General features: G+C 39.7%; 1 protein-coding gene and 2 pseudogenes across 1 annotated transcript; 1 reads left to right on the top strand and 2 right to left on the bottom strand.

Moving 5' to 3' along the window:
* Window positions 1–636: 636 nt before the first annotated feature.
* On the bottom strand, window positions 637–39791 carry Vom2r46 (vomeronasal 2 receptor, 46). Its single transcript, NM_001099502.2, has 6 exons — window positions 39412–39791; window positions 33675–33966; window positions 31536–32405; window positions 27917–28147; window positions 3024–3147; window positions 637–1682 (listed from the first exon to the last, which is right to left on the bottom strand). The coding sequence occupies exons 1-6, from the start codon at window positions 39645–39647 to the stop codon at window positions 703–705; spliced, it is 2733 nt and encodes a 910-aa protein (NP_001092972.2). The 5' UTR covers window positions 39648–39791; the 3' UTR covers window positions 637–702.
* Window positions 39792–40612: 821 nt separating this feature from the next.
* LOC120101015 (vomeronasal type-2 receptor 1-like) lies at window positions 40613–106589 on the bottom strand (annotated as a pseudogene).
* On the top strand, window positions 96490–98769 carry Spin1-ps3 (spindlin 1, pseudogene 3; annotated as a pseudogene).
* Window positions 106590–114632: the final 8043 nt, after the last annotated feature.

Here is a 114632-nt window from a genome sequence, read left to right on the forward strand (position 1 = left end):
TCTATCTATCTACCATCTCTAAGCTACCTACATCTATATGTTATTTATCTAGAATAGGACATTGAAAACATTTTAAAACACTCTACAGTACAATTAAATTCTACTTTACTCTGCAAAATTTCATGCCAAATATCCCTGAACATTTCCCTCCAAACTAGCATCTTTCTTGTTCTGGGTAATGGTTAGGTTAATTTGAAATCAAGATCTTTTCTATTGAAGACACTTAACTGCTATGCTGTCGTCTTAATCTCCCTTGTTTTCCTTTCTTAGAAGAATGTTTTAAAACTGACATTTTCCTAGTTATAGAAAAAATGTGACACATAGGATTTCCTAGAAAATTCCAGGGCAGGCAGCTTTGAGAAGTTTTTCTTTTCCTTTAAAGAAGAAAATAAACTCTAAAAATATCTTCTTGAGCTTCTTCTTACTATTTTAGATAATTAATATCTGTTATAGCCTCTACTCTAAAATCACCATAAAATGTTCTAATGAAATAGTATCCAATTTCAATGATGTCATATTATAATCCTTGCCATATGGCATTTAATAGAATAAGATTTTACTTACTATGCTAAGATTATATTATAAATGACCAAATTCCCAAAATTATCCCTGAGCATCAATATCTGCTTTAAAAATCAACATTAAGAAGCAAATTGATCTAGGTCATTATCCACCTTTGCATGTCACTTGGAGCTCACAGTTCTACTCATCCAGAACAGTGGAGACTGTGGTGTTAAGCTCACTGCTCACAGAGGTTGAGGCCAGCTGGATGCTCCTGTCAACAGTGGGGACTCTTCCACCAACAGTTTCATCGGTATTCCTCTTTGGCCTTAGCAAGATAATGAAACACTTGGGAAGAAATATGCAGCCTAACAAGCCATAGCTGGATGCCAAAATGGCAAATATTTCCACAGCCACTTTGAATTTCCCTTTGGTGCTCAAGTAAGCAGGAACAAAAGAGATCCAGACAATGAAAAAGACCAGCATCCCAAAAGTGATACATTTCCCTTCATAATAGTTATCTGGCAGCTTGCGAGCCACAAAGGTTGTAAGGAAACACAGTAGAGCCAGAAGGACATCAAAGGCAAATATAGAGCAAAGAAACTCTATAGAACCTTCATTGCATTCAAAGATGATCTTTACATTCTGAGGTTCAATGTTCTTGACCATCCTTGGAGGCTTCAACATCAAGTAAGCTGTGCATACACCAATCTCCCCTACAACACAGATCAACACAATGAGTTTACGAAAAATAGGATGCATGGATATAAGCCGGGTTTTGGATTTTGAAATCCTGTAGGCAAAAAAGAGTGAAATAGTCTTTCCAAGAATGGAAGACAGACAAAGGCAAAATCCCAGTGCCAGAGTGACCTGGCGGGCCATGCAGGTCCAATTGTATGGTTTGCCTATGAACAGAATGGATGAGAGCACCGTGATAACCAGGGACATCTGAATGAGGAAGCTCAGCTCCTGGTCATTGGCTTTTGCCAATGGAGTATGCCTATGGATCACATACACAACAGTGACTGCCAAGGCCACAAGTGCTCCAAATATTGAAAGGATGACAAGTGCATAGCCCAGAGCCTCCTCATAAGCAAGGAATTCCACAAGTTTTGGCACACACTTGTTCTTCTGTGGATTGGACCAGTTATCTTCACCACATGGGTCACATAGTCTTTGGCCTATTGAGAAAAGAATAAGTAGATAATTGACAATTAATTTCAATAAATTTGTCATATTTAACAGTGAATAGTCTAGGGCAGTTAAAGACCTGAACAGTGTTTACTGGAAATCTACTATACAATTTATATAATATCTTAAAATTACAATCATAAAAGTGGCCTTGGTGCAGATGCTGTGATAGATTCTCAGTTGTTTTCAACATCAGGAAGTGATCACATCTCAACTTGATCTTTTGGGATTCTTTTTTTTTTTCTATTGATAAGTTCCTTTCTTTCTCCTAAGTATATTGAATAAGAATGTCTCTGTCTTTATCAACTCAAGAATAGCCAAGTAATGAGAAACACAGCTTCTGAGAGGAAACAATCAAAACAACTAGCACACAGCTGGTTAAAACCCTAGCATTTTCATTCTCTCATGTATTATCCCCTCATGGATGAGAATTATGTATTTGCCTACTCTAAATCACCCAACAGTTAATGCTTAGTCATTGAGTGATGAGGTTGATGATTTAAAGGAAAACAGAACCACCATTTCTGGTCCCTGAAATTAAAAAGCTAATTCAGAGCAAGCATTGGTTAACAAGGAAAAGCTAATCGTGTCCATATTATGGAAGATGATAGAATGAGTTGACTCAGTGTTAATTTAAAGATTTGGGCAAAACAAAATATTTGCTTTCAACACCTCTGGTCTGGACCACTCTGGATGGAATTCTTGGTGGAGTGTATGGGACATTTAGCAAGGGAGTTGTGCAAGGCTCAGAGTGCTTTCTTTTGTCACAGACCATTTTACTATTTTACATGATTACTCTTGTGGACCATGCGACAAAAGACAAGTGAATCTTAGTTTCTTCAACAAAAACATAAATAGAAATATAAATAAGTCTGCTTTAATATAGTTGTAGATGTCAAACCTGCCTATGTCACCTCTACTGAGAAGCAACTGAGCTGTATTTTATAGTAGTCCAAGCTGTAACCAATGTGCAATGCATGTGTCTTCAGGGCTTAGTACCTTAGGACAATTTGAAGACTTTTCTACAACTACTGTTAGTGTTCATTCTGGTTCAAATACAAATACTTAGAAGATTTTATGAATTTATTCATATTTCATATTTTATATTTTTTGGTGTTTCCTTATGTACATGCTTCTAGGTCTTTTACAACTGTAGTAGAGAAAGCAATATTATCCTTCATTCATACTGCACAGAATATTTAATAATTTAATAGATTTAAATTATTTTGCCATACATTGCTAATAACTTTTACAAAAATGACTTCAGGATTTCTGTGAGGAAATGTTTAATCTATTTTCATTATTATTCCTGAAAAAGTGACTATCTCTACCTGGTTTCTCTGACACATATCCATCCTCACATGGGATGCAATCAAAGCAGCATAGAGGTTGCCCTGGGCGATTTTTCCTCCTGGTCCCTGGAGAACACACTTTTGTGCAGACTGAATCTGGAAGCTAGAGGAAACACAGAAGGTGGACATAACAAGACCTTGAAACATATCCACTTTTGAAATGGAGAACGTCTTGATTTGCATATCCCTGTAGACATGTGTCCCATTTATAAAGAAGATGAACCCAGTATACTAAGCAAAGATAGCAGACAATGCATAATAATATGGAGAGCCTCATATGGAGAACTTCATCTAAAGGAGAGTCTTGTGATTGACTCTGGAAATGCCAAATAATCTCTAATGACAGATCTTCATCACCTTAGTGATAAATACCAAACTATTTTCACATATGTTCATTTAGATGTAACAGCTTTCTAAGAGTGTTTCTGGTTTGATGAGAGCTGTGATACCAATAACCATCTTTAGCTCCTGAAGGATATTTTCTTCAGTAATAGCACCCCAAAATATTTTTTATTGTACTTAGACACTCAGTGGTTGGCACAAAATGAAAAAGTGAATGATCTGTTCCATGTGAACTATTAATGTAGACAGTTAATGTAGAGAAAGCTTAGCTTGGCATGTTTTGTTGTACACGACATTTAGAGATTTCTGTCGCAATTACAGGTCTCTTTGTGTTTTTATATTCTACATAGATGTGCACCTGAAATTCATATTAACCTAAGCATTTACATATTAATCTCAGGAGATAAATATTTACAAACGATGAAATATCTTTTGTGACTAATGCTTAGTGACACCTTATACAAACTAGTAAGACCTCAGCTCAGAAAACAAAACCAAAACCAAACTGAAAACAAAACAAAATCCTAGAACAGTGAGGCCTACAGTGCCCTAAACTGTTTCATACATAATACGCATTTTTGTGCTCTTTATGAAATTTAAATTTGTGTGAAATACATATAAATCAGCCTCATTAAATGAAAATAATGTCAATATCGGCCTCTTCTGAATTCCATAGCCTGAAGACAATGGTAGAAAAAGACTTTCCCTCTTGCAAAGGCTATGCCAGCATTTGAAACCTTGGGACCATGAGGGACCTAGAATCCAATAAACCAAACCAGTATTCAAAACTCCTGAGACTATGCCTATTTCCAGAAGCCTAGAGCCAACAGGAACCCCAAATGCAAAACTCCAGAAGTTACACAGGTCCCTAAAACCCACTGGAGTGGTACTACTAGACTTAAGGACTCTCTGATAACTACAACCATAGGTTCTTCAAGGCAGAAGATTACAAAGGAAACAAAGCAAGGGAAAATCATCCTCTTAATAAGATAAAGTCAAAATTGGCCCCTAACCCTATGCAATCCCCAAACCCAGATTAGTATAGTCTGCTGTAAGAAACAAGCAAAAACACCCAAGGCAATATGGTACCAGTAGAGCCCATTTATCCTTCTCCAGCAAACCCTGGATATTAGTAACACAGCTCAAGCTCAAGGAAAAGACCTTATTGGATTTAAAATATTAAATCCAATCTTATGAAGATGATTCAAGGCCTTAAAGAGGAAATGAAGAAGTCCCTTAGGGAAACCCAGGAAAACAGAGAACATTTATGGGCTACAAGAAACTCAACCATTAGTTAAAAGCATATATAGACTATACCTAGGACCCCCTCATATACATGGGAGATATGAAGAATGTTCTTTTTGTGGGTTCCCCAAAAACTGGAGTGAGGACTTTCCCTGACTCTGTTGATTGCCTATGGATTCCATTCCCCTAACTGGGCTGCCTTATCTGGCTTCAGTGAGTGAGGGCGTGCATAATTCTGTAGTAACTTAATTTAGAAGTTGGTTTGTACCCAGTTACCTCTTTTCAAAAGAGAAAGGAACAGGGGATAATAGGAGTGTTTAAGTGAAGGGGTGAATAAGAGATGAGGACATGCTATGATTTGGATGTAAAGTGAATAAATGAATAAATGAATAAATAAATATGTACATAAATGAATACATATCAAAAGAAATCTAGAAAAACACAATTAAGTATGAGAAATGAATAAACATAGTCAAGACCTCAAAATAGAAATGTCTATGCCTCAAATGCAAGAGTACACATGTTTGTAAAGGAAAACAGTTTCTAAATTATTATTTAAGATTATTTATGAGCTCTCTGCTCCCAGACCCGGTGAGAGAGAGACCCAACCGCCTGGTCAGGTGGGCACTCCTGAGGCTGCAGAGCGGAAGAGACCACCAACACTGCTCACCCCTGCCCACATCCCTGGCCCAAGAGGAAACTGTATAAGGCCTCTGGGCTCCCGTGGGGGAGGGCCCAGGAGCGGCAGGACCCCTTCCGAAGACACCGCCGGACCCTGAAGGAAACAGACCGGATAAACAGTTCTCTGCACCCAAATCCCGTGGGAGGGAGAGCTAAACCTTCAGAGAGGCAGACAGGCCTGGGAAACCAGAAGTGACTGCTCCCTGCACACACATCTCGGACGCCAGAGGAAAAAGCCAAAGACCATCTGGAACCCTGGTGCACTGAAGCTCCCGGAAGGGGCGGCACAGGTCTTCCTGGTTGCTGCCGCTGCAGAGAGCCCCTGGACAGCACCCCACGAGCAAACCTGAGCCTCGGGACCACAGGTAAGATCAAATTTTCTGCTGCAAGAAAGCTGCCTGGTGAACTCAAGACACAGGCCCACAGGAACAGCTGAAGACCTGTAGAGAGGAAAAACTACACGCCCGAAAGCAGAACACTCTGTCCCCATAACTGACTGAAAGAGAGGAAAACAGGTCTACAGCACTCCTGACACACAGGCTTATAGGACAGTCTAGCCACTGTCAGAAATAGCAGAACAAAGTAACACTAGAGATAATCTGATGGCGAGAGGCAAGCGCAGGAACCCAAGCAACAGAAACCAAGACTACATGCCATCATCGGAGCCCAATTCTCCCACCAAAACAAACATGGAATATCCAAACACACAAGAAAAGCAAGATCTAATTTCAAAATCATATTTGATCATGATGCTGGAGGACTTCAGGAAAGACCTGAACACACTTAGGGAAGCACAGGAAAACATTAATAAACAAGTAAAAGCCTACAGAGAGGAATCGCAAAAATCCCTGAAAGAATTCCAGGAAAACACAATCAAACAGTTGAAGGAATTAAAAATGGAAATAGAAGCAATCAAGAAAGAACACATGGAAACAACCCTGGATATAGAAAACCAAAAGAAGAGACAAGGAGCTGTAGATACAAGCTTCACCAACAGAATACAAGAGATGGAAGAGAGAATCTCAGGAGCAGAAGATTCCATAGAAATCATTGACTCAACTGTCAAAGATAATGTAAAGCAGAAAAAGCTACTGGTCCAAAACATACAGGAAATCCAGGACTCAATGAGAAGATCAAACCTAAGGATAATAGGTATAGAAGAGAGTGAAGACTCCCAGCTCAAAGGACCAGTAAATATCTTCAACAAAATCATAGAAGAAAACTTCCCTAACCTAAAAAAAGAGATACCCATAGACATACAGGAAGCCTACAGAACTCCAAATAGATTGGACCAGAAAAGAAACACCTCCCGCCACATAATTGTCAAAACACCAAACGCACAAAATAAAGAAAGAATATTAAAAGCAGTAAGGGAAAAAGGTCAAGTAACATATAAAGGGAGACCTATCAGAATCACACCAGACTTCTCGCCAGAAACTATGAAGGCCAGAAGATCCTGGACTGATGTTATACAGACCCTAAGAGAACACAAATGCCAGCCCAGATTACTGTATCCAGCAAAACTCTCAATTAACATTGATGGAGAAACCAAGATATTCCATGACAAAACCAAATTTACACAATATCTTTCTACAAATCCAGCACTACAAAGGATAATAAATGGTAAAGCCCAACATAAGGAGGCAAGCTATACCCTAGAAGAAGCAAGAAACTAATCGTCTTGGCAACAAAACAAAGAGAATGAAAGCACACAAACATAACCTCACATCAAATATGAATATAACGGGAAGCAATAATCACTATTCCTTAATATCTCTCAATATCAATGGCCTCAACTCCCCAATAAAAAGACATAGATTAACAAACTGGATACGCAACGAGGACCCTGCATTCTGCTGCCTACAGGAAACACACCTCAGAGACAAAGACAGACACTACCTCAGAGTGAAAGGCTGGAAAACAACTTTCCAAGCAAATGGTCAGAAGAAGCAAGCTGGAGTATCCATTCTAATATCAAATAAAATCAATTTCCAACTAAAAGTCATCAAAAAAGATAAGGAAGGACACTTCATATTCATCAAAGGAAAAATCAACCAAGATGAACTCTCAATCCTAAATATCTATGCCCCAAATACAAGGGCACCTACATATGTAAAAGAAACCTTACTAAAGCTCAAAACACACATTGCACCTCACACAATAATAGTGGGAGATTTCAACACCCCACTCTCATCAATGGACAGATCATGGAAACAGAAATTAAACAGTGATGTAGACAGACTAAGAGAAGTCATGAGCCAAATGGACTTAACGGATATTTATAGAACATTCTATCCTAAAGCAAAAGGATATACCTTCTTCTCAGCTCCTCATGGTACTTTCTCCAAAATTGACCATATAATTGGTCAAAAAACGGGCCTCAACAGGTACAGAAAGATAGAAATAATCCCATGCGTGCTATCGGACCACCACGGCCTAAAACTGGTCTTCAATAACAATAAGGGAAGAATGCCCACATATACGTGGAAATTGAACAATGATCTACTCAATGATAACCTGGTCAAGGAAGAAATAAAGAAAGAAATTAAAAACTTTTTAGAATTTAATGAAAATGAAGATACAACATACTCAAACTTATGGGACACAATGAAAGCTGTGCTAAGAGGAAAACTCATAGCGCTGAGTGCCTGCAGAAAGAAACAGGAAAGAGCATATGTCAGCAGCTTGACAGCACACCTAAAAGCTCTAGAACAAAAAGAAGCAAATACACCCAGGAGGAGTAGAAGGCAGGAAATAATCAAACTCAGAGCTGAAATCAACCAAGTAGAAACAAAAAGGACCATAGAAAGAATCAACAGAACCAAAAGTTGGTTCTTTGAGAAAATCAACAAGATAGATAAACCCTTAGCCAGACTAATGAGAGGACACAGAGAGTGTGTCCAAATTAACAAAATCAGAAATGAAAAGGGAGACATAACTACAGATTCGGAGGAAATTCAAAAAATCATCAGATCTTACTATAAAAACCTATATTCAACAAAATTTGAAAATCTGCAGGAAATGGACAATTTCCTAGACAGATACCAGGTATCGAAGTTAAATCAGGAACAGATAAACCAGTTAAACAACCCCATAACTCCTAAGGAAATAGAAGCAGTCATTAAAGGTCTCCCAACCAAAAAGAGCCCAGGTCCAGATGGGTTTAGTGCAGAATTCTATCAAACCTTCATAGAAGACCTCATACCAATATTATCCAAACTATTCCACAAAATTGAAACAGATGGAGCCCTACCGAATTCCTTCTATGAAGCCACAATTACTCTTATACCTAAACCACACAAAGACACAACAAAGAAAGAGAACTTCAGACCAATTTCCCTTATGAATATCGACGCAAAAATACTCAATAAAATTCTGGCAAACCGAATTCAAGAGCACATCAAAACAATCATCCACCATGATCAAGTAGGCTTCATCCCAGGCATGCAGGGATGGTTTAATATACGGAAAACCATCAACGTGATCCATTATATAAACAAACTGAAAGAACAGAACCACATGATCATTTCATTAGATGCTGAGAAAGCATTTGACAAAATTCAACACCCCTTCATGATAAAAGTCCTGGAAAGAATAGGAATTCAAGGCCCATACCTAAACATAGTAAAAGCCATATACAGCAAACCAGTTGCTAACATTAAACTAAATGGAGAGAAACTTGAAGCAATCCCACTAAAATCAGGGACTAGACAAGGCTGCCCACTCTCTCCCTACTTATTCAATATAGTTCTTGAAGTTCTAGCCAGAGCAATCAGACAACAAAAGGAGATCAAAGGGATACAGATCGGAAAAGAAGAGGTCAAAATATCACTATTTGCAGATGACATGATAGTATATTTAAGTGATCCCAAAAGTTCCACCAGAGAACTACTAAAGCTGATAAACAACTTCAGCAAAGTGGCTGGGTATAAAATTAACTCAAATAAATCAGTTGCCTTCCTCTATACAAAAGAGAAACAAGCCGAGAAAGAAATTAGGGAAACGACACCCTTCATAATAGACCCAAATAATATAAAGTACCTCGGTGTGACTTTAACCAAGCAAGTAAAAGATCTGTACAATAAGAACTTCAAGACACTGAGGAAAGAAATTGAAGAAGACCTCAGAAGATGGAAAGATCTCCCATGCTCATGGATTGGCAGGATTAATATGGTAAAAATGGCCATCTTACCAAAAGCAATCTACAGATTCAATGCAATCCCCATCAAAATACCAATCCAATTCTTCAAAGAGTTAGACAGAACAATTTGCAAATTCATCTGGAATAACAAAAAACCCAGGATAGCTAAAGCTATCCTCAACAATAAAAGGACTTCAGGGGGAATCACTATCCCTGAACTCAAGCAGTATTACAGAGCAATAGTGATAAAAACTGCATGGTATTGGTACAGAGACAGACAGATAGACCAATGGAATAGAATTGAAGACCCAGAAATGAACCCACACACCTATGGTCACTTGATTTTTGACAAAGGAGCCAAAACCATCCAATGGAAAAAAGATAGTATTTTCAGCAAATGGTGCTGGTTCAACTGGAGGGCAACATGTAGAAGAATGCAGATCGATCCATCCTTATCACCCTGTACAAAGCTTAAGTCCAAGTGGATCAAGGACCTCCACATCAAACCAGACACACTCAAACTAATAGAAGAAAAACTAGGGAAGCATCTGGAACACATGGGCACTGGAAAAAATTTCCTGAACAAAACACCAATGGCTTATGCTCTAAGATCAAGAATCGACAAATGGGATCTCATAAAACTGCAAAGCTTTTGTAAGGCAAAGGACCATGTGGTTAGGACAAATCGGCAACCAACAGATTGGGAAAAGATCTTTACCAATCCTACAACAGATAGAGGCCTTATATCAAAAATATACAAAGAACTCAAGAAGTTAGACCGCAGGGAGACAAATAACCCTATTAAAAATGGGGTTCAGAGCTAAACAAAGAATTCACAGCTGAGGAATGCCGAATGGCTGAGAAACACCTAAAGAAATGTTCAACATCTTTAGTCATAAGGGAAATGCAAATCAAAACAACCCTGAGATTTCACCTCACACCAGTGCGATTGGCTAAGATCAAAAACTCAGGTGACAGCAGATGCTGGCGAGGATGTGGAGAAAGAGGAACACTCCTCCATTGTTGGTGGGATTGCAGACTGGTAAAACCATTCTGGAAATCAGTCTGGAGGTTCCTCAGAAAATTGGACATTGAACTGCCTGAGGATCCAGCTATACCTCTCTTGGGCATATACCCAAAAGATGCCTCAACATATAAAAGAGACACGTGCTCCACTATGTTCATCGCAGCCTTATTTATAATAGCCAGAAGCTGGAAAGAACCCAGATGCCCTTCAACAGAGGAATGGATACAGAAAATGTGGTACATCTACACAATGGAATATTACTCAGCTATCAAAAACAACGAGTTTATGAAATTCGTAGGCAAATGGTTGGAACTGGAAAATATCATCCTGAGTGAGCTAACCCAATCACAGAAAGACATACATGGTATGCACTCATTGATAAGTGGCTATTAGCCCAAATGCTTGAATTACCCTAGATCCCTAGAACAAACGAAACTCAAGACGGATGATCAAAATGTGAATGCTTCACTCCTTCTTTAAATGAGGAAAAAGAATACCCTTGGCAGGGAAGGGAGAGGCAAAGATTAAAACAGAGACTGAAGGAACACCCATTCAGAGCCTGCCCCACAGGTGGCCCATACATATACAGCCACCCAATTAGACAAGATGGATGAAGCAAAGAAGTGCAGACCGACAGGAGCCGGATGTAGATCGCTCCTGAGAGACACAGCCAGAATACAGCAAATATAGAGGCGAATGCCAGCAGCAAACCACTGAACTGAGAATAGGTCCCCTATTGAAGGAATCAGAGAAAGAACTGGAAGAGCTTGAAGGGGCTCGAGACCCCAAAAGTACAACAATGCCAAGCAACCAGAGCTTCCAGGGACTAAGCCACTACCTAAAGACTATACATGGACTGACCCTGGACTCTGACCCCATAGGTAGCAATGAATATCCTAGTAAGAGCACCAGTGGAAGGGGAAGCCCTGGGTCCTGCTAAGACTGAACCCACAGTGAACTAGTCTATGGGGGGAGGGCGGCAATGGGGGGAGGGTTGGGAGGGGAACACCCATAAGGAAGGGGAGGGGGGAGGGGGATGTTTGCCCGGAAACCGGGAAGGGGAATAACACTCGAAATGTATATAAGAAATACTCAAGTTAATAAAAAAAAAAAAAGAAAAAAAAAGATTATTTATACACTGAACCCCATACATTAACTGAGGGAGTTGTCAATACCACACTCTCACCAATGGATAAAGCATCTGGAGGGAAACTAAATACAGAAACAATGGAAGTAACATATGTTTGGACACAAAAAGCCCTAACAGGTATCTGCAGAACATTTCATGCAAACACAAAGGATATATCTTCTTCTCAGCAAACCATAGAGCATTCTTCAAATTGAATACATCCTTGTTCACAAAGCAAATCTCAAATATGAGAATATTGAAATCATCTCATGTGTCTTATCAGACCACAATGAATTGATGCAGGATTTTAATAAAAATACAAACAATAGAAAGTTTACAACCTCAAGGAAACTGAACAACTCTCTAATGAATGACCACAGGATCAAGTAAGAAATAAAGAAATTAAAGACTTGCTAGAACTCAATGAAAAAGAATTTGCAACATACCCAAAACGTATAGAACACAATGAAAGCAGTTATAAGAGGAAGTCATAGGATTAACTGCCTTCATAAAGTAATCAGAAAGATGCCATGCTAGTAAATTAACAGCATACAGGAATACTCCTACACAACAAGAAGCAAATACACCCACGAGGATTTGAAGGCGATGAAATAAAGAGTTAGTTCTTTGAGAAAAATATACAAGACAGACAGACCATTATCCAAACTAGTTATTTGGCAGAGAGATAATATCCAAATAAACAAAATCAGAAATGAAAATTAAACTATAATACCAGACACTGAGAAAATTCACTGATCATTATGTCATATTATGAAATTCAATTCCATAGAACTGGAATATGTAAGAGAAATGCACAAATTTCTTGAAAAATACCACTTACCAAAGTTAAATCAAGAGTAAATAAACATTTTAAATAGATACACAGATCGAGTCATTAATGTTTTCCATCAAAAAAAAGAAAGAAAGAAACAGTGAAAGAAAGAAAAAAAGAAAGAAAGAAAGAAAGACCTCAGGGTCAAAGATTTTTGTACAAAATTCTACATGAGTTTCAAAGAAGAGCTAATGTTTATTTCTGAAATTATTCCACAAAACAAAAACTGGAAACCACAATCACCCTGATACTGAAAACAAAGAAAGCCTCAAAAATGAAATATACACCAATATTCCTCATGTACACATGCAAAAATATGTACTAAATGTTTGCAAACCAAATTCAAGAGTATGTCAAATATATCCTTCAACATGATCAAATAGGCTTCATCCCAGGGACAAAGGTATGTTTTAGTATGTGAAAATCTGTCCATGTTAACTACCATGTAAATAAACTGAAAGAAAAACAACATGATCATTTCACTAGATGCTGAAAAATGCCTTTTGAAAGAACCCAACACGAGGCACTTCTGGTTGTTGCACTCACAGAGAGCTGAAACCTAGCTCTGAGGAGCGTCTTCAGGCCCGAGGCCAGAAGTAAGACCAACTTTTCTGCTCCAAGTGACCTGCCTGGTGGACTCAGGACACACAAGGCCAAAATTCCTCTGGGACTGGACACTTCTGGTTTCTAGCTGGCACCAGAACCTCGCTGATCCAGGCCCACAGCTACCTGCTTCAAAAACCCCTCGGGAGATAGAGCTCATCGCCCAGATGTGTGGGCATTCCTGAGACTGCTTACCTTTGCCCACATTCCTGGCCCAAGAGGAAACTGTAGAGGGCCACTGGGAACAGGAAGATAGGGGCACTCAAGTTGCAGGAGCCCTGCAGTCTAGACTATGCCCGGATATGAAGGGACCTGGTCAAACAGCTACCTGCACCCAAATCCAGGGAGAGGAAGAGCAGGACCTTCATAGGGGAAGACACACCTGGGAAGTCAGAGGTTCTCTCTGCCCACATTTCTGACTGTAGAGGAAAACACCTAGTGCCATGTGGGGCCCCCATGCACAGGGAGACAGGAGAAGGCAGGGCAGGCCCTTCTGGTTGTGGCCTCACAGAGCTAAAACCCAAACACGAGGAGTGACTTCAGGCCTGAGACCAGAGGTAAGACCAACTTTTCTGCTCCAAGTGAACTGCCTGGTGGACTCAGGACACACGTCCATGGGAACAGCTGAAAACCAGTAGAGAGGAATGACTACACACCTGAATCTAGAACACTTCGTTCCCATAACAGGCTGAGAGAAAACAGGAAAACAGGTCTACAGCACTACTGACACACAGAAATATAGGATGGTCAAGCCACTGTCAGAAATAGCAAAACAAGGTAACACCAGAGACAACTTGATGGCAAGAGGCAAGCACAGGAACCCAAGCAACAGAAACAAAGACTGCATGGCATCATCAGAGCCCAATTCTCCCATCAAAGCAAACACTGAATATCCAAACACACCAGAAAAGCAAGATCTAGATTTAAAATCATATTTGATCATGATGCTGGAGGACTTCAAGAAAGACATGAAGAACTCCCTTAGAGAAACGGAGGAAAACATAAATAAGCAAGTAGAAGCCTCTAGAGAGGAATCACAAAAATCCCTAAAAGAATTCCAGGAAAACACAATCAAGCAGGTGAAGGAATTAAAAATGGAAATAGAAGCAATAAAGAAAGGACACAGGGAAACAACCCTGGATATAGAAAACCAAAGGAAGAGACAAGGAACCGTAGATTCAAGCATCACCAACAGAATACAAGACATAGAAGAGAGAATTTTAGGAGCAGAAGATTCCATAGAAATAATCGACACAATGGTAAAAAAATAATGTAAAACAGAAAAAGCTACTGGTACAAAACATACAGGAAATCCAGGACTCAATGAGAAGATCAAACCTAAGGATAATAGGTATAGAAGAGAGTGAAGACTCCCAGCTCAAAGGACCAGTAAATATCTTCAACAAAATCATAGAAGAAAACTTCCCTAACCTAAAGAAAGAGGTGCCCATAAACATACAAGGAGCCTACAGAACTCCAAATAGATTGGACCAGAAAAGAAAATCCTCCCATCACATAATAGTCAAAACACCAAATGCACAAAATAAAGAAAGAATATTAAAAGCAGTAAGGGAAAAAGGTCAAGTAACATATAAAGGCAGACCTATCAGAAATACATGAGCCTTCTCACCAGAGACTATGAAAGCCAGAAGGTCCTGGACAGATGTCATACAGACCCTAAGAACACACAAATGCCAGGCCAGGTTACTATATCCAGCAAAATTCTCAATTAATATAGATGGAGAAATCAATATATTCCATGACAAAACCAAATTTACACAATATTTTACCACAAATCCAGCCCTGAAAAGCCTAATAAATTAATAAATTGTAAAGCCTACAGGAAACACACCTCAGAGACAAAAAACAAACCCTACCTCAGAGTGAAAGGCAAGAAAACAACTTTCCAAGCCAATGGTCTGAAGAAGCAAGCTAGAGCAGGCAGTCTAATATGGAATAAAATCGATTTTCGACCAAAAATCATCAAAAAAGGTAAGAAGGACACTTCATATTCACTAAGGGAAAAATCCACCTAGACAAACTCTCAATCTTAAATATCTATGCTCCAAATACAAAGGCACCTACATACATAAAAGAAACCTTACTAAAGTTCAAAGCACACATTGCACCTCACACAATAAGGAGATTTTAGCTCCCACTCTCATCAATAGACAGATCATGCAAACAGAAATTAAACAGAGACATAGACAGACTAAGAGAAGTCATGAACCAAATGGATTTAACAGATATTTTAAAACATTCTATCCTAAAACAAAAGGATATACTTTCTTCTCAGCACCTCATGGTACTTTCTCCAAAAGTGACCAGATAATTGGTCATAAAATAGGCCTCAACAGGTACAAAAATAAAGCAATAATCCCATGTGTCCTATCATACCTTCAAGAGCTAAACCTGGTCTTCAATAACAATAAGGAAAGAATGCCCACATATACATAGAAGTTGAACAATGCTCTACTCAATGATAACCTGGTCAAGGAAGAAATAAGGAAAGAAATTAATTACTTCTTAGAATTTAATGAAAATAAAGGTACAACATACCCAAACTTATGGAACACAATGAAAGCTGAGCTAAGAGGAAAACCCATAGTTCTGAGTGCCTACAGAAAGAAACAGGAGAGAGCATATATCAGCAGCTTGACAGCACACCTAAAAGCTCTAGAACAAAAAGAAGCAAATACACCCAGGAGGAGTAGAAGGCAAGAAATAATCAAACTAAGAGCTGAAATCAACCAAGTAGAAACAAAAAGGACTATACAAAGAATCAACAGAACCTTCTTCTCGGCTCCTCATGGTACTTTCTCCAAAATTGACCATACAATTGGTCAAAAAATGGGCCTCAACAGGTACAGAAAGATAGAAATAATCCCATGCGTGCTATCAGACCACCACGGCTTAAAACTGGTCTTCAATAACAACAAGGGAAGAATGCCCACATATACGTGGAAATTGAACAATGCTCTACTCAACGATAACCTGGTCAAGGAAGAAATAAAGAAAGAAATTAAAGACTTCTTAGAATTTAATGAAAATGAGGTTGCAACATACCCAAACTTATGGGGCACAATGAAAGCTGTGCTGAAGAAATCTCATAGCTCGCAGTGTCTGCAGAAAGAAACAGGAGAGAGCATATATCAGCAGCTTGACAGCACACCTAAAAGCTCTAGGAAAAAAAGAAGTAAATACACCCAGGAGGAGTAGAAGGCAGGAAATAATCAAACTAAGAGCTGAAATCAAACAAATAGACCCAAAAAGGACTACAAAAAATCAACAGAAACAAAGCTGGTTCTTTGAGAAAATCAACAAGATAGATAAATCCTTAGCCAGACTAACTAGAGGACACAGAGAGTGTGTCCAAATAAACAAAATCAGAAATGAAAAGGGAGACATAACAACAGAATCAGAGGAAATTCAAAAAATCATCAAATCGTCCTACAAAAGCTTATATTCAGCAAAACTTGTAAATCTGGAGGAAATGGACAATTTCCTAGACAGATACCAGGTACCATACTTAAATCAGGAACCAATCTAAACAACTCCATAATTCCAAAAGAAATAGAAGCAGTCATTAAAAGTCTTCCAATCAAAAAGTTCCTAGGTCCAGATGGGTTCAGTGCAGAATTCTTTCAGACCTTCATAGAAGACCTTATAGCAATGCTATCCAAACCATTCCACAAAATGAAACAGATGGCGCGCTACTGAATTCTTTCTATGAAGCCACAATTACTCTTATACCTAAACCACACAAAGACCCAACAAAGAAAGAGAACTTCAGACCAATTTCCCTTCTGAATATCAATGCAAAGATACTCAATAAAATTCTTGCAAACTGAATCCAAGAACACATCAAAACAATCATCCGTCATGATCAAGTAGTCTTCATCCCAGGTATGAGGGGATGTTTTAATATACAGAAAACCATCAATGTAGTCCTCTATATAAACAAATTGAATGATAAAAACCACATGATCATTTCATTAGATCCTGAGAAAGCATTTGACAAAATTCAGCACCCCTTCATTATAAAAGTCCTGGAAAGACAGGAATTCAAGGCCTATAACTAAACATAGTAAAAGCCATATACAGCAAACCAGTAGTTAATTTAAACTAAATGAAGAGAAACTTGAAGCAATCCCACTAAAATCAGGGACTAGACAAGGCTCCCCACTCTCTCCCTACTTATTCAATATAGTTCTCGAAGTTCTAAGCAGAGCAATCAGACAACAAAAGGAGAACAAAGGGATACAGATTGGAAAATAAAAAGTCAAAATATCACTATTTGCAGATGATATGATAGTATATTTAAGTGATCCCAAAAGTTCCACTAGAGAACTACTAAACCCGATAAACATCTTCAACAATGTGGCTGTGTATAAAATTAACTCAAATAAATCCTTTGCCTTCCTGTACACAAAAGAGACAAAAGCCTAGAAAGAGATTAGGGAAATGACACCCTTCCTAATAGTCCCCAATAATATAAACTACCTCGGTATGACTTTAACCAAGCAAGTGAAAGATCTGTATGACAAGAACTTCCAGCCTATGAAGAAAGAAATTGAAGATCTCAGAAGATGGAAAATCTCCCATGCTCATGGATTGGCAGGATTAATATATTAAAAATGGCCATTTTACCAAAAGCGATCTACAGATTCAATGAAATCCCCATCAAAATTCCAATCCAATTCTTCTTAGAATTAGACAGAACAATTTGTAAATTCTTCTCAAATAATAAAAAACCCAGGATAGCTAAAAGTATCCTCATCAATTAAAGGACTTCCGGGGGAATCACTATCCATGAACTCAAGCAATATTACAGAGCAATAGTGATAAAAACTGTATGGTATTGGTACAGAGACAGACAGATAGACCAATGGAACAGAATTGAAGAAACAGAAACACACACCTATGGTTACTTGATTTTTGACAAAGGAGCCAAAACCATCCAATGGAAAAAAGATAGCATTTTCAGCAAATGGTGCTGGTTCAACTGGAGGTCAACATGTAGAAGAATGCAGATCGATCCATGCTTATCACCCTGTACAAAGCTAAAGTCCCAGTAGATCAAGGACCTTCACATCAAACCAGATACACTGAAACTAATAGAAGAAAAAGTGGTGAAGCATATAGATGGCTTATATTCTAAGATCAAGAATCAACAAATGGAATATCATAAAACTACAAAGCTTCTGTATGGCACAGGACACTGTTGTTAGGAGAAATGGCAACCAACAGATTGGGAAAAGATCTTTTCCAATCCTACAACAGATAGAGGGCTTATGTCCAAATATACAAAGAACTCACGAAGTTAGACTTCAGGGAGACAAAACAAAAAAAAAAAACAACTAAAAAAACAAACAAACAAAAAAAACCTAGTAAAAATGGGGTTCAAAGCTAAACAAAGAATTCACAGCTGAGTTTTCATGAACTCTAAGTAAGCAAGGGAAAGACATATATGACAAGAATTTGAAGTGTGTGTAAAAAGCAATACAAGAAGGTATCAGAAGATGGAATGTTAGGCCATATTCATTGATCAGTAGGATGAATATGGTAAAAAATGCTGTCATTCTCTCTAACCCTAGGACATTGCTTAAATATGTTTATAGTAGCTCTATTCAAAATAACCAGAAACAGCAAACAACATACATGTTCCTCAGCCAAAGAATGTATTAGGAAAATGGGGTAATTCTACTCAATGTGAGTATTGATCAACTATGGCACATTTGTAGCTGAAGACTGCCTAGTCTGGCCTGAATGAGGGAGCATACACTTAATCCTGTAGAAACTTGATGTCCCAGGAAAGGAGGTTCCTTGCAGGTATGAAATAGGGGTTGCTGCATGGGTGAGGCAAACTCTTTCAGAAGCAAAATGGATGGGAGATTGGGTGAAGAACTCAGGGAGAGCAGACCACAAAAGGGGGCAAAATTTGGAATGTAAATATACAAAACAATTTAATAAAAAATACAATGACATTAAAATTGGCCAATGGGTAGAGCTCAAAATAATCATCCTGAGTGTGATAAACCAAGCCAAAAAGACACTGATCGTATGTACTCACTTATTAGTGAATGTTAGTTTAAAGTAAATGATAACCACGCTTCAATCCAAAAACACAGGGCTACATAAGGATAGTTCAAAGGGGTCTCTATGAATCTCCTTGGGAAGAAAAAATAGAAAAGACCCCTGATGTGTGGTGGAGAGCGGGGAATTGGAACAGGATGGTTTAGGTTGGGTGAGGATGGAGGGAAAGGGTACAGCAACAAACAAGTTAAATTGTGTGCTATTTTGGGAAAAAAGCTAGACACCCAGTGCAATGGAAACCTCTTGAAATCTAACAGGGTGACCATAATCAAAACTTCTAGACATTGGGATTGTGAAGCCTTAACTGGCAACCTCCTTTAATCAAGAGAGGCTATTAATGAAGTTATTTGGACACCAATCTAGATACATAATCTTCAACCTACAATTTGTCCTACCGATAAGATGTTCTGTATTAAAGGCTGCCCAGAAATAGTGAGAGTGGCCACCAAATGCTGGTGCCGACTGAGAGACATACCCCAATGGAATCCCACACATGATACTGCCTGAAATGCCAGGACCTAGAGGGTGGATATCCCAGAGAATAGAATAGAACCTACAGTAGAACCAAAAAGACTGCCATCTGACCACCCAAATGTCTTGATTTCTTCCTTTCTCATTTATATGTCTTTGACATCCTTTTGTTGTCTAAGTGCTCTGAGTAGAACTTCAAGTAGTATATTGAATAGGAAGGGAAAGAGTGGGCAGCCTTGTCTAGTCCTTGATTTCAGAAGGATTGCTTCAATTTTCTCTCCATTTTGTTAAATGCTGGCTTTTGGTTTGCTGTTTATTGCTTTTATAATGTTTAGGAATGGGCCTTGAGTTTCTGACTTTTCAAGAAGTTTAACATGTTTTGTCAAATGCTTATACTACTCCAAAGTTCTAGCCAGGGCAATTAGACAATGAAAGGAGGTGAAAGGGATACAATTGGTATGGAAAGAGTCAAGATATGACTATTTACAGATGAAATGATAATGTACTTATATGATTCCCAAATTCCATCAATGAACTCCTACAGCTGATAACCAACTTCAGCAAAGTGGCTGGATGAACTTCACACAAAGAAATCATCAGCCTTCCAATACTCAAAGGATAAACGGGCTGAAAGAAATTAGAGGAAAGACACCCTTCACACTAGTCCCAAATAATATAAAATGTCTTGGTGTGACTCTAACCAAGGAAGTGAAAGACCTATACAACAAGAACTTCATGTCTCTGAAGAATGAAATCAAAGAAAACCTCTGAAAATGGAAAGATTTCCCATGATCATGGATTGGCAGGATTAACATAGTAAAAATGGTCATTTTACCAAGGGCAATCTACTGATTCAATGCAATCCCCATCAAAATACCAACTCATTTATACAGAGAGACTGAAAGAAGACTTCTCAAATTCATCTGCAGCAAGAAAAAAACCTAGATTAGTGAAAACTATTCTCAACAATATGAGGACTTCTGGGAGTAACACTATCCCTGACATCAAGCTGTACTACAGAAGAGTATTGATAAAAACCACATGGTATTGGTATAAGATACTCAGGTAGATCCATGGAATAGATCTGAAGACCCAGAATTAACTCACACACCTAAGGACACATGACCTTTGACAAATAAGCCAAAACCATCTAGTGGAAAAAATGTAGAAGAATGGAAATTTGTCTATTCTTATTTCATTATACAAAGCTCAAATCTAAGTGGATCAAGGATCTCCACATAAAACCAGATACTCTGAAATTAATTGAAGAGAAAGCTGGAAAGGTCCTCAAACACATTGGCCCAGGGGAAAATTTCTGAACAGAACACTAATTGCTCAGGCTCTAAGATAAACTATAGACAAATGGGATTGCCTAAAACTGCAAAGCTTCTGTAAGGCAAAGGACACTGTCAATAGAACAAACTTCAGCCTACAGATTGGGAAAAGATCTTTAGCAACAATATGTCTGATAAAGGGCTAAATATATAATATATCCAAAAAAATAAAGAATCTAGTCTCTGGAAAACCAAACAGCCATATTAAGAATGGAGTACAGAGCTAAACAAAATATTCTCACCTGAGTAATCTCAAGTGACTGAGAAGCACCTAAAGAAATGTTCAACATTCTTAGTCATCAGGGAAGGGCAATTCAAAATGACCATGAAAGTGTATCTCACATGGCTTAGATAAAAACCTCAGGTTAGAGAAGATGCTGGCAAGGATCACTCCTCGACTGCTGGTGGGATTGAAACATGGTTCGATGATTCTGGAAACCAGTCTGGCAGTTCCTCAGAAAATCGGATAGTACTATCCGAGGATGCAGCTATACTACTCCTGGGCATATACCCAAAAGACACTCCAACACATAACAAGGGCACCTACTCCACTATGTTCATAGCAGCCTTATTTTTTTTTTCGGAGCTGGGAACCGAACCCAGGGCCTTGTGCTTGCTAGGCAAGTGCTCTACCACTGAGCTAAATTCCCAACCCCAGCAGCCTTATTTTTAATAGCCAGAAGCTGGAAAGCACCCAGGTGTTCCTCAACAAAAGAATGGATACAGAAAATGTGGTACATTTATACAATGTAGTGCTACTCAGCTGTTAAAAACAATGAATTTATGATATTTGCAGGCAAATGGATGCAACGAGAAGCATTCTGAATTAGGTAACCTAGTCATAAAAGAACACACATTGTATGTATTCACTGATAATTAGATATTAGATAAAATGCTCTGAACAACTATGATACAAATCATAGACCATATGAAGCTGAAGAAAAAGGAAGACCAAAGTGTAGATGCTTCAGTCATACTTAGAAGGGGGAACAAAGTAATCACAGGAGGTAGAGTAAGAGAGGGATCTGGGATGGAGAGTTGAGGGAGAGGGAAAAAGAGGCAGGTTCAGGTGTGGGAGGAGAGGATGGAGGAAGAAAGATAGAGGGTCAGGAAACTGAATTGAGGTATGTAGTAGTGAGGGATGGGACGTTGGGGGTAGCAACTAAAAAGTCCCAGATCCCAGGAAAGTAAGAGGCTCCCAGGACCCAACAGGGATGACATTAGCTGAAATACCCAACAAAGGGTCGAAGGAACCTGCAGAGACCATATCCAATGGTTAGGAATGGCCCCAGTTTGAAGGATAGGGCCACCACCCATCTCAAAAATATTAGCCTGGAACTGCTCCTGTCTTAGGGAAATGCAGGGCAAAGAGTAGAGTAGAGTCTGAAGGGAAGGCCATTCAGAGACTCCCTCTCCTAGGGATTTATTCCACCTGCATTCACCAAACCTGGGCACTATTGCTGGTGCCAACAGGTGCATTCTGATAGGAGCCTGGTATGGCTGTTTACTGAGAGGCACTGCTAGATCTTGACCAATACAGATGTGAATGTTTACAGCCAACCAGCAGACTGAGCAGGGGCATGCCACAGGATGAGTTAGGGGAAGTGTTGAAGGAGGTGAAGAACATAGGAAGAAAAAAAATATCATGGGCTGGAGAGATGGCTCAGCGGTTAAGAGCACCCGACTGCTCTTCCAGAGGTCATGAGTTCAATTCCCAGCAACCACATGGTGGCTCACAACCATCTGTAATGAGATATGATGCCCTCTTCTGGTGTATCTGAAGACAGCTACAGTGTACTTATATATAATAAATGAATAAATCTTTAAAAAAAATATCAAGCAGCCATACACCCTAGAGCTTCCAGGGACTAAGACACAAATCAAAGAATACACATGGAGGGACTCATGGCTCCAGCTGCATATGTAGCAGAGGATGGCCTTATCTGGCATCAATGGGAGGTGAGGTACTTGGTTCTGTGGATGCTAAATGCCCCAAGGTGAGGGTATTCTAGAGTTGTGAGGCAGGAGTGGGTGGGTGTGTGGGTAGGTGAGCAACGTCAGAGAAACAGGATGTGGGGCTATGGGATAGGGGGTTTATTGTGGGTAAACAGGAAAAGAGGATAACCTTTGAAATGCAAACAAATAAAATAAACAATAAAAAAGTTCAATGAAATGATGTATAAGCGTATTCTGTTATACTCTGATTGGTGCCTAGTTCAATTTTAATTAGAGTGGTTTCATCCAGCAACTGATGGCAATCAGTGCAGAGACTCAAATCCAAACCCAAACATTAGTTAGAGTTCAGGGAATCCTGCAGAAGAGGGAAAAAGATAAAGCTTCTAGGAGCCAGAGGGGTCAAGAACAACACATAAAACTCACTAAGTTGAGTAACCAGGGCTCTTAAGAACTCCAGCATTTGGTCTTCAATAGCAATAAGGGAAGAACGCCCACATATACGTGGAAATTGAACAATGCTCTACTCAACGATAACCTGGTCAAGGAAGAAATAAAGAAAGAAATTAAAGACTTTTTAGAATTTAATGAAAATGAAGGTACAACATACCCAAACTTATGGGTCACAATGAAAGCTGTGCTAAGAGGAAAACTCATAGCTCTGAGTGCCTGCAGAAAGAAACAGGAAAGAGCATATGTCACCAGCCTGACAGCACACGTAAAAGCTCTAGAACAAAAAGAAGCAAATACACCTAGGAGGAGTAGAAGGCAGGAAATAATCAAACTCAGAGCTGAAATCAACCAAGTAGAAACAAAAAGGACCATAGAAAGAATCAACAGAACCAAAAGTTGGTTCTTTGAGAAAATCGACAAGATAGATAAACCCTTAGCCAGACTAACCAGAGGACACAGAGAGTGTGTCCAAATAAACAAAATCAGAAATGAAAAGGGAGACATAACTACAGATTCAGAGGAAATTCAAAAAATCATCAGATCTTACTATAAAAGCCTATATTCAACAAAACTTGAAAATCTGCAGGAAATGGACAATTTCCTAGACAGATACCAGGTACCGAAGTTAAATCAGGAACAGATAAACCAGTTAAACAACCCCATAACTCCTAAGGAAATAGAAGCAGTCATTAAAGGTCTCCCAACCAAAAAGAGCCCAGGTCCAGACGGGTTTAGTGCAGAATTCTATCAGACCTTCATAGAAGACCTCATACCAATATTATCCAAACTATTCCACAAAATTGAAACAGATGGAGCACTACTGAATTCCTTCTATGAAGCCACAATTACTCTTATACCTAAACCACACAAAGACCCAACAAAGAAAGAGAACTTCAGGCCAATTTCCCTTATGAATATCGATGCAAAAATACTCAATAAAATTCTGGCAAACCGAATCCAAGAGCACATCAAAACAATCATCCACCATGATCAAGTAGGCTTCATCCCAGGCATGCAGGGATGGTTTAATATACGGAAAACCATCAACGTGATCCATTATATAAACAAACTGAAAGAACAAAACCACATGATCATTTCATTAGATGCTGAGAAAGCATTTGACAAAATTCAACACCCCTTCATGATCAAAGTCCTGGAAAGAATAGGAATTCAAGGCCCATACCTAAACATAGTAAAAGCTATATACAGCAAACCAGTTGCTAACATTAAACTAAATGGAGAGAAACTTGAAGCAATCCCACTAAAATCAGGGACTAGACAAGGCTGCCCACTCTCTCCCTACTTATTCAATATAGTTCTTGAAGTTCTAGCCAGAGCAATCAGACAACAAAAGGAGGTCAAGGGGATACAGATCGGAAAAGAAGAAGTCAAAATATCACTATTTGCAGATGATATGATAGTATATTTAAGCGATCCCAAAAGTTCCACCAGAGAACTACTAAAGCTGATAAACAACTTCAGCCAAGTGGCTGGGTATAAAATTAACTCAAATAAATCAGTAGCCTTCCTCTACACAAAAGAGAAACAAGCTGAGAAAGAAATTAGGGAAACGACACCCTTCTTAATAGACCCAAATAATATAAAGTACCTCGGTCTGACTTTAACCAAGCAAGCAAACGATCTGTATGATAAGAACTTCAAGACTCTGAAGAAAGAAATTGAAGAAGACCTCAAAAGATGGAAAGATCTCCCATGCTCATGGATTGGCAGGATTAATATAGTAAAAATGGCCATTTTACCAAAAGCGATCTACAGATTCAATGCAATCCCCATCAAAATACCAATCCATTTCTTCAAAAAGTTAGACAGAAGAATTTGCAATTTCATCTGGAATAACAAAAAACCTAGGATAGCTAAAACTATCCTCAACAATATAATGACTTTAGGGGGAATCACTATCCCTGGACTCAAGCAGTATTACAGAGCAATAGTGATAAAAACTGCATGTTATTTGTACAGAGACAGACAGATAGACCAATGGAACAGAATTGAAGACCCAGAAATGAACCCACACACCTATGGGCACTTGATTTTTGACAAAGGAGCCAAAACCATCCAATGGAAAAAAGATAGCATTTTCAGCAAATAGTGCTGGTTCAACTGGGGGTCAACATGTAGAAGAATGCAGATCGATCCATGCTTATCACCCTGTACAAAGCTTAAGTCCAAGTGGATCAAGGACCTCCACATCAAACCAGATACACCCAAACTAACAGAAGAAAAACTAGGGCAGCATCTGGAACACATGGGCACTGGAAAAAATTTCCTGAACAAAATACCAATGGCTTATGCTCTAAGATCAAGAATTGACAAATGGGATCTCATAAAACCGCAAAGCTTCTGTAAGGCAAAGGACATTGTGGTTAGGACAAAATGGCAACCAACAGATTTTGAAAAGATCTTTACCAATCCTGCAACAGATAGAGGCCTTATATCCAAAATATATAAAGAACTCAAGAAGTTAGACTGCAGGGAGACAAATAACCCTATTAAAAATGGGGTTCTGAGCTAAACAAAGAATTCACAGCTGAGGAACGCTGAATGGCTGAGACATACCTAAAGAAATGTTCAACATCTTTAGTCATAAGGGAAATCCAAATCAAAACAACCCTGAGATTTCACTGCACACCAGTGAGAATGGCTAAGATCAAAAACTCAGGGGACAGCCGATGCTGGCGAGGATGTGGAGAAAGAGGAACACTCCTCCATTGTTGGTGGGATTGCAGACTGGTACAATCATTCTGGAAATCAGTCTGGAGGTTCCTCAGAAAATTGGACATTGAACTACCTGAGGATCCAGCTATACCTCTCTTGGGCCTATACCCAAAAGATGCACCAACATATAAAAAAGACACATGCTCCACTATGTTCATAGCAGCCTTATATATAATAGCCAGAAGCTGGAAAGAACCCAGATGCCCTTCAACAGAGGAATGGATACAGAAAATGTGGTACATCTACACAATGGAATATTACTCAGCTATCAAAAACAATGACTTTATGAAATTCGTAGGCAAATGGTTGGAACTGGAAAATATCATCCTGAGTGAGGTAACCCAATCACAGAAAAACACACATGGTAAGCACTCATTGATAAGTGGCTATTAGCCCAAATGCTTGAATTACCCTAGATGCCTAGAACAAATGAAACTCCAGTCGGATGATCAAAATGTGAATGCTTCACTCCTTCTTTAAAAGGGGAACAAGAATACCCTTGGCAGGGAATAGAGAGGCAAAGATTAAAACAGACACAGAAGGAACACCCATTCAGAGCCTGCCCCACATGTGGCCCATACATATACAGCCATCCAATTAGACAAGATGGATGAAGCAAAGAAGTGCAGGCAGACAGGAGCCGGATGTAGATCACTCCAGAGAGACACAGCCAGAATAGAGCAAATACATAGGTGAATGCCAGCAGCAAACCACTGAACTGAGAATAGGACCCCCGTTGAAGGAATCAGAGAAAGAACTGGAAGAGCTCGAAGGGGCTCGAGATCCCATATGAACAACAATGCCAAGCAACCAGAGCTTCCAGGGAGTAAGCCACTACCTAAAGACTATACATGGACTGACCCTGGATTCTGACCTCATAGGAAGCAATGAATATCCTAGTAAGAGCACCAGTGGAAGGGGAAGCCCTGGGTCCTGCTAAGACTGAACCCCCAGTGAACTAGATTGTTGGGAGGAGGGTGGCAATGGGGGGGAGGATGGGGAGAGGAACAACCATAAAGAAGGGAAGGGGGAGGGATTAGGGGGATGTTTGCCCAGAAACCGGGAAAGGGAATAACACTCGAAATGTAAATAAGAAATACTCAAGTTAATTAAAAAAAAAAAAGTCCAGCATTCTGAACTAACAATCAGGGAGCCTGCCTGGGACTGCCCTAGGCCCTCTCCATATATGTTAGAGTTGTATAGCTTGCTCTTCTTGTGGGAGTCCTAACAGTGGGATCAGGGTCAGTCTAATTCTTTCGTTGTCTTTTGAGATTCTTTGTCTCATACTATCTTGTCTTTCCAGCCTTAATACAAATGGATGTGTCTAGATTGACTGTACTGTGATATGTCATGCTTAGTTGATATCCATGGGAGTCTTGACCTTTTCTGAAGAGAAAGAAAGGAGGAGTGGATGTGGGTGGGGTGGAAACAAGGTGGGGTTAGGGTAGGGGAAGGACGGAGGGACACTGCAGTTGGGATGTAAAAAAAATCACATAAAACGTAACGAATATGTTAAATAAATACATGTTAATATAGTAAAAGTACAAATTAGGAAGATATTCAAAAGATAATAAAATTACTATTTTCCTTTGAAACATTCTCAAAATATCAAAATACTACTAAATTATATTAAATTTTCTATGTATTTTAATTTAACATGGATTCTTCACATTTTAAATAGATAGAGAACAATACAGAAGACCTGTATGCTTCATTGAGTAAAATGATTTGGAATATGGTAAAAGTTTTACATGTTTTGAAGTTATTTAGTGCCTGAAAATTACACTTTTCTTTCTATATATAAACAAAAGCATGTCAGAACAACTAACCCTGTAAGATTCAGTCTTCCAAAATAGTGTTGAGTTCTTTGGAAGAACAAGTTCATATTTTGAAGTTGTAAATTTGTATTCTCCAACCTTGACAAAGGCGATATTTCCAGCATTATCCATGTGCCAATTGAGAATATCATAATATCCACGTACTATGTCTCCAAAGAAATCAGTCTCTATTTTCCTTCCATCATGGGTAGTAAATTTTATATTCCTAAAGTAATTCCATAGCTAATAATGAGGAATAAGAGAAGAGTTAAAAGTGTAAAAAAAGTAATTTGTAAGCATTTAAATACTTAGAAGAAAAAGATTTGTGAAGAAAGTAGATTGATTTCATATGTAATTCATCGTATTCTCTTTTTTCTAATGCTTTTTTTTTTTTACCAATTCTGATATTCGTTATCCACAGGTGATAATTAAAACAGAAATAATGGTTTGATAAATTGAGATATGCTGTGCATGTAACATGCATTCTGGGTTATAAAGTTTTAAAAAGGATGGAATCTATCTTGTAAATAATTTCACATTATTATTTTATTACCATGAAAACATTAAATTATTACAACACAATAAGTAGTATTTTAGACATATTAAGTTAAACAATATATGACACTTAATTTTAACTATATTTCCTTACTTTTGGTCTCTAGATAATTTTAATATGTCATTGATGTATACTACAATGGTATGTATTTGTAAAATAAGCATATACTATGGTTTTGCAGTATATATCTTTGTTTCAAGAGACAAGAGACATGACAATGAATAATTTCATTCCCCTTACTCCACTTTCCCTATGTATAATACAATGGTCCCCAATAAATTCCTTCTTTTGTAACTCTCAGTCTAATAGAGAGGCTGGGATATTAACTCTAAAAATTAAACTCAATAAGTTTATGTAGTTGTTGTATCACAGTTTCCTGCCAAATTTAAACATATCATCTTTTCAGGGAAGCTCTTTATGTAATAAGGCAAATAACTCAAAATAGCTTTAGGAAGGCCATGTAACTGAGCACATTCATTAGGTAGCTTCCTCACAGAGTAAGCAAGGAAAGCTGAAAGTCCTTCTCAGCCTTGTGGTCAGTCCATCTGCTGGGAGAAAAAGAAGCCAGCTGAGGTACCTGGAAGTTATTTAGCCCAACTAGGGAAGGACACACCATTGAGCTGCCTGAAAGCTATTCTAGAGGTTCAACAGTTGTTTTGTGAGCTGTCATTCATGCAGGGGTAGGTCTGGGTGTTGCACCTGTCTTAGAGTCATTTCTGTTCCTGTACCTAACTCTTCACCCATATTCCTTTAGGTTACCCCAATAAAATCCATTGGTTGAGTGATTTGGTCATTGGTGGTGTCTGATTATGGTGTGTTTAGGGCTCCCTATCTGGGTGAGTAGATGTGTGTGTTGCATCTCCACAGGAAAAGTTGTGTCACATCACAGTTGCTTTTGTAGAAAGAATGTTGAAAGGGACACCAAAGAGCTAAGAGCTGATTGATTTTGGAAATTGGAAATTCTTTATTTCTCAGAAAAGTTCCCCCTTAGGTGGGTTATAAAAGATTAGCAGGACATTTTTCTGAGAGTATGCTTCTGAATTGTTAGTTTCCATTATGTAGAAATGGCCTTGGTGAGTGGTACAATAGTTCGTAGGACTGACATTTAATCTATAGAATGAAAAACAGACTTTGGGACGAATTCTTTCTTTTCAATGAGAAAACAACCTCTTTCTAACTTGCTCTTCTCTTCATTAACATTAGGTAAGTGAGAGAATGCTTTCCCTAGCATGAACAAATTCATCACACAGGGCTTATCCTTGGTCTTCATCTGCCCTACCTGCTGCACTTGAATTTCTTAAAAAAAAAAGGACTTAGTGTGGTCAAAACCTCTCCATAGACCAGCAAGACTGGGATCTGGAGTCTTTTGGTTCTGTTAAATATTGTGACCACAGCAAGGCATACATTTATGGAACATTATTTGCCTTTGTTTTAAGAAAAGGATTATTATTTTTCCTGACCTTTTTAATAGGCATTAAGGCTGTATTAATTAAACCTGAAAAAGTTTACTAACTGGATATATTAAGGAAGTGTTTTAGTTACCATCTACTACTTTGTGTCACCTGGCCTTTTGTTTTCTTCTAACGGTTTTCCTGTCTCTTCTCAATGCCCATGAGATACATGTCAAAAATCATAAAAATTTAACACTTATGCTAAGTCCATGAAATATTTTCCCTACTCCTTATCAATAGTCAAGCAAATAAATGGTCAAAGACTTCCACAGTCTGACCCTTGCCGTGATCATCCTTTCTACAGTTTCATTGGCTTGATTTTTTTGTGTAGTTGGACATCTTTCTCTAACATCATAATAATTCTCAAGAATTTAGAAATGCCAGGTGGGTATTGGGCATTGCCCTAGTCCCACAGACTGATGCAAATACGCAGGATAAACTTGTCTCACTAGGAGAATGATGCGAAGGAACAGGAGAAGTAAAATAAGGAGGAGAGAAAAACACGGTGTAATTTAGAAATTTTCAAGTAAGTAACAGAATTTAAAAGATTTTTCTAGTCTTTTCTGTTGGTAGGATAATCTTGAAACATAAGTAAATACTGGGTACTGCTTTGGTTTCTTTTAAAAAATACTGTATATTGATACACTTACCAGCTTTTTAGATTCACAGAATGAAGAGTTACCTGGGTGACTAAGAACCTCCAGCACAGAATGCAGTGCTGACAAACCTGAAAATGAAAGTTAAATGGAAATGCAAGGGTCCCAGCCATTGTGGCCTCTATTAAGTTGACAGAGTTTTTATAAGAGTAAAAGGGTAATGATCAGGTGAATAAGAAGTAACACATTAGTGATGTTAAGTGGGCCTCTTGTGGGCTGACAAGAACAAAGCAGGGATGCTCAAGGTCCCTTTCTTTTGTAAATATGTGTGTGTGTGTGGGGGGGTGGACAAAAACATGCAGGAATAAAATGGATGAGACCAGTCTTGGCAAGATTGCTCATATTTACCAACATGAATTGTTTGACAGATGATGAAGGAAGGCAGAGTAGATGTGGATGTCTCGGTTACCAGATATAATTTTTATCCCCTGATATCCATCCTTTGTCTGGGTCTTGATATATTGTATTAAGACCTCATTCTATAATCTTTCCTTTAAGACTAATTTTTAAGACAAAATTCTGGAGTGTAAGGAAAATTGTGTAAAATATCTAGGAAGCATCCTAACCTAGAGGGACATAAAATTCTTTGCTTAATATGAATCTGATGTTTTGGAATCCAAGTAGTGATCTTAGATTACAAGATGCATGCTGGAAACAGAAAAGAGACCAAAGGAGGAAACCAGAGTCACTACCACATGCTTACTCTAGACAAATGTACATTTCATTTTTGTGAAGAACAACAGATTATTTTGTAAAATGCATTATTAATTTTTTGTGAGATGGGTTTGTTATCATTGAAAACAAACCTAGTAATTTGGTAAGAAATGTGGACTTGAAGAATCAAGTCATCCAGACAAGTCGTGATGGTATAAAATCATACAGAGGCAAGTCAGCAATTTCAATGGTATAAGCATGGGAGTAAAGTCTTGATTGTACATCATGCTACATCATAGGGTCAAATAACATACCTCCCCTGACTCAAAGTCAGGTATAATTGGACATACTACATTTTCCCTATATTCTTCTGTTATATCAGCTTTGCTTAAACGATCCATGGCATAAGCTATAAGATACACAGCTTGTTTCACATTGTTTGTAATTCTCAGCTGAGATGTGTCCAGATAGGTATTTTTCAGATCCTCCAGCTTCTCCTCTCCAGTGCAGAGCTGATCAGACATGGCATACAATCTGTCTTCTTTTCCAGTCATATTCACTCTGTGGTCCACATTGTAAGACACACTGCTGTTGGGCCAGGTACAGTTAAAAGCAGTTTGCCAGAATTCAATGGTCAGGAGATCATTTGGATCCTTGCTAGGGTGTATATCATAAAGAAATTCTTTTAATCCTGGTATAACACTTCTCGGGATTGCAAATCCAATGGTTCCACCAAAATAGGGAAAATACTCAGGCTTTGCAATGAGAGCTGAGGTAATCCAGGCTTCACTGGCTATCCATGTCTTGTCAGTTATGTTATGATGAACCACTTCCAGCACAAAGGGGCTGAGATGAATGTCAGTTGCATAAAGCACAATGACTTTGGCAGTGGATTTCTTTACTTCATTAACAGCTATTTGCATTTTCTCATTGGAGTAGACTTTTGGAATAGTTTCAGAGAAAGCAACACAGAGGTGGGACCTCTCCATTTTTTCCCTAAATAATTTTACTCCGTGTTTACCATAATCATCATCAGTTGCAATAGCACCTACCCAGACCCATCCAAAATGTATAATCAGATTCACAATTGCCTCAGACTGGTACTTATCACTGGGTATTGTGCGAAAAGTGTTTGGAAATTTAGAAATGTCACTGAGAATTGAGGAGGAAGAAGCATAGCCCACCTAAAATTGGAAATATTTACAGTTAGTGGGAAGCAGGAGCCAAAAATTAAATGAAAATGATACCTTCAGAATATTTGAGAGGGGGCTGAACATCCTTGTGTAGACAATGACTTTCTACTCAATCTTCTACTTATTGGATGGGGATGGGGACAATTCTGACAACACTTTGGTTGCCCTTCAACAAAAAGATTTCAGGACTGCCAATTGTTAAGATAATGATCCCTAGTATCACTAGTGTTCATGGGTGGGACCCCAGTAGTTTCAGGAAGGTCTCTCCCAGTTTCCTTCATCGTGCTGGACATTTTTCACTTCCCTGAGTCAAGATATCCAATCTCTTCTTCAGCTTTATCAGCTCACATGCAGAGATGATGGCCTAATTCCAAGTTTTAATCTGCACACTCATATGACTTTGTCTCTATGCGCTCTCCTTGTCTTGCTTCTGATTTCTTAACTGTGTTCTGTTTTTTTCATTTGTCTTTATTTTCCTGCTATCAGGACTCCTGTGCATGCAGGTCCTAACACTTGTTTTGAGCGACATGAAAGAATGGATACTCATTAGAGTTTAGGGCAGATAGAACTCAATAGCCGCTGCAATTTAGATGAACTACATGAAACTCAGCCTGAAGATATGTGCCAAGTTGCCCGCCTTTCTTTGTATTCTTTTTCACTGTACTTTGTTTCCTATTTTTCCCACTCACATTTCAAACTCTCTAAATCAAATACTTTATTTGATTTTTCCTTGTGGGAAATTAATTCAGCATTTGTCTAAAAGGAACTGGTCTTTGGGTTTTATCTGGAGGATAACAAAAGAAAAGGAAAGAAAGGAATGATGGGAGTTAGGAATGAAGGATTGGAAGGATGGAGAAAGTATGAAAGAGATAAAGAAAGAAAGAATAAGTAATTTCAAAGCATTAATTACTGGAAAAAATATCTAGAATAATTTCAAAGCCTGCGAAAGGAATGGATCAGGATGTGTCGATATGAATGGTGAGCAAGATTATTGGTGAACCAGAAGTAATGGCAGATTTTCACCCAACTTTCCTTCCTCTCTCCTATATTACCTCCTCTTTTCTCTCTCTTTTTTTTCTGATCTTTTTGAGACAGCATATTCTTGTTCACCATCCCTGACTGTCTTGGCACTCACTTTGTTAAACAGGTTGGCTTTAAATGTATAGAAGTTCAACTGCCTCTGCCTCCTAAGTTCTGGAATTAAAGGCATGGGCCACCCCTCCTGGCAAGTGTTTGCATTTCTTTTTAAGCACACTATACCTGAAGTACACTGTAACTTTGTAGAATTCTTGAAACTGCAACTGACATAGTTGATCCTCCTGCTCCAATAATTGCAACGAGGTATTTTCCAGTGCTGTTTTTATAGTTAGGCTTGTATTCTTCCTGTCCTGTTAGAAACACCAAGGCTGACTCCATTGCTTTGGTGGTGGAGAAACAGTTGTCAAATATCTGGTAGCCCAGAGTGTGTTCAGGCAAAATGTCCTTCCTCTCATTAATCTCCTTGATTGTGTGGATCATGGTTTTCATCCAGCGGAAACCCCGGAAATTAAACCTGGAAATGAAAAGCCTTGGTGAGTCAGTGACCACTAAGGGGGTTAGGAAAAGAGGAAGCAGGTCAGGGAAGAAGCTTCAGTTGAGTGAGTGATTACAGCATTTGCTGAAAGAACAACAGGTGTCTCAATTTTCTGTACATATCAAAGGGTTTAAGTCTTTATAAGTGACTCGTTTACATTTTCTAGGCCTATACATCTCTTTTATGCTACTACATTCAGAAATTCATTCTTCTTTTCAAAATTATTCTTCTACTGACAATTTTCATAACCAAACAAACCTAACAATCTCTCAGAACAGGCTTCCTCACTTCATTGAATGTCACTGGAAACAATGACTTTCACATTCTGGGCCCTTTTTCTTCTGAATATTAAGTATAATAATAAAATAATTTTAATACATTAAATACTTGTGGCATATGTTATTAAAGTCAGAATTTAAATTTCTGTATGCTGCTATGTTTCAATTATAAAATACAAGTTATTGTTGAGGTATGTTTAACTGAAGTTGTCTTCTTATTACTCACATGTACAAACGTAGATATCAGCCTCTCATTTTTTGTTTTGCATTTGTTACAAAGGGACATATTGTTCCTATGTTTCACCACCATATTGTTTCCAAGTCCTTCAACATGAAACAACACCAAAACCTTCTCTTCTCATCCTCTTTTTCACCTGTATTCTAACTATAATTTAGCAAAACACATAGCAATTATGTGAGTAACTGCTTTATTGCTATGTTCTGTAGCTAGCTGTACTATTTCATTTTATATCTTTAGTTTAAAATATCCAGTAACTTAAATACACAAAAGTAATTTAGATATTTACTGTTAGCTTGTATTTTTCTTCCTGTCTTTGTGAGTGCAAATTCTGTTATGTGCGGAGATGTCAATGACAAATGTCTTTCTCAGTCACTCTCCATCTTAATGTAAGAAACAGCGTTCCTCACTGATTCTCAATCTTGACATGGCTAGGCCCAGCTTTTAGGAAGCCCTATTAGTCTTCCTGTTTCTGCTTACTGAGCCTTTGGATAGCAGATTGCCACCACGCCAAGCTGTTTTTGGGTGGATCTAGGGCCTTTAGTCCAGGTCCTCTTCCTAGCAAGGTAAGATTTTATGAACTGAGGCATCTCCTCAGACCAGTCTATCTAATTTCTATTTCTGTTGGATTTTCTTTTCATTTAGTGTTCAGCTGTTGAGTTCTTGTGGTGTTGTATACTATAAATACAGTAACAAGAACCTATTTTCTGCTTCTTTTTCCAGAAAATGTTGATCTCTGTAAGGACGAAGAATCAAACAAAATTTATATATATGTACATGCATTTATCTCAAACAAAACTTGGATGATAATAAATGCATGAGCAAAGAAATTCAAAAGCCATGTATCCTAGACTATAACAGCTAAACATGTGTTTGAAGGATGATAGAGAGCTGGGGAGAGCACTGCAGACAGACAGGTGGTGAGGAGTTCCTACAAGTGGAGACAGACCCTTCAAGTAGAAAAACAGTCAAGCATAGAAATGGTCAGTAATTTTGAGACAGAGTCAGGGAGGTAACGCCATTAAGGAAAAGCATTAAGCAGAAGAGACTAGAACAGAACATTTTCTAGCATCTTGTTGCTTAATTTCCAAGTGCACACTGATGGCAATGTACATCTTCTAAGTAAGTACTCTTAAAAGCAATATAGAATGTCTACACTAGCTTGTTATTGTTTCTTGCAATACTTTTTCAGCATTTTACTCTGAGATAGTGTCTATCTTTTTTGTTGAGGTGTGTTTGTTCTGTACAGCAGAATGATTTTTCATGTTTATACGTCCACTTTGCTAGCCAGTGTTTTTTTTAAAAGGGTAATTGAGTTCATTGATGCTTAGAGATATTAATGAACAACAATGGGAAATTGCTGCTATTTTGATGTTGGTATTATCATAGTGTGTGTCTGTTTCTCTTCTTTTGGTTTTCCTTGTGTGAAATTACTTCTTGGGTGTAGTTAGACTCATTGGAGTGAAGTCTTATTTCTAGTGCTTACTAAGAGCTGAGTTTTGGGATATAAATTGTTTAAATTTGATTTTGTCTTGGAATATCTTGTTTTCTTTGTCTCTGATGATGGAAAAATATTGCTGGGCATAGTGGTCTTTGCTGGCATTTGTGATCTTTTGCAGTTTGCAAGACATGTGACCAAACCCTCCTCTCTGCTGGCTTCAGTGTGAGAGGATAGACATAGTTCTCCAGTGACTTGAGGTTCATGGATTCATTTAGAAGTTAAAACAATTCCAGATGTCTCTTAAATCCTTTCCAAACCAAAACAGATGTTGAGTCTCACAGCCAACATTAGTCTGGTTACTTGCAATCTTGTGGAAGAGGTGGGGGAAAGATTGATGAATGTGGAGAGCATATGGATTCTACAAAAAGACCAAAACAATAAACCAACCCTGACCCTTGTAAGGTCCTACAGACTGAACCAACCTACAAAGTGCATATGAGGTCTAGACCTGGGCTCCCTGCACAATGTAGCAGACATACAGTTTGGAATTCATGACAGTCTCCCAAGACCTGGACTAGGGGCTTTCCCTGACTCTCTTGACTGCTTGTGGATCCAGTTCCATTAAATGGTCTGTATTGTTTGACCTCAGGGAGAAAGAATGTTTCTAGTTCTGCAGTGAGTTGATGTTCCAGGGTGGGTTAATACCTGGGAGGCAGAGTGATATCCCTATTCTCTGAGAAAAAGATAAGTAGTGGGGGAGAAACTTTATGAGGGGAATTCTACGAGAAGAGGAGATGTGGTGGTCAGGCTGTAAAGTCGATAGATAAATGACAGATAGATAGATAGGTAGAGATGTAGATGATAGAAAGATAACAAATACACAAAATTAACTTTGATTTCATTTCAAGGTCTACAAAATATTCACCTGCCTTGAGCCTGTAATTGTATCTTTAAATTAACCAAGTTATTAATTATTTCTTTCCAAATGAAAAAACCTATCTGCCCCAAAGTGGGTTATTTACAAATTGGGAAAACAGGAATAATCTTCAACATCCAGATCTGGCTTCTGAACTGTATGGTAATATTTTCTACTTTAAAATAATCCTCCAATAGAGAGATGATGCAGTAGTGTGAACAGAACAGGCATTGAAATAGGAAGTAGCCATTCTACAATGATTAAAACTGCATAGAAGGGATGGGGCATCCTTAATGATTAACAAGGAAAACATCTCAAAGTAAATATGTGAGGTTTGGGGAAAAATTTCCTCATTCATTGGTTTCTGTTATGATTCCCACAGGACTATTACACACTGTGTATCAATTTTTTCTTCAAATATGTTATAAATTTAACTTGTGTGTGCTTTAACCAAAGCGAGATATAAGACACTCTCTTCTTAGTATCATTTCTTTGTAATATTTTCAGAACAATATAAATCTTCCCTTTTGTGTACAATTTAACATAAGGTGCCTGAATCGAGTATCTTGAAAAAGTTGTTGTTTTCCATATCAAACTTCTCCACACCCACTCTTGTATTCATGAAGCAGTCAGTTACTGTTAAATAAATGATGACACAATGAAATTAACACTAATTTAGCTTCTGAATTCTACATAAAGTGAGTCTTGTATAGGGGTTGTCACACTAGGAGAACTTGCGTTACACGAAGAAAGTGCAAAATACTTGGAGAACATTGGAAATGGTTGTGAATAGGGGAACTGTGGAATGTTAAAGTTTAAAATGAATTGTGTAGAACTAATTTTAAAGAAATATGTTAAAAATATAAAACTAAAAAGTATCAACTGAAATCATAATTTTCAATATTACACAGATCCTTAAAAAACCATAGTGATGAAATTAGTTTTTCCAGAGGATAATTTTACTTCTCACATCATTTCTCTCATAGGACAAAAAGAATTAATTCTTTTTTATAATTGATTTATTTTATTTGCATTGGTGTTTTGCCTTCCTCTATGTCTGTATAATGATGTTGCGGACAGTTGCGAGCTGCCATGTGGGTACTGGGAATAGAACTGATGTCTTCTTGCAGAGCAACCAGTCATCTTAACTACTGATCCATCATCTACCCAGATCCACCAAATTATTTGTAATAGACAAAGAATTAATATTGAAATACTTGAAAACCTAGAATATGATGTACATACTTCTAATCAAAGCATAAGGCAGAATGAGGAGGAATTTTATAATTTCTAGGTGAGCCTAGTCTACATTGTAATTTACTGGCACACTAGGGTTAATGGTAAGATCTATCTCTGCAAGCTAAATAGAAAAATAATATCAATAAAAAGGGATTATTGCATTTCACATGTGACCTTTTGATGAAAATAATCTTCCAAAGTTCTAATAAAAATTAGAGACTAAACCAAGTAATTCAAATCTTGGAAATTTAGTGTGGGGCATTATGGTAAAGAGGTGGCAGCTGTGATTAAGGGATGATCTGCTGCTGTGATATCAGAATCATCTCTCACTCCTTCTAGTTCCTTTCACTGTAAAATGGGAATCTTTTAGTGAGATGAGGAAAGTGTCAGCTAGGGACTCATCACAAATCTCACTTCTTTGGTTCTGAAAATTACTCCTTTTAATAATTACTTGGATTTGGAACATGTATGAAAGTAAAGGAGTTGTGATTGAAATAGATATAATGATGTAGGAAACTGCAATAGCTAAAATGACCACATAACATCATGGAAAGTTCTGCTATAAAATATACAATGTCCAATATAATTACTTACTCTAGTCCCCTCATACTATTAGCAATAATAACTTTATTCTTAAAAGATGCAAAAAAATGGATATACAAATAAAAATGCAGTTTTGTGATGGCCATGTTATTGGAGATTATTGTTTTCATTTTCTTTTAATTTCTGGCATTATTTATTATTATTTATGTCTAATTTGTATATGCTTGTATGTGTGTTAGATACATATAAAACAGACATATGGGCTGTCAATAATTGCTATATTTGAGTATTAGTAATTCCAGTTTTTTGATATGGTACAGCAGGAGACAGCAGTAGGGACAGATTTTCCTAAAGTCAGAATCCTATCATGAACCTTTCCTCAGACACAAGGCAGAGTTCCTGACTGCGCACTTGAACTTTATCTTGTAACAATGAACAGTGAAGCTGCAGCACCTCTGCTTCTCAGATCTCAGTGTTCACACACAACAGCAGAGGTCTGAATGTGTAAGTTTTCTTCTGCTAAGGAGGTATGCAATTCCTGGTTCTATGTGTCTAACAAGCTTTTAGATACTGCTGCTGCTGGTCCAAGAGAACCTCTGAGGAGTGAATTTCTGAGAACCTACCACAGCAAACCACTCTCCCTATAAACTGAGATAAAGGCAGATATTACCAAAGTGAGAACTTCAACTGAAATCTAGGTTTCAAGCAATCCATTCTTTTCTGCCCACACAAATTAATGTGAAAAAGGAAAGATTTAACAGTGACTTACCCCTCACACATGGGTGATTCTATTTCCTCATCAGAGTCACTTGTTGGCATGGTCCTATAGTGAACAGGAAATAGCCCTCCAATAACAACAGTATGGTTTTCAGCTTCTACGTATCCAGTCAAATTAAATTTGCGCAGCAACCTGCATGTCTCATTCTGGTTTACATTTTGAGCATACAATCCAAGCCACAAAAATACAGTTAATCCCAGAATCAAGCACTTCTTTCTGCTAGCCATCTTAATTTGGTGATCCTGAGGATAATGAAAGTGTTGAAGTGACACAGGTTTTAAGAAAGCACAGTAATGGAGTGTTGGAGTGTGCGTGTGCCTAACCTAGTGACCTGCTTGCTGCTCCTGAGGAAATCATTTCATGTTGTAGACACAGATGTCACAATCAGTTGCAATTTATGGATCTGGAATAGGAGCTGAGCAATCCTCTGAGAGGAGCTACCTGGTTATCCTGTATGCTTTGCAATGGTAGGGACAGACTCATGGGATTGAGTTTGAATGCTACTTTAAGTGGTAGAGACTGTTCCCACTTGTATGGTTTTGTCAGCCTCATCAAGTCTCACTGCAGCCAACTCCATGATCTTATGCTGGGCAGGCAATCCGGTGTGGAGCCACATCTCCAGCCATTTCTGCTCCCTTGCTTGCTATCCTCTCACTCAGAGGCAAATTTTTTGTTTCTAGGTCAATGTATCATGGTTCCAAGACTCCCAGTCTTCCTCTCTCCTCATTTTCAAACATTTCCCCTCTCCTTCTTAGAATAAAATTCATAGAATGTTATCAAAATGAAATTCAGTACAAGTTTTGGATCATGAAAAATGTGTGGAACATTTGATCACATGGTTTTTCTCCCAACAACATTTTAAAGAGCCAGTAGAAATCTAAGAAAAAAAAACCCTTGATGTATAAATTTTACATAGAATGTTGAATTTATGCACTGTACCATATGGAGCTCCGGGAGTCTTGTGGAATATTTGAGGGTTGTAGTGGAGGCTTACTGAGACTAAACCACCAACCAAAGTGAGAGTGTGGCCTGGACCTATGTTGCTTGCACACATGTAGAACCAGTGCAGTTTGGGCTTCATGTGAGTCAGTCGAAATCTGAATTGGAGTCTGACCTTGTATCTGTTACCAGCCTCTGCACCCTGTTTCCCTAACTGGACAACCTTGTCTGGCTTCTGTGGGAAAGGATATGCTTAATCCTGCAGTGACTTGATATGTGGCTGTGGGAATGGGGTGGGGTAAAAGGACTGAGAGGAACCTGATAAGAAGATGACCTGAGGGGCTCTTCCCCTTCTCTAAAAAGGGAGCAGGGAATGGGAAGATCAGTGTGAGGGGACACTGGGAGGAGAAGTAGGTGCTGATGTTAGGATGTAAGGTGAATGAATAAAAAAAATTTAAAAAATCCTTGTTGTGTAAGTTTTACTTATAATATTAATATTGATAATAAAATGAATGTACTACATAGAGAAGTTAGAATCAGGTATAATCTAGTTACACACTAGGCTATAAGGGTCTTGTATCATACTCCTGAGTTCATTCACTGACTAAAGCATAACCCAATACAGTAAAAATAGAAAGAAAAGATAACAAAAGAACACTTAAAATTAAACTCCCAATTTCTCAAATTTACCCACATTTTCTACTTCTTCGCCTCTCTAGTATCTTTTTTAAAAAACAGACTCATTTATTTTTATGTAAGTACACTATAGTTCTTTTCAGACAGAGCAGACAAGGGCATCTAATCCCATTACAGATGGTTCTGAGCTACCATGTGGTTGCTGAGAATTGAACTCAGGACCTTTGGAAGAGCAGTCAGAGTTCTTACCTGTTAAGCTATTTCTCCAGCCCTCTAGTATCTTTATTAGGGGAAAAAAGCAGTCACCATGAGTAAGATGTTAAAAGTTGTGCCTTTCCTCTTTCTTATAGTTTTACAGCCAGTTACCTTGTGTTTCCATACTCATTTTAGTTATAATCAATGCTTACACAACACAATAGAGCTCTATATGTTATGCAAATTTTAACTATCTCATATTTCTCTATATTATCTCAATGAATAAGAGAACATGGCCTCTATTTCTATAAGGAATAAAAATATACTAGTGAATAAAATCCCTTCTCATTTTAAAAACAATTCTTTCACAAGTACTTTTCTTACTGTAACCCAACATGCATTTGTTTTCCACATGATATCGTCAGAATCATCAGTCATCCTGGCTACACCACACTATGAAGTACATTTACTTCACTATCCTCTTTGAAAGGTTTATTAGGTGTTGGTTAAGCATAGTTCATGTCCCACTGACTCCAGAGTTTCCCAAAGAGGGGATCTTATTTCTAACTTACTGGTGAATAGGAGTCTGTGCTCATTTCCCTATAGCTGGCTCAATCCTCAAAATCACCCTGAAGTGACACTCTTGCATTGACCAAGTGCTATCGGTGTGCCATGTGTCTACAGAGACTTTATTTTTCAAAGTGTGTGGGCCTCACATAATCTACCTTATACTTTCAAAGTATTGCTGACCAGACATAGTGAATAGCCTGAACCCTACATGATATTCAGAGTTCGGTTTCATCTAATCAAATGTCTCACTGGTTAGGGACCATTCCTCAGTGCTAATAGCATGAGAATCTCTACTGAGGTTTTGGGATCAGTCCATAACCTAACCAGAATACCTCAGAAAGATGTCTCACTCAAGTTGGCCTCTCTCTCTTCACAGAGGGCAGCTGTGTTGAGACAATTATCATTTGGTTGCCAAGGATACCTCTTGGCAAATTATGTTTATCATCCACAGTGACTTGTCCTAATCCTCACAGGAAATGGTGTCCTAGAGACGATAATATTAAGACATGCTGTTTAAGTTATATTGTTATTTTAAAATGACTATTTTATACTTTAAATTGGTATCCTCATGACTTAGTCTTTCTTGCATTGAGAATTAGATTCAGGTTGAAGAGGCTTCTGATTTTTGTAGCAGCATTTAGTATCCAATTTGAAACCCTTCAGAATACTGGTTTATTTCTATCAGAGGAACAGTAATTTCATCCTAAAGTCATAGAAGTCAACAAAGGTCAACAAAAGGTGACAAATGCTACCTCTGTACTCTCACAGGGAGGAGTTTTGTGAAATGTCCACTTATTAGAGCTTAATGCCTCATTCCAAGTATGCCACCTCAGGTGACTGTTTCGGTTTTCTTTTCATAGATGAGAAGACATACGTTTCCAAGTCAAATGCAAGCTAGGATAGGGATACAAAAGCCCATGTCTTCTTTTAGTCCCCAAAAATAAAGGACATGAGTGAATTCCAAGTACTTAGAATGTAGCTCTAGTCTCTTCAGTATTTGTCTCTCTTTTCTCCTCAATATCCCAGCACTCCTTCATTTTTACTCTGAGTGGCATGCATTCTCTGTCTTTGGGTGCATATTTCCAAGAGTCAAACTCAATGCTATACTATTATAAATGCTGCAGAGTTAGCAGTAGGAAACTTGTTTTATTCCCTATCAAGATGACATTGTTTCTCTCAAAGCATTTTGAACTTAGGTTTAAGAATCCCTGAACTCAGGCAAATGATGCCATATGGATGTTGATATAGTAACCATCATGATTAATTGCATATAAACACTCATAGCCTCCTGGGTCTGAGATGTGACTATGTGCTCCTCCAATGTCCCTTGCTGGGTTTCATCCTTGCAGGTTTCTAAGAGCCTGGCAGTAATCAGTTTGTCCTCTAAAAATAGGGAGAGATTCTGTCCAGACTTGTCTTTGCCAGTAAGCACGGAGAACATCTGAGCCCACTATACTCTACTCAACATATACAAAGAGTATTTAAAGGTTGTATGAATTTAGTGAAAGCTCATGACCCATGTACACTGCTGAAGAATGGTGTCGGGTTTTCTGAGAAGACAGACCTTCATATCTACCGTAGTGAACTCATAGTGGACCATATCCCTTGTCCAGTCACAGCTCATCAGACATCGCCTGTTATATTTCCCAATATAATTTCTGCAGGTTTTTACCAGTTTAAATCCCAGTTATGTTTTGAATACCAGGAAATGCTTGTGCTATGACAGTATATGGATGGACACAATAAATATTACCTTGTTTCCTATGCAGAACTTTCTGAATTGGTAAGGAAGTCAACACTGAACTTAGTTTCATGTATCCTGGGTACTCTTATTATTTAGGAAGATGTTGAGATCAGGTTTTCTCCTGCTCTAAGTCACTCCATACTCTGTAAAAAGAATGTTCTTTCAGACTTTGCTGTGCACCATGGTACTTCTTAGAAGCAACTTTTCTTTTCTTTTCTTTTTTTTTTTTTGACAATGGAAAATGTTTGTGTGCCTTGTTTGATTTTGCTAGAAAAAAGAGGGTATACCATTGGCTTGTTTGTACATACATGTAACAGAAATTTACCCTTTAGAAATTCATTACTTTAGGAGAGAAGGTCTTTCATCCTTGGGAGCCAAATCAGGCCTTGAAGGGAAAGAACAGAACACAGGGAGAATGTCCTGGTTAAGACATCACAGTGTGGCTTTACAGATATAGAGAACAAGGGAGGAGCTTCATTACAAAAATATTTTATTTACAGTAAAAAAAAGTTTGTCACAATAGACAGGGTATAACCTGGTAAGTTTTGCTATCTTGACACAAACTATTCTCACCCCGGAAGAGGGAATTACAAGCATGGAATTGCCTTCTTAAGGTTGTTTTGTGGTCATATCTTGTTGGGTAATCGACATAGGAGAGAGTCCAGCACATCATGGAAAATACAATCCTTTTACAAGTGCATATGGGGTGATTAAGATAGGTAGCTGAGAAATTCAGGGAGAGCAAGCTGGTAGTGGGCATTCCCTGTGGTTTCTAATTTATTCTGTATCTTCATATTGCTACTTTGGCTTATCTCAATGACAACTTGTATCATGTAAGACAAATCAACCATTTTCTTTCATTTGTCCTTTTTCATAGTGTTTACTAGTAAAGAGGGAACCAAATTAGAACAGGACAACATGGTATGGTAGATGAATGAAGCCTTTCACTATTCTTGCAGTGGACCCAGCTTTCCTCCTTCCTGCAGATACCCTCAGCCTGCTCTCATATCCCATTTCAGTATCTTTTGTACAAATGTCAATATCTACATTACTCTTTTCCTGGAAATTCAGGAAAATCAGGGCTGGAAGTAAGAGAGTTCATACATATCACCTTGAGTACTATAAAGTCAAGCTTTTGCCAAACTGGACCATTTACCCCTACTGGTAATAGAACATACTCTTCATATTAATCAGAGGACATCCGGTTACAAACACTTCTATCTACAGTGGTGACCTGCCTGCACAATATTTTAGTTCAACATTGTCCCAACATTTTTGAAGAAATCAAGCACTCTCTGGTAGTATTTAGGGTCTATACCATGAGATGGAAGCAAGGCCTGACAATGCTTGTGTGGTCAAGAACATAAAAGCAGATAGGGGAAGGTCAACTGTTCTGCTAAAGGAATGTAGGTGTAAATGATTTCTAATGAGACTCTTCTATACCCATAGATCAATGTGTGACTCAGAGAAGCTTGCTCCTGAAAATACATGGGAAGTCATAAAGTGACCCACAAAGGAACAATGTGCAGAATGTAAGAGATTTTGTAGCCCTCAGTACTAAGTGGGACGTTTCCATGTAATCCCTCCCCTTAGGGATATGGGAAGTATATGGATATTGCAATACAGAAGTTGTAATAGCCAGTGGGGATGGAAGCCAACAGAGAAATAATGCCTTGATTATTTTTGAGGGTACAAAGATATCTTCACAGGTTTTTTTTTTTTTTGTAGAGAATTTTTTGTAGCAGGGAAGACTACTCCACAGGACATAACCTAAATGAGCAGAAATGGGTCATTGTTGGGATTCTAGTCACTAAGTGAAGCCGAAGAAGCAAATCCTCAGAGCTTCTTGGATACAGCTCAGCTAGCTCTTTGGCCTTAAGTCTATGGAGCTGAGTTACACTATGCTTTTCAAATACATAACAGAGGAAGTAGATAGAAAGTAAATAGGAAGGTTTTTATAGTGGCAACCAGTAAGGCAGTAATGAGTGACAAGCGACCTAAAATGTGCGTATAGTGATGAAATAACCTGGAAATCCTAAAGTAGTGGGTAATTAGAAATGTTTCAAGAAAACGATTGCATATCAAACTTTTCTTACTTTTGCTTTCCCTTTTTCTTTTTGGTTGTTTGTTTGATTCCATTTAGTTTTTCAGACAGAGTTTCTTTGTGTGGCCCTGGCTGTCCTGGAACTCACTCTGTTGCTCAGGCTGGCCCTGAGTTATGCCTCCCTCTCTCTTTCATTTAAAATCTGGGTCTCAGTGTATATCATGATATTGTGTTCCTCAGTTGATAAATCAAACTCAGAGATTCTCCCACTTCTGTCTTCTGAGTGCTAGAAAGAAAGGTGGCTGATCTTTTCCTTAAAAAAGTTTGTATGAAAGTGACGTGTAGGCTCTTGCCAAGTCAGAAAAGTACATAATGGAAATGAAATACTTTAAACCAATTTTTATTCAATTTTCATGATTTTAAGGATATATATTTTAGCGAAGTAAGTGAGAAATGGCATTGAAAAAATAAGTAATGAAATGTCATGACAGGGAAAGGCTTGGGCATTGTTAGAACTCAATAGGAGTGACTTCTTTCTAAATTCTTTGAACACAGAAAAGGGTGAACTGTTAATTCATCAGATTTTCAAGGACTTTCTTGTGTTTATACACGTCTGAATTTAAAAAATCTCTCTCTCTCTCTCCCTCTCTCCCTCCCTCCCTCCCCCTCTCTCTCCTCTCTCTCTCCCCTCTCTCCATATATATATACATATATATATACATATATATATACTTTATATACTTTATATATATACTTCTCTCTCCATATATATATGTATATATATATATATATATATATATATATATATACTTTATCCATGTAGAGTGAAATAACAGACTTCCTGCTTCTTCATACATGTCTCTTTTGTATCATGGTTCATTTTCTACTATATTTATTTAATCAAGAGAAATTTTGTGCTTCCTCCCTTTATTGAATATTAGTAACACAGTTGTACAGTTGCCTGGGGTGTGTCGTCTGTCATGACTTAAATCCTGGAACACTGGCTAGTATTGATGTTAGAAGGAAGAAAAGACAGACACATAGACACATGTGTATAAAGTGACACTGATATCATGTTGAGTTTTGCACCACTACCTCTGCACCTGGGCCATCCTTATGATTACTAGCTATAGCATGGGTGGGGGAATCCATTATAGTAAGATCTCTCTTTTAGTGAGCAGTCTCAGGCTATAAATATGCACAAAGTGGAAGCTTCAGGTGCTAGTCTCTGCACACACAGATCAACTGTCCACAAACACACATACACGGCCTCCTGAGAAATAGTTATAATTTCTTTTGATACTGTGTTATTAATATGGCTAGTAACAAATGACTGAAACAGTTTGGTTAGATCTTGTCAAAGTGTGACATACATCCTAAGCTGGACATTAAAAATATTATGAAGAGGTTGCCTCATTTCTTCATTAAGGTTATCTGCCAATCAGACACTGTTTTAGCACTCCTCACTTACTGGTGATGGAGCAATGGTCATGCCAAGGCATCTGCAAGTAGACAGAATTTGCTTGATGTAGTTTGAGCAATCAGATTCTGTGATTTTTGACCAAATGCAGAATCACCTAGGAATGCATTTCTCACAATATATATGTCATCAGGTGGTAATTTCAAATGATGGCTTTAACTTCAAATGATGACCTGTGATTGGAGGCAGGTAGAAGCTACAGAGAAAGATGACATGATTATACATTAGAAATCTCCATGGTGCTTCCTGGTTGCTGCCGCCGCAGAGAGCCCTTGGGCAGCACCCCGCGAGCAAACTTGAGCCTGGGGACCACAGGTAAGACCAACTTGTCTGCTGCAAGAAAGCTGCCTGGTGAGAAAAAAAAAAAGAAATCTACATGGTAACTATGTTAGCTTTTTTTTTTTATAATTGAGGACTTTTTTATTGGTAGCAATGTATAGGAGGTAATTCTTAAATTCAATTCCTTTACACACACAAAAATTATTCTTGAACAGTTCAAGTAAGGTCAGTGCTAGACTAAACATCTATCAGATACTCATAAGAGAATATGAAAGAAAGTCAAACTTCAAAAGGGAAAAATTGTGTTATTACAAATAACTCCTGGTTGTGATAAGATGGTTGAAATACATAGCCTGATATATGTGAGGAACTTTAAAGTGATTACTCATGTCTAACAGAAAACTGTGCATACCCATAAACACACAAGCCTACCAGCCCAATGATGTATAAAATGTCAACAACTCCATCATTTGTGTTTTATTTCGTTTATCTGTATTCCTCATGTTAGCATCTTGAATGAGGAAAGATGATTCATCCTTTCAACCTCTATAAAATATGTACTTTATTTTCATACAGAATATACTATTGCTTAGTGGACAATAAATAGGTGTTTCAACCAAGACAGAATATTCTGTAACATCAGACTTCCCCCATTAGATAAGGTATTTGTAAAAACCCAACATTGATTTACATGTTAACTATGTTAGCTTTAAAGAGAACACCCGATACATGTGTCATAGTTCAAACCCTTTCTCACCTAAAGAGTCTGAACTAATAAAATGTAGGATCAATATAAAAAATTTAGTTCAGGACTATAGAGATGGATCAGTGGTTAATGGATATACTGCTCTTATAGAGAACCCGACTTTGATTCTCAGCACACATTTGTGCAGCTCATAAGCATCTGTAGGTCCACTTTATGTGAACTCAGTGGGTCTAGTGTCCTGGAAAACCTGCAATCATGTTTATATACACCTTACATAAACATATATTAAAGTATTTTATTAGTAACATGTCAATCTGTAAGAATCTTAGCATATTGACTTAAAAGTTAATTTCTTTAATTCTTTCTAATTCATTACTAAATGCATAAACTGCTAGAATCTTGCTTTGCATACCTCCATTGACATTGTAGTATGTTGTTTTATCTATTCTTAGGCACCTGGAAATTTCACTAACTATATAGGTCTCAGACATGAACTGACCAGGGAAATCCTGCCTCTATGCCCAAAACCACACTTCTGATCTCAGTTTGGGTTGTTTTTACATGCTTGGGGCACTAAATTCTTGTGTGCTTATGTCTGTCAGGAAAAGATGATTCCAAAGATGCCTTCATTTATATATAAAGAAATAGGCAATTATTTCCCCAATTACATAATTTATTATAATTATAATTTGTCCCTAAACTCCATTTGTAAGAATTCACATATTTTTTCCCAATTAGATTGTATTTAAAGGGTGCAGAGGACAGTGATCAATAGTCTTGTTTGATGTATACTTTCAGCTTTCTAACACATGTGGTCTGTGTTGAATCTCTGATGCCACCAAGTGGCAAGAAACTGCCATAGATGTGTAAATTATTAGGTATGGCCATATTCCAATGAGAATTCTTTGAAGGAAAAGACAGTGACTATTTTGGATCTGAACCTGCAGCTTTCTTTCATTAGAGAACCTATAAGGAAGGCAAAGGTCCTGGCCCAAATGTAGACATTGATTCTGATATACTAGGGCTGGAGTCCTGTATTCTATTTAAAGATATATCCTGGTGATTCTGGTATTCCAGTACAAATATTTGGATAGGCATTCCACACACATTTGGCCTGATGTCCACATGCACAGACTATGTTAAGGACCATTAATGAATAACTATTTTTCTGTACATGGGATGTGAGGATGGGTCTTGTGGTCCTAAGAACACAAAGCAGGTTTTGGGCAGGAAGTCCTGCGTTTTTCTCTAATTGAATCCTTTCTGGGGTCAGGAGTCCATAGAGAGAAATGAAAACTAGGTTATCATATGACTTTGGGGACTGTGGAGTCCAAATTGAATCACAATGGATTGTGTACAGATGATGATTTTATTTTGATTTTTGTGGGGAGTTTGTCTACTCACCCATTGCAGGTGTTCAAAAGAATGAAAGGTATTTGAGTCCCTTGCATGGAAGTAGGTGAGTGAACTGTATTATCTATTCTTTTTCTGGTATATTCCATTTTTCTGCTTGTCTTTTTGTGAGTGACTGGAATAAAGGGGTGTTTAACCAATGTCCAACAAATTTCTTTTTTTTTCTGTTAATGTAAATTATTGTATCACCACATTTTATTTTATGTCATTTAAATTAAACTATTATGTACATATAATATGTTTCATTTTGATGTTTTCATGCCTGTCCAGTCATAGTTACCTGTTCATTTTCTCTTGTTTGTCTTTTCTATTTTCTACTTTGATATCTTTTCTGTCTCTCTCTGTCTTTCTTTCTGTTTAAGAGAAGAGAGAGAGAGAGAGAGAGAGAGAGAGAGAGAGAGAGAGAGAGAATCACCATTAGGGCTGTTTATAGGATACGTGGGGGTGAGAGTTTGTTTACAGAAGCATGGACACCTTACCACTGATTCATTACTGAAGAGTAAGCCTCTTTTCCTAGCAACCAGCAACTACATAAATATCCTTGGGAGAGATTAGGAGTGCATGGTCTTCTCTCCCTTTTATGAGGTAGGGAATTGTATAGCTTTGTACAAATAATATGTGAGTTCAAGTGTAATTAGCTATTTTTATATTGTGTTTCAAATGTGTCTTCTGATTTCAAAATTCTTTCATTGACAGGGCTACTGATGAAGGCTTTGTTCCCAGTACTGCTCAGTAAGGAGAATTTACACTGTTGAAACAGAAATAAAATAAACCCAGGACAGGTCTAGGAATAAAGCATGACATTGATGGCAGCCCAGTGATCCATTATCATAGTCATTAAACTAAAAACAGAAAAGCTACTAAGAAGTATGTTATAAATTAATAGTAATATTTAGGGCAGGTATGAAAATTGTAAATGGCTAGGTTATATAAAACAGGTTAGGGCCTGGAGAGATAGCTCATAGTTTAAGAATAGTTCCTGCTCTCCCAAATTTCCTGAGTTCAATTCCCAGCAACCACATCTTGGCTCACAACCATTTATGTGAGATTTTGTGCCCCTTTTGGTTGCTAGGCATCCGTGTAGGCAGAATACTGTATAAAAATGAAAAGAAAACAGCTGGGGCACGATCCTTGCTGATACTGGCCTACAGCTCCCTGCTCCCAAACCCCGTGGGAGAGAGAGCTCACTGCCCAGGCAGGTAGGCACTCCTGAGACTGCAGAGCGGGAGAGACCACCAGCAATACCCAACCCTGTCTACAAGCCTGGCCCAAGAGGAAACTATATAAGGCCTCTGGGAACAGTAATATATGGGCACTAAAACGCTGTGGTCCCGACACCACCCGGATCTGAAGGGACCCAATCAAACAGCTCCCTCACCCAAATCCCGTTGGAGGGAGAGCTACACCTTCAGAGGGGCAGACATGCCTGGGAAGTCAGAGGAGACTACTCTTTGCCCACATTTCTGACTCTACAGGAAAACGCCTAGTGCCATCTGGGCCCCCTGTGCACAGGGTCCCGAGTGATGGCAGGGCAGGCCCTTCTGGTTGCTGCCCTCATGGAGAGTTGAAACCCAGATCTGAGAAGTGACTCCAGGCTCTGGATGAGAGGGAAGACCAACTTTTCTGCTCCAAGTGACTTGCTTGGTGGACTTAGAACACACGCCCTGAAGACCAGGTGTAGACAGGAATGGCTACACGCCGGAAAGCAGAACACTCTGTTCCCATAACTGGCTGAAAGAGAACAGGAAATCAGGTCTACAACATTCCTGAAAAACAGGCCTACAGGACGTTCTAACCACTGTCAGAAAGAGCAGAACAAGGTAACACCAGAGACAACCTGAGGCAAGTGCAGGAACCCAAGCATGGCATCATCAGAGCCCAACTGTCCCACCAAAGCAAACACTGACTATCCAAATACACCAGAAAAGCAAGATCTAGATTTAAAATATCATTTGATCATGATGATGGAGGACTTCAAGAAAGACATAAAGAACTCCCTTAGAGAAATGCAGGAAAATGCAAATAAGCAGGCAGAAATGTATAGAGAGGAAATGCAAAAATACCTGAAAGAATTCGAGGAAAACATAATCAAACAGGTGAAGGAATTAAAAATGGAAACAGAAGCAACAAAGAAAGGACACAGGGAAACAACGCTGGATATAGAAAACCAAAGGAAGAGACAAGGAGCCGTAGATACAAGCATCACAAACAGAATACAAGAGATAGAAGAGAGAATCTCAGGAGCAGAAGATTCCATAGAAATCATCAACACAACCGTCAAAAATAATGTAAAACGGAAAAAGCTACTGATCCAAAACATACAGGAAATCCAGGATTCAATGAGAAGATCAAACCTAAGGATAATAGGTATAGAAGAGAATGAAGACTCCCAGCTCAAAGGACCAGTAAATATCTTCAACAAAATCATAGAAGAAAACTTCCCTAACCTAAAGAAAGAGATGCCCACAAACATACAAGAAGCCTACAGAACTCCAAATAGATTGGACCAGAAAAGAAACACCTCCCGTCACATAATAGTCAAAACACCAAATGCACAAAACAAAGAAAGAATATTAAAAGCAGTAAGGGAAAAAGGTCAAGTAACATATAATGGCAGAAGAATCAGAATTGCAACAGATTTCTCACCAGAGACTATGAAAGCCAGAAGATCAAGGACAGATGTTATACAGACCCCAAGAGAACACAAATGCCAGCCCAGGTTACTGTATTCTGCAAAACTCTCAATTAACATAGATGGAGAAACCAAGATATTCCATGACAAAACCAAATTTACACAATATCCTTCTACAAATCCAGCCCTACAAAGGATAATAAATGGTAAAGCCCAACACAAGGAGGCAATCTACACCCTGAAAAAGCAAGAAACTAATCATTTTGCAACAAAACAAAAAGAGAAGACAAGCAGACAAACATAATCTCACATCCAAATATAACAGGAAGCAACAATCACTATTCCTTAATATCTCTCAACATCAATGGACTCAATTCCCAAATAAAAAGAAACAGATTAACAAAATGGATATGGAATGAGGAACTAACATTTTGCTGCCTATAGGAAACACACGTCAGAGACAAAGAGAGACAGTACCTCAGAGTAAAAGGCTAGAAAAAAACTTTCCAAGCAATTGACCTGAAGAAGCAAGCTGGAATAGCCATTGTAATATCCAGTAAAATCGATTTTCAACCAAAAGTCAACAAAAAAGATAAAGAAGAATATTTCATATCATTCAAAGGAAAAAATCCACCAAGATGAACCTTCAATCCTAAATATCTATACTCCAAATACAAGGGCACATACATACATAAAAGAAACCTTACTAAAGCTCAAAGCACACATTGCACCTCACACAATAATAGTAGGAGATTTCAACACCCCACTCTCATCAAAGGACAGATCATGGAAACAGAAATTAAACAGAGACATAGTCAGACTAAGAGAAGTCATGAACCAAATGGTTTTAACAGATATTTATAGAACATTCTGTCCTAAAACAAAAGGAAATACCTTCTTTTCACCACCTCATGGTACTTTCTCCAAAATTGACCATATAATTGGTCATAAAACAGGCCTCAACAGATACAGAAAGGTAGAAATAATCCCATGGGCCTTATAAGACCACCATGGGCTAAAGTTGGTCTTCAACAACAATAAGGAGAGAATGCCCACATAGGGATGGAAGTTGAATAATGCTCCACTCAATGATAACCTGGTCAAAGAAGAAATAAAGAAAGAAATTAAAGACTTCTTAGAATTTAATGAAAATGAAGGTACAACATACCCAAACTTATGGGACACAATGAAAGCTGTGCTAAGAGGAAAACTCATAGCTCTGAGTGCCTGCAGAAAGAAACAGGAAAGAGCATATGTCAGCAGCTTGACAGAACACCTAAAATCTCTAGAAGAAAAAGAAACAAACACACCCAGGAGGAGTAGAAGGCACGAAATAATCAAACTCAGAGCCGAAATCAACCAAGTAGAAACAAAAAGGACTGTACAAAGGATCAATAAAACCAAAAGCTGGTTCTTTGAGAAAATCAACAAGATAGATAAACCTTTAGCCAGACTAATCAGAGGACAAAGAGAGTGTGTCGAAATTAACAAAATCAGAAATGAAAAGGGAGGCATAACAACAAAGCCAGAGGAAATTCAAAAACTCCTCAGATCCTACTACAAAAGCCTATATTCAACAAAACTTGAAAATCTGGAAGAAATGGACAATTTCCAAGACAGATACCAGGTACCGAAGTTAAATCAGGAACAGATAAACCAGTTGAACAACCCCATAACTCCTAAGGAAATAGAAGCAGTCATTAAAGTTCTCCCAACCAAAAAGAGCCCAGGCCCAGATGGGTTCAGGGCAGACTTCTATCAGACCTTCATAGAAGACCTCATACCAATACTATCCAAACTATTCCACAAGATTGAAACAGATGGATCACTACCGAATTCCTTCTATGAAGCCACAATTACTCTTATACCTAAACCACACAAAGACCCATCAAAGAAAGATGACTTCAGGCCAATTTCCCTTATGAATATCGTTGAAAAATACTCAATAAAATTCTTGCAAACAAAATCCAAGGGCACCTCAAAACAATTATCCATCATAAACAAGTAAGCTTAATTCCTTGGATGCAGGAATGGTTTTATATACGGAAAACCGTCAATGTAATCCACTCTATAAGCAAACTGAAAGATAAAAACCACATGATCATTTCATTAGATGCTGAGAAAGCATTTGACAAAATTCAATACCCCTTCATGATAAACGTTCTGGAAAGAACAGGATTTCAAGGCCCATACCTAAACATAGTAAAAGCCATATACAGCAAACCAGTAGCTAACATTAAACTAAGTGGAGAGAAACTTGAAGCAATCCCACTAAAATCAGGGACTAGACAAGGCTGTCCACTCTCTCCCTACTTATTCAATATAGTTCTTGAAGTTCTAGCCAGAGCAATCAGACAACAAAAGGAGATCAAAGGTATACAGATTTGAAAAGAAGAAGTCAAAGTATCACTATTTGCAGACGATATGAATGTATACTTAAGTGATCCCAAAAGTTCCACCAGAGAACTACTAAATCTGATAAACACCTTCTGCAAATTGGCGGGGTCTAAAATTAACTCAAATAAATCAGTAGACTTCCTCTACACAAAATGGCCATTTTTACTATGTTAATCCTGCCAATCCATGAGCATTGGAGATCTTTCCATCTTCTGAGGTCTTCTTCAATTTCTTTCTTCAGAGGCTTGAAGTTCTTATCATACAGATCTTTTACTTGCTTGGTTAAAGTCACACCGAGGTATTTTATATTATTTGGAACTATAATGAAGGGTGTCGTTTCCCTAATTACTTTCTTGGCTTGTTTTTCTTTTGTGTAAAGGAAACCTACTGATATATTTGAGTTTATTTTGTACCCAGCCAATTTGATGAAGCTGTTTATCAGGTTTACAAGTTCTCTGGTGGAACTTTTGGGATCACTTAAATATACTATCATATTGTCTGCAAATAGTGATATTTTGACTTCTTCCTTTCCAATATGTATCCCTTTTATCTCCTTTTGTTGTCTGATTGCTCTGGCTAGAACTTCAAGAACTATATTGAATAAGTAGGGAGAGAGTGGGCAGCCTTGTCTAGTCCCTGATTTTAGTAGGATTGCTTCTACTTCCTTTCCGGTTAGTTTAATATTAGCTACTGGTTTGCTGTATATGGCTTTTACTATGTTTAGGTATGGGCCTTGAATTCCTGTTCTTTCCAGGACTTTTATCATGAAGGGTTGTTGAATTTTTGCCAAATGCTTTCTCAGCATCTAATGAAACGATCATGTCGTTTTTATCTTTCAGTTTGTTTATATAAAGGATTACGTTGATGGTTTTCCATCTATTTAACCATCCCTGCATCCCTGGAATGAAGCCAACTTGATCATGGTGGATGATTGTTTTGATGGGCTCTTGCATTCGGTTTGCAAGAATTTTATTGAGTAACTTTGAATTGATATTCATAAGGGAAATTGGCCTGAAGTCATCTTTCTTTGATGGGTCTTTGTGTGGTTTAGGTATAAGAGTAATTGTGGCTTCATAGAAGGAATTCGGTAGTGCTCCATCTGTTTCAATTTTGTGGAATAGTTTGGATAGTATTGGTATGAGGTCTTCTATGAAGGTCTGATAGAAGTCTGCAGTAAACCCATCTGGGCCTGGGCTCTTTTTGGTTGGGAGAACTTTAATGACTGCTTCTATTTCCTTAGGAGTTATGGGGTTGTTCAACTGGTTTATCTGTTCCTGATTTAACTTCGATACCTGGTATCTGTCTAGGAAATTGTCCATTTCCTGCCGATTTTCAAGTTTTGTTGAATATAGGCTTTTATAGTAAGATCTGATGATTTTTTGAATTTCCTCTGAATCTGTAGTTATGTCTCCCTTTTCATTTCTGATTTTATTAATTTGGACACACTCTCTGTGTCCTCTCGTTAGTCTGGCTAAGGGTTTATCTATCTTTTTGATTTTCTCAAAGAACCAACTTTTGGTTCTGTTGATACTTTCTATGGTCCTTTTTGTTTCTACTTGATTGATTTCAGCTCTGAGTTTGATTATTTCCTGCCTTCTACTCCTCCTGGGTGTATTTGCTTCTTTTTGTTCTAGAGCTTTTAGGTGTGCTGTCAAGCTGCTGACACATGCTCTTTCCTGTTTCTTTCTGCAGGCACTCAGAGCTATGAATTTTCCTCTTAGCACAGCTCTCATTGTGTCCCATAAGTTTGGGTATGTTGTACCTTCATTTTCATTAAATTCTAAAAAGTTTTTAATTTCTTTCTTTATTTCTTCCTTGACCAGGTTATCATTGAGTAGAGCATTGTTCAATTTCCACGTATATGTGGGCATTCTTCCCTTATTGTTATTGAAGACCAGTTTTAGGCCGTGGTGGTCCGATAGCACGCATGGGATTATTTCTATCTTTCTGTACCTGTTGAGGCCCGTTTTTTGACCAATTATATGGTCTATTTTGGAGAAAGTACCATGAGGAGCTGAGAAGAAGGTATATCCTTTTGCTTTAGGATAGAATGTTCTATAAATATCCGTTAAGTCCATTTGGCTCATGACTTCTCTTAGTCTGTCGACATCTCTGTTTAATTTCTGTTTCCATGATCTGTCCATTGATGAGAGTGGGGTGTTGAAATCTCCCACTATTATTGTATGAGGTGCAATGTGTGTTTTGAGCTTTAGTAAGGTTTCTTTTATGTATGTATGTGCCCTTGTATTTGGGGCATAGATATTTAGGATTGAGAGTTCATCTTGGTGGATTTTTCCTTTGATGAATATGAAGTGTCCTTCCTTATCTTTTTTGATGACTTTTAGTTGAAAATTGATTTTATTTGATATTAGAATGGCAACTCCAGCTTGCTTCTTCCAACCATTTGCTTGGAAAGTTGTTTTCCAGCCTTTCACTCTGAGGTAGTGTCTGTCTTTGTCTCTGAGGTGTGTTTCCTGTAGGCCTCAGAATGCAGGGTCCTCGTTGCATATCCAGTTTGTTAATCTATGTCTCTTTATTGGGGAGTTGAGGCCATTGATGTTGAGAGATATTAAGGAATAGTGATTATTGCTTCCTGTCGTATTCATATTTTGATGTGAGGTTAAGTTTGTGTGCTTTTCTTCTCTTTGTTTTGTTGCCATGACGATTAGTTTCTTGCTTCTTCTAGGGTATAGCTTGCCTCCTTATGTTGGGCTTTACCATTTATTATCCTTTGTAGTGCTGGATTTGTAGAAAGATATTGTGTAAATTTGGTTTTGTCATGGAATATCTTGGTTTCTCCATCAATGTTAATTGAGAGTTTTGCAGGATACAGTAACCTGGGCTGACATTTGTGTTCTCTTAGGGTCTGTATGACATCTGTCCAGGATCTTCTGGCCTTCATAGTTTCTGGTGAAAAGTCTGGTGTGATTCTAATAGGTCTGCCTTTATATGTTACTTGACCTTTTTCCCTTACTGCTTTTAATATTCTTTCTTTATTTTGTACGTTTGGTGTTTTGACTATTATGTGACGGGAGGTGTTTCTTTTCTGGTCCAATCTATTTGGAGTTCTGTAGGCTTCTTGTATGCCTATGAGTATCTCTTTTTTTAGGTTAGGGAAGTTTTCTTCTATGATTTTGTTGAAGATATTTACTGGTCCTTTGAGCTGGGAGTCTTCACTCTCTTCTATACCTATTATCCTTAGGTTTGATCTTCTCATTGAGTCCTGGATTTCCTGTATGTTTTGGACCAGTAGCTTTTTCTGCTTTACATTATCTTTGACAGTTGAGTCAATGATTTGTATGGAATCTTCTGCTCCTGAGATTCTCTCTTCCATCTCTTGTATTCTGTTGGTGAAGCTTGTATCTACAGCTCCTTGTCTCTTCTTTTGGTTTTCTATATCCAGGGTTGTTTCCATGTGTTCTTTCTTGATTGCTTCTATTTCCATTTTTAATACCTTCAACTGTTTGATTGTGTTTTCCTGGAATTCTTTCAGGGATTTTTGTGACTCCTCTCTATGGGCTTCTATTTGTTTAATTATGTTTTCCTGGAATTCTTTCAGGCATTTTTGCGATTCCTCTCTGTAGGCTTCTACTTGTTCTCTAAGGGAGTTCTTCACGTCTTTCTTGAAGTCCTCCAGCATCATTATCAAATATAATTTTGAAACTAGATCTTGCTTTTCTGGTGTGTTTGGATATTCCATGTTTGTTTTGGTGGGAGAATTGGGCTCCGATGGTACCATGTAGTCTTGGTTTCTGTTGCTTGTGTTCCTGCGCTTGCCTCTCGCCATCAGATTATCTCTAGTGTTACTTTGTTCTGCTATTTCTGACAGTGGCTAGACTGTCCTATAAGCCTGTGTGTCAGGAGTGCTGTAGACCTGTTTTCCTGTTTTCTTTCAGCCTGTTATGGCAACAGAGTGTTCTGATTTCGGGCGTGTAGTTTTCCCTCTCTACAGGTCTTCAACTGTTCCTATGGGCCTGTGTCTTGAGTTCACCAGACAGGTCACTTGCAGCAGAAAAGTTGGTCTTACCTGTGGTCCCGAGGCTCAAGTTCGCTCGTGGGGTGCTGCCCACGGGCTCTCTGCAGCGGCAGCAACCAGGAAGATCAAATTGATCTATTCTTATCTCCTTGTACAAAAGTCAAATCTAAGTGGGTCAAGGACCTCCTATAAATCCAGATATTCAGAATTTAATTGAATTGAAATCTGGAAATGTCCTCAAACACATTTGCACAGGGGAAAATTTCTCAACAGAACACCAATTGCTGAGGTTCTAAGATAAACTATAGACAAATGGGATCTTCTAAAACTGCAAAGCTTCTATAAGGCAAAAGACACTGTCAATAGGACAAAGGGCAACCTACAGATTGGGGTAAGGTCTTTACCAACCCTACATCCGATAAATGGCTAAAAATATAATATATAAATAAAGAATTTATCCTCTGGGGAACCAAATAGCCACATTGAGAATGGAATATAGAGCTAAGCAAAATATTCTCATTTGAGCAATCTCGAATGACTGAGAAGCACCTAAAGAAATGTTCAACATTCTTAGTCATTAGGGAAAGGCAATTCAAAACAACCATGAAAATGCATCTCACACCAGTCACAATGGCTTAGATAAAAACCTCAGGTTAGAGAAGATGCTGGCAAGGATCACTCCCTCCAAAGTTGGTGGGATTGAAAACTGGTTTAATTATTCTGGAAATCAGTCTGGTGACTCCTCAGAAAATTAGTCATAGTACTACCTGAGGACCCAGCTATACCACTCCTGGGCATACACCCAAAAGATGCTCCAACACATAACAAGGACACATGTTCCACTATGTTCACATCAGCCTTACTTATAATAGCCAGAAGCTGGAAAGAACCCAGGTGTTCCTCAACAGAGGAATGGATAAAGAAAAATGTAGTACATTTATACAATGGAGTACCACTCAGCTGTTTTAAAACAATGACTTCATGAAACTTGCAGGCAAATGGATGGAAATAGAAAATATCATCCTGAATTAGGTAACCTAGTCACAAAAGCACACATATTATATGTACTCACTGATAATTAGATATTAGACAAAAAGCTCTGAATAAGTATGATACAACTCATAGACCATATGATGCTGAAGAAAATTAAGACCAAAGTGTAGATGCTTCAGTTATACTTAGAAGGGGGAACAAAGTAATCACAGGAGGTAGAGTAAGAGAGGGATCTGGGATGGAGAGATGAGGGAGAGGGAAAGGGGGCAGGTTCAGGTGTGGGAGGAGGAATGGGGGAAGAAGTACAGAGGATCAGGAAACTGAATTGAGGTATGTAGTAGTGGGGGATGGGACATTGGGGGTAGCAACCAAAAAGTCCCAGATCCCAGGAAAGTAAGAGGCTCCCAGGACCCAACAGGGATGACATTAGTTGAAATACCCAACAAAGGGGAGAGAGAACCTATAGAGACCATATCCAACAGTTAGCACGTCCTCTGTTTAAAGGATGGGCCCACCCACCCTTTTCTAAAATATTAATCTGGAATTGCTCCTCTCTTAAAGAAAGGCAGGGATTTTTAGTAGAGTGAATGAAAGGCCATCCAGAGATTAATCCTCTTAGGGATTTATTCCACCTGCAGACACCAAACTCTGAGGCTATTGCTGATGCCAACGAGTGCATGTTGACAGGAGTCTGATATAATTGTCCCCTGAGAAGCGCTGCCAGAGCCTGACCAGTAGAGATGTGGATGTTTACAGCTAACCATCAGATTGAGCAGGGGACCTCATAGGAGGAGTTAGGGGATGTACTGAAGGAGCTGAAGAACATAGGAAGGAGAAAAATATCAAGCATCCAGAACCTCCAGAGTCCCAGGGACTAAACCACAAATCAAAGAGTACACATGGAGGGACTCATGGCTCCAGACGCATATGTAGGAGAGGATTGCCTTATCTGGCATCAATGGGAGGTGAGTACTTGGTCCTGTGGATGCTCAATGCTCCAGTTTGGGGGTTTTATGGTAGTGAGGCAGGAGAGAGTGGGTGTGTGGATGGGTGAGCACCCTCAGAGACACTGGGCCTGGTAACTAACAGATCCCACAGCTCCATGCACACAAATCCCCTGGGGGAGAGAGCTGTACATGCAAAGTACTGACATTTCTGAGACTACAGGACAGATCACGACTTCTGCCCACCTCTGCCCACATCGCTGGCCTAAGAAAGACCTGCACAGTTCCTCCTGATTCAAGAATATAGGAGCAGACAGAGGCAGGAACCTGCTGGTTTGAGCCTGCACCAGGAACTGAACCGAACTGGTCACACAGCTCCCTGTACCCAAATCCAATGTGGGAGAGAGCTGGACACTCAGAAGTGCAGACACTCCTGAGAAATCAGAGGAGACTACTCTCTGCCCACATTCCTGGACAAAGAAGATATTGCTTAGTGCCATCTGTGTGCCCTGGGCACGGGGTCCTACGAGTAATCAAGGGCAGGACCCTGGGTTTCTGCCTGTGCAGAGAGCTGAGAGCCAGTTGCCAGGATGGAAACCGGTGCAGGCTCAAATCCAAAGCGAAACATTGGGATGGGGGTGGGGGGCTCAGGAAATCCTGCACAAGAGGATGAAAGTAGAGATTCTAGTAGTTAGAGGGGTCAAAAACAACACATGAAACTCACAGAAGCGAGTAACCTGGGCTCTTAGGAACTCCAGCAGTCTGAATCAACAACCAGGTGGCCTGCCTGGGCCTGACTTAAACCCTCTCCATATATGCTAGAGTTGTATAGCTTGCTCTTCTTGTGGGAGTTCTAACAGTGGTATCAACTTCAGTCTAATTCTTTTGTTGCCGTTTGAGATTCTTTGTCTCATACTGAGTTGCCTTTCCAGCAGTAATACAAGTGGAGGTGTCTAGATTGACTGTTCTTTGATATGTCATGTTTAGTTGATATCCATAGGAGGCTTGCCATTTTCTGAGGAGAAAGAAAGGAGGAGTGGATGTGGGTTGGGCTGAAACAAGGTGGTGTTAGGGTAGGGGAAGGATAGAAGAGCACTGCAGTTGGGATGTAAAAAAATCACACAAAAGGAAATGAATATGTTAAATAAATACATATTAATATAGTAAAAGTAAAAATTAGGGAATATATGAACCTTTTTTATTTCAGAAGATAATAAAATTACTATGTTCCATTGAAACATTCTCAAAATATCAAAATACTACTAAATCATATTAAAATCTTATGTGTTTTAATTTAACATGGAGTCTTTATATTCTATTTTTTTATTTTTTAAAATTATCTTTAATCTTTTTTTCTTTTTTCTTTTTTATTAACTTGAGTATTTCTTTTTTTTTTATTTTATTTTTTTTTATTAACTTGAGTATTTCTTATATACATTTCGAGTGTTATTCCCTTTCCCGGTTTCCGGGCAAACATCCCCCTCCCCCCTCCCCTTCCTTATGGGTGTTCCCCTCCCAACCCTCCCCCCATTGCCGCCCTCCCCCCATAGACTAGTTCACTGGGGGTTCAGTCTTAGCAGGACCCAGGGCTTCCCCTTCCACTGGTGCTCTTACTAGGATATTCATTGCTACCTATGGGGTCAGAGTCCAGGGTCAGTCCATGTATAGTCTTTAGGTAGTGGCTTAGTCCCTGGAAGCTCTGGTTGCTTGGCATTGTTGTACTTTTGGGGTCTCGAGCCCCTTCCAGCTCTTCCAGTTCTTTCTCTGATTCCTTCAATAGGGGACCTATTCTCAGTTCAGTGGTTTGCTGCTGGCATTCGCCTCTATATTTGCTGTATTCTGGCTGTGTCTCTCAGGAGCGATCTACATCCGGCTCCTGTCGGTCTGCACTTCTTTGCTTCATCCATCTTGTCTAATTGGGTGGCTGTATATGTATGGGCCACATGTGGGGCAGGCTCTGAATGGGTGTTCCTTCAGTCTCTGTTTTAATCTTTGCCTCTCCCTTCCCTGCCAGGGTATTCTTTTTCCTCATTTAAAGAAGGAGTGAAGCATTCACATTTTGATCATCCGTCTTGAGTTTCGTTTGTTCTAGGGATCTAGGGTAATTCAAGCATTTGGGCTAATAGCCACTTATCAATGAGTGCATACCATGTATGTCTTTCTGTGATTGGGTTAGCTCACTCAGGATGATATTTTCCAGTTCCAACCATTTGCCTACGAATTTCATAAACTCGTTGTTTTTGATAGCTGAGTAATATTCCATTGTGTAGATGTACCACATTTTCTGTATCCATTCCTCTGTTGAAGGGCATCTGGGTTCTTTCCATTTTCTGGCTATTATAAATAAGGCTGCGATGAACATAGTGGAGCACGTGTCTCTTTTATATGTTGAGGCATCTTTTGGGTATATGCCCAAGAGAGGTATAGCTGGATCCTCAGGCAGTTCAATGTCCAATTTTCTGAGGAACCTCCAGACTGATTTCCAGAATGGTTTTACCAGTCTGCAATCCCACCAACAATGGAGGAGTGTTCCTCTTTCTCCACATCCTCGCCAGCATCTGCTGTCACCTGAGTTTTTGATCTTAGCCAATCGCACTGGTGTGAGGTGAAATCTCAGGGTTGTTTTGATTTGCATTTCCCTTATGACTAAAGATGTTCAACATTTCTTTAGGTGTTTCTCAGCCATTCGGCATTCCTCAGCTGTGAATTCTTTGTTTAGCTCTGAACCCCATTTTTTAATAGGGTTATTTGTTTCCCTGCGGTCTAACTTCTTGAGTTCTTTGTATATTTTGGATATAAGGCCTCTATCTGTTGTAGGATTGGTAAAGATCTTTTCCCAATCTGTTGGTTGCCGTTTTGTCCTAACCACAGTGTCCTTTGCCTTACAGAAGCTTTGCAGTTTTATGAGATCCCATTTGTCGATTCTTGATCTTAGAGCATAAGCCATTGGTGTTTTGTTCAGGAAATTTTTTCCAGTGCCCATGTGTTCCAGATGCTTCCCTAGTTTTTCTTCTATTAGTTTGAGTGTGTCTGGTTTGATGTGGAGGTCCTTGATCCACTTGGACTTAAGCTTTGTACAGGGTGATAAGCATGGATCGATCTGCATTCTTCTACATGTTGCCCTCCAGTTGAACCAGCACCATTTGCTGAAAATGCTATCTTTTTTCCATTGGATGGTTTTGGCTCCTTTGTCAAAAATCAAGTGACCATAGGTGTGTGGGTTCATTTCTGGGTCTTCAATTCTATTCCATTGGTCTATCTGTCTGTCTCTGTACCAATACCATGCAGTTTTTATCACTATTGCTCTGTAATACTGCTTGAGTTCAGGGATAGTGATTCCCCCTGAAGTCCTTTTATTGTTGAGGATAGCTTTAGCTATCCTGGGTTTTTTGTTATTCCAGATGAATTTGCAAATTGTTCTGTCTAACTCTTTGAAGAATTGGATTGGTATTTTGATGGGGATTGCATTGAATCTGTAGATTGCTTTTGGTAAAATGGCCATTTTTACTATATTAATCCTGCCAATCCATGAGCATGGGAGATCTTTCCATCTTTTGAGGTCTTCTTCAATTTCTTTCCTCAGTGTCTTGAAGTTCTTATTGTACAGATCTTTTACTTGCTTGGTTAAAGTCACACCGAGGTACTTTATATTATTTGGGTCTATTATGAAGGGTGTCGTTTCCCTAATTTCTTTCTCGGCTTGTTTCTCTTTTGTATAGAGGAAGGCAACTGATTTATTTGAGTTAATTTTATACCCAGCCACTTTGCTGAAGTTGTTTATCAGCTTTAGTAGTTCTCTGGTGGAACTTTTGGGATCACTTAAATATACTATCATGTCATCTGCAAATAGTGATATTTTGACTTCTTCTTTTCCGATCTGTATCCCCTTGACCTCCTTTTGTTGTCTGATTGCTCTGGCTAGAACTTCAAGAACTATATTGAATAAGTAGGGAGAGAGTGGGCAGCCTTGTCTAGTCCCTGATTTTAGTGGGATTGCTTCAAGTTTCTCTCCATTTAGTTTAATGTTAGCAACTGGTTTGCTGTATATGGCTTTTACTATGTTTAGGTATGGGCCTTGAATTCCTATTCTTTCCAGGACTTTTATCATGAAGGGGTGTTGAATTTTGTCAAATGCTTTCTCAGCATCTAATGAAAGGATCATGTGGTTCAGTTTTTTCAGTTTGTTTATATAATGGATCACGTTGATGGTTTTCCGTATATTAAACCATCCCTGCATGCCTGGGATGAAGCCTACTTGATCATGGTGGATGATTGTTTTGATGTGCTCTTGAATTCGGTTTGCCAGAATTTTATTGAGTATTTTTGCGTCGATATTCATAAGGGAAATTGGTCTGAAGTTCTCTTTCTTTGTTGTGTCTTTGTGTGGTTTAGGTATAAGAGTAATTGTGGCTTCGTAGAAGGAATTCGGTAGGGCTCCATCTGTTTCAATTTTGTGGAATAGTTTGGATAATATTGGTATGAGGTCTTCTATGAAGGTTTGATAGAATTCTGCACTAAACCCGTCTGGACCTGGGCTCTTTTTGGTTGGGAGACCTTTAATGACTGCTTCTATTTCCTTAGGAGTTATGGGGTTGTTTAACTGGTTTATCTGTTCCTGATTTAACGTCGATACCTGGTATCTGTCTAGGAAATTGTCCATTTTCTGAAGATTTTCAAATTTTGTTGAATATAGGTTTTTATAGTAAGATCTGATGATTTTTTGAATTTCCTCCGAATCTGTAGTTATGTCTCCCTTTTCATTTCTGATTTTGTTAATTTGGACACACTCTCTGTGTCCTCTCGTTAGTCTGGCTAAGGGTTTATCTATCTTGTTGATTTTCTAAAGAACCAACTTTTGGTTCTCTTGATTCTTTCTATGGTCCTTTTTGTTTCTACTTGGTTGATTTCAGCTCTGAGTTTGATTATTTCCTGCCTTCTACTCCTCCTGGGTGTATTTGCTTCTTTTTGTTCTAGAGCTTTTAGGTGTGCTGTCAAGCTGCTGACATATGCTCTTTCCTGTTTCTTTCTGCAGGCACTCAGCGCTATGAGTTTTCCTCTTAGCAGAGCTTTCATTGTGTCCCATAAGTTTGAGTATGTTGTATCTTCATTTTCATTAAATTCTAAAAAGTTTTTAATTTCTTTCTTTATTTCTTCCTTGACCAGGTTATCATTGAGTAGAGCATTGTTCAATTTCCACGTATATGTGGGCATTCTTCCCTTATTGTTATTGAAGACCAGTTTTAGGCCGTGGTGGTCCGATAGCACGCATGGGATTATTTCTATCTTTCTGTACCTGTTGAGGCCCGTTTTTTGACCAATTATATGGTCAATTTTGGAGAAAGTACCATGAGGAGCTGAGAAGAAGGTATATCCTTTTGCTTTAGGATAGAATGTTCTATAAATATCCGTTAAGTCCATTTGGCTCATGACTTCTCTTAGTCTGTCGACATCACTGTTTAATTTCTGTTTCCATGATCTGTCCATTGATGAGAGTGGGGTGTTGAAATCTCCCACTATTATTGTGTGAGGTGCAATGTGTGTTTTGAGCTTTAGTAAGGTTTCTTTTACGTATGTATGTGCCCTTGTATTTGGGGCATAGATATTTAGGATTGAGAGTTCATCTTGGTTGATTTTTCCTTTGATGAATATGAAGTGTCCTTCCTTATCTTTTTTGATGAATTTTAGTTGGAAATTGATTTTATTTGATATTAGAATGGCTACTCCAGCTTGCTTCTTCTGACCATTTGCTTGGAAAGTTGTTTTCCAGCCTTTCACTCTGAGGTAGTGTCTGTCTTTGTCTCTGAGGTGTGTTTCCTGTAGGCAGCAGAATGCAGGGTCCTCGTTGCGTATCCAGTTTGTTAATCTATGTCTTTTTATTGGGGAGTTGAGGCCATTGATATTGAGAGATATTAAGGAATAGTGATTATTGCTTCCCGTTATATTCATATTTGGATGTGAGGTTATGTTTGTGTGCTTTCATTCTCTTTGTTTTTTTGCCAAGACGATTAGTTTCTTGCTTCTTCTAGGGTATAGCTTGCCTCCTTATGTTGGGCTTTACCATTTATTATCCTTTGTAGTGCTGGATTTGTAGAAAGATATTGTGTTAATTTGGTTTTGTCATGGAATATCTTGGTTTCTCCATCAATGTTAATTGAGAGTTTTGCTGGATACAGTAATCTGGGCTGGCATTTGTGTTCTCTTAGGGTCTGTATAACATCAGTCCAGGATCTTTTGGCCTTCATAGTTTCTGGCGAGAAGTCTGGTGTGATTCTGATAGGTCTCCCTTTATATGTTACTTGACCTTTTTCCCTTACTGCTTTTAATATTCTTTCTTTATTTTGTGCGTTTGGTGTTTTGACAATTATGTGACGGGAGGTGTTTCTTTTCTGGTCCAATCTATTTGGAGTTTTGTAGGCTTCTTGTAAGTCTATGGGTATCTCTTTTTTTAGGTTAGGGAAGTTTTCTTCTATGATTTTGTTGAAGATATTTACTGGTCCTTTGAGCTAGGAGTCTTCACTCTCTTCTATACCTATTATCCTTAGGTTTGATCTTCTCATTGAGTCCTGGATTTCCTGTATGTTTTGGACCAGTAGCTTTTTCTGCTTTACATTATCTTTGACAGTTGAGTCAATGATTTCTATGGAATCTTCTGCTCCTGAGATTCTCTCTTCCATCTCTTGTATTCTGTTGGTGAAGCTTGTATCTACAGCTCCTTGTCTCTTCTTTTGGTTTTCTATATCCAGGGTTGTTTCCATGTGTTCTTTCTTGATTGCTTCTATTTCCATTTTTAATTCCTTCAACTGTTTGATTGTGTTTTCCTGGAATTCTTTCAGGGATTTTTGCGATTCCTCTCTGTAGGCTTTTACTTGTTTATTAATGTTTTCCTGTGCTTCCCTAAGTGTGTTCATGTCTTTCTTGAAGTCCTCCAGCATCATGATCAAATATGATTTTGAAACTAGATCTTGCTTTTCTGGTGTGTTTGGATATTCCATGTTTGTTTTGGTGGGAGAATTGGGCTCCGATGATGGCATGTAATCTTGGTTTCTGTTGCTTGGGTTCCTGCGCTTGCCTCTCGCCATCAGATTATCTCTAGTGTTACTTTGTTCTGCTATTTCTGACAGTGGCTAGACTGTCCTATAAGCCTGTGTGTCAGGAGTGCTGTAGACCTGTTTTCCTCTCTTTCAGTCAGTTATGGGGACAGAGTGTTCTGCTTTCGGGCGTGTAGTTTTTCCTCTCTACAGGTCTTCAGCTGTTCCTGTGGGCCTGTGTCTTGAGTTCACCAGGCAGCTTTCTTGCAGCAGAAAATTTGGTCTTACCTGTGGTCCCGAGGCTCAGGTTCGCTCGTGGGGTGCTGCCCAGGGGCTCTCTGCAGCGGCAGCAACCAGGAAGACCTGTGCCGCCCCTTCCGGGAGCTTCAGTGCACCAGGGTTCCAGATGGTCTTTGGCTTTTTCCTCTGGCGTCCGAGATGTGTGTGCAGGGAGCAGTCTCTTCTGGTTTCCCAGGCTTGTCTGCCTCTCTGAAGGTTTAGCTCTCCCTCCCACGGGATTTGGGTGCAGAGAACTGTTTATCCGGTCTGTTTCCTTCAGGGTCCGGCGGTGTCTCTGGCAGCGGTCCTGCCGCTCCTGGGCCCTCCCCCTCGGGAGCACAGAGGCCTTATACAGTTTCCTCTTGGGCCAGGGATGTGGGCAGGGGTGAGCAGTGTTGGTGGTCTTTTCCGCTCTGCAGCCTCAGGAGTGCCCACCTGACCAGGCGGTTGGGTCTCTCTCTCACAGGGTCTGGGAGCAGAGAGCTGCTGAGGGCCGGGATCCACGGGTGTGGGACTTCCGGTAAACACAGAACGTGCCCGGTCCTAGAGAAATTCTGCTTCCGTGTGTCCCAAGCTCACCAGGCAGCTTTCTTGCAGCAGAAAAGTTGGTCTTACCTGTGGTCCCGAGGCTCAGGTTTGCCCGTGGGGTGCTGCCCACGGGCTCTCTGCAGCGGCAGCAACCAGGAAGACCTGTGCCGCCCCTTCCGGGAGCTTCAGTGCACCAGGGTTCCAGATGGTCTTTGGCTTTTTCCTCTGGCGTCTGAGATGTGTGTGCAGGGAGCAGTCTCTTCTGGTTTCCCAGGCTTGTCTACCTCTCTGAAGGTTTAGCTCTCCCTCCCTCGGGATTTGGGTGCAGAGAACTGTTTATCCGATCTGTTTCCCGAGTATTTCTTATATACATTTCAAGTGTTATTCCCTTTCCCGGTATCCGGGCATACATCCCCCTCCCCCCTCCCCTTCCTTATGGGTGTTCCCCTCCCAACCCTCCCCCCATTGCCGCCCTCCCCCCACCAGTCTAGTTCACTGGGGGTTCAGTCTTAGCAGGACCCAGGGCTTCCCCTTCCACTGGTGCTCTTACTAGGATATGCATTGCTACCTATGAGGTCAGAGTCCAGGGTCAGTCCATGTATAGTCTTTGGGTAGGGGCTTAGTCCCTGGAAGCTCTGGTTGCTTGGCATTGTTGTACATATGGAGTCTCGAGCCCCTTCAAGCTCTTCCAGTTCTTTCTCTGATTCCTTCAACGGGGGTCCTATTCTCAGTTCAGTGGTTTGCTGCTGGCATTCGCCTCTGTATTTGCTGTATTCTGGCTGTGTCTCTTAAGAGCGATCTACATCCGGCTCCTGTCGGTCTGCACTTCTTTGCTTCATCCATCTTGTCTAATTGGGTGGCTATATATGTATGGGCCACATGTGGGGCAGACTCTGAATGGGTGTTCCTTCAGTCTCTGTTTTAATCTTTGCCTCTCTCTTCCCTGCCAAGGGTATTCTTGTTCCCCTTTTAAAGAAGGAGTGAAGCATTCACATTTTGATCATCCGTCTTGAGTTTCATTTGCTCTAGGCATCTAGGGTAATTCAAGCATTTGGGCTAATAGCCACTTATCAATGAGTGCATACCATGTATGTATTTCTGTGATTGGGTTAGCTCAGTCAGGATGATGTTTTCCAGTTCCAACCATTTGCCTACGAATTTCATAAAGTCGTTGTTTTTGATAGCTGAGTAATATTCCATTGTGTAGATGTACCACATTTTCTGTATCCATTCCTCTGTTGAAGGGCATCTGGGTTCTTTCCAGCTTCTGGCTATTACAAATAAGGCTGCAATGAACATAGTGGAGCACGTGTCTTTTTTATATGTTGGGGCATCTTTTGGGTATATGCCCAAGAGAGGTATAGCTGGATCCTCAGGCAGTTCAATGTCCAATTTTCTGAGGATTCTCCAGACTGATTTCCAGAATGGTTGTACCAGTTTGCAATCCCACCAACAATGGCGGAGTGTTCCTCTTCTTCCACATCCTCGCCAGCATCTGTTGTCCCCTGAGTTTTTGATCTTAGCCATTCTCACTGGTGTGAGGTGAAATCTCAGGGTTGTTTTGATTTGCATTTCCCTTATGACTAAAGATGTTGACCATTTCTTTAGGTGTTTCTCAGCCATGCGGCATTCCTCAGCTGTGAATTCTTTGTTTAGCTCTGAACCCCATTTTTTAATAGGGTTATTTGTTTCCCTGCGGTCTAACTTCTTGAGTTCTTTGTATATTTTGGATATAAGGCCTCTATCTGTTGTAGGATTGGTAAAGATCTTTTCCCAATCTGTTGGTTGCCGTTTTGTCCTAACCACAGTGTCTTTTGCCTTACAGAAGCTTTGTAGTTTTATGAGATCCCTTTGTCGATTCTTGATCTTAGAGCGTAAGCCATTGGTGTTTTGTTTAGGAAATTTTTTCCAGTGCCCATGTGTTCCAGATGCTTCCCTAGTTTTTCTTCTATTAGTTTGAGTGTGTCTGGTTTGATGTGGAGGTCCTTGATCCACTTGGACTTAAGCTTTGTACAGGGTGATAAGGATGGATTGATCTGCATTCTTCTACATGTTGCCCTCCAGTTGAACCAGCACCATTTGCTGAAAATGCTATCTTTTTTCCATTTGATGGTTTTGGCTCCTTTTCAAAAATCAAGTGACCATAGGTGTGTGGGTTCATTTCTGGGTCTTCAATTCTATTCCTTGGTCTATCTGTCTGTCTCTGTACCAATACCATGCAGTTTTTATCACTATTGCTCTGTAATACTGCTTGAGTTCAGGGATAGTGATTCCCCCTGAAGTCCTTTTATTGTTGAGGATAGCTTTAGCTATCCTGGGTTTTTTGTTATTCCAGATGAATTTGCAAATTGTTCTGTCTAACTCTTTGAAGAATTGGATTGGTATTTTGATGGGGATTGCATTGAATCTGTAGATTGCTTTTGGTAAAATGGCCATTTTTACTAAATTAATCCTGCCAATCCATGAGCATCGGAGATCTTTCCATCTTCTGAGGTCTTCTTCAATTTCCTTCTTCAGCGTCTTGTAGTTCTTATTGTACAGATCTTTTACTTGCTTGGTTAAAGTCACACCTAGGTACTTTATATTATTTGGGTCTATTATGAAGGGTGTCGTTTCCCTAATTTCTTTCCCGGCTTGTTTCTCTTTTGTGTAGAGGAAGGCTACTGATTTATTTGATTTAATTTTATACCCAGCCACTTTGCTGAAGTTGTTTATCAGCTTTAGTAGTTCTCTGGTGGAACTTTTGGGATCACTTAGATACACTATCATATCATCTGCAAACAGTGATATTTTGACTTCTTTTTTTCCGATCTGTATCCCCTTGACCTCCTTTTGTTGTCTGATTGCTCTGGCTAGAACTTCAAGAACTATATTGAGAGCTAAACCTTCAGAGAGGCAGACAAGCCTGGGAAACCAGAAGAGACTGCTCCCTGCACACACATCTCGGACGCCAGAGGAAAAAGCCAAAGACCATCTGGAACCCTGGTGCACTGAAGCTCCCGGAAGGGGCGGCACAGGTCTCCCTGGTTGCTGCCGCTGCAGAGAGCCCCTGGGCAGCACCCCACGAGCGAACCTGAGCCTCAGGACCACAGGTAAGACCAAATTTTCTGCTGCAAGAAAGCTGCCTCGTGAGCTTGGGACACGGAAGCAGAATTTCTCTAGGAGGCACGGTCTGTGTTTACCGGAAGACCCACACCCGCGGATCCCGGCCCCCAGCAGCTCTCTGCTCCCAGACCCGGTGAGAGAGAGACCCAACCGCCTGGTCAGGTGGGCACTCCTGAGGCTGCAGAGCGGAAGAGACCACCAACACTGCTCAACACTGCCCACATCCCTGGCCCAAGAGGAAACTGTATAAGGCCTCTGGGCTCCCGTGGGGGAGGGCCCAGGAGCGGCAGGACTTCTGCGCCTGAGACACCGCCGGAAACTGAAAGAAACAGACCGGATAAACAGTTCTCTGCACCCAAATCCCGTGGGAGGGAGAGCTAAACCTTCAGAGAGGCAGACAAGCCTGGGAAACCAGAAGAGACTGCTCCCTGCACACACATCTCGGACGCCAGAGGAAAAGCCAAAGACCATCTGGAACCCTGGTGCACTGAAGCTCCCGGAAGGGGCGGCACAGGTCTTCCTGGTTGCTGCCGCTGCAGAGAGCCCCTGGGCAGCACCCCGCGAGCGAACCTGAGCCTCGGGACCACAGGTAAGACCAAATTTTCTGCTGCAAGAAAGCTGCCTGGTGAACTCAAGACACAGGCCCACAGGAACAGCTGAAGACCTGTAGAGAGGAAAAACTACACGCCGGAAAGCAGAACACACTGTCCCCATAACTGACTGAAAGAGAGGAAAACAGGTCTACAGCACTCCTGACACACAGGCTTATAGGTCAGTCTAGCCACTGTCAGAAATAGCAGAACAAAGTAACACTAGAGATAATCTGATGGCGAGAGGCAAGCGCAGGAACCCAAGCAACAGAAACCAAGACTGCATGCCATCATCGGAGCCCAATTCTCCCACCAAAACAAACATGGAATATCCAAACACACCAGAAAAGCAAGATCTAGTTTCAAAATCATATTTGATCATGATGCTGGAGGACTTCAAGAAAGACATGAACACACTTAGGGAAACACAGGAAATCATTAATAAACAAGTAGAGGCCTACAGAGAGGAATGGCAAAAATCCCTGAAAGAATTCCAGGAAAACACAATCAAACAGATGAAGGAATTAAAAATGGAAATAGAAGCAATCAAGAAAGAACACATGGAAACAACCCTGGATATAGAAAACCAAAAGAAGAGACAAGGAGCTGTAGATACAAGCTTCACCAACAGAATACAAGAGATGGAAGAGAGAATCTCAGGAGCAGAAGATTCCATAGAAATCATTGACTCAACTGTCAAAGATAATGTAAAGCGGAAAAAGCTACTGGTCCAAAACATACAGGAAATCCAGGACTCAATGAGAAGATCAAACCTAAGGATAATAGGTATAGAAGAGAGTGAAGACTCCCAGCTCAAAGGACCAGTAAATATCTTCAACAAAATCATAGAAGAAAACTTCCCTAACCTAAAAAAAGAGATACCCATAGGCATACAAGAAGCCTACAGAACTCCAAATAGATTGGACCAGAAAAGAAACACCTCCCGTCACATAATTGTCAAAACACCAAACGCACAAAATAAAGAAAGAATATTAAAAGCAGTAAGGGAAAAAGGTCAAGTGACATATAAAGGGAGACCTATCAGAATCACACCAGACTTCTCGCCAGAAACTATGAAGGCCAGAAGATCCTGGACTGATGTCATACAGACCCTAAGAGAACACAAATGCCAGCCCAGGTTACTGTATCCAGCAAAACTCTCAATTAACATTGATGGAGAAACCAAGATATTCCATGACAAAACCAAATTTACACAATATCTTTCTACAAATCCAGCACTACAAAGGATAATAAATGGTAAAGCCCAACATAAGGAGGCAAGCTATACCCTAGAAGAAGCAAGAAACTAATCGTCTTGGCAACAAAACAAAGAGAATGAAAGCACACAAACATAACCTCACATCCAAATATGAATATAAAGGGAAGCAATAATCACTATTCCTTAATATCTCTCAATATCAATGGCCTCAACTCCCCAATAAAAAGACATAGATTAACAAACTGGATACGCAACGAGGACCCTGCATTCTGCTGCCTACAGGAAACACACCTCAGAGACAAAGACAGACACTACCTCAGAGTGAAAGGCTGGAAAACAACTTTCCAAGCAAATGGTCAGAAGAAGCAAGCTGGAGTAGCCATTCTAATATCAAATAAAATCAATTTCCAACTAAAATTCATCAAAAAAGATAAGGAAGGACACTTCATATTCATCAAAGGAAAAATCAACCAAGATGAACTCTCAATCCTAAATATCTATGCCCCAAATACAAGGGCACCTACATACGTAAAAGAAACCTTACTAAAGCTCAAAACACACATTACACCTCACACAATAATAGTGGGAGATTTCAACACCCCACTCTCATCAATGGACAGATCATGGAAACAGAAATTAAACAGTGATGTCGACAGACTAAGAGAAGTCATGAGCCAAATGGACTTAACGGATATTTATAGAACATTCTATCCTAAAGCAAAAGGATATACCTTCTTCTCAGCTCCTCATGGTACGTTCTCCAAAATTGACCATATAATTGGTCAAAAAACGGGCCTCAACAGGTACAGAAAGATAGAAATAATCCCATGCGTGCTATCAGACCACCACGGCCTAAAACTGGTCTTCAATAACAATAAGGGAAGAATGCCCACATATACGTGGAAATTGAACAATGCTCTACTCAATGATAACCTGGTCAAGGAAGAAATAAAGAAAGAAATTAAAAACTTTTTAGAATTTAATGAAAATGAAGATACAACATACTCAAACTTATGGGACACAATGAAAGCTGTGCTAAGAGGAAAACTCATAGCGCTGAGTGCCTGCAGAAAGAAACAGGAAAGAGCATATGTCAGCAGCTTGACAGCACACCTAAAAGCTCTAGAACAAAAAGAAGCAAATACACCCAGGAGGAGTAGAAGGCAGGAAATAATCAAACTCAGAGCTGAAATCAACCAAGTAGAAACAAAAAGGACCATAGAAAGAATCAACAGGACCAAAAGTTGGTTCTTTGAGAAAATCAACAAGATAGATAAACCCTTATCCAGACTAACGAGAGGACACAGAGAGTGCGTCCAAATTAACAAAATCAGAAATGAAAAGGGAGACATAACTACAGATTCAGAGGAAATTCAAAAAATCATCAGATCTTACTATAAAAACCTATATTCAACAAATTTTGAAAATCTTCAGGAAATGGACAATTTCCTAGACAGATACCAGGTATCGAAGTTAAATCAGGAACAGATAAACCAGTTAAACAACCCCATAACTCCTAAGGAAATAGAAGCAGTCATTAAAGGTCTCCCAACCAAAAAGAGCCCAGGTCCAGATGGGTTTAGTGCAGAATTCTATCAAACCTTCATAGAAGACCTCATACCAATATTATCCAAACTATTCCACAAAATTGAAACAGATGGAGCCCTACCGAATTCCTTCTACGAATCTACAATTACTCTTATACCTAAACCACACAAAGACACAACAAAGAAAGAGAACTTCAGACCAATTTCCCTTATGAATATCGACGCAAAAATACTCAATAAAATTCTGGCAAACCGAATTCAAGAGCACATCAAAACAATCATCCACCATGATCAAGTAGGCTTCATCCCAGGCATGCAGGGATGGTTTAATATACGGAAAACCATCAACGTGATCCATCATATAAACAAACTGAAAGAACAGAACCACATGATCATTTCATTAGATGCTGAGAAAGCATTTGACAAAATTCAACACCCCTTCATGATAAAAGTCCTGGAAAGAATAGGAATTCAAGGCCCATACCTAAACATAGTAAAAGCCATATACAGCAAACCAGTTGCTAACATTAAACTAAATGGAGAGAAACTTGAAGCAATCCCACTAAAATCAGGGACTAGACAAGGCTGCCCACTCTCTCCCTACTTATTCAATATAGTTCTTGAAGTTCTAGCCAGAGCAATCAGACAACAAAAGGAGGTCAAGGGGATACAGATCGGAAAAGAAGAAGTCAAAATATCACTATTTGCAGATGACATGATAGTATATTTAAGTGATCCCAAAAGTTCCACCAGAGAACTACTAAAGCTGATAAACAACTTCAGCAAAGTGGCTGGGTATAAAATTAACTCAAATAAATCAGTTGCCTTCCTCTATACAAAAGAGAAACAAGCCGAGAAAGAAATTAGGGAAACGACACCCTTCATAATAGACCCAAATAATATAAAGTACCTCGGTGTGACTTTAACCAAGCAAGTAAAAGATCTGTACAATAAGAACTTCAAGACACTGAAGAAAGAAATTGAAGAAGACCTCAGAAGATGGAAAGATCTCCCATGCTCATGGATTGGCAGGATTAATATAGTAAAAATGGCCATTTTACCAAAAGCAATCTACAGATTCAATGCAATCCCCATCAAAATACCAATCCAATTCTTCAAAGAGTTAGACAGAACAATTTGCAAATTCATCTGGAATAACAAAAAACCCAGGATAGCTAAAGCTATCCTCAACAATAAAAGGACTTCAGGGGAATCACTATCCCTGAACTCAAGCAGTATTACAGAGCAATAGTGATAAAAACTGCATGGTATTGGTACAGAGACAGACAGATAGACCAATGGAATAGAATTGAAGACCCAGAAATGAACCCACACACCTATGGTCACTTGATTTTTGACAAAGGAGCCAAAACCATCCAATGGAAAAAAGATAGCATTTTCAGCAAATGGTGCTGGTTCAACTGGAGGGCAACATGTAGAAGAATGCAGATCGATCCATGCTTATCACCCTGTACAAAGCTTAAGTCCAAGTGGATCAAGGACCTCCACATCAAACCAGCCACACTCAAACTAATAGAAGAAAAACTAGGGAAGCATCTGGAACACATGGGCACTGGAAAAAATTTCCTGAACAAAACACCAATGGCTTATGCTCTAAGATCAAGAATTGACAAATGGGATCTCATAAAACTGCAAAGCTTCTGTAAGGCAAAGGACACTGTGGTTAGGACAAAACGGCAACCAACAGATTGGGAAAAGATCTTTACCAACCCTACAACAGATAGAGGCCTTATATCCAAAATATAGAAAGAACTCAAGAAGTTAGACCGCAGGGAAACAAATAACCCTATTAAAAAATGGGGTTCAGAGCTAAACAAAGAATTCACAGCTGAGGAATGCCGAATGGCTGAGAAACACCTAAAGAAATGTTCAACATCTTTAGTCATAAGGGAAATGCAAATCAAAACAACCCTGAGATTTCACCTCACACCAGTGCGATTGGCTAAGATCAAAAACTCAGGTGACAGCAGATGCTGGCGAGGTTGTGGAGAAAGAGGAACACTCCTCCATTGTTGGTGGGATTGCAGACTGGTAAAACCATTCTGGAAATCAGTCTGGAGGTTCCTCAGAAAATTGGACATTGAACTGCCTGAGGATCCAGCTATACCTCTCTTGGGCATATACCCAAAAGATGCCTCAACATATAAAAGAGACACGTGCTCCACTATGTTCATCGCAGCCTTATTTATAATAGCCAGAAAATGGAAAGAACCCAGATGCCCTTCAACAGAGGAATGGATACAGAAAATGTGGTACATCTACACAATGGAATACTACTCAGCTATCAAAAACAACGAGTTTATGAAATTCGTAGGCAAATGGTTGGAACTGGAAAATATCATCCTGAGTGAACTAACCCAATCACAGAAAGACATACATGGTATGCACTCATTGATAAGTGGCTATTAGCCCAAATGCTTGAATTACCCTAGATCCCTAGAACAAACGAAACTCAAGACGGATGATCAAAATGTGAATGCTTCACTCCTTCTTTAAATGAGGAAAAAGAATACCCTTGGCAGGGAAGGGAGAGGCAAAGATTAAAACAGAGACTGAAGGAACACCCATTCAGAGCCTGTCCCACATTTGGCCCATACATATACAGCCACCCAATTGGACTAGATGGATGAAGCAAAGAAGTGCAGACCGACAGGAGCCGGATGTAGATCGCTCCTGAGAGACACAGCCAGAATACAGCAAATACAGAGGCGAATGCCAGCAGCAAACCACTGAACTGAGAATAGGTCCCCTATTGAAGGAATCAGAGAAAGAACTGGAAGAGCTTGAAGGGGCTCGAGACCCCAAAAGTACAACAATGCCAAGCAACCAGAGCTTCCAGGGACTAAGCCACTACCTAAAGACTATACATGGACTGACCCTGGACTCTGACCCCATAGGCAGCAATGAATATCCTAGTAAGAGCACCAGTGGAAGGGGAAGCCCTGGGTCCTGCTAAGACTGAACCCCCAGTGAACTAGTCTATGGGGGGAGGGCGGCAATGGTGGGAGGGTTGGGAGGGGAACACCCATAAGGAAGGGGAGGGGGGAGGGGGATGTTTGCCCGGAAACCGGGAAAGGGAATAACACTCGAAATGTATATAAGAAATACTCAAGTTAATAAAAAAAAAAAAAAAGAAAACAAAAAAAAAATAAAAAAAAAAAGAACTATATTGAATAAGTAGGGAGAGAGTGGGCAGCCTTGTCTAGTCCCTGATTTTAGTGGGATTGCTTCGAGTTTCTCTCCATTTAGTTTAATGTTAGCAACTGGTTTGCTGTATATGGCTTTTACTATATTCTGGTATGGGCCTTGAATTCCTATTCTCTCCAGGACTTTTATCATGAAGGGGTGTTGAATTTTGTCAAATGCTTTCTCAGCGTCTAATGAAATGATCATGTGGTTTTGTTCTTTCAGTTTGTTTATATAATGGAACACGTTGATGGTTTTCCGTATATTAAACCATCCCTGCATGCCTGGGATGAAGCCTACTTGGCCATGGTGGATGATTGTTTTGATGTGCTCTTGGATTCGGTTTGCCAGAATTTTGTTGAGTATTTTTGCATCGATATTCATAAGGGAAATTGTTCTGAAGTTCTCTTTCTTTGTTGTGTCTTTGTGTGGTTTAGGTATAAGAGTAATTGTGGCTTCGTAGAAGGAATTCGGTAGGGCTCCATCTGTTTCAATTTTGTGGAATAGTTTGGATAATATTGGTATGAGGTCTTCTATGAAGGTTTGGTAGAATTCTGCACTAAACCCGTCTGGACCTGGGCTCTTTTTGGTTGGGAGACCTTTAATGACTGCTTCTATTTCCTTAGGAGTTATGGGGTTGTTTAGCTGGTTTATCTGTTCTTGATTTAACTTCGGTACCTGGTATCTGTCTAGGAAATTATCCATTTCCTGAAGATTTTCAAGTTTTGTTGAATATAGGTTTTTATAGTAAGATCTGATGATTTTTTGAATTTCCTCTGAATCTGTTGTTATGTCTCCCTTTTCATTTCTGATTTTGTTAATTTGGACGCACTCTCTGTGTCCTCTCGTTAGTCTGGCTAAGGGTTTATCTATCTTGTTGATTTTCTCAAAGAACCAACTTTTGGTTCTGTTGATTCTTTCTATGTTCCTTTTTGTTTCTACTTGGTTGATTTCAGCTCTGAGTTTGATTATTTCCTGCCTTCTACTCCTCCTGGGTGTATGTGCTTCTTTTTGTTCTAGAGCTTTTAGGTGTGCTGTCAGGCTGCTGACGTATGCTCTTTCCTGTTTCTTTCTGCAGGCACTCAGCGCTATGAGTTTTCCTCTTAGCACAGCTTTCATTGTGTCCCATAAGTTTGAGTATGTTGTATCTTCATTTTCATTAAATTCTAAAAAGTTTTTAATTTCTTTCTTTATTTCTTCCTTGACCAGGTTATCATTGAGTAGAGCATTGTTCAATTTCCACATATATGTGGGCATTCATTCTTGATTGTTATTGAAGAACAATTTTAGGCCGTGGTGGTCCGATAGCACACATGGTATTATTTCTATCTTTCTGTACCTGTTGAGGTCCGTTTTTTGACCAATTATATGGTCAATTTTGGAGAAAGTACCATGAGTAGCTGAGAAGAAGGTATATCCTTTTGCTTTAGGATAGAATGTTCTATAAATATCCGTTAAGTCCATTTGGCTCATGACTTCTCTTAGTCTGTCTACATCTCTGTTCAATTTCTGTTTCCATGATCTGTCCATTGATGAGAGTGGGGTGTTGAAATCTCCCACTATTATTGTGTGAGGTGCAATGTGTGTTTTGAGCTTTAGTAAGGTTTCTTTTATGTATGTAGGTGCCCTTGTATTTGTGGGCATAGATATTTAGGATTGAGAGTTCATCTTGGTGGATTTTTCCTTTGATGAATATGAAGTGTCCTTCCTTATCTTTTTTGATGACTTTTAGTTGGAAATTGATTTTATTTGATATTAGAATGGCTACTCCAGCTTGCTTCTTCTGACCATTTGCTTGGAAAATTGTTTTCCAGCCTTTCACTCTGAGGTAATGTCTGTCTTTGTCTCTGAGGTGTGTTTCCTGTAGGCAGCAGAATGCAGGGTCCTCGTTGCGTATCCAGTTTGTTAATCTATGTCTTTTTATTGGGGAGTTGAGGCCATTGATGTTGAGAGATATTAAGGAATAGTGATTATTGCTTCCCGTTATATTCATATTTGGATGTGAGGTTATGTTTGTGTGCTTTCATTCTCTTTGTTTTGTTGCTAAGACGATTAGTTTCTTGCTTCTTCTAGGTTATAGCTTGCCTCCTTATGTTGGGCTTTACCATTTATTATCCTTTGTAGTGCTGGATTTGTAGAAAGATATTGTGTAAATTTGGTTTTGTCATGGAATATCTTGGTTTCTCCATCTATGTTAATTGAGAGTTTTGCAGGATACAGTAACCTGGGCTGGCATTTGTGTTCTCTTAGGGTCTGTATGACATCAGTCCAGGATCTTCTGGCCTTCATAGTTTCTGGCGAGAAGTCTGGTGTGATTCTGATAGGTCTGCCTTTATATGTTACTTGACATTTTTCCCTTACTGCTTTTAATATTCTTTCTTTATTTTGTGCATTTGGTGTTTTGACTATTATGTGACGGGAGGTGTTTCTTTTCTGGTCCAATCTATTTGGAGTTCTGTAGGCTTCTTGTATGCCTATGGGTATCTCTTTTTTTAGATTAGGGAAGTTTTCTTCTATGATTTTGTTGAAGATATTTACTGGTCCTTTGAGCTGGGAGTCTTCACTCTCTTCTATACCTATTATCCTTAGGTTTGATCTTCTCATTGAGTCCTGGATTTCCTGTATGTTTTGGACCAGTAGCTTTTTCCGCTTTACATTATCTTTGACAGTTTAGTCAATGATTTCTATGGAATCTTCTGCTCCTGAGATTCTCTCTTCCATCTCTTGTATTCTGTTGGTGAAGCTTGTATCTACAGCTCCTTGTCTCTTCTTTTGGTTTTCTATATCCAGGGTTGTTTCCATGTGTTCTTTCTTGATTGCTTCTATTTCCATTTTTAATTCCTTCAACTGTTTGATTGTGTTTTCCTGGAATTCTTTCAGGGATTTTTGTGATTCCTCTCTGTAGGCTTCTACCTGTTTATTAATGTTTTCCTGTGTTTCCCTAAGGGAGTTCTTCACATCTTTCTTGAAGTCCTCCAGCATCATGATCAAATATGATTTTGAAACTAGATCTTGCTTTTCTGGTGTGTTTGGATATTCCATGTTTGTTTTGGTGGGAGAATTGGGCTCCGATGATGGCATGCAGTCTTGGTTTCTGTTGCTTGGGTTCCTGCGCTTGCCTCTCGCCATCAGATTATCTCTAGTGTTACTTTGTTCTGCTATTTCTGACAGTGGCTAGACTGTCCTATAAGCCTGTGTGTTTGGAGTGCAGTAGACCTGTTTTCCTGTTTTCTTTCAGCCAGTTATGGGAACAGAGTGTTCTGCTTTCAGGCGTGTAGTTTTTCCTCTCTACAGGTCTTCAGCTGTTCCTGTGGGCCTGTGTCTTGAGTTCACCAGGTAGCTTTCTTGCAGCAGAAAAGTTGGTCTTACCTGTGGTCCCGAGGCTCAGGTTCGCTCGTGGGGTGCTGCCCACGGGCTCTCTGCGGCTGCAGCAACCAGGAATACCTGTGCCGCCTCTTCCAGGAGCTTCAGTGCACCAGGGTTCCAGATGGCCTTTGGTGTTTTCCTCTGGCGTCCGAGATGTGTGTGCAGAGAGTAGTCTCTTCTGGTTTCCCAGGCTTGTCTGCCTCTCTGAAGGTTTAGCTCTCCCTCCCACGGGATTTGGGTGCAGAGAACTGTTTATCTGGTCTGTTTCCTTCAGGGTCTGGCGGTGTCTCTGGCAGGGGTCATGCCGCTCCTGGGCCCTCCCCCACGGGAGCCCAGAGGCCTTATACAGTTTCCTCTTGGGCCAGGGATGTGGGCAGGGGTGAGCAGTGTTGGTGGTCTCTTCTGCTCTGCAGCCTCAGGAGTGCCCACCTGACCAGGCGGTTGGGTCTCTCTCTCACAGGGTCTGGGAGCAGAGAGCTGCTGCGGGCCGGGATCCGAGGGTGTGGGACTTCTGGTAAACACAGAACGTGCCCGGTACTAGAGGAATTCTGCTTCCATGTGTCCCAAGCTCACCAGGCAGCTTTCTTGCAGCAGAAAAGTTGGTCTTACCTGTGGTCCCGAGGCTCAAGTTCGCTCGTGGGGTGCTGCCCACGGGCTCTCTGCAGCGGCAGCAACCAGGAAGACCTGTGCCGCCCCTTCCGGGAGCTTCAGTGCACCAGGGTTCCAGATGGTCTTTGGCTTTTTCCTCTGGCGTCCGAGATGTGTGTGCAGAGAGTAGTCTCTTCTGGTTTCCCAGGCTTGTCTGCCTCTCTGAATGTTTAGCTCTCCCTCCCACGGGATTTGGGTGCAGAGAACTGTTTATCAGGTCTGTTTCCTTCAGGGTCTGGCGGTGTCTCTTGCAGGGGTCCTGCCGCTCCTGGGCCCTCCCCCTCGGGAGCCCAGAGGCCTTATACAGTTTCCTCTTGGGCCAGGGATGTGGGCAGGGGTGAGCAGTGTTGGTGGTCTCTTCCACTCTGCACCCTCAGGAGTGCCCACCTGACCAGGTGGTTGGGTCTCCGAGTCTTTATATTCTAAATAGACAAAGAACAACACAAAAAACCCATATGCTACATTATGTAAAATGATTTGGAATATGGTAAAAACTTTAGTTGTTTTACCTTTATTTAGTGCCTGAAAAATATACTTTTCTCTCTATATATAAACAAAAATATGTCAGACCAACTAACCTTGTAAGATTCAGTCTTCCAAAATAGCGTTGAGTTCGTTGGCAGAATAAATTCATATTTTGAAGTTGTGAATTTATATTCTCCAACTTTGACAAAGGTGATTTCTCCAGCGTTATCCACGTGCCAATTGAGTATCTCATAATACCTACTTTCTATGTCTCCGTATAAATCAGTCTCTATTTTTCTTCCATCATGGGTAGTAAATTGTATATTCCTAATGTAATCCCTTATCTAATACTGAGGAATAAGAGAGGAGTTAAAAAGTAAAAAAAAAAAGTAATTTGTAATTATTTAAATAGTTAGAAAATAAAGATTTGTGAAGAAAGTAGACTGATTTCATATGTAAGCCATATATAATTCATAGTATTCTCTTTATTCTAATGCTGTTTTTGTTACCAACTCTTATATACTTTAGCCATAGGTGACAAAAAAGAAAGAATGATTTGATAAATTGAGATATGCTATGCATGTAACATGCATACTGGGTTCTAAAATTTTAAAGGATGAAATCTGTCTCATAAATAATTTCACATTATTATTTTATTACCATGACAACATATTAAATTATTACAACACATTAAATAGTATTTTAGATATACTAGGTTAAACAATATGTGACGTTTAATTTTACCTATATGTCCTTACTTTCTGGACAATTTTAATATGCCATTGATGTATACTACAATTGTATGTACTTGCTAGAGTAAAATAAGCATATACTACCATTTTCCACTATAATATCTCCATTTCAAGAGACAAGAGACAAGAGAATGTTTAGAATAATTTCATTCCCTTTACTCCAGTTTGCTTAAGTAAAGATACAAAGGTCCACAACTGATTCATTCTTTTGAAACTCTCAGTCTAGTAAAGAGACTGGGCAATTAGAATTTAAAGTTAAATACAAGAAGTTTATGTAGTTGTCGTATCACAATTTCCTCCCAAATTTAATCATATCATCACTTCAGGGAGGCTTTTTAAGTAATAAAGTAAATGTCTGAAAATAGCTTTAGGGAAGTCCATGTAACTGAGTACTTTCACTAGGTAGCTCCCTGACAGAGAAAGCAAGGAAAGCTGAAAGTCCTTCTCAGCCTCTGTTAAATTGCAAAGAAGAATCAGACAAGACAAGGTACAAAGAAGACTCTTGAGATCAGTCCATCTGCTGGGAGAAAAAGAAGCCAGCTGAGGTACCTGGAAGTTATTTAGACCAACTAGGGAAGGACACACCATTGAGCGGCCTGAAAGCTATTCTCAAGGTTCAAAGATTGATTTGTGAGCTGTCACCCATGCTAGGTAGGCCTAGGTGTTGCACCTGTCTTAGAGTCATTTCTGTTCCTGTACCTAACTCTTCACCCATATTCCTTTAGGTTACCCCAATAAAATCCATTGGTTGAGTGATTTGGTCATTGGTGGTGTCTGATTGTGGTGTGTTTAGGGATCCCTATGTGGGTGAGTAGATGTGTGTGTTACATCTCCATAGGAAAAGTTGTATCACATCACAGTTGCTTTTGTAGAAAAACTGTTGAAAGGGGCACGAAGAGGTGAGAGCTGGCTGACTTTGGAAACTGGAAATTCTTTATTTCTCAGAAAAATTCCACTTTAGCTGGGTTATAAAAGATTAGCAGGACATTTTTCTGAGAGTATGCTTCTGAATTGTTAGTTTCCATTATGCAGAAATGGCCTTGGTGAGTGGTACAATAGTTTGTAGGACTGACTTTTAATCTATAGGATCAAAGAGACTTTGAGAATTCTTTATTCTCAATGAGAAAACAACCTCTTTCTAACTTGCTCTTCTCTGCATTAACATTAGGTAAGTGAGAGCATGCTTTCCTTAGCATGAAAGAAATTCATCACACAGGGCATATCCTTGGTCTTCATCTGCCCTACCTGCTGTACTTGAATTTATTAAAAAAAAAGGCCTTAGTGTAGTCAAAACCTCTCCATAGACCAGCAAGACTGGAATCTGGAGTCTTTTGGTTCCATTAAATATTGTGATGACAAGGGAGGAATACATTTATCAAACATTATTTGCCTTTGTTGTAAAGAGATGATTATTATTCTTCCTAATTTTTATAATAGGGATTAAGGCTATATACCTGAAATATTTACTAACTGGATATATTAAAGTGTTTTAGTTACCATCTACTACTTTGTGTTACCTGGCCTCTTGTTTTCTTCTATCTTTTTTCTTGTCTTTCTCAATGCCCATGAAATAAATGACAAAAGTCATGAAAATTTAACACATATGCTAAATCCATGAAATGTTCTCCCTAGTCCTTATCAATAGTAAAGCACATAAATGGTCAAAGATTTCCACAGTCTGACCCTTTCCTTGATCAGCCTTCCTACAGTTTCATTAGTTTGAATTTTCTGGTTAGTAGGACATATTTCTCTAACTTCATATAATTCTCAAAAATTTAGAAATGACAGGTGGCTATTGGGCATAGCTCTAGTCCCACAGATGGATTCAGGGTACACAGTGCAAATTTGTCTCACAAAGAGAAAGATGAGAAGGAACAGGAGAAGTAAAATAAGAAGGAGACAAAAAACAGTGTAATTTAGAAATGTTCAAGTAAAGAACAGAACTTCAAATTGTTCCTAGTCTTGTCTATTGGTAGGATAGTCTTGAAATATAAGTAAATATTGGGTATAGCTTTTGTTTCTTTTTTAAAAAATGAAAACTCTATATTGAGACATTTACCAGCTTTTTAGATTCACAGAATGAAGAGTTACCTGGGTGACTAAGAACATTTAACACTGAATGCAGTGCGGGCCAACCTGGAAATGAAGGTTAAGTGGAAATGCAAGGGTCCCAGCCTCTGGCAAATTAACAGTGTTTTATATAAGTGTAAAGGGTAATGATCAGGTGAGTAAGAAGTAACACATTAGTGATGTTAAGTGGGCCTCTTGTGGGGCTGGCAAGAACAAAACAGGGATGCTCAAGTTTTATCTTTTGTAAATGGGGGAGGAGAGCGGGTAGACAAAAACAAGCAGGAATTAAATGGATGAGACCAGTTTGGCAAGATTGCTCATGTTTACCAACATGAATCTTTTGACAGGTGATGAAGGAAGGCAGAGTAGATGTGAGTCTCAGATACAGTTATAATCTTTATCCTCTGACATCTATCCTTTGTCTGTGTCTTGATATATTGTATAAAGACCTCATTCTCTAGTCTTTCCCTTGAATATATAAGACATGTTGTTAAGACAGAAGTTCTGAAGTGTAAGGAAAATTGTGTAAAATATCCAGGACTCATCCTAACCTGGAGGGATATAAAAGTCTTTGCATCACATGAAGCTGATGTTTTGGAATCCAAGTAGTGATCTTAGATTACAAGATGCATGCTGGAAACAGGAAAGAGACCAAAGGAAGAAACCAGAGTCACTACCACATGCTTTATTCCTAGACACATTTACATTTCATTTTTTTAAAGAATAACAGATTATTTTGTAAAATGCATTATTAATTTTTGTGAAACAGGTTTGTTATTGTTGAAAACAAACCTAGTAATTTGGTAAGAAATGTGGACTTAAAAGGAACAATCAAGTCATCCAGACAAGTTGTGATGGTATAAAATCATACAGAAGCAAGTCAGCAATTTCAGTGGTATGAACATGGGAGTAAAATCTTGATTTTACAACATGCTACATTATAAGATCAAATAACATACCTTCTTGGACTCAAAGTCAGGTACAACTGGACATGCTATAGTTTTCCTATGTTCTTCTGTTGTGTCAGCTCTGCTTAATTCATCAATGGCATAAGCTATAAGATACACAGCTTGTTTGACATTGTTTGTGATTCTTAGCTGAGATGTGTCCGGATAGGTATTTTTCAGATCCTCCAATTTCTCCTCTCCAGTGCAGAGCTGATCAGACATGGCATACAATCTGTCTTCTTTTCCAGTCATATTCATTCTGTGGTCCACATTGTAAGGCACAATGCTGTTGGGCCAGGTACAGTTAAAAGCAGTGTGCCAGAATTCAATGGTCAAGGCATCATTTGGATCCTTGCTAGGGTGTACATCATAAAAAAATTCTTTTAATCCTGGTATAACACTTCTCGGGATTGCAAATCCAATGGTTCCACCAAAATAGGGAAAATACTCAGGCTTTGCAATGAGAGCTGAGGTAATCCAGGCTTCACTGGCTATCCATGTCCTGTCAGTTATGTTATGATGAACCACTTCCAGCACAAAGGGGCTGAGATGAATGTCAGTTGCATAAAGCACAATGACTTTGGCAGTGGAACTCTTTACTGCATCAACAGCTATTTGCATTTTCTCATTGGAGCAGACTTTTGGAATGGTTTCAGTGAAAGCAACGCAGAGGTCGGACTTCTCCATTCTTTCCTTAAATAATTTTACTCCCTGTTTACCATAATCACCACCAGTTGCAATAGCACCTACCCAGACCATCCAAAATGTATAATCAGTTTCACGATTGCCTCATACTGGAACTTATCACTGGGTATTGTGCAAACAGTGTTGGCATAATTAACAATATTAGTGAGAATTGGGGAGGATGAAGCATAGCCCACCTAAAATTGGAAATGTTTATAGTTACTGGCAAGAAGGAGCCAAAAATTAAATGAAAATTATAGTCTCAGGATATTTGAGAAGGGGCTGAATAGTGATCCCTTTGCACTTCCTTCCTTCCATAGACAATGTCTTTCTATTTGTTGTTGTACTAACTGGGTAGGGATGGGGACAATTCTGACAACACTTTGGATGCCCTTCAACAAAAAGATTTCAGGACTGCCAATTGTTAAGATAAAGATCCCTAGTATCACAAGTGTTCAGGGGTAGGACCCCAGCAGTTTCAGGAAGGTCTCTCCCAGTTTCCTTCATCGTGCTGGACATTTTTCACTTCCCTGAGTCAGGATATCCAATCTCTTCTTCAGCTTTATCAGCTCACGTGCAGAGATGATGGCCTAATTCCAAGTTTTAATCTGCACACTCATACGACTTTGTCTCTATGCGCTCTCCTTGTCTTACTTCTGATTTCTTAACCGTGTTCTGTCTTTTTCATTTGTCTTTATTTTCCTGCTATCAAGACTCCTGTGCATGCAGGTTCTAAATCTTGAACAACATGAAAGAATGGATACTCAATAATAGAGTTTAGGGCAGATAGAACTCAATAGCCGCTGCAATTTAGATGAGCTACATGAAACTCAGCCTGAAGATATGTGCCAAGTTGCCCACCATTCCTTGTATTCTTTTTTTTTTTTGATCATATTTTTTTTTATTAACTTGAGTATTTCTTATATACATTTCGAGTGTTATTCCCTTTCCCGGTTTCCGGGCAAACATCCCCCTCCCCCCTCCCCTTCCTTATGGGTGTTCCCCTCCCAACCCTCCCCCCATTGCCGCCCTCCCCCCATAGACTAGTTCACTGGGGGTTCAGTCTTAGCAGGACCCAGGGCTTCCCCTTCCACTGGTGCTCTTACTAGGATATTCATTGCTACCTATGGGGTCAGAGTCCAGGGTCATTCCATGTATAGTCTTTAGGTAGTGGCTTAGTCCCTGGAAGCTCTGGTTGCTTGGCATTGTTGTACTTTTGGGGTCTCGAGCCCCTTCCAGCTCTTCCAGTTCTTTCTCTGATTCTTCAATAGGGGACCTATTCTCAGTTCAGTGGTTTGCTGCTGGCATTCGCCTCTATATTTGCTGTATTCTGGCTGTGTCTCTCAGGAGCGATCTACATCCGGCTCCTGTCGGTCTGCACTTCTTTGCTTCATCCATCTTGTCTAATTGGGTGGCTGTATATGTATGGGCCACATGTGGGGCAGGCTCTGAATGGGTGTTCCTTCAGTCTCTGTTTTAATCTTTGCCTCTCCCTTCCCTGCCAAGGGTATTCTTTTTCCTCATTTAAAGAAGGAGTGAAGCATTCACATTTTGATCATCCGTCTTGAGTTTCGTTTGTTCTAGGGATCTAGGGTAATTCAAGCATTTGGGCTAATAGCCACTTATCAATGAGTGCATACCATGTATGTCTTTCTGTGATTGGGTTAGCTCACTCAGGATGATATTTTCCAGTTCCAACCATTTGCCTACGAATTTCATAAACTCGTTGTTTTTGATAGCTGAGTAATATTCCATTGTGTAGATGTACCACATTTTCTGTATCCATTCCTCTGTTGAAGGGCATCTGGGTTCTTTCCAGTTTCTGGCTATTATACATAAGGCTGCGATGAACATAGTGGAGCACGTGTCTCTTTTATATGTTGAGGCATCTTTTGGGTATATGCCCAAGAGAGGTATAGCTGGATCCTCAGGCAGTTCAATGTCCAATTTTCTGAGGAACCTCCAGACTGATTTCCAGAATGGTTTTACCAGTCTGCAATCCCACCAACAATGGAGGAGTGTTCCTCTTTCTCCACATCCTCGCCAGCATCTGCTGTCACCTGAGTTTTTGATCTTAGCCAATCGCACTGGTGTGAGGTGAAATCTCAGGGTTGTTTTGATTTGCATTTCCCTTATGACTAAAGATGTTGAACATTTCTTTAGGTGTTTCTCAGCCATTCGGCATTCCTCAGCTGTGAATTCTTTGTTTAGCTCTGAACCCCATTTTTTAATAGGGTTATTTGTTTCCCTGCGGTCTAACTTCTTGAGTTCTTTCTATATTTTGGATATAAGGCCTCTATCTGTTGTAGGATTGGTAAAGATCTTTTCCCAATCTGTTGGTTGCCGTTTTGTCCTAACCACAGTGTCCTTTGCCTTACAGAAGCTTTGCAGTTTTATGAGATCCCATTTGTCGATTCTTGATCTTAGAGCATAAGCCATTGGTGTTTTGTTCAGGAAATTTTTTCCAGTGCCCATGTGTTCCAGATGCTTCCCTAGTTTTTCTTCTTTTAGTTTGAGTGTGTCTGGTTTGATGTGTAGGTCCTTGATCCACTTGGACTTAAGCTTTGTACAGGGTGATAAGCATGGATCGATCTGCATTCTTCTACATGTTGCCCTCCAGTTGAACCAGCACCATTTGCTGAAAATGCTATCTTTTTTCCATTGGATGGTTTTGGCTCCTTTGTCAAAAATCAAGTGACCATAGGTGTGTGGGTTCATTTCTGGGTCTTCAATTCTATTCCATTGGTCTATCTGTCTGTCTCTGTACCAATACCATGCAGTTTTTATCACTATTGCTCTGTAATACTGCTTGAGTTCAGGGATAGTGATTCCCCCTGAAGTCCTTTTATTGTTGAGGATAGCTTTAGCTATCCTGGGTTTTTTGTTATTCCAGATGAATTTGCAAATTGTTCTGTCTAACTCTTTGAAGAATTGGATTGGTATTTTGATGGGGATTGCATTGAATCTGTAGATCGCTTTTGGTAAAATGGCCATTTTTACTATATTAATCCTGCCAATCCATGAGCATGGGAGATCTTTCCATCTTCTGAGGTCTTCTTCAATTTCTCTCCTCAGTGTCTTGAAGTTCTTATTTTACAGATCTTTTACTTGCTTGGTTAAAGTCACACCGAGGTACTCCATATTATTGGGGTCTATTATGAAGGGTGTCGTTTCCCTAATTTCTTTCTCGGCTTGTTTCTCTTTTGTATAGAGGAAGGCAACTGATTTATTTGAGTTAATTTTATACCCAGACACTTTGCTGAAGTTGTTTATCAGCTTTAGTAGTTCTCTGGTGGAACTTTTGGGATCACTTAAATATACTATCATGTCATCTGCAAATAGTGATATTTTGACCTCTTCTTTTCCGATCTGTATCCCTTTGATCTCCTTTTGTTGTCTGATTGCTCTGGCTAGAACTTCAAGAATTATATTGAATAAGTAGGGAGAGAGTGGGCAGCCTTGTCTAGTGCCTGATTTTAGTGGGATTGCTTCAAGTTTCTCTCCATTTAGTTTAATGTTAGCAACTGGTTTGCTGTATATGGCTTTTACTATGTTTAGGTATGGGCCTTGAATTCCTATTCTTTCCAGGACTTTTATCATGAAGGGGTGTTGAATTTTGTCAAATGCTTTCTCAGCATCTAATGAAATGATCATGTGGTTCTGTTCTTTCAGTTTGTTTATATAATGGATCACGTTGATGGTTTTCCGTATATTAAACCATCCCTGCATGCCTGGGATGAAGCCTACTTGATCATGGTGGATGATTGTTTTGATGTGCTCTTGAATTCGGTTTGCCAGAATTTTATTGAGTATTTTTGCGTCGATATTCATAAGGGAAATTGGTCTGAAGTTCTCTTTCTTTGTTGTGTCTTTGTGTGGTTTAGGTATAAGAGTAATTGTGGCTTCGTAGAAGGAATTCGGTAGGGCTCCATCTGTTTCAATTTTGTGGAATAGTTTGGATAATATTGGTATGAGGTCTTCTATGAAGGTTTGATAGAATTCTGCACTAAACCCGTCTGGACCTGGGCTCTTTTTGGTTGGGAGACCTTTAATGACTGCTTCTATTTCCTTAGGAGTTATGGGGTTGTTTAGCTGGTTTATCTGTTCTTGATTTAACTTCGATACCTGGTATCTGTCTAGGAAATTGTCCATTTCCTGAAGATTTTCAAATTTTGTTGAATATAGGTTTTTATAGTAAGATCTGATGATTTTTTGAATTTCCTCCGAATCTGTAGTTATGTCTCCCTTTTCATTTCTGATTTTGTTAATTTGGACACACTCTCTGTGTCCTCTCGTTAGTCTGGCTAAGGGTTTATCTATCTTGTTGATTTTCTCAAAGAACCAACTTTTGGTTCTGTTGATTCTTTCTATGGTCCTTTTTGTTTCTACTTGGTTGATTTCAGCTCTGAGTTTGATTATTTCCTGCCTTCTACTCCTCCTGGGTGTATTTGCTTCTTTTTGTTCTAGAGCTTTTAGGTGTGCTGTCAAGCTGCTGACATATGCTCTTTCCTGTTTCTTTCTGCAGGCACTCAGCGCTATGAGTTTTCCTCTTAGCACAGCTTTCATTGTGTCTCATAAGTTTGAGTATGTTGTATCTTCATTTTCATTAAATTCTAAAAAGTTTTTAATTTCTTTCTTTATTTCTTCCTTGACCAGGTTATCATTGAGTAGAGCATTGTTCAATTTCCACGTATATGTGGGCATTCTTCCCTTATTGTTATTGAAGACCAGTTTTAGGCCGTGGTGGTCCGATAGCACGCATGGGATTATTTCTATCTTTCTGTACCTGTTGAGGCCCGTTTTTTGACCAATTATATGGTCAATTTTGGAGAAAGTACCATGAGGAGCTGAGAAGAAGGTATATCCTTTTGCTTTAGGATAGAATGTTCTATAAATATCCGTTAAGTCCATTTGGCTCATGACTTCTCTTAGTCTGTCGACATCACTGTTTAATTTCTGTTTCCATGATCTGTCCATTGATGAGAGTGGGGTGTTGAAATCTCCCACTATTATTGTGTGAGGTGCGATGTGTGTTTTGAGCTTTAGTAAGGTTTCTTTTACGTATGTAGGTGCCCTTGTATTTGGGGCATAGATATTTAGGATTGAGAGTTCATCTTGGTTGATTTTTCCTTTGATGAATATGAAGTGTCCTTCCTTATCTTTTTTGATGACTTTTAGTTGGAAATTGATTTTATTTGATATTAGAATGGCTACTCCAGCTTGCTTCTTCTGACCATTTGCTTGGAAAGTTGTTTTCCAGCCTTTCACTCTGAGGTAGTGTCTGTCTTTGTCTCTGAGGTGTGTTTCCTGTAGGCAGCAGAATGCAGGGTCCTCGTTGCGTATCCAGTTTGTTAATCTATGTCTTTTTATTGGGGAGTTGAGGCCATTGATATTGAGAGATATTAAGGAATAGTGATTATTGCTTCCCGTTATATTCATATTTGGATGTGAGGTTATGTTTGTGTGCTTTCATTCTCTTTGTTTTGTTGCTAAGACGATTAGTTTCTTGCTTCTTCTAGGGTATAGCTTGCCTCCTTATGTTGGGCTTTACCATTTATTATCCTTTGTAGTGCTGGATTTGTAGAAAGATATTGTGTAAATTTGGTTTTGTCATGGAATATCTTGGTTTCTCCATCAATGTTAATTGAGAGTTTTGCTGGATACAGTAACCTTGGCTGGCATTTGTGTTCTCTTAGGGTCTGTATGACATCAGTCCAGGATCTTCTGGCCTTCATAGTTTCTGGCGAGAAGTCTGGTGTGATTCTGATAGGTCTCCCTTTATATGTTACTTGACCTTTTTCCCTTACTGCTTTTAATATTCTTTCTTTATTTTGTGTGTTTGGTGTTTTGACAATTATGTGACGGGAGGTGTTTCTTTTCTGGTCCAATCTATTTGGAGTTCTGTAGGCTTCTTGTATGTCTATGGGTATCTTTTTTTTTAGGTTAGGGAAGTTTTCTTCTATGATTTTGTTGAAGATATTTACTGGTCCTTTGAGCTGGGAGTCTTCACTCTCTTCTATACCTATTATCCTTAGGTTTGATCTTCTCATTGAGTCCTGGATTTCCTGTATGTTTTGGACCAGTAGCTTTTTCTGCTTTACATTATCTTTGACAGTTGAGTCAATGATTTCTATGGAATCTTCTGCTCCTGAGATTCTCTCTTCCATCTCTTGTATTCTGTTGGTGAAGCTTGTATCTACAGCTCCTTGTCTCTTCTTTTGGTTTTCTATATCCAGGGTTGTTTCCATGTGTTCTTTCTTGATTGCTTCTATTTCCATTTTTAATTCCTTCAACTGTTTGATTGTGTTTTCCTGGAATTCTTTCAGGGATTTTTGCGATTCCTCTCTGTAGGCTTTTACTTGTTTATTAATGTTTTCCTGTGCTTCCCTAAGTGTGTTCATGTCTTTCTTGAAGTCCTCCAGCATCATGATCAAATATGATTTTGAAACTAGATCTTGCTTTTCTGGTGTGTTTGGATATTCCATGTTTGTTTTGGTGGGAGAATTGGGCTCCGATGATGGCATGTAGTCTTGGTTTCTGTTGCTTGGGTTCCTGTGCTTGCCTCTCGCCATCAGATTATCTCTAGTGTTACTTTGTTCTGCTATTTCTGACAGTGGCTAGACTGTCCTATAAGCCTGTGTGTCAGGAGTGCTGTAGACCTGTTTTCCTCTCTTTCAGTCAGTTATGGGGACAGAGTGTTCTGCTTTCGGGCGTGTAGTTTTTCCTCTCTACAGGTCTTCAGCTGTTCCTGTGGGCCTGTGTCTTGAGTTCACCAGGCAGCTTTCTTGCAGCAGAAAATTTGGTCTTACCTGTGGTCCTGAGGCTCAGGTTCGCTCGTGGGGTGCTGCCCAGGGGCTCTCTGCAGCGGCAGCAACCAGGAAGACCTGTGCCGCCCCTTCCGGGAGCTTCAGTGCACCAGGGTTCCAGATGGTCTTTGGCTTTTTCCTCTGGTGTCCGAGATGTGTGTGCAGGGAGCAGTCTCTTCTGGTTTCCCAGGCTTGTCTGCCTCTCTGAAGGTTTAGCTCTCCCTCCCACGGGATTTGGGTGCAGAGAACTGTTTATCCGGTCTGTTTCCTTCAGGGTCCGGCGGTGTCTCTGGCAGGGGTCTTGCCGCTCCTGGGCCCTCCCCCACGGGAGCCCAGAGGCCTTATACAGTTTCCTCTTGGGCCAGGGATGTGGGCAGGGGTGAGCAGTGTTGGTGGTCTCTTCCGCTCTGCAGCCTCAGGAGTGCCCACCTGACCAGGTGGTTGGGTCTCTCTCTCACCGGGTCTGGGAGCAGAGAGCTGCTGCAGGCCGGGATCCGCGGGTGTGGGACCCATTCCTTGTATTCTTTTCCACTGTACTTTGTTTTCTATTCTTCTCACTCACATTTCAAGCTCTCTAAATTAAATACTGTAGTTGATGGACATTATGGGTAATTAACTCAGCACTTGTCTACAAGGAACCAGTCCCTGGGTTTTATCTAGAGTATAACAAAGAAAAGGAAAGCAAGGAATGATGGAAGTTAGAAATGAAGGATTGGATGGGTAAAGAAAGAATAAAAGAGATAAAGGAAGACAGAAACAAAGAAGAAAGAAGGAAGAGAAAAGGAGGGAATATAGGATAGAGGAAGGAATGGTGAGTGATAATCTGCCATTATTTTGGGGTCACCAATAATCTTGCTCACCATTCATATCCACACATCCTGACCCATTCCTGCTGCAGGCTTTGAAATTATTCTAGATATTTTTTCTAATCAGTAATGCTTTGCACTTACTTATTCTTGTATTTACAGGCATCATTCTGTCTGGGTTTAAAATAACCTATTAAGTTAGCTAATGTCAAGTCCCAATCTCATTTTAGCATGTCAGTATGATGATTTTGCTTATGACTTTCAAGCATCAACAGAGACCAAAAGGAAAGCATGTTCTTTATTCCAGCCACCAACCAACTACCAACTATTTATGAATAACCTCTAACCTGCTCCACACAGTGCTCTGAGCCCAGTGAACATGTGAGTCAGTTCGAGCGTGATGCTCCAGCATTTTGAGCAATTTCAAGTTCCTTCTAAATAGGCAGGGATTCACATTGCAAGGGCTTGGCTGAAAAAAGTAATTTGGAGAACCTGGACTGATTCTGTCTTTTCTCTGCATCTTACTGCAGCATCTCAGGACCTCATAGAAAGTTGCAATAATTTCTATAGGCTCTTTGTATTTCTCTTTCTCTTTTTTTTCCTTCTGGTCTTTTTGAGACAGCATTTCCTTGTACAACGTCCCTGACTCTGTTGGCAGTCACTTTCTTAAACAGGCTGTCTATAAATGAATAGAGATTTACCTCCTTCTACATCCTAAGTTCTAAAGACATGTGTCACCCCTCCTGGCAAGTCTTTGTATTTATTTTTAAGCACACTATTTCAAGATACCTGAGGTACATTAAAATCATTTAGAATTCTTGAAACTGCAATTGACATAGTTGATCCTCCTGCTCCAATAACTCCAACGAGATATTTTCCAGTGCTGTTCCTAAGGTTAGGCTTGTATTCTTCCTGCCCTGTTAGAAACACCAAAGCTGACTCCATTGCTTTGGTGGTGGAGAAACAGTTGTCAAATATCTGGTAGCCCAGTGTGTGTTCAGGCAAAATGTCCTTTCTCTCATTAATCTCCTTGATGGTGTGGATCATGGTTTTCATTCAGCGGAAACCCCGGAAATTAAACCTGGAAAGGAAAAGACTTTATGAGCCTTTGACCACTAAGGGGGTTAGGAAAAGAGGAAGCAGGTCAGAGAAGAAGCTTCAGTTGAGTGAGTGATTACAGCATTTGCTGAAGGAACAACAGTTGCCTCAGTTTTCTGTACACATCAAAGTGTTAAGTCATTATAAGTGACTGGTTTACATTTTCTTGGCCTATATGTCTCTTTTATTCTACTACATTTGGAAATTCATTCTTATTTTGCCTACATCTTTATTAAATTGGGTAGTTCTTATTTACATTTTGATTGTTATTCCCCTTCTTGGTTTCCAGGCCAACATTCCTCTAACCCCTGCTCCTCCCATTCTATATGGGTGTTCCATCCCCATCCTCCCCCCACTGCCACCCTCCCCCTCCAACAATCATGTTCACTGGGGGTTCCGTCTTAGCAGGACCAAGGGCTTCCCATTCCACTGGTGCCCCTACTAGGCTATTCATTGCTACCTATGCAGTTGGAGCCCAGTTCATGTATAGTCTTTGGGTAGTGGCTTAGCCCCTGGAAGCTCTGGTTGGTTGGCATTGTTGTTCATATGGGGTCTCAAGCCTCTTCAAACTCTTTCAGTCCTTTCTTTGAATCCTTCAACAGGGGTCCCGTTCTCAGTTCAGTGGTTTGCTGCTGGCATTCGCCTATGTATTTGCCTTATTCTGGCTGTGTCTCTCAGGAGAGATCTACATCAGTTCCTGTCAGCCTGCACTTCATTGATTCATCCATCTTGTCTAGTTTGGTGGCTGTATGTGTTTGGGCCACAAGTGGGGCAGGCTCTGGATGGGTGTTCCTTCAGCCTCTGTTCTAAACTTTGCCTCCCTATTCCCTCCCAAGGGTATTCTTGTTCCCCTTTAAAAGAAGGAATGAAACATTCACATTTTGGTCATAATTGGTTATAAAACAGGCCTCAACAGATAGAGAAAGATAGAAATAATCCCATGTGTCCTATAAGACCACCACAGGCGAGGGGGCGGGCGGCGGCCGCGGCGAGGAGCGGGGGTGGGGAGGCGCCCTCTGGCTCGGGCTGGGCCGGCGGGGAGCACGAGCGAGCCACGGCGGCCCCGTTGGCAGCCTCGGTGGCCGACAGAGTGCTTGGGATTCCATGTGTGTTTGCTGAACTTGTAAAGGCGACACCTGGATGGTGGATTAACAAGAACACTGACCTGTGGGCAGCCTCAGCTGAGAACATTGGATTTTCACCCTAGTCCAGCAGCTCTGCTGCTCACATAGATGCAGATGAATGAAGACCCCATTCGGGAAGACACCTGGCCAGCGGTCCAGAGCTGATGCAGGCCATGCTGGAGTCTCTGCAAACATGATGAAGAAGAGGACATCTCACAAAAAACATCCGACCAGTGTGGGACCAAGCAAACCTGTGTCCCAGTCCCGGCGGAACATCGTAGGCTGCAGGATCCAGCATGGGTGGAGAGAGGGCAACGGCCCTGTCACCCAGTGGAAGGGGACTGTCCTGGACCAGGTGCCTGTGAACCCTTCCCTGTATCTCATAAAGTACGATGGATTTGACTGTGTCTATGGACTAGAGCTGAACAAGGATGACAGAGGGAGAGAGAAGTCCTCCCTGACAGAGTTGCAACATCTCGGATTAGCGATGCACACTTAGCGGACACAATGATTGGCAAAGCGGTGGAGCACATGTTTGAAACAGAGGATGGCTCTAAAGATGAGTGGAGGGGGATGGTCTTGGCACGGGCACCTGTCATGAACACATGGTTTTACATCACCTATGAGAAAGACCCTGTCTTGTACATGTACCAGCTCCTAGATGATTACAAAGAAGGCGACCTCCGCATTATGCCCGATTCCAATGATTCACCTCCAGCAGAAAGGGAGCCAGGAGAAGTTGTGGACAGCCTGGTAGGCAAGCAAGTGGAATATGCCAAAGAAGACGGCTCGAAAAGGACTGGCATGGTCATCCATCAAGTAGAGGCCAAGCCCTCTGTCTATTTCATCAAGTTTGATGACGACTTCCATATTTACGTCTACGATTTGGTGAAAACATCCTAGATGTCATCACAAACTCTGCCAAATTTGTGGAACTATTAAATGTATAATTTGTAGACATAAACACTCGATTGCTTTCCAGTTTAATGAAAGCTTAGATGTCCCTGCGAACCCACAATCTCCACCAGCAGAGCTGGTGTTGTTCTGAATAGTGCAGACTGATTCAAACACAAGGCATCTGTGAGGAGTCCTCCCTCTTCAGAGCGTCTGTGTGAGGGGTCCTCTCTCACAGGAAGGCTGTCTGTTGGGGGTTACAAGCAAGGTGGTAAAGTTAAGCTAGCATCATAGTCATTTAAACCTGGATAGGTTGTACCCATTTCCCCTTCACTCTGACACTGTCTTATTCTGCTGCCACAATGCAAGCATAGTTTGTTATTTTTGTTACTGCCTTTTTTGAGAGATTATGTATCTATATAGCTACCTGTCTAGATCTGCATCTGTGTGCCTATGTATATATTATACACACACAGAGGCACTCACCACTGACACGCCTTTCCTTGCGGATTGGGGTGGGGGTGAAAATGTTTTCTCCAGTTCAACAGGAGTGCTCGATCCAAGTCAGTCATATTTATAATATGCCTGCTCTTTGTTTGAAATTAAATTTGGGCACAGGAAGCACACAGAGACATTTAGGTTGTTTCAAAAGTCAATTTCTGAGTACCATTTCAATCCGGAGGCTTTTGGCTGAGTCCAGGTATAAATTAGCCATAAACAGTCAATGACCCACAGTAGAATTCTGGTAAACTGTTGAGAAATCTGGGTAAAAGGCTGCCTTCAATTCTAAGCTTTATTTTTTTTTTGTGGTTTTTGTTGTTATTGTTTGTTTCTGTTATCGTTGTTGTTTACTCTTTAATCATAACTACTTTGACAATAGAGCCCGGGTCCTTGGTTCACATGGAATAATATAGATGTGCTTCTAGACGGCGCATTAGTCCATTTGTTCACACCTGTCAGCGGGGTTTTACTACATGGACTTAAAAGGCAACAATAAATCCAGGGTTTGTATGTGCCGTAGATCCCCGCAAGAACAGTGCATTTGTATTAGAGATGTAAGTTTTAAGTATGGCATTGTTGCCTTCTCTCAAGTTCTCTGGGACTTTTTAATTTTTATTACTACTATTGTTGATATATGATTATGGTCAGAAGGCCTCTTCTCCCCTTCCTTACTCTCTCCCACTCTTCCTGGCTTTCCCCCACAGAGAATGCTAGACCAATATGGCTTTTTGCCTTGACCCTGTTGTGGCAGTGTCTGTTCTTGCTCCAAGTGTGTTATTCATGCAGGTTTATCCCCTCCGTGGCCTCCGGGCTCTGCATGTCTATGATGTGTCACTGGACGGTCATCCTTGCTGGTTATGGGTGGATCGCAGCTCTTCGCCATCAAGTGCATTCATGATTTGCTCCTGTGAGGTGGTTTGAAGCTGAAATAGAACTGACATGCAGTTGGTTGACTAGCCAAACCTCTGCTCGCTCTCACTTTGTCTTGTAGGAAGCCTGGTAGCTTGTCAGCTGGAGAAAGACGGTTTGTAGAATCAGTCTCGTGGTGGTTGGAAATCTATCTGTGGCTGCACAGTATTGATGCTGTCAAGCAAACAGCAGAGGCGTGGCCAAGTGTAGGCATGCTTAACTAGTTGGGGTTCTTCCTGATGACCAAGTGTAGGTATGCTTAACTAGTCGGGGTTCTTCTTGATGACCAAGTGTAGGTATGCTTAACTAGTTGGGGTTCTTCCTGATGCAAGAAGTCAGTCACGGTTCAAGGCGCATGGCTATTGGATATCCATTTAGTCTTCACAGAGGCTGACCGCCCTGTGCTGCAGGCAGGGTGGTCACAACTGCTCACCATGTGAACACAGTACCTCAGTTCCGTCCCTGGCTGCAGTCACCGTGTGCTCAGTGTTTTCTCCTAGGCACCAGGGACAAGCTTCTCAAAGCCGTGTGATCTACCCTAGTCTTGGGTGCCTCTAGTATACGTGACCAGGTGTTGTCCTGCATGTAAATCTCCGAGCAGAGCCTGTCTCTTCCAGCCCATACTGGTAATCTGTGGCACAAGTGGATGAGAGTGTCCTGCATGCACCAATGGTGCAGAACATGCACGGTGACTGGAAAGTCAAACTCCTTTTGAAATGTCCCGAGGACTGGATCAGTTCCAACATGTCTGCCATTATCTGATGCCTTGCATTGTGGTTTTCTGCAAGCAACCTAGGTTGGCTTTGGTTACCCGTGACCTCCCGGTCTGGGGTTGCAACAGAAGACGGGGATGACTTTGCTCACTATTCCAAATACTGCCTTTATGTAAGGCAGAGGGAAGGGGAAGGTTTTTATTTGTTTGTTTGTATTTTAATTGTTTCACCCCTCCTCCCACTCTTTTCTTTTGGTGGCTTCCACCACCCTGAATGGTGACGGACTCCTGAGCCTGCCGCCTTGGGCTCCCCTTAGGCTCACAGTTCAGATCTGCATGCCTTGCTTGCATTGTCCTGGTATCTGAATGTTGACTCCTCATTTAGGAGTTGAACATGAATTTCCAAAATTTTCATGGGGCTTGTGGCAACACAAGCAGTGAATCTGTGTATAAAATTTACTGGCCTTCCTCACTTACCTGCTCTAGTATCGTATCGTGTGTGTGACGTCAGGCTGCCACGTAAACTTCAGAGAAGAACCTTAAAGCAGACCATCCATTTTTGCATGCTCTCTTCTAAGTAGAATGTTCAATGTAACTAACTAAACCTGCATGTTAAAGAGACCTAGGTTCTTTCTTTCTTGCTTTCTTTCTTTCAATTTGCTTTTGGTTTCCTGTATATTTGCTTACTGTGCTGTTCTAGTGGTTGTAGGGTAAAGACACACTGGTGAAGCAGTCGTAGCGCTGACAGAAGGTGATTCCAGTTGTATATGTCACGCAGCATTCGAAGGGACTGTGCACGCTCTAAAAATCACAGTTGCTTCTAAGCCAGATTTCATTTCTATTCTTGTTTTATGTGCCAAACCCCAAAGTGCATTGGGCCTGAATCTCTGAACTCTGTAGACCCATTAGAAAGAAGACTGTTCTGAGCAACACAAACTGTAGTGCCTGAAAACACTTAACACTGATTGTCTGAGAGATGGAGGTCCTCCAAAGATGACACAGGGAAAATACTCAAAATAATCATGGCCGAAATGTCTGTGTTCCTTGGGAATGCTGCGCTCTCTGTATTCTCCACCATTGGTGCAGTTCGAACGAACGAACGAACGAACGAGTAGAGTTCAGAGGTCTTCGTGTTCACATTTAAAACTAGAAAAACGACCTCATTTTTTGAGCTTGAATTCATTTTTGATTTTAATTTTATTTTATACAACGTGTAGACAGTTCCCTGTTCTCTGCATTTAGAAGTATACACAGTACAACTGTTAATTCTGTAAGTAATTTTTATAATTATGATGTAACTCTATCCTTCCTTAAAACATTCAAAATAAACCCTTTATGTGCAAAAAAAAAAAAAGACCACCACAGGCTAAAGCTGGTCTTCAATAACAATACGGGCAGAACGCACATATACACATGGAAGTTGAACAATGCTCTACTCAATGATAACCTGGTCAAGGAAAAATAAAGAAAGAAATTAAAGACTTCTTAGAATTTAATGAAAATGAAGGTACAACATACCCAAATTTATGGGACACAATGAAAGCTGTGCTAAGAGGAAAACTCATAGCTCTGAGTGCCTGCAGAAAGAAACAGGGGAGAGCATATATCAGCAGCTTGATAGCATACCTTAGAGCTCTAGAACAAAAAGAAGGAAATACATCCAGGAGGAGTAGAAGGCAGGAAATAATCAAACTCAGAGCTGAAATCAACCAAGTAGAAACAAAAAGGACTATACAAAGAATCCACAGAACCAAATGTTGGTTCTTTGAGAAAATCAACAAAATAGATAATTCTTTAGCCAGGCTAACAAGAGAACACAGAGAGTGTGTCCAAATTAACAAAATCAGAAATGAAAAGGGAGACATAACTACAGAATCCGAGAAAATTAAAAAAAATCATCAGATCCTACTACAAAAGCCTATATTCAACAAAACTTGAAAATCTGGACAAAATGGACAATTTCCTGGACAAATACCAGGTACCAAAGTTAAATTAGAAACAGATAAACCATTTAAACAACCCCATAACTCCTAAAGAAATAGAAGCTGTCATTAAAAGTCTCCCAACCAAAAAGAGCCCAGGTCCAGATGGGTTTAATGCAGAATTCTATCAGACCTTTGTAGAAGACCTCATACCAATACTGTCAAAACTTTCCACAAAATCTAAACAGAGAGAGAACTACCAAATTTCTTCTATGCAGCCACAATTATGCTTATACATAAACTACACGAAGACCCAAGAATGAATTTCAGACCAATTTCCCTTATGAATATAGACTCAAAAATACTTAATAAACTCTCGCAAACCAAATCAAAAAACACATCAAAACGATCATCCATCATGATCATGTAGGCTTCATCCTAGGGATGCAGAAATGTTTCAGTATATTGAATCCATCAACATAATCCACTATATAGACAAACACAGCAAAAAATACAACATTATCATTTCATTAGATGCTGAGAAAGATGTGACACAATTCAACACCCCTTCACTGTAAAAGTCTCGGAGAGATCAGGTATTCAAGACTCATACCTAAACATAGTAAAAGCAATATACAGCAAACAGTAGCTAACATTAAACTAAATGGAGAGAAACTTGAAGCAATCCCACTAAAATCAGGGACTAGACGATGCTGCCCACTCTGTCCCTACTTATTCAATATAGTACTTGAAACCCTAGCCAGAGCAATCAGACAGTGAAAGGTGGTGAAAAGAATACAAATTGGAAAGGAAGAAACCAAAATACCACTATTTGCAGATGATATTGTAGTATACTTAAGGGACACCAAAAATTCCACCAGAGAACTACTAAGCCTGAAAAACAACTGCAGTAAAGTGGTTGGTTACAAAATTAACTCAAACAAATCAGTACCTTTCCTCTTCTCAAAGGATAAACAGGCAGAGAAAAAATAAGGAAATGACAGCCTTCATAATAGGCCCAAATAACATAATATACCTCGACATGATTCTAACCAAGCCAGTGAAAGATCTGTGTGACAAGTACTTCAAGTCTCTGAAGAAAGAAATTGAGGAAGCTCTCAAAAGATGGAAAGACCTCCCATGCTCATGGATTGGCAGAATTAATATAGTAAAAATGACCATTTTAACTGCAATCTACAGATTAAATGCAATGCCCATCAAAATTGTAACTCAATTTTTCATAGAGTTAGAAAGAGCAATTTGAAAATTCATTTGGAATAACAAAAAGCCAGGAGAGCAAAATCTAAACTCAACAATAAAAGAACTTCTGGGGAAATCATCATTGCTGACCTCAAGCAATATTACAAAGCAATAGTGATAATAACTATAGAATTGGTACAGAGACAGGCTGGTAGATGAGTGGAATAGAATTGAAGACCCAGAAATGAACCCACACACCTATGGTCACCTGATCTTTGACAAAGGACCTAAAACCATCCAATGGGAAAAAGACAGCATTTTCAACAAATGGTGCTGGTTCAACTGGAGCTCAGCATGGAGAAGAATGCAGATCGATCCATGCTTATCACCCTGTAAATCCAAGTGGATCAAGGACTTCCACATCAAACCGGATACACTTAACCTAATAGAAGAAAAAGTGTGGTAGGGTCTCAATATCATGGAAACTGGGAAAGTTTCCTGAACAAAACACCAATGGCTTATGCTCTAAGATCAAGAATGGACAAGTGGGACCTCATAAAACCATAAGGCAAAGACACAGTCATTAGAACAAAATGGCAACAAACAGATTTGGAAAATATCTTTATCAATCCTACATCTGATAGAGTGCTAATATCTAAAATATATAAAGAACTCAATAAGTTAGACTCCAGAGAACTAAATAACCATACTAAAAATGGGGTACAGGGCTAAACAAAGAATTCTCGGCTGAGGAATATCGAAAGGAGAATTACCTAAAGAAATGTTCAACATTCTTAGTCATCAGGAAAACGCAAATCAAAACAACCCTGAGATTCTCCCTCACACCAGTCAGAATGGCTAAGATCAAAAACTCAGGTGACAGAAGATGCTGGCAAGGATGTGGAGAAAGAGGAACACTCCTCCATTGTTGGTGAGATTGCAAAATGGTATAATCACTCTGGAAATCAGTCTGGAGGTTCTTCAAAAAATTGGATGTTGCACTACCTGAGGACCCAGCTATTCCTTTCTTGGGCATATACCCAAAGGATGCTCCAACATGTAACAAAGACACATGCTCCACTATATTCATAGCAGCCTTATGTATAATAGCCAGAAGTTGGAAAGAACCCAGATGTCCTTCAATAGAAGAATGGATACAGAAAATGTGGTACACAATGGAGCTATCAAAAACAATGACTTCATGACATTCATAGGCAAATGGATTGAACTTGAAAATATCATCCTGAGTGAGGTAACCCAATCACAGAAAAACACACATGGCATGCACTCACTGATATGTGGATATTAGCCCAGAATCTTGGATTACCCATGGACCACATGAAGCTCAAGAAGAAGAATGACCAAAGTATGCTTCGATCCTTCTTAAATGGGAGAGTAAAAGTTTAGAGCAGAGACTGAAGGAATGGCCATTCACAGCCTGCCCCACATGGGGCTCATATAGATACAGCCACCAAAACTAGATAAGATTGATGAAGCTAAGAAGTCCATGCTGACAGGAACCAGATATAGATCTCTCCTGAGAGACACAGCCAGAGCATGTGAAATACAGAGGTGAATGCTAGCAGCAAACAATTGAAATGAGAACTGGACACTCATTGAAAGAATGAGAGAAAGGATTGGAAGAGGTGAAAGGACTTGTAATCACATAAAAACAACAATGCTAACCAACCAGAGCTCCCAGGGACTAAAATGCTACCCAAAGACTATACATGGACTGACCCTGGGCTCCAGCTGCATAGGTAGCAGAGGATGGAAGGAGAAGCAATTGGCCTGCCAAGCTTGGACCTCCAGTGTAGTGGGATGTCGGGGGTTAGTTGGCTGGAAGGGAGGGTGGATGGGGAGGGAACATCCTTTTAGAAGAAGGGGAGGGGCTTATGTCCTGGAAAACAAGAAAGGCAATAACATTTGAAATGTAATTTAAAAAATCCAATAAAGGAAAAAACAAAACCATAGTGATGAAATAATTTTTCCCAGAGGATATTTTTACTTTTTACGTCATTTCTCTCATAGGATATACAGAATTAATTCTTTTTTTATAATTGACTTATTTTATATGCATTGGTGTTTTGCCTTCCTCTATGTCTGTATAATGATGTTACAGACAGTTGTGAGCTGCCATGTGGGTACTGGGAATTGAACACTTGTCCTCTGGAAGAGCAATCAGTCATCTTCACTACAGATCCATCATCTTTCTAGATCCGCAAATTTATTTGTAATAGGCAAAGAATTTATATTCAAATACTTGAAAACCTGGAATATGATGTACATACTTGTAATAACAGCATAAGGCAGAATGAGGAGGAATTTTATAATTTCTAGGCAAGCCTAGTCTACATTGTAATTTACTGGCACACTAGGGTTAACGGTAAGATCTATCTCTGCTACAAAATAAAAAGATAATATCAATAAAAAAGTATTATTGCATTTCACATGTGATGTTTTGTTGAAAATAATCTTTCAAAGTTCTAGTAGAAATTGTTGACTAAACCAAGTAATTCACATCATGGAAATTTAGTGTGGGGCATTATGGTAAAGAGGTGGCAGCTGTGATTAAGGGATGATCTGCTGCTGTGATATCAGAATCATCTCTCACTCCTTCTAGTTCCTTTCACTGTAAAATGGAAATCTTTTAGTGAGATGAGGAAAGTGTCATTAGGGACTCATCACAAATCTCACTTTGTTAGCAGTGGTTCTGAAGGTTGTTCCTTCCAATAATAACTTGGATTTGGAACATGTATGAGAGTAAAGGAGTTGTGATTGAAATAGATACAATGACATAAGAAACTGCAATGGCTATAATGACCACAAAGCATTATGGAAATTTCTGCTGTTAAATATGTCCAAAATAATTACTTCCTCTGGTCCCCTCATACTATTGACAATCATATGTTTTTTCTCAAAAGACTCAAAAAATGGATATAAAAATAAAAATTCAGTTTTGTGATGACCATGGAATTGAAGATTATTGTTTATGTTTTCTTTTAATTTCTGGCATTTTTTATGTCTAATCTGTTTGTGTTTCTATGTGTGTACGATACATATAAAACAGACATGTGGCCTGTCTCATCTTTCTTTTTCTGACAATAATTGCTATATTGGAATATTAGTAATTTCCCTTTTTGATATGATATCTCTCAGGAGACAGCAGTAGGGGCAGATTTTCCTACAGGTCAGAATCCTGTCATGAACCTTTCCTCAGACACAAGGCAGAGTTCCCGACTGCCCACTTGAACTTTATCTTGTAACAATGAACAGTGAAGCTGCAGCACCTCTGCTTCTCAGATCTCAGTTTTCACACACAGCAGCAGAGGTCTGATCGTGTAAGTTTTCTTCTGCTAAGGAGGTATGCAATTCCTGGTTCTATATGAGTTCTATATGGTTCTAATTCCTCTGAGGAGCGAATTTCTGAGAAACAACCACAGAAAACCACTCCCCCTATAACATGAGATAAAGGCAGATAGTGCCAAAGTTAGAACTTAAACTGAAACCCAAGCTTCAAGCTATGCATTCTTTTCTGCCTACACAAATTAATGTGAAAAAGGAAAGATTTAACAGTGACTTACCCCTCACACATGGGTGATTCTATTTCCTCATCAGAGTCACTTGTTGGCATGGTCCTATAGTGAACAGGAAATAGCCCCCCAATAACAGCAGAGTGGTTTTCAGCTTCTACATATCCAGTCAAATTAAATTTGCACAGCAACCTGCATGTCTCATTCGGTTTTTCATATTTTTGAGCATATAATTCAAGCCAGAAAAATGCAGTTAATCCCAGAATCTTTCTGCTAGCCATCTTAATCTGGTGAGCTTGAGGATAATGAAAGTGTTGAAATGACACAGGTTCTAAGGAAGCACCGTAACGGAGTGTTGGAGTGTGCGTGTGCCTAACCTAGTGACCTGCTTGCTGCTCCTGAGGAAATCATTTCATGTTGTAGACACAGATGTCACAATCAGTTGCAATTTATGGATCTGGAATAGGAGCTGAGCAATCCTCTGGGAGGAGCTACCTGGCTATCCTGTATGCTTTGCAATGGTAGGGACGGACTCATGGGATTCAGCTTTAGTGTTATTTTTCATCAAGTCTCACTGCAGCCAACTCTGTGATCTTATGCTAGGCAGGCAATCCAGTGTGGAGCCACATTTCCAGTCATTTCTGCTCCCTTGCTTGCTATCTCCTCACTCAGAGGCAAATTTCTTGTTTCCAGGTCAATGTACCATGAGTCCAAGTCTCCCAGTCTTCTCTGCTCATTTTCCAACATTTCCCTTCTCCTTCTTAGAATAAAATTTATAGAACGTTATCAAGATGAAATTCAGTACAAGTTTTTGGATCATGAAAAATGTGTGGAACATTTGATCACATAGTTTTTCTCCTAACAATATTTTAAAGAGATGTATATATCTAAGAAAAAAATACCTTGAAGTATAAGTTTTACTCAGAATGTTGTCATTTATGCATTGTATCATATGGAGCTCAGAGAGTCTTGTGGAATATTTGTGGGCAGTAGTGGGGTCTCACAGAGACTAAATCCCAACCAAAGAGAGAGTGTGACTTGGACCTATGTTGCCTGCACACATGTAGCCCCAGTGCAGCTTGGTCTTCAAGTGAGTCAGCCAACATCTGAATTGGGGTCTGATCTTGAATCTGTTACCAGCCTCTGCACCCTGTTTCACTAACTGGACAACCTTGTCTGACTTCTGTGGTAAAGGATATGCCTAATCCTGCAGTGACTTGATGTGTGGTTGTGGGAATGGAGTGGGGCAAAGGGACCTGGGAGGAACCTGATAAGAAGATGACCTGAGGGGTTCTTCCCCTTCTCCTCTAAAAAGGGAGCAGGGAAAGGGAAGATCAGTGTGAGGGGGCACTGGGATGAGAAGCAGGGGCTGATGTTAGTATGTAAAGTGAATGTTTATATATTTTTAAAAAATCCTTGTTGTACAAATTTTACTTATAATATTAATATTAATAATAAACTGAAAGTACTACATAGAGAACTTAGAATCAGGTATAATCTAGTTACACACTAGGCTATGATTGTCCTGTATAATACTCCTGAGTGCATCACTGACCAAAGCAAAATCTAAGACAGTAAAAGTAAAAAAAAAAAAAAATAACAAAGCAACACTTAATATTACATTCACAATTTCTAACGTTTACCCATATTTTCTACTTCTTTACCTCTCCTGTATCCTTTTTAAAAAAGATTTATTTATGTGAGTACACTGTACCTGTTTTCAGAAAGAGCATAAGAGGGCATCAGATCTCATTACAGATGTTGTGAGCCACCCTGTGGTTGCTGGGAATTGAAGTCAGGATCTTTGGAAGAGCAGTCAGTGCTCGTAACTGCTGAGGCCTTTCTCCAGCCCTCTAGTATCTTTAATAGTCAGTGTAAGAAGTCAAAAGCGGTGCCTTTTGCTCTGACAGCCAATTATATTTTTGTTTCCGTATTCATTTCAGTTATAATCAATGCTTACACAGCACACTAGAGGGCTATATGTTTTACAAGTTTTAACTTTTTCATGTTTCTCTGTATTACCTCATTATGTGTGAGAATGTGGTCTCTATTTCTAAAATGAATAAAAATATACTAGTGAAAGAAATCCCTTCTCATTTTAAAAACAATTCTTTCACAAGGACTTTTCTTTTTCTTTTTCTTTTTTTTATTAACTTGAGTATTTCTTATATACATTTCGAGTGTTATTCCCTTTCCCGGTTTCCGGGCAAACATCCCCCTCCCCCCTCCCCTTCCTTATGGGTGTTCCCCTCCCAACCCTCCCCCCATTGCCGCCCTCCCCCCCACAGTCTAGTTCACTGGGGGTTCAGTCTTAGCAGGACCCAGGGCTTCCCCTTCCACTGGTGCTCTTACTAGGATATTCATTGCTACCTATGAGGTCAGAGTCCAGGGTCAGTCCATGTATAGTCTTTAGGTAGTGGCTTAGTCCCTGGAAGCTCTGGTTGCTTGGCATGGTTGTACATATGGGGTCTCGAGCCCCTTCAAGCTCTTCCAGTTCTTTATCTGATTCCTTCAACGGGGGTCCTATTCTCAGTTCAGTGGTTTGCTGCTGGCATTCGCCTCTGTATTTGCTGTATTCTGGCTGTGTCACTCAGGAGCGATCTACATCCGGCTCCTGTAGGTCTGCACTTCTTTGCTTCATCCATCTTGTCTAATTGGGTGGCTGTATATGTATGGGCCACACGTGGGGCAGGCTCTGAATGGGTGTTCCTTCAGTCTCTGTTTTAATCTTTGCCTCTCCCTTCCCTGCCAAGGGTATTCTTTTTCCTCATTTAAAGAAGGAGTGAAGCATTCACATTTTGATCATCCGTCTTGAGTTTCGTTTGTTCTAGGGATCTAGGGTAATTCAAGCATTTGGGCTAATAGCCACTTATCAATGAGTGCATACCATGTATGTCTTTCTGTGATTGGGTTAGCTCACTCAGGATGATATTTTCCAGTTCCAAACATTGGCCTACGAATTTCATAAATTCGTTGTTTTTGATAGCTGAGTAATATTCCATTGTGTAGATGTACCACTTTTCTGTATCCATTCCTCTGTTGAAGGGCATCTGGGTTCTTTCCAGTTTCTGGCTATTATAAATAAGGCTGCGATGAACATAGTGGAGCACGTGTCTCTTTTATATGTTGAGGCATCTTTTGGGTATATGCCCAAGAGAGGTATAGCTGGATCCTCAGGCAGTTCAATGTCCAATTTTCTGAGGAACCTCCAGACTGATTTCCAGAATGGTTTTACCAGTCTGCAATCCCACCAACAATGGAGGAGTGTTCCTCTTTCTCCACATCCTCGCCAGCATCTGCTGTCACCTGAGTTTTTGATCTTAGCCATTCTCACTGGTGTGAGGTGAAATCTCAGGGTTGTTTTGATTTGCATTTCCCTTATGACTAAAGATGTTGAACATTTCTTTAGGTGTTTCTCAGCCATTCAGCATTCCTCAGCTGTGAATTCTTTGTTTAGCTCTGAACCCCATTTTTTAATAGGGTTATTTGTTTCCCTGCGGTCTAACTTCTTGAGTTCTTTGTATATTTTGGATATAAGGCCTCTATCTGTTGTAGGATTGGTAAAGATCTTTTCCCAATCTGTTGGTTGCCATTTTGTCCTAACCACAGTGTCCTTTGCCTTACAGAAGCTTTGCAGTTTTATGAGATTCCATTTGTCGATTCTTGATCTTAGAGCGTAAGCCATTGGTGTTTTGTTCAGGAAATTTTTTCCAGTGCCCATGTGTTCCAGATGCTTCCCTAGTTTTTCTTCTATTAGTTTGAGTGTGTCTGGTTTGATGTGGAGGTCCTTGATCCACTTGGACTTAAGCTTTGTACAGGGTGATAAGCATGGATCGATCTGCATTCTTCTACATGTTGCCCTCCAGTTGAACCAGCACCATTTGCTGAAAATGCTATCTTTTTTCCATTGGATGGTTTTGGCTCCTTTGTCAAAAATCAAGTGACCATAGGTGTGTGGGTTCATTTCTGGGTCTTCAATTCTATTCCATTGGTCTATCTGTCTGTCTCTGTACCAATACCATGCAGTTTTTATCACTATTGCTCTGTAATACTGCTTGAGTTCAGGGATAGTGATTCCCCCTGAAGTCCTTTTATTGTTGAGGATAGCTTTAGCTATCCTGGGTTTTTTGTTATTCCAGATGAATTTGCAAATTGTTCTGTCTAACTCTTTGAAGAATTGGATTGGTATTTTGATGGGGATTGCATTGAATCTGTAGATTGCTTTTGGTAAAATGGCCATTTTTACTATATTAATCCTGCTAATCCATGAGCATGGGAGATCTTTCCATCTTCTGAGGTCTTCTTCAATTTCTTTCCTCAGTGTCTTGAAGTTCTTATTGTACAGATCTTTTACTTGCTTGGTTAAAGTCACACCGAGGTACTTTATATTATTTGGGTCTATTATGAAGGGGGTCGTTTCCCTAATTTCTTTCTCGGCTTGTTTCTCTTTTGTATAGAGGAAGGCTATTGATTTATTTGATTTAATTTTATACCCAGCCACTTTGCTGAAGTTGTTTATCAGCTTTAGTAGTTCTCTGGTGGAACTTTTGGGATCACTTAAATATACTATCATATCATCTGCAAACAGTGATATTTTGACCTCTTCTTTTCCGATCTGTATCCCCTTGATCTCCTTTTGTTGTCTGATTGCTCTGGCTAGAACTTCAAGAACTATATTGAATAAGTAGGGAGAGAGTGGGCAGCCTTGTCTAGTCCCTGATTTTAGTGAGATTGCTTCAAGTTTCTCTCCATTTAGTTTAATGTTAGCAACTGGTTTGCTGTATATGGCTTTTACTATGTTTAGGTATGGGCCTTGAATACCTATTCTTTCCAGGACTTTTATCATGAAGGGGTGTTGAATTTTGTCAAATGCTTTCTCAGCATCTAATGAAATGATCATGTAGTTCTGTTCTTTCAGTTTGTTTATATAATGGATCACGTTGATGGTTTTCCGTATATTAAACCATCCCTGCATGCCTGGGATGAAGCCTACTTGATCATGGTGGATGATTGTTTTGATGTGCTCTTGAATTCGGTTTGCCAGAATTTTATTGAGTATTTTTGCGTCGATATTCATAAGGGAAATTGGTCTGAAGTTCTCTTTCTTTGTTGTGTCTTTGTGTGGTTTAGGTATAAGAGTAATTGTGGCTTCGTAGACGGTATTCGGTAGTGATCCATCTGTTTCAATTTTGTGGAATAGTTTGGATAATATTGGTATGAGGTCTTCTATGAAGGTCTGATAGAATTCTGCACTAAACCCGTCTGGACCTGGGCTCTTTTTGGTTGGGAGACCTTTAATGACTGCTTCTATTTCCTTAGGAGTTATGGGGTTGTTTAACTGGTTTATCTGTTCCTGATTTAACTTCGATACCTGGTATCTGTCTAGGAAATTGTCCATTTCCTGAAGATTTTCAAGTTTTGTTGAATATAGGTTTTTATAGTAAGATCTGATGATTTTTTGAATTTCCTCTGAATCTGTAGTTATGTCTCCCTTTTCATTTCTGATTTTGTTAATTTGGACGCACTCTCTGTGTCCTCTCGTTAGTCTGGCTAATGGTTTATCTATCTTGTTGATTTTCTCAAAGAACCAACTTTTGGTTCTGTTGATTCTTTCTATGGTCCTTTTTGTTTCTACTTAGTTGATTTCAGCTCTGAGTTTGATTATTTCCTGCCTTCTACTCCTCCTGGGCGTATTTGCTTCTTTTTGTTCTAGAGCTTTTAGGTGTGCTGTCAAGCTGCTGACATATGCTCTTTCCTGTTTCTTTCTGCAGGCACTCAGCGCTATGAGTTTTCCTCTTAGCACAGCTTTCATTGTGTCCCATAAGTTTGGGTATGTTGTACCTTCATTTTCATTAAATTCTAAAAAGTTTTTAATTTCTTTCTTTATTTCTTCCTTGACCAGGTTATCATTGAGTAGAGCATTGTTCAATTTCCACGTATATGTGGGCATTCTTCCTTTATTGTTATTGAAGACCAGTTTTAGGCCGTGGTGGTCCGATAGCACGCATGGGATTATTTCTATCTTTCTGTACCGGTTGAGGCCCGTTTTTTGACCAATTATATGGACAATTTTGGAGAACGTACCATGAGGAGCTGAGAAGAAGGTATATCCTTTTGCTTTAGGATAGAATGTTCTATAAATATCCGTTAAGTCCATTTGGCTCATGACTTCTCTTAGTCTGTCGACATCTCTGTTTAATTTCTGTTTCCATGATCTGTCCATTGATGAGAGTGGGGTGTTGAAATCTCCCACTATTATTGTGTGAGGTGCAATGTGTGTTTTGAGCTTTAGTAAGGTTTCTTTTACATATGTAGGTGCCCTTGTATTTGGGGCATAGATATTTAGGATTGAGAGTTCATCTTGGTGGATTTTTCCTTTGCTGAATATGAAGTGTCCTTCCTTATCTTTTTTGATGACTTTTAGTTGAAAATTGATTTTATTTGATATTAGAATGGCTACTCCAGCTTGCTTCTTCTGACCATTTGCTTGGAAAGTTGTTTTCCAGTCTTTCACTCTGAGGTAGTGTCTGTCTTTGTCTCTGAGGTGTGTTTCCTGTAGGCAGCAGAATGCAGGGTCCTCCTTGTGTATCCAGTTTGTTAATCTATTTCTTTTTATTGGGGGAGTTGAGTCCATTGATGTTGAGAGATATTAAGGAATAGTGATTATTGCTTCCCGTTATATTCATATTTGGATGTGAGGTTATGTTTGTGTGCTTTCATTCTCTTTGTTTTGTTGCCAAGACGATTAATTTCTTGCTTCTTCTAGGGTATAGCTTGCTTCCTTATGTTGGGCTTTACCATTTATTATCCTTTGTAGTGCTGGATTTGTAGAAAGATATTGTGTAAATTTGGTTTTGTCATGGAATATCTTGGTTTCTCCATCTATGTTAATTGAGAGTTTTGCAGGATACAGTAACCTGGGCTGGCATTTGTGTTCTCTTAGGGTCTGTATGACATCAGTCCAGGATCTTCTGGCCTTCATAGTTTCTGGCGAGAAGTCTGGTGTGATTCTGATAGGTCTGCCTTTATATGTTACTTGACCTTTTTCCCTTACTGCTTTTAATATTCTTTCTTTATTTTGTGCGTTTGGTGTTTTGACTATTATGTGACGGGAGGTGTTTCTTTTCTGGTCCAGTCAATTTGGAGTTCTGTAGGCTTCTTGTATGTCTATGGGTATCTCTTTTTTTAGGTTAGGGAAGTTTTCTTCTATGATTTTGTTGAAGATATTTACTGGTCCTTTGAGCTGGGAGTCTTCACTCTCTTCTATATCTATTATCCTTAGGTTTGATCTTCTCATTGAGTCCTGGATTTCCTGTATGTTTTGGACCAGTAGCTTTTTCTGCTTTACATTATCTTTGACAGTTGAGTCAATGATTTCTATGGAATCTTCTGCTCCTGAGATTCTCTCTTCCATCTCTTGTATTCTGTTGGTGAAGCTTGTATCTACAACTCCTTGTCTCTTCTTTTGGTTTTCCATATCCAGGGTTGTTTCCATGTGTTCTTTCTTGATTGCTTCTATTTCCATTTTTAATTTATTCAACTGTTTGATTGTGTTTTCCTGGAATTCTTTCAGGGATTTTTGCGATTCCTCTCTGTAGGCTTCTACTTGTTCTCTAAGGGAGTTCTTCACGTCTTTCTTGAAGTCCTCCAGCATCATGATCAAATATGATTTTGAAACTAGTTCTTGCTTTTCTGGTGTGTTTGGATATTCCATGTTTGTTTTAATGGGAGAATTGGGCTCCGATGGTGCCATGTAGTCTTGGTTTCTGTTGCTTGGGTTCCTGTGCTTGCCTCTCGCCATCAGATTATCTCTAGTGTTGCTTTGTTCTGCTATTTCTGACAGTGGCTAGACTGTCCTATAAGCCTGTGTGTCAGGAGTGTTGTAGACCTGTTTTCCTGTTTTCTTTCAGCCTGTTATGGGGACAGAGTGTTCTGCTTTTGGGCGTGTAGTTTTTCTTCTCTACAGGTCTTCAGCTGTTCCTGTGGGCCTGTGTCTTGAGTTCACCAGGCAGGTCACTTGCAGCAGATAAGTTGGTCTTACCTGTGGTCCCAAGGCTCAAGTTTGCTCGCGGGGTGCTGCCCATGAGCTCTCTGCGGCGGCAGCAACCAGGAAGATATGCGCCGCCCCTTCCGGGAGCTTCAGTGCACCAGGGTTCCAGATGGCCTTTGGTGTTTTCCTCTGGCGTCCGAGATGTGTGTGCAGAGAGCAGTCTCTTCTGGTTTCCCAGGCATGTCTGCCTCTCTGAGGGTTTAGCTCTCCCTCCCTCGGGATTTGGGTGCAGAGAACTGTTTATCTGGTTTGTTTCCTTCAGTTTCCGGCGGTG

This window comes from Rattus norvegicus, chromosome 2 (genome assembly GCF_036323735.1).
Source record: "Rattus norvegicus strain BN/NHsdMcwi chromosome 2, GRCr8, whole genome shotgun sequence".
Taxonomy (NCBI): Eukaryota; Metazoa; Chordata; class Mammalia; order Rodentia; family Muridae; genus Rattus; species Rattus norvegicus.

Coding starts and splice junctions, on each gene's coding strand:
- Vom2r46 (NM_001099502.2), bottom strand. CDS start 39,647: ATGGCTAGCAGAAAGAAGTGCTTGATTCTGGGATTAACTGTATTTTTG. Junction 33,967..39,411: donor GAATCACCCATGTGTGAGGG/GTAAGTCACTGT, acceptor TTTCATTTCCAG/GTTTAATTTCCGGGGTTTCC. Junction 1,683..3,023: donor ATATGTGTCAGAGAAACCAG/GTAGAGATAGTC, acceptor TTTTCTCAATAG/GCCAAAGACTATGTGACCCA.